Consider the following 133,118-nt stretch of genomic DNA (forward strand, 5'->3'; position numbering starts at 1 on the left):
CCTGTTGGAGCCAGTCTCTCAGAGCCCATTCTGCCCACACTCCCTGGCCTCCCCGTGGCGGGGAGTTCATTGCCTGCCCCCAGGGCCTTCTCCCTACTGTCCAGGCACCAGGGGACATGTGCTCGACCCAGGGCTGGGCCCCTCACATGTGTTTCCTCCTGCCTCACCGAAGTCTCTCCTGGTATACCTCACCCGCTTGAAAGAGGAGGAAACTGAGACCCAGAGAGGGAGGCCAGTGATGGAGTCAGTATTAGGGCCTGGTCTCTGGGTCTAGCTCCCCAGTCTCTCCATCCCCTGCCCCCTCATCTCACCCATGCCCTGTCCCAACACACACGGGGCACAGCTGGATCACCCGAGGGCCACATGGGACTGTCCCGGTATGTCCAAGGCAGGGCCTGGCAGGTGGATAGCACTTGACCTTGTCTAGGGCAGGTGCACCAGGCCAAGGCCACTCCTGCTACCTGCAGTGCACGGCGGTGGTTGGGGCTCTGTGCCCAATAAGTACCTTAAGCCAAAAAGCCCCTTTCCCTTGACCATTCCAATAGAGAGCCTGCCCGGTGGCCCTGCACCCCTGGGAGTTAGGTAGGCAGAAGATATTGCCCCACACTAGATGGAGCGGCCGCGGCACCTCCAGGGGCCCCGGTTCCTCAGCAGGCAGTCACCTGTGTCCCAGCTGTGTTGGGAACCCAGCGCTGTCCAGCCTGAGCTCTTGGGCCAGACCTGGTGGTTCCTGGGAAGTTTTCTAGGGAGGGCTCCAGCTCCGGCCAAACAGCCCTCCCCACACCTTACCTCCGCCAGCCCTGGGCTCTGCGCTGCCCCTGGGGCTCAGGCCAGAGGCCATCCCATCTGGAGAGGGGGGCAGGGCAGTGCTCTCTGAGCCAGGCTGGGGCAGTGAAGTGGGCGGGCCTCAGACAGGGCTGGCCCCTGGTCCCCTGTCCCCACCTCGGAGGGATGCCCGGAGCTCTGACAGCCAGAGTTCACTGGACCCCTCCTCTCTCCCGGGAGACTTGTCTTTGAAGTAAGGGAGTCTCCCAGGTCTTGAGGCCCATGCCGCTGTGGGCAGGGACGGGGCTGGGCGGGGCCAGGCCAGGAAGGAGCGTCTGTCCCCAGTTTCCTGGTGCTGCCACTGGCCGTCTGCCTGGGAACTAGAAAACCACGCACCCAGCTCCAGGTAGATGCTGGACAGCTGAGCCCATGTGGGCTGGCACTGCCTGTGACCGCGAAACCTGGGCTGGGGCTGGGTGCTGAGGCCTCAACCCAACAACCTCACGCCTGGACCAGGCCAGCCGGCTCCCAGGACATCTCCCACTCTCATCGTGGTCACATGGTTACCGTCAGTGTCACCATCGATGCCTCAATGTCTCATAGGAGGGATTCCTGAAAAACAGGGCTGTGTGGGCCGGTGGGGAGAGGATCAGACAGGCCTGGGCAGCAGGCAGACGCTAATGAGGCAATTAGGCCTGGCAGCTACAGAGAGACCTACCCGCACCCGCCCCTTGGCCCACCTGAAGCATACCCAGCCCAGGCCCCCGGCACATCCGCCCGCCAGGTGCCCCGGGAATTCCCAGCCTCACAGGTTGGACTGGCTTTACCATCAGGAGCCTGCCCCGGCTGGCCCTCCTGATCCAAAAACCACAGGCTGGTTGGGCAAAGACAGAACCCGGGTCCCCCTCTCTGACTCCCCAACTCCTTGTCTTTGCTGGCTGGGCCTGACTACCTGAAACATCGTCCGGCCTCCTGCCCCCTGCTCCAGCCACCAGGGATCCAGGCCCATTCTCGCAGAGGGGGCCTCAGAAGGGTCAGAAGCTTGGAACAGGCCAAGGGTGACCAGGTGGGCAGGCAGCTAAGGTCCCCTGCTCCCCAAAGCCCTGGCTTCCATCCCTCAGTCCCATGTGGGCCCATGGGGTACTGCCCAGAAGGCCTACAGAGTCATAAGAGGGAGGGGACATAGCTCAGAGAAATATTCTGGGCTGGGGATGTTAGATCACAGCATGGCCTTCACCTGTGCCTTGGGGGCAGGGAATGGGCCCAGCTGGGCTTATCTGTGCCCTTTTCCTCTCTACTCCACCTTCCCCTGAGTCCCAAAGAAATTGGCCCCAGCTCTCCTGGCGTCCGGGGGCCGCTGAATAGCTTCTCCTGGCCTTCCCCGGCCTTAGTGCCAGCAGATGGAGTTCCCAGCTGAGTCAGAGCCCCCCGCCCAGCCCAGCCCCTCCTCCAGGGTGGCTGTGTGCAGGACAGGAGCCCAGGCTTGGGACTCCAGGGACCCCTGGCTCCACCAAGAGGTGGGAGTTTGGGCTCAATCTGAGCAGGGAAGAGGAGTGGCTCCTGGATGGGAGAGGAGAGCCCTCGCTGAACTGGAGATTGGGACCTGCAGCCTGAGGCCGGGACAGGGCATGGTGGGCGCCTTCTGGCAACAGGGAGTCTCCCTGCTGAACCGGGACAGGTCATGCAGGACGGGTTGAGGCCCACGTGGGGAATGCAAGTGAGAGGCTTCCGGGATCATCACCAGTGGTGGGGAGAGCCAACGGCCTCTTAAATCACAGGGCCGAATGCCGACGGGAGTCTAGGAGGACTGGGTTCCAAGTCCAGCCCAGCCGCTTCCCAGGAGTCCGCTCTGGCCCTGGAGGGCAGGTGGGTCTAGGGAAGGATTAAAAGGCTGTCAAAGGAAAGAGCTGGAGAGGGACCAATGTGTGCAAAGGCCCTGGAGAGAGAGTAGGCAGGACAGTGGAGGGGCTGGGCTGGGGGCAGGGATCGGAGGAGGCCGGGAGGTGGGGAGAGGGGCAGGGTCAGATCCCCGAGGGTCATCCTGGCCACAGAGGGGGACTCTGTGCTGGGAGGCCAGGTCCGATTCACATTCTCCGGGGTTCCTCCGGCTGCTGTGAGGGGATGGGCGTGAGGATGGAGCAGCGAGCTGAAAGGAGGCCGGTGAGATGGTCCAGGAGAGATAAGAGGGCCTGCGCTGTGTAGAGACTGTAGGGAGAGGAGGGACTGAAACTGGGTGCTGGGGAAGATCAGCCACAGGGGTGCGGAAAGGGTGTTGGACAGCCCCTAAGCTGTGCACGAGCGGCCCCGCCTCGAGTGTGTCCCCTCCCTGCAATGGTGGCCCCAACACCCCAGACATGTGAACAGCTGGCAGAGCGAGGGGCTCCCTGTGGATGGAGCTTGGGCCTCCTCCTGCAGGAACCTGGAGCCACCATGAGAGCCAGCTGGGACCCCCTGAGCTGGGGAAAAGGAGCTCCGGGTTCTCAGTCTGGGGCCCAGCCCCCTGCTACAGCTTGATTTATAGTCACGGGCCTCACTTTCTTCATCTGTCAAATGGGTTGACAGCCTTTCCAGGGCAGATGCAAAGCCTGGACACGGGGCCAGCAGGGAGCATGACTTGAGACAGTCAGGTGTGAGCCTGCCCAGGAAGCCCAAAGCCTGTGGTGGGGAGTGCATAGAGCTGGGAACCCAAGGCGGGCACATCCATCCCCCCCCTCCTCCCACTTGCTGGTGTTTATGTGTTTCCTTCCCATCACCTGGGCCACGGTGACTCAGCCCAGGCCCAGTGGGTGAGTGAGTAACCCGCTTGGGTTGGAGCCAGGCCCTTGGGCTAGACATTTCCCTTCCTCGGCCTCAGCTTTCCCATCTGTAGAACAGACAAGTCCTGCTCTGTTCACCTCACTGGGGAAACTGGGGTGAAGGCAGCGCTGAGGATGTGAAGACTGCAACACAGGGAGTGACCTTGGCACCAGGACAGAAACCAGGCCCGTTGACATCTGTCCCAGGCCAGCCCTGCGCAGGGCTTGAAAGGCTCATTAGCCCAGGCGGACCAACCCGGCAGGGCCCCAGCCCCCTTAGGGGAACCTGTACTGACAGGAGCTCGGAATGGAGGGAAGGGGGGCCCCCCCGAGGCAGGCCCCCTTGCCCCACCCGACCCCTGCAGGCCCAACTGCCCTTAAGTGAGTAGAGGGTGGCATCCCCCGCCTCTGGGGAGGAGGGGGTCAGGTAGGGCAGGCTGAGGTGGTGGCCCCTCAAACTGAAGCTGATTTCAGAGGGTGGGGGCAGGGAATGAGGTTTGTGGAGGCCGGGTGCTGTCCTGGGCGCAGCAGGGAGCAGGAAGAGGTCAGGGTGAAGTGAGCTGGAGGTGGGCTGGCTGTGAATTGAGGCCTCAGCCAATAGGTCTTATCTCCCTTGTCTACCACAGTCAATCAGCTGGCTGTGCCCGCTTAGGAGGGTTTTGAAGCCAGGGGATGGCTCAGCAAGAGAAAGTGCTGCAATTGACCAGTAATGTCTGCCAGGAACAAAGCTTTGCAGAGTCGTGAACATTAGTCCTCAATTTTCCATCAGGCTGGCCCCAGTGGGCTGGCTGAGTATGTGGCTGGGAGAGTGGCCGCGGGGAACCCATGCGGGGAGGTTGTCACTGCTGGGTGAAGAGCTGGGAGAGGGAGGAATCACGTGGGGCTGATCCCCCTCTGAGGTCCCACTCACTCTCCTACACACTCCCTGGCCCAGGGCAGATGCTCAGGGGAGATCTAAAGTCAATCTCCAGGCAGCCTGGGGGAGTCCCCCCATCTCCCCGGCCCTGGCTCCCATCCAGCCAGGTCTTTTTCTCTGATTTTCCTGGGCATGGTCCTCTCTCCCACCTGCTCCCCAGGGCCCCATCTTTCTACTCCCTCTGCCCCCATTCACCTGGGCAGGGCACAGGGAACATGAACAGGCCCGTGGCTCCCCAGCACTGAAGTTACCCAGGGCAACAGCTTCCCCATGCCACACTGCCATCACCCAGGGCCTGGCAGCCCCCCACCATTCCATCCAGACTTTGTCACCTTGAGATCCCAACAACAGCCAATAGGGTAGGATGAGCCCAGGTGACTGGAGGTCTGGAGGAGGGGATTCCACCTGCCCCTAACAATCCCTCTGTGGGTACCCCTCCATCAAGAGTGGCAAGTGCCCAGACATACAGGGTTTGTGTGTGTATGTAACAGTGAGTGTGTGCACATAGGAACTGTATGTTTCTGCACTCGTGCACAGGTCTGTATCTGTGTGTTTCTGTATACCCACATATGTGCCCGTGAGCACACACGAATAGATAGGTAGATCTATGTGTGTTTATGCCTGTACTCTGTGTCCTTGCATGTGTGTGTGTACATGCACATGCATGGGTGTGTACTGTCAGGAGTTCTGTCCAGGGCAGACTTGCCAGGTCTTTCACAGTCCACTCCTGCTCTTGTTTAGACATTACCTGTTCCGACTGCAACCCAGGCAGGCAGCTCACCAAGGGACAGGGAAGAAGCTGTCCCAAAGTTCAGGGGCAAGCAGAGTGATCTCCCAGTCCGGGTCTCAGGCAGGGCTCACTAGACCATGCAGATATGGGTATGGGGGTGCACACCAGTTCACATCTGCTCCTTTCACATCAAACGTCCCACCATTATGCCCAAGCCTTGCCCTGCTGGGACAGTCCCTGTTGTTTGGGGGCTGGATATGTGCAGAAAAGGAGGGTGGCTCCTACCACGCCTCATGGGTTCGGGCCTGGCACCTGGTGAACAGGGATGAGCAGAGATGGCAGGAGGAGGAATGGGCCTGGTGAACAGGCACCTCTCCTGGGTGCTGTAGGTGAGAGAGGGCCTGAGTCCTGAGGGCGGGAAAAGCCACATTCCTGAAAGGGAGGAATGTCTTTGATCCCATGGCCTTGTCCAGGGCACCAGGTTCCCTCTCACAGCCTCCTGAGGGAGGCTCACTGTTGCAGAGCAAGTCCCTGGGCAGGGACAGCTCTCGTCTCTTGCTGCCTGACCATGGGCAAGTTCCTGCTGCACTCCGGGCCTTGTAAGTCAGAGGGTTCTGTGTCCCCCTCAGCCCGGCCCGCCCTACACACCCAAGGGCAGCCCTCTATGCTCCACGCGATGCATTGTGTCCAGCTGTCCAAGGCTGGGGGCAGGGCTTCCACTCAGGAACCCTGGTGATGGGGGCCCAGGGCCCTGCATATGGCCATGTTCATTCTCCTCTACCCCTCTGCTTCCACGGTCACCCCCTCCCAATATGCTCTCACTCCTCCTAGGCTCATCCAAACCCTGCCTCTTTTTATATCCCTGCCCCTGGGGGGCTTCTTCCAACTCCACACATCCTCAGGTCTCTCCTCCAGGGTGTATGTCCCCACTGGGGGACTGCAGAGGGGGAGACAGGGAACTAATGTGAGGGTGGCAGGGCCTCCTTCCCTCTCTCCAGGGCGGTTCTTCCCCATGCATGGGGTCAGGGCCTGTAGGGTACAGGGGAGGTTCCCATTTCAGCTGTGACCCCGTTAGTGAGAGCAGTGGCCGACTCCTCCCCAGGCGCTGTGCCGCAGGAACTCCTCAGTCTGCTCCTGAGGAATGAATGGCTCACTGGACAGCAGGTCCCCTCCGTCCACCGGGTGCTCAGGCCTCCTGTTTGAGTGCTGCCTCCAGCCCCGACAACCAGCACCTGCCCTGGCCTCAGAGCAGCACCCTCCCAGACGGACAGGTTTGTGACCAGGCCTGGTGCTGTCCTGGCCCGCACTCTCCTACATCTGGAAATCGGTGGCCCAGGGAGGTGACAACTGCACCGCCCGGCAGCAGGTGGCAGGGCAGAACCTGGTGCGGGCCCCTCAGGCCCTGGACGCTCTTCCCCAGGTCCTAGGACCCTAGGGACTAGGCTCTGCCCAGCAACCCCAGGGCAGCCCTGGGTGAGGAGACCACCTCCGACTGCAGTGCTGGGGTCTTTCTGGGGCTGGCCTGTAGGAGGGACCCCTGCTTTTTTGCGACACAGCCCTGTGGCCGGGGTGAAGCCCTTCAGGCTGACCGTCCCTCGCAGGGCAGGCACAGGGCCGCAGTCCTCGTGCCTCGGGGTCAGCGGGACGCTCGCGTCCTCCGGGCTGCAGAGGCCCAGGCCGGGCCAGCCTCGGCACCCCCCGCCCCCCGGGACCCCGACTCCCTCCAGCTGGGCGTGGGGCTGGAAGCTGAGCGGACCAGCGACGGGCGGGGCGGGAGGGGTAAGTAAGCCCGAGGGGGGGGGGCCCGGCTCCGCAGGAAAAGCGCGGCAGGTCCCGCGCACGCGCGCCGCTCGAGCGGAGCCGCTTTGTTCCCAGCTACCTGCGGCCCATTCACCTCCTCCGCCCCGCCCGCGAGCCCGCGGGGACCGCCCCTCGCGGAGGCCCCGCCCACTTCCCGCGCCGGGCGGGACCTGCGGGCCCGCCTCCTTCCCCCACGCTCTCCTCTGGCCGCGATTGGCCATCTGCGCGGCGCGCTCCCGCCCACCGCGAAAGCGGATTGGTGCGCGGGGAACGGGGGAGGGGAGGGGGAGACGGGGAGGAAGGCGCGCTCCCCCGCCCGCGGCGAAAGTCACGTGGCGCTTCACTCGGCCCCTGTCACCCGCCGGCTCGCCAGGCTTTCTTAAAGGGCTCGCTCTCCTCCCGCGGCCGGTCCTCTGCAGGGTTCCCCCGCCCCTGCCCATCGGGGGTGGCGCGCCCCGGGCCGGCCTACTCCGCCAGCTGCCTAGGTGCTGGTTCCCGAGCAGGCCAGCTGGCCCTCCCACGGACTGTGCAGTCACCCGAAACGGTGACCGCCTAAGCTCGGTGCCTGGCACGTAGTAGGCGGTCAATTTCCCTTTGTTGAATGAACTCGCCGAGAGAATGAATGAGTGGGGTTGACAGACGGGCAGAGGGGAGGTGGGCCCAGCTCGACCGCCCCTCCCCGGGGGCTCTGCTTCTGTCACTGTGGGGAGGGGATGCGGGGCGCAGAACGCCCCCAAGGCAGCCCTGCGCGGGAGGGCCCCGGAGAGCGGGGAGCGCGGGCACAGGGGGCCCGGGAGGGCGTCTCGGCCGGGCGCTCCGGGCGGGTTAGAGCCAGTTCCCGTCCAGGCGGGACCGCGACGGCGCTGAGTGCGGGGCGAGGGCCCGGGCGCACGCGGCCGCGAGCGCGCCCGCGTACCCCGCGGGGAGGGGCGGCGGAGGCGCGGCGCCTTTAAGCCCAGCGCCGGCCCCGCGCCCCGCCCCCCGGAGGACGCCTCCGCGCGCGACCGCCGGAGCCGCTGTTTAATTGGGGCTGTCAGGCCGCGGCGCGCGCGGAGGGCCGGGCGGGACGGAGGCCGGGAGGCCGGGGCGGAGGGCGCGCAGCTCGGCGGGAGGCGGGCGCCCGGAGACGCGGCTGGGGCCCGCGCGGCCGGGGCGCCGTCCCTGGGCAGGGCTGCCCGGCCCCGGCCCCGGGCCGCCCGCGCTCCCCATGAAAAACCAGCTCCGCGGCCCCCCAGCGCGGGCGCACATGTCGGCCTCGGGTACGTCGGCGGCTGCGGGCACCGGGGCGGGGTCGGAGCCCGGCGCGGGGTCCGGCGCGGGCACCGGGACGGGCGCGGCGACGGGCGCGGGGGCCATGCCGTGCAAGAGCGCCGAGTGGCTGCAGGAGGAGCTGGAGGCGCGCGGCGGCGCGTCCCTGCTGCTGCTCGACTGCCGGCCGCACGAGCTCTTCGAGTCGTCGCACATCGAGACGGCCATCAACCTGGCCATCCCGGGCCTCATGCTGCGCCGCCTGCGCAAGGGCAACCTGCCCATCCGCTCCATCATCCCCAACCACGCGGACAAGGAGCGCTTCGCCACGCGCTGCAAGGCGGCCACCGTGCTGCTCTACGACGAGGCCACGGCCGAGTGGCAGCCGGAGCCCGGCGCCCCGGCTTCGGTGCTCGGCCTGCTCCTGCAGAAGCTGCGCGACGACGGCTGCCAGGCCTACTACCTCCAAGGTGAGGGGGGCGCGGGACCGCGGCCGCCCCCGCCCGAGGCTGCTTTTTCTCCACGCGCCCAGCCTGCCCCGCAGGCGCCACGTCTCCCCCGACCCGCATCCGCCCCTCCCCGGAGCCCGGCCCCCGCGGTTTAGCCTGGGGGGGGGGGGCGCCGCCTCCTCTGCACCCCTTTCTGGGTACGATTCGAGAGGATTGAACAAACTTTACCCCGCCTGGGCTTCCCTTTTTAACTGTTGTTGGCGCCATAGCAGCGCCCAACTTCCAGCTGAGTCCCTCGGAGGAGGGAGGGGCCCCTCCTGGGACCCCCAAAGGCAGAGGGCACCCAAGTCCAGCTCCTCCAGTCTGGAATGCATGTCCCCGGAAGGTCAGGGTCAAGACAGCAGCCTTTCTCAGCACCCTCCCCGCCCCCAGGGCCCGGGACGGCTGGGTTGGGGGACCCTGAGCCTTCCCGCATGTATCCCCCTGCTTAGGGATCACCCGCCTCTTGGAGGCATCTGGGGCGAGGCTGTGAGTAGTGTCCCTTGCCCTGGCCCTAGTTTTCCGGAGCCCCCAGTCCCCAGGCTGCTGCCCCAGACCTTGCAGGAGGGGGAGGCAGCACTGGGGTGGGGGGGGCGAGTGGCTGCAGCCGGTGTTTCCAATTAACATTCCAAAATGGCCTCTCTGCTGGCAGCGGGCGGGCAGGCGGGGAGGGGATGGGAGGCCTGCGGCACCCTCGGGCGCAGGGCCCATGCCTAGCTGCAGGGCGCTCCACACTTCTTGTCCCTGTAAAGCCCCCAGTGGCCCTCCCACTCTGAGGGTCCAGTGCTGGGGGGGGGTGTTGTGTTCTAAGGGGCAGTTCTGGAGAGGGGGAGCTGGGACCTCTCCTATGAACCTGCCCCTGCTGGGGGAAAGGACTGGCCAGTACTGTCACACTCCCCTCCCTGACTGTGGGTGGGGGTGGGAGGCAAGCTCTGGACTCCCAATCAGGAGGCTCAGGCCCTCTTTGCATCTAACCCAGACACAGCTCTGGCTTCTGCAGTCTCATCTCTAAGAGAGGTCTGCAGACCCCCAGGTGCTGGCCTGAGATGGGGTTGTCTGCTTTCCTTTATCACTTGGCCATTATCGGGCACCCATGGGTGCCAGGTGCGCATAGGAGCTTCAGAAAGGGATGAGCTAGGGCCTGTCCTCAAGTGCCCTAGAGCTGGTCGTGTGCCTGGGCCCTGAAGCCTTATGAGTAAGGTTATGGAGCTCAGGCACGTTACCTCCCCTCCTGGGGCTTCAGTTTCCTCATCTGTGAAGTGGGTCATAGGACAGATGTGGAAAAGACGGGAGAAGGTACATGTGTAACGCACTTGGTACGGCCCTTGTTGGCTGTTGTCATGGTGCCTGACATGGGGACCTGTTACTGTCATTGGTCTTGTGCAGCCCATTTGGGCTGGTGGCATTGGCCGGTGGCATCAATAGTCTCTCACCCAGGCCGTCTTGCCCTGGCCACAGGTGGTTTCAACAAGTTCCAGACAGAGTACTCCGAGCACTGCGAGACCAACGTGGACAGCTCGTCCTCGCCGAGCAGCTCGCCGCCCACCTCAGTGCTGGGCCTGGGGGGCCTGCGCATCAGCTCTGACTGCTCGGACGGCGAATCGGACCGAGAGCTGCCCAGCAGTGCCACCGAGTCGGACGGCAGCCCGGTGCCATCCAGCCAACCAGCCTTCCCCGTCCAGATCCTGCCCTACCTCTACCTCGGCTGCGCCAAGGACTCCACCAACCTGGACGTGCTCGGCAAGTACGGCATCAAGTACATCCTCAACGTCACGCCCAACCTGCCCAACGCCTTCGAGCATGGTGGCGAGTTCACCTACAAACAGATCCCCATCTCTGACCACTGGAGCCAGAACCTCTCCCAGTTCTTCCCTGAGGCCATCAGCTTCATCGGTAGGTGTTGCTGTGCCCTGGGCAGGGTGGGTGGGCAGGCATGTCTAGGTGTGTACGGGACTCTGGGTGTCGTCCGCGCCTGACTGGGTACCTCTGGGCCTGTCGAGGCCTGTGAGTGCCCTGCATGTGCCAGCGTGTGCCCATGGGTGTACCCATGCCTAGCTGTGAGTCACTGAGGCCCTCGAGTTCTGAGCAGTCCCCTGAGTCCTAGGCACCTCATGGCCTCCACTTTCCAGCTTGGGTTTCTCTGGCTCTACTATGTCTAGCTGAGCGAGCTGAAACATCACTGCTCTCAGGCCTCCCACGGGTCTCTGTGGCTCTGCATCACGCCTCAGCACACGTGTCGCTCCAGGATGGGGCTGTCACAGTGCCTCTTTGGGCTTCACTGTGTACCTGAGGGGACTGATGGGTGGTCTGGAGCCAAAGGCCTACCCCAAACAAGCAGCTGTTGGAATGTGGGGACCCAGGGTGCCTTGGTGGGGCCAGATGCTCCCCGCAGCCGGTGGGGCTTATTGGGAGTAAAAGGGGTGTAGAGAGAATGTGGGGGAGGCTGAGGAAGGCCTCCCCCAGAGCACTGTGTTCTGCTGTCTGGCTTAGAGCCCTCCAAGCCTCCTACATCCCAGCCTCAGCTGACTTGGTCTTCATGAGTCGCCTTATCTCTGAACCCCCCATCCTGCTTCCTTTTCGGGTAGCTGCAGGCTGCTGGACTGCAGGTCATCTTCCCTGGTCTCTCTTCTTGCCCAGGGTGCGGGGAAAGGGCACAGGGGTAATGGAAACCCTGGGTTCCCTGAGCCCGGTGACCCTGTGTTTCTGCCCAGCCTCCAGTGGCAGGGAGGGGGTGGCCACGACAGTCTTCTCCTGCTGGCAGCGGTGTCCGGCGGAGGGCGTTTTGGTGTCAGCTGGGCTGGGCTAGCTTTAATAACAGGAAGTGGGAGGCTTCCCCGCCTCATCCGCTTACTGGGAACCAAAACTAGGTGCCTGGCTGGGAGGAAGGAAGGAAGCGGAGGCCTGGGGGAGGGGCTGGGGCTGCCGGGAGCTTCCCAGCTCTGCCCTTGAGGACCTGGCCCGCGGGGCTGTGGTGCCCCCTCAGCGTCTGTGCTGTTACCCAGTGAGGCAGGGGAGTGGGGGGGACCCCAGATTCCTGGGGCTGAGCCTGGCTTGTGAATGCCTGTCTCTTTCTTGAGGGCCCCTGTCTGGGGAGGGGACAGAACAAGGGGGTAAGGCAGGGGGAGCATTATTGCCCACTTGATGAGTGAAGGAATTGAGGCCCAAGCATCACAGGACACGGTGGGACAGGATCCAGCCCCAGCCCCCCCACAGCTCAGCCACACCCTGGGAGGGCTAAAAATAAAGCCAGCGGAAGTGGTTTCGCTTTGGATCACACGGGAGTGGGTTTGGGGGCCAGGCGTTGCCCATATCCTGGTGTGTCACCACTGGAGGCTCATCTCCCCCACCCCCTCCTGCCCCCAACCTCAAGGTCAGACCACTAGGCCACAACATCTGTCTCTTCCCCTGCTGGTCTTGCCCCCAGTCCGTCCCTGAGTCTTGATGAAGCACCTACTGCATGATTAGCCCTGGGTACTCTCAACTGGGGATGGGAGGGGAAGCTCTGCCAGGCTGCAGGCAGTGAGCACCAGACCGGAAACAGTCTGTGAACCAGTGGGTCATCCTGTGGGAGTGCACTGATTGAGAGCCGACTGTATGCCTGGCTCCCAGGGCTGCCTCTTGCTAATCTGTGTCCCTGGCACAGCTATGGCACAGAGGGGAAGGGGGTGGAAATTACAGGGCAGAGTTGTTCAGTGCTTCGACCAGTATTTATTAAGCTCCTACTGCATATGAGGCAGGGGAGTCTTCCCGCCGGGAGTGGTGCGGGCAGGATTGGCAGAGCCTGGTTGGCACTGGGCCCACTTGAGCAAATCCCACTCCTGAAGCCTCAGGCAAGGCCCTCGTCCCTCCCTGGCTATTCAGAAGCAGGGCAGAGCCACGTGCGGGGCCAGGGCCCCTATCCCCTGGTAGAGGGGGGTGCTCCCGCGGTGCCTGTCATGGGCTGGTCATGGTGGGTGCTTTGACTTACAAGGATCCTCTGTGTGGCCTTGGGCTTGTCACTTTGTCTCTGTGTCTCTTTTCTCATTTATAAAATGAGCTTACTAGCCATGGTGCAGGTGACCTGAGAGGTGCAGGTGACAGCCTCAGCTCACTTGACGCACACCCTTGCAGCAGCAGGACCAGCGGTGGTCACAGTCGTCTCACGGTCACTCGTGTTCGTGGAGCCCTCACTTGGCTCGGTTCCTCATAAGAGCGCTCTTCCTACGGGGCTTGTTCTATAGATGAGCAAACTGAGGCACAGAGATGTCCATCGACTGGGCGCTAACGCGTGGCAGAGCCCTCTCCGCAGTCGCACTCTTGACCTCTGCCACATTGTTGTCCCACCCATGTGGGACTTTACCAGGTCTCTAGAGAGAGAGAAACCATGCCACCCTCTGTGCCCCAGCCCATCTGGGGCTCCTGGGAGGAGGCGCCCTCCTGACCCTTGCCCATGTGTTTCAGATGAGGCCCGCTCCAAAAAGTGTGGCGTCCTTGTGCACTGCCTGGCGGGCATCAGCCGCTCGGTGACGGTCACCGTGGCCTACCTGATGCAGAAGATGAACCTGTCACTCAACGACGCCTACGACTTTGTCAAGAGGAAAAAGTCCAACATCTCACCCAACTTCAACTTTATGGGGCAACTGCTGGACTTCGAGCGGACGCTGGGGCTGAGCAGCCCGTGTGACAACCACACCCCCAGCGAGCAGCTCTACTTCTCCACGCCCACCAACCACAACCTGTTCCCGCTCAACACCTTGGAGTCCACGTGAGGCCAGGGCACAGGTGGGCAGGGAGCCGGGCCCTCCCCGGCCCTCCCCAGGGGGCCTGAGGAACTGGACATTGCCTGGCCCAGAGGCCCCCAAGCTGACTGGTGCTGAGCTCCCCACACCGTCACGGGGCGGAGCCCACAGCAGGGTCTCCCTGTGTGGGACTCTCCAGAGAGGCCCTGGGCGCTCAGACATGGGGCTGCGACACGGGGCCACAGGAGTCCACGGGGCCTCGTCCTGTCCCCAGGACACTCCTTCCTGCTAATGGCCCAGCCAGTTTGGCTGTTTTTAAAGACATCTACGGACTTGAGTTTACTTTTTACTTTTGGCAGGTAAATCCAAGCTCCCCGGAGCACAGAGATTGTTCACGGTCTTCTCGATTTTTTTAATGAAAAGTGTTATCTTCAGGTGACATGCAACCGTGGATTGTACAGACCAGTGTTTCACCCCTTTCTTGATCCTGCGAGAGAGAGAAGTGTTCTCAGTTCTGTTTTTCTTTCTATTTCCAAAAGCAATGATTGGTTTCTTTGTTTTCTTTTTTTTTTTTTAATGGAAAAGACAAACCCCGTGTTGATCTTGACCAAATGCATTTTGCACACGTGTGACGCCTAATTCTGCAGCGGGCCCTTCTCCAAGGGGTGGACCCCAGTCTCGCCCACACCTCCCAGCCTGGCTCGGCCAGCAGGGCCTGCGTTGGTCTGGGATGACAGCTGCAGGTTGTGGTGCATGGGCTAGACCGGTGGGTTTTGCATTCTGTGCCCTCCCAACTGCCCCTCAGGTGGTCCTTGCAGACTCCCCAAGACAGGAGACTGAGGCCCTGCAGCTGTCCTGCCAGCTCTGGGGCCACAGGGACTGCCAAGCAGTAGCATTAGCCCTCTGGGCTTGGCCCCTAGGAGGGCCTGGGCCCCGGGCCCTTTTCTATACATACCCACGACTTCTGTCTCTTTCTCTCTGTTTGTTTGTAACTGAGAGTGGAGGCCCAGTGGCTGGGGGAAGCTTAGGTGGGGACCAGCCCTGTCTCCCAAGTTTGCGTCCCTCACCCTGGCTGTTTTGCTTTTGTTCAGCTGCCACGCCCAGCCCCTCTGTCCCAGTGGGAGCCTGCCCAGTGCTCACCTTGCCCATGCCTTCTAGGCCCAGGAGCCTCGTACCCATGCCATTTCCGTTGCAGGGCGGGCGCAGAGGGGCCAGGGCAGACAAGTGGACAGGTGTGAGGCTCGTCCTCCACGCCCCACCCCCAGCATCCACAGAACAAAGCCACGGATTCCGCTGTCCTCCAGTTTTGTTGCTCCAACCTCAGTTCTACCAGGTGTCAGGACTGCACAGGGGCCGGGGCGGGGAGCGGTGGGGCCAGGTCCCTGAGCAAGCCCAGCCGCGAGGCCGCGGCCCCTCTGCTCTACTGCATCTTACCTCACGGGGTTGTTTTCAGGGATTCTTCAAGGCAGCAGATTCAAATCTTGCCACAGTCGAGAAATTGACAAAAAGCTTCCATGCTGTACATGGTTCTTTCTCTCTCTTTTTTACTTTTAAAACGAAAAACCCAGAAAGATGCATCAGATTTGTGTAAATGAGAGTATGCCAAGAGGGGGCCGGTTTTGCTTTATGACCTTATGAAGGAAAATTTGTGACCCTACATATATATACACACACACACATATATATATCCCGGGCCAGCAACGGGACTTTGTTTATATTGCAAATAAATATTATTTTTTCTTTAAATGAGTCGTGGTGTCTGATGAGGGCCAGGGGCCAGGGGACACTGGCCAGCATCCTACCGTCTGTTCTGTGTGAAGTGGTGGCTGGGATCTGCCGGGCACTTGCTTTGACTGGTCAGAGGTGCCCACAGCCGGGAGGAGATGCCACACCTCTGGGAACAGCTGGGTGTGGGCATTCCCGCAGCCCCGAGCACTGGCAGGCCGGGGCATCTGGGCTTTTGCTGATTGGTTGACAGGAGAAGGCTTGGAGAGGGTCTGTGGACCAAGGTCCCGAAGCTGAGCCCCCGCTTACCCAGAATGTCCTCAGTCTGTGCTTGGACGCTGCCCAGGCTACCACAGGGCTTTGTCCCCTGCAGCCCCAGGGTCCTGACCCTTTCTCTTGCTTCTTCGGTAGGCGGGACGGGGTGCACATTTATCACCCTCTCTCCCCAACCCTGCAACCTCTGGGACACCAGTGGGATGTGAAACCTGGTCAGGGACGGGTCAGCTGCTTTTCTCCTTTAGAGCAAGGTGACCTCTGGCAGGTCCCTCAGCCTCCCTGAGCCTGTTCCCATCTCTGCCAAGTGGGGCCAATCTCCCAGACACCCAGTGCCCTTTGTGTCCATTTCCTGATCTGGGCCTGGGCCTATAGGGAGAAATCGGCCATCCACTCAGCCCTTCTGGGGCTCAAGGCCGGGCCCTGGGAGGGAGCAGGGAGCAGGAAAGGGACCTAGCAAAGGATGGTCACCATACCTGGGGTGTGAGGCCCCCAGTGGGTGATAGCCCCATGTTACAGATGGGGAAACAGGGGCTTCAGAGGGGCTATGTCATCTTCATCTCTAGCTGGATTGAATGACCCCCAGTCAGGGACTGGGAGGCTTGGGAGGCTTGGGTGCTTACTCAGTTTCCCCATCTCTGCCTCTCACATGACTTGGTCTCTTCTGTGTGACCTGCAGTGGACTGGCCCTGATGGGCGGGTAGGTAGGTAGGCAAGGCTCGGAGGCGGAGGGGCGCTCAGCCCCTTTCTGACGACTCTCCCAGCTGAGCTGTGCAGGCCCTGCTCTCTCCTTGCCCCATCTCTGCCTGGAGGGACCCCTGCCTGACCAGAACAGTCACACCTTTGAGCATATGAGGAGGGGCAGAGGGCAGGTTCTGTAAGCAAAGGGACCAGGGTTGAGTCCCAGCTGTGCAGCCGCCAGCTCCTCACCCCTGTCTCTCACTTAGAATGGGGGACCCGCTGTGCGGCCAGCAGGCCTGTGGGGGGTGGGGGTTCCTGCAGCCTTGGCGAAGGGGGGGGTGCCGCTTTGGCCCTGGCACTTCCTCAGGGCCCTGATCCTTCTGTGCCAGGGGCGGGCAAGGGGTGGGAGCCTGAGCAGGCAGAGACTGGGCCTTTGTTCCCTCTCACTGCCCTCAGCCAGGGTTGGGGAAGCCCGCGGGTGCCCGGCTGGGGGCTGGGCCCTTGACAGGCTGAGTAAGTGCCTGACAGTGCCAGCGTGCCCAGGCACAGGATGGAGGGAGGCAGCCCTCAGGAGAGAGGCCTCCCCCACAGGGCCCTCCCCAGGCCAGGTGGCCTATCTGACCCTCAGTGTCCTCATCTGTAGAAATTTGCACCTCAGCACTGTGCCTGGCCGGGGTTCCCTTCTGGTGCAAACAGGGCCAGGTCCTAGCTGGGTGGCTCACTTCGTGACCTTGGTTCCTCTGTGACCTTGGGTCCTCACTCTGTGACCCTGAGCCCTCACTCTCTGACCTTGGGTGAGACCATGCTTACTCTGGACGCTGTTTTCACCCTGGGTCCCTCCGATGTGGCTCCTTTATTCCACCTGTTCGTGCTCTGCTGTCCCCACCCCCACCCCGTGGGCCCTGCGCAGCTCAGGCCGCCTTTGGCAGAGGCCCTCGGTGTCTGTCCCCCGAGCTCCCGGATACCAGCTCTCTGGGACAGAATCGGCTTTTTCTCTGTGGCCTCTGTCCCATCTCTTTCCCCCTGACCTTCCTGACCCTTTGCCTCCCTTTGGGCCCCTGTTTCTGTCTCCATCTTAGCCCAGATCCCTAGAGACCCCCTCATCTGTTTCTTAGCCACTGCTTAGCATCTCCCCAGAGGAGGATCTGGGCCACCCGCCCGCGCTCCCGCGTCCCTCCCACAGCCGCTTCCGGTGCCGCTGGGCCATCCCGGGGGTGGGAACACGGCCCAGGGCAGCTCAGTGATGTCAGGCTGGGCGGCGGGGTGATGGGGCCCTCACTTGTCCTCTGACAAATGAATCAGGTGTAACAGCAGCGGTGACTAAGGCCGGACACAAGAAAGGACTTGTGGCTCCGCAGAGCAGTAACCTTGCGGGAGGTCTGAGGAGACCGCAGAGACGCGAACGTTTCCCTAGGGTGGGTCTACTCTGGGCCTGGTGGAGGGAGGCAGCCCCGGGGAGCGGCCACCCACAGCCCCTCCCGAGTGCAAACAGCCTTTCATCCCCATGAATGGGGCAGGGAAGGGGGGCAGCTAGCCCACGATGGCACCTGCCCCTCCCCTGCCCCCGCCACTGCCTGACACTCGGGCCTGCCCTCCACCCTGTCTGCACTGGGGCAACATCAGCCCCCACAACCAACCCTTAGCAGGAGCCAGAGACCTTGTGGGAAGCAGGTGTGCCTGGAGGGAGGGTGCTAACGTGCTAACCTCTGGGCACCCCAGGCCCTGGTTGCATGGGGGGGGGGGTCTGGTCTGGTCTTTGACACATTTCCCCTGCTTGTTCTGGGCCTCATGTGGGCACACCCCTCCCATCTCTTCCCAGAGGCCTCCTGGGGTCACTCCCATCTGACTCCTGGTACCTGGCAGACCTGAGAGCCCAGGGAGGGTTCCAAGTCCCCCTCCCCCCGTCCAGATGGGGAAAGTGGGGCTCAGATGGGTGTCGTAGAGTGGGAGAGGGTAGAGGTGAGGTTCCCCACCCTGCTGCCCTGAGCCTCATCGGGGTGGGAGCCTTCTCCCCCTGGCCCTGAGAAGGACCGGGTACACATGCATGGACACGTGCACACACACACGGCCCCCTCATTTCTCAGGCAGAACAAGCCCAAGCAGGTCTCTCGGTGATAGAGGAGCCGCCTGCCTCTGACTCTAGCCTCCTGTCATCGGGCGTGGCCTGAGTGAGGTCATCTCTTCCCAGGCATGGCCATTACAGACCATCATTAGCAACTCTCCAGAAGTAAGAGGAGGCCTCGGTCCCTTTGTCTCTGGCTGAGTCAGATGAGCCCCAACAGGCGACACGGGACTCGAGCCCCTGCCAGCACCCGCTTTACTGAGGCAGCCAGGCCCTTCCCCACCCAGGCTGCCCACCACACACCTGCAGGGCCCCGCACCCATCCTGCAGCTTCTGGGCGTCCGTAGACTCTCCATTGCCCCCTCTGCACCCACACCTCCTCCTCTGACCCAGGTCCTCCCGCCCCTGCTGCAGGCACAGCAGCAGCTGCAGCCCCTGCCCCAGGGCTGGATGGACCGGGGGAGCCTGGTTGTGGTCCAGGGAACCGGGAGCCCTGCAAGAGCTTTAAGCCCAGGGCGGACAGGGGCTGCTGTTACTAGAAAGATCCCCGCTGCCAAGTAGAGAATAGCCCGAGGGGCAAGTGTGCAGGGCAGGGGACAGTGAGGAGGCAGGGATGGTTGTTCAGGGGGGACGATGGACGCCGCACCTCTGTGGCACCGGAGGAGGGGGGAGAGGAGGACCAGCGGGACGGAAGCCTCATGGGAGGCCGAGCTCATGGTGTGAGCAGAGGGTCCCATCTCGTCCGAATCCGCATCCATGGCCCAAATGCCAGCAGCCACGCCAAACAGAAGGGTGCGTCTCAGCCAGGACGGGTGTGGGTCCGTGGTGGAATCCTGGCCACTGGGGAGGGAGTCCCCACTCCCATGCCCCCACCCCTCACTGTGCACCCACACGCCAAACACCCAGAAAGAAACAGTCCTCCCCCATCCTGGAGACTCCTTCCCAGGACAGCACAGCCCTGGTGGTCGCTCAGAGCCTCAGTTTCCTCGTCTGTACAATGGGGATACGAATTGTGGCCCTGAGAGGGGAAAGCAGGACGAAGGGCCTTCCCCTCAGCAGAGGCCTTGGGAATGTGAGTCCTGGTGATGCGGATTTAACTGTGACCGATGCTGCAGAGGGCACCTCCTGGGACAGCCACTGCCGGTTCACTCTGTGAGCTAGGCCAGGTCTCCCCCATCCAGCCTTCAGGTTCCCTGTTTGCACTGGCGAGAAATGAGAGTAGTGACCCTGGGAGACTGGTCCTCAGATCTGGGGCTTAGTGCTGTCCCAAGGGCTGGACAGCCTGGCATCAGGGGTAGCTAGTGCCAGCCTGAGGGGAGGAGGCCAGAGTCCAGGGCTGGGGCCCTGGCTGGGGAGGGTGGGCCAGGCCCGGCCCCCTCCACCCCAGCAGACCCCCTTGCTCAGCCCCTTGAGGACACTTGCTCTTGCTTCCACCTGCCCTGCCTCCCTGCCCAGGGGACTCCCCGCAGGGCCCCTTGGTCCTGAGGCTCAGAGAAAGTCAGAGTGCTGACAAGTCAGAGGGCCCCCAGGCGAGGCCCGGCCCTGGTCACCGTCCACCCCTCTCTGCTCCAGGAGGGTTTGTGCATGGATCCTAGGTGTCCCCCTGGGGCTGCAGGAAGGGCCTGGCCTGTCGGCTCCCTCCCTCTGTCTTCGCTCAGCCTTCCTGCGTTGCTCGCCCAGAGACCCTCCTCACCAGCCCCTCCAGTCCCAAGTCCTGCCAGAGCCCCGGCACCACACTGAGGCGAAGGTGAGCCTGACACTGAGGCAGCTGCCCTCTCCCCCTCAGAGCCCAGGCAGGGGCCCGGGGCTGGCGCTCCTGGTGGGGGATCGGCAGCCGCAGAGGCCCGGCCACACTTTCCTCAGGCCCCGAGCCAGGGCCTGCAGCCCTTGCCCCGCCCCGCCTTGGCTGCCGGCGCTCAGGTTGCCTGGGTTCTTCCCTGGCCCTCAGCACCCCTGGTCTGGGACTCTGGGTGTAGTTAGTGTTTTTTCATTTCAGGCCCTTTCCCTGGTCCTCATGCCCAGAGGTGGCATTTCCGGGGCAAGCACCTGGGCTCCATTTTCCCAGTCGGTTTCCAACAGAGAAGCAAGATCCTAGGTCTTCACGTTCGGCTGTTACTGTAACTGATTCAGAGACAGACGCACCTCGTGGCTGCCCTGCCTGGGAGCTTTGCTGACATACCAATTCTCTGGCAGCTTTAACTGCAGTAATACTAATAATAACAATAATAACACGTGCATACAGGCCTAGCTCGGGGCCAGCGTGTCCTGCCGGCTCGATGTGATAACAATTCGTGTCATCTTCCCGGCAGCCCCCGGAGGGAGGTGCTAGATTCCCCCCAGGAGCCGGCAGAGCAGCAAAACCGGGAAGGGGCAGGACTGCGACGCGTTGCAAGTCCGGAATCCCTGCTCTCAGCTAACTACCCCGGCCTGGAGGCGGAGAGCAGCCTGGGAGGAGGAGGGTGGGTTTTGGCCTCCGAGTCCTGACTCCACCTGGGCTCCCTCCCGAGGAAAGCAGCATCTTGAGGGAGGGAGTCACAGCCCCCTTCCTGAAGGGACTGGGCTGCACCCCTCGGCAGGACAGGGAGGCCGAGGAGGGCTGGCGGCAGCTTGGGGCTTGGGAGGAGGTGCTGAGCCAGGGCTGTCCTGGGCTGCGCAGGCGGGAGGAACAGAGACTCGGGGAGACCCACTTGAGCAGGTGAGGTGTCCTGGGAGGCTTCCCAGAGAAAGGGCATCTTCCGGTGAAGACCCTCCTGCCGCTCCTGCCTCCAGGCCTTTGCACAAGTCATTTCCTACCCCTGGGAATTCTCTGCATCACCTACCACCTCCTTCAGGTGGCTCCCTCTACCTCGCTCAAATGCTTCTTCCTTCAGGAAGCCTTCCCACCCTCCTTCCCCAGCTGGGGTTCTGGTGCCTTCTCTGGCTCCCATGGCCCTCTGGAGGCCTTGCTGGCCAGGGTGCTGGCTCCAGCTGGGATCAGCAGCCCTCTGGCCACTGTCTGGGCCACCTCTGGGCGCTTGCCCAGCTCTGGATGTCAGGCCTGTGACCTATGCGCATGGCCGTGTTGTGTGCGTCCCAGGGTACATGCCGCACTGTGTGTGCCACATGTCCAGGTGGTGTTGATTCTGCACCTGCTCAGGCCTTGCTAGTGCCCAGGAGGGGAGACTGGCACCGCTGCCCACTGACTGGGCCTCCTGCCTCTGTGCCCACCCTGATTGCCTGCCTTCCCCTTTGGTTCCAGAGAAGGGTCTGGCAGCTCCTGTTTATAAATGTCTGCCACCGCCACAGCTAAGTGGAAGGGTCTGGAGGCCACGCTAATTGATTAATTAAGCCCTCTCGGTTAATTAGCTCCATCCCTCCAGGGAAAAACGCCTTAAGCTGGAGCCAGAACCTCCTCTGGGCCAGGGGAGGGTTTAATTAGCCTGGGTCAGGTTGAGCCTGATGCCGGGTTCGGGGGGCAGAGGAGAGGTGGGGGGGAGAGCAGTTGTGGGCACTGAAGCCGTCCAAGCCACGGGATGGGGAGAAGGGGGCTCTAGCTCCAGCCTGGACTGGCCGCTCCTGACGACCTCTGCCCAGCTTCCCTGAGCCCCGAGGGGGCAGGACGTGTGGGAGCGAAGGACCGGAGGCTGGACCGGGAAGATGAAACAGTCCGCAGTGTAGTCAGCGACCCCACACCGGGCTGATGAAGACTCCGGACAGCGAGGGCCTTGAACGACAGCATGAGAGCTTGGCTTTCCCTGGACATGGAGGCCACGGCAGGTGTGGAGCAAGGAGGGACCCGATCGGGTTTGGGTTTGGGAAAGGTCTCGGGGGGCAGCTGCTCAGGGGAGAATGGGTTGGAGGGGCAGGAGCAGGGTGGGAGCTGGCGGCGAGGAGGCTGCCGGTGTCGGAGAGAATGAGGCCCACGGGTGTGGGGCCTGCAGGAGGGAGGCCTGGCCTGAGTATCAGCAGATCTGCTAGTGTTGTGTGGCCTGCGACCACTGGGTTCCCTTCTCTGGGCCTCTCTCCCCTCGTCTGCAAGGTGGGGGATGCTTCCTGGGGTCACAGCCTCGGATGGTACTGTCAGGGGCAGGTTTCTTTGCCCCAGGACAAAGCACCATCATTACCCCCCAAGCTCCCAGTGGTACTCAGAAACATCCTTCCTCCCTGCTTCACATGTATGTAAAGAGCAGAGCCCAGCCCCCAATACTGGGGCTCCCCACTCATGCTCTGCAGTATTGTGAGGCCGACTGGAGAGCTCGGGGAAGAAGCAGGGCCTCCACGGTGGGTGTGCACCTGCCTGCGCTCAGGCTGGCCCTGGGAGGGGGCCTGGCCAGGGTAGGAGACCCACATCCCAGGACACTCCAACCACCACGGGCAGCAGGCAGGCTGCAGCCCTGGCACGAAGCCTGCCCTGGGCTGGTCCTCCAGCTCCCTGAGTGGCTGCCCCAGTGGGAACAATGACCCTTTCACGTCACGCCTCCTCCAGTCACAGCAACTTTGGCGCCGCAGGACAAAGGGGCCATTTCATCATTGTTGCGCTGGATCAACAGCCCGCCCCGTAGGAGCCCTGCTGCCCCCACCCACCCCGGCCCAGCCACCCGGGGGACTGGGGGGGGACAGAGGATGCCCGGCCGGCCCGCCCGGCCAGGCACCTTCTCCCCGTCCTGCCTGGCCATGTTCACCCCGGAGGCCCTCCTTGCCTTCCCCACAGTTCCCTCTGGGCTGTCAGGCTGGGTGAGAGCGGTCACCATGAGGACTCCAGGCCCTGCCCCTGGTCCTTTCCCGCCCCAGCCTCGGTCTTCCCATCTGCGGGAGGGGCCTCCCAGGGTCCATTCCCGTCTGCAACCAGAGAAGTAAGACTTTCCACTCGGGCTCCTGCCCCAGCCAGGGCTGGCCCCCAGGAGAACAGAGGTGGGAAAGGGCCCTGGCCCAAGGGGTGGGGGAGCAGAGGAGGCCCCTTAGTGGAGTCCTGCCGAGCTTCTGCTCCCGGTGGCCTTCCTCGGGTGAGCTAGCCTAAGGCTGCCTCTGCTCGCCCCCTGGCTAGCCTCAGCCCTCCACGAGCACCTGGCTCTACAGAGGCCAAGAGGGCCAGGACTCTACCCAGGCAGACGCTCTTCCTGCACACAGCCCGCCTCCTGCCTCCTTTTGTTAGGGGCTGGGGGCCCTGAGCCCTGTCCTTCCTCCCTTCTCCATCCAGCCAGGGTTTGCTGGGGTTCCCCGGAGGGAGAGGGTGGGACCTCAGGGAAGAGGTCCCAGTGTGGGGGCCAAGATGAAACTGCACCTCCTACCCCCTTGGTCAGGGCTCGGTCGGGGAGAAGCCTAGGGAAAAGGGCCCAAGAAGCAGGGGCTGCGGGCAGGGTGGGGCCTGCATGGAGGGTGCCCACAGCCTTGGCCTGCAGGCAGCCATGGGGTTGATAAATCGCCACCCAGTGGAAGGCAGGGAAGCTCTATCTGCTGGGCCCCTCCCAGAGAGCTCTGCCAGGGCCAAGGGGCTGGGGGACCACCACTGGCACATCTGCCTGCAGCCAGCTCTGGAGGGGGCCCTGCCCTCTGGCCTGGATCACCCCTTCTGCTCAAGGAGGGCATAAACTCTAGCCTGGGGGGCTCTTTCCTCTGGACCCCAAGAGTGGGCCAAACCAGGAGGGTGGGCTCCTGATGTTGGGCTGGGGGGGCAGCCAGGGGCACATGGGTTCCACAGTTCTCCCCCTCACAGATGAGAACCCCAAGGCTCAGGGGGAGGATGGGCTGGAGGGGCAGGAGAGGCGTGGGAGCTGGTGGTCTAAGCCACACAGCAGGTGAGCGGCAGAGGAGGGACTCAGCAACGAGTAGGAGGGAGCCCGAGGCTGGGGCTGGTCCCCACTGGGACCTGGTCTCAGGGTGAGCCACCTGGTGCTGGCCACAGGCTGGCTATTGTGTGAGGCTTCCGGGGGCCCTCAGGGCCAGGCCCGCTCCCTGGTTCCCCACCCTGCCCTGCCAGGCCCAGAGGCCCTGTACACGTGTGACCCATTTGCTCTGCCTCACTTCCTCTGACTAAGACGACAGAATCACCCCTCCAGGGAACTGGAGCCTGGCACTGTTGGCAGGAAATACCCAGCCCAGCCTTCCCCAGAGCCGGGCTGCCCTGCACCCCCCATCTGGGCTCCCAGGAGCACAGGGTGGGGTGGGGTGGGGGTGAGGCCACTGCCCCAGTTGAAGGGTGCTGGGCTCAGCGTGGGTGAATGTCAGGCACCCAGGAGTGGAGGTGGGTGCTCTTCCACCCATACCTGGTCAAGGACACTTCTGTCCTGGCTGCCCACCTTACTGACCCCCGGCCTCGGAGTCCCTGGTCCCTACGGCCTTCCCCAGCCCACTGAAGCCCGGGACCCTGGGAGGGAGTTAAGGTCTGAGCCCCTGCTATAACTCCAGCTGCAGGCGGCCAGGACCTGGGCTCTGAGCAAGACAATCTCCTGCCGTTCCAAGGCAGCCCCTGAACTGCGGCCCTATAGGGAACAGAGGGTGGAGGCTGCCTCGAGTACCTAGGGAGCAAAGTGGGAGCCTGGCCTGGTGACACTGGTCCTTGGATGACCTGCAGTCGCCATCAGGGTGAGGTGGGAATCAGGGGAGGGGGCTGCAGCAACTTCCAGATCCAGTGGGGGGGCGGGGCACAGCTTCCACACGGCCCCCAGCCTCCAGGCTCTGTCACCACCTGCCCAAGCGTGGCCTACAGCAAGCAGGGCTACCGAGGCCTGAGGGGGAGGCACAGCTGCCCCAGTGTCCTCAGCACGGCCAGGAGGCTTCGGCCTGGATTCTGGTTCCAGCTCTGCCCCGGAAGAGGTCCCAGCTCCCTTTGGACATTGGCCTTCCCAGCTGCACCCTGGCCGGACTCACTTGGGCTGCTCCCTTTCAGACGCTCTGAGTCCTGTGACACCTGCCAGGCCAAGCACACCAGCCCCCAAAGGGTCGCCCCATCTGTCTCAAGGGTTCTAGGGGTGGACCTCACTCTGTTCTCAGCCTTGGCCTTCCCATGAAGAGTCACTCTGAGGGGGACACAACAGTGCTCTGAGGACACCTTCCCTCAGCCCTGAGACTCCTGGGAGCCTCTGTGTAGGTGTGAACCCCACTATGGTCTCTGATTGAGGGGTGGCTCCAAGCTGTGTGGCCAAGGACCAGCCCTGCGCTCTCTGGGCCTCGGCTGCCGCCTGTGTGGTAAGTCCACGCCCTCCCTGGCTGTGGTCAGGGCCAGAGGTCCCGGTGAGCAAACACTGTGGAAGCAGCAGGGCCAGGTGGGTAGCACGTGGCTGTGGCCCAGCGGGCGAGCTCCGCGGCGCAGCTGAGCCTGGCTTTGCAGTCAGACTGGTCTGCGGTGCCCCCTTCAGAAGGTCTCAGCTGCGGGTCACTTCTCCAAGCCGCGTTCGTGACGTGAAGGCGCCTGTCTCACCAGGTGTGGGAGCCACTTGTCTGAGCACCAGGCCCCGGGGAGGAAAGGAGGGGCAGTGACTGGGTGAGGGGGCAGGGGCTCCCAGACACCCCTCAGCGCCCCACTGGCCCTGGGCTGGGGGATGGATTCCAAGCCCCCCACCAGGGCCCCGGGGCGCACCTTCAGGTGCTGCCCAAGCAGCGATGCTGCCAAGTGCGCCCCAGCGGGAGGACCGAGGGGGTGCAAATGCTGCCTTGAAGATGGGGACAGTCTGGTGACCCCGCAGGTGGGTGGAGGAGCAGGTTCTGGGTCGCTCCACCCTGGGCACAGAGGGCAGAGGGGAGGGGTCACGCCCTAAAGGACAGTGGTCTCAGGCTTCTCCCCTCTGACAGCAGGATCCAAATGCTGAGACCCGAGCCCGAACTCTGGGCTTGGGAGGAGTCCTGGAGCCTCAGCCACCTCCCCGCCCGGGAGAAGTCTGCCTCCTGTGCATGTGGGGCCAGCAGGGACCCTCCTCAAAGGTGAAGGCCGCCCGTGAGTTCTCCAAACTCCTCTACAGATTCCCATTTCACTAAGTGTGGAAACTGAGGCCCACCCTGGGTTGGGGGAGGGGCCACCCAAACCCCAGCCCCAGCCTTTGTCTGGGCAGGAGGGACAGAACGGGGTGCTTTGTGCCAGGGTCAGGCCCCGCCCCAGAGGGGCTTAGAGGCAGGGTACCCCAAAGCCTGGCTGCACGGACCCTGCCTCCCATCCCACCCATCTGCCTCCTACTCAGGCTGGGCTGTCGTTGCCTCCTCTGGGAAGCTGCCCCAGCCCCCATCTGAGCTAAGTGCCTGTGCTGTGCCCCCACACTGCCCAGTAGGGCTTCGAGGGCTTGTCTATCTGTGGGGCCCTGTGCGACCACGAGGGCAGGGCTGGCCTGCGAGCTGCTGTGTCCCCACAGCGGGAAAGGCCTTGGCATCATGCAGGTGAGCTCTTCTCTCACGAGCGAGCCACAGGCTGCTCTGTCCCAGGCCACAGGTATAGCTGAGCTTCCTGAGTGGGATGGGTGGTGATTCCCACTCGTAGCTGCTTCATAGCCCCCCAAGAGTGTGGGACCCAGAGATGCTTTCTGGAGGCCCTTTGGCACGTCAAAAGGCCTAAAAATATGCATAACCTTCAACCGTGCAGTCCCGCTCCTGGGAATCTGCCCTAAGACAGTCTACTCAGGTTTCAACCCTGGGAGTCCTGCACCCCACTGCCGTCCCGAGTGGAGGTCACTGGAGGCCTCTCCCGCCCTGTGTCTGGGGAGGTATGAGGCTGAGGTCCTTCTCCAGGCGGGCTAGTGGGCACCTTGGCAGCACACCCCACCCTCCACTGGAGCCACCCTCATGTCCCTCCTCTGTGGCCGTCACCCAGCGTCCTCTCAGCATTAGCCTGGGAGGCTGGACACAGACAAGGCCCAGCTCCTCCCCCACCTGTCTGGGCCCTGGGGAGGTTAGGGCTGCACAGACCTCAGGGGCTCACTGTTCCTCCCCTGCCTCCAGACCCTGCTGCCTGCAAACCCTTGGCTTTTCCAATGAGATGGGAGAGGAACTTCTGGCCTGTGTGCTCCCTGTGAGTCCAAGAGAAGCAGAAGCTGCTGGGCAAGGGGGACACACGGTGTCAGAAATCAATCCATCAGCACCACAGGCTGCATCTGGAAGCCAAGGGCATGCCTGCTTTCCATGAGCTCACGGGCCACCGAGTCATGAATCCCACTCCTGCACGCCAAGCCCTGTTCTAGGCACACATCGCCTCAGTTCACCCTCGTGGGAAGGTCTTATTCCCCCCATCAGAAGGGAGGCTTACAGGGAGGCTAAGGCATGGAGCCAAGCAACTGAGCTGTGATCCTGCAGGCGCTGGGGAGGGAGCCCCGGAGGCATGAGAGCCGGGTGTGGGCTGGGTTGGTGGGTCCCTTGGGGCCTCATGGCGCCCACCTCCTGATGGTGCTGCAGCAGGTGCTGGGGAGTCTCTGCTCTGGCCTCTCCCAGCCCCACAGCCTCTGTTGCAGCCTCAGGATGTGCCTGCAATTGCAAAGCAGAGTTGTGGAGTCCACTTGCCCAGCACCTCCAGGCTCCAGGCCAGGCCGGGCACCTCTGCACGACACATGCTCCTGCAGCATCTGCTCCAACCTCAGGGACCCCACAGGGAGAGGAGGGGTGGCTTCAGCTACGGCCCCACCTGGGAAAGGGGTGCTCGGGGCAGGGGGCTCACCCACCTGGGTCCAGAGCCACAAAGATGTGTTTGGCATCCTGTGGGCTCAGATGTCCTGAGATATGGCCTAGGAGGCCCTGTGCAAACAGGCTGCCCTCTGAGGAGGGCCCCAGATGCCCTCTGTGTGTGTGTGGAGTAGGTCGTCCTGGTCCAGTTGTGCCTGGAGGTGCAGGACAGCCGGAGTTGTGCCCCAGCTCTGCTGCCTGCAGCTGTGTGACCTTAGGCACATGGCTAACTCCGCAAAGCCCCAGACTCCTCTTTGGGGAAATGGGGAGTGTCCGAGCAAGACCTCAGAGGTGGTGGGGGGAGCAGTACAGGGCTGGCATGGAAATGAGAACACCCCCATTTAGTGTGGCTTTGCTCTCTACACCTCTGCACCAAACGATTTGTATGCTTTGTCTCATTGTAGCTTCACAAAAATCGCTTGAGAGGCGTTGCTCTGCCCATTCTACAGGTGAGAAACTGAGGCTCTGCGAGGCTGAGACACAGCCCGTTCTCTGGAAGAGAACAGTGGGGAGTGTGAGGAATGCTGTCCTGAGAGGCAGGAATGAGGTGGGGGTCGGGGGCCAGGGGCCTGCCCAGGCTATGGGAACAGGGAAAAGGCAAACCAGGCAGGGGCCAGAGTGGGGCTGGTCCTGGACAACCTCCCAAACTGCTGGGAAGGGAGGTGGTGCAGGCAGGAGCGGAGGTCCCAGGCCTGTTGTCCATAGGCGCCTCGCCAAGGACCCCACCCCTGCTCTCAGGGCTCCCAGGAGACCCTGGTCACCATTTCTCTTCTCCAAACCCTGCAGACAAGTGTCCTGGGGTAACACTCAGAGCAGGCCCACTGGTCTTCTGCCTCCGGGCCTTCATTCTCACCATGTGTGACTGTCACATCCTCTTTGGTTCCTAGGCCAGCCATAGCCTGGAGCCCCAGCAGGCCTGGTGCCAGGTCCCTGAGAGGCACCTGCACACCCCGGGGGTGGAATTTCGGACATGGGGACAGTCTAGACCCGTTGAAGAGTGTGGAGTCAGAGACCAGCTACAATTAGGGAAGGGGAGCAGGAGGGCTGCACAGCCGGTGGAAGGCGAGGAGGGGGACATGACTGGGGGGCTGGGGCTTACACTTTGGGGGTTGCCTCTCAGCGGGCTCTGGGGGAGGTTGAGGGTTTCCCTGCTCCCCGTTGGGCCAAGATGTGCAGAGCAGTTCTGAGCAGGGCGGACTGAGTGGGCACACGGGTCAGACCCTGGGGACCTCCTCCAGCCAGGACCCAGTTCAGACAGCCCTGATCCGGGCCAGTGTCTGCCAGCCCCTCCCGCCACTCAGGCCGCAGGCTGCCAGGGAGACAACAGGCTCGAACCCGGCACCAGCATTCTCCAGCTGTGTGGCCCTGGGCAAGTCAGTCTCCACATCCGTGAGCAGCGGGGGGACCAGCAGTATTTAAGCAAAAGGGTGCCGGCTGGCACTGGGGACAGGATGGGCAGGAAGTGCCTGGCTGTAGGTACCCCTGCCCGCGTGGGGCGGTGTCTCCCTCCTTCCTGCCCCGCGTCCCCAGGGCCTGTGCCTTCCCCTCGGTCTGCCCACCTTGGCCCATTTAACAGACAAGGAAACTAAGCCTGGCATGGTGCCCGGACTGGCCCAAGACCATGGAAGGTTTGTGCCAGGAGCTACCTGGCCTCTCCCCCTCAGTGTCCTGGCACCGCAGGGAACAGCTAGGCAGACACTGGGCTGGGGACCGAGACGGAAGTACAGAGGTCTGTGACCTGCCCCAGGGACGCCTGTCTGAGGACTGGTGGGCGTTCCAGGTCACCCAGTGACTCCCCTGCGAGGCCTCTGCTCTCAGAACCGGATGCGCCCCGGTGAGCGAGCGGCGGGCTCTGCGGTGCGCGGCGCCCTTGGCAGCCCTGACGCTCCTGACTCTGGGCCCGAGCTGGCCGCTCGTCCGCAAAGCACCGAGGAATAAATGTGCCAGCCTCGCAGGGTCACGGGAACCTAACGAAATGGGAAAGTGTCAGGAAGCTGAGTCGGGGCAGGAGAGCTCGGTGCTGCTCCTCCCAGGTTTCTTTCGCTGTTGATTTCTTGTCTTATGTCCCCCTAAGGGCTGGGCCAGCTCAGTGTGGGGCCTGCTGCCAGCAATCCCCACCTCCCACCTCCAGGGCTACTCCCTAAGGGTGGAATTTTTCTGGAGAAGGCTGCCTGGGGCTGGTCGCTGGTTCAGGAAGCAGCTGGGCGCTGATTTCCTGAGGATTGAGAGGCCCGAGTCTCCCTTGGGTTGACCTGAGGTCACGTAATCAGAGTCATGAGCATCACGGGGTGAAAACCTTTCATACCTGAGGTTCCAGTGAGTGCAGCCTGGGGCAGGTGCCCCCAGTCAGGTTCAGGCAAGGGCCCCTCCAGGTGAGTGGAGCCCTGGGGCCTGGGAGGTGGGGCTGGCTGCTGTTGCTCCCCTCCCCTCCCCTCCCCTCCCCTCCCCTCCCCTCCCCTCCCCTCCCCTCCCCTCCCCTCCCCTCCCCTCCCCTCCCCTCCCCTCCCCTCCCCTCCCCTCCCCTCCCCTCCCCTCCCCTCCCCTCCCCGCCGCTGTGGGCTCCTCTCTGCATGACTGTCACATTCACCAGCTCCCTCCTCGGGCTGGGTCCCTGCCCAGCACAATCCAGACCCCTCTCCCTGCCCAGCATGGCCCACGCTAAAGAGTACCCAGAACCCCTAGAAGATGGTCCTGGGCAAAACCTCACGCCTCTCAAAAACCCCCAGGACCCCCCGTTTCTGCCAGATGAATTCCAAGGCTCCCCAGGGTGCCCCCTCTAACCCTCCAACTGTTTCTGGGTCAAATCCACTGCCCTGGATGTTGGGGGCAGAGAAAGGAGCCAGAGTTCATCCCTAGACCAGCCCTGGTCCCTCCAATACCCTGAACACCACAGCCCTTGGAGATGTGAGAGCTGCGGAGTCACCACCGTGGGGCCATGATGCGTCCAGCCCCCAGCCCAGGGGAGGGGTCCCCTGGCCCCTCCATTCTCCCCCCCACCTCTGCAGTGCAGGCCTGCGTGTTTCTCTGATGGGACCAGTGTGAGGATGAATGGGTGGTGAACCGGGGTGTCTCAGGCAGGGACCCGTGTGCATAGCCCAAGGAAGGGCCCGACCCCCCCAGGAGCTCATGAAGGGGAACCGTCGTCATTTATTCTCGTGCTCTTGCTCAGTATTGACTTACTAACTTGTTCGGAAATGTTTACTGAGCCCAGGAATGCAGCACCGCGTGGACGTCCCCCCCCCTCTGCGCGGGAGGCAAGGGCAGGGGCAGGACCCGGTGCTGGCTTCGTCTGACAGGAGCAGCCTGAAGCCCGCTGCCTTGGGCCTCGGTTTCCCCATCTGCAACAGCGAGGCAGAATCACAAAGGCCCCGCCCCCATGGCAAGAGCCCCACGCCCACCCACGCGGAGCCACCCGTCTGCAGGTAGGATAACTGAGGCCAGCAGGTGTGAGGGCAGGGTGTCCCCGCAGGGTCTGGCGGGAGGCCCGGGTGGCCCGAGGGTGAGGACAGCTGCCCTCCTGTGCCCGTGCCCTCCGGGCGACCCCAGGTTATCTCTGGTAGACGGCTCCTTCCTCCATTCTGACCCTGGCTGCTGCTTATCTCCCTGATAAATGGCCTCTGTCCTGGGAGGAAGAGCTGTCTGTGTCCTTCAGAGCCCTCCCTGCTGCCTGAGGACTTGGGCCTTGTCACGGTAGCCAGGCCACTGACCCAAGAGTCTTGTGGGTGGGGATGGGGGCTCTGGGCTCAGGGAGGCGGCTGTCTCACCGCCAGTCGTCCGCCTGGTTAAGGCCCTTGGGGACCCTGCCTGAAGCCGGTGACAAGGCCCTGACTCGGGGATCCCGAGGGGAAGGCAGGAACTTGTTCTCAGCGAGTGCGCCTCACAGAGTCCTCACTGTTTTCTCCCAGAGCCCCTAACACACACCAGGACACGGTGAACTTTGACCTGGCAGCAGGGAGGGGCTACTTTGAACTGTGACCAGCACATGACTTGAGGTGACCCCCTGACCAGCTGGCTGGGGGCTGGACTTCACATACAGGCTTCGGAGGAGTGTCCTGTGGGAGGGATGGGCGTGAGCAGGGCAAGTGGCAAACCTGTCCCATCCCAGATCTAACAGCAGCTTGGACACTGGCCCCAGAGCCAGAGCAGCTGGCCCAGGCCCCCGGCAGCAGGAGACCCTGGGTGCCCAGGCTGGCCCAGATCTCCAGGCCCTTGAAGGACAGGGTCGGCCTGGGCTCTGTGCAGACTACAGCTCTGCTTAGAGACTCAGAGGTCACCCCCCACGGGGGGAGTGTCTTCCCTGCCTTCCTCTTAGTCTCAGCCTGACACTTGTAGAGCACAAGCAGTCCGTCTGTCCCAACATCCATAGGGGCACAAGCAGTCCATCTGTCCACAGCCAGTTCCTCAGTGCTCAGCGCCCTCCCCCCTGGGCACAGAGCGGGCACTAAAGAAATACCTTGATGAGTGAATCTCGGCTCCCCATGCATGTTTGATACCCTGAGGTTTTCGGTTTTTTAAAAAAATTTTTTTATTGATTTCAGGGAGAGGAAGGGAGAGGGGGAGAGAGAGAAAAACATCAATGATGAGAGTCATTGATCGGCTGCCTCCTGCATGCCCTCTGCTGGGGGTCAAGCCCCCAACCCCGGCATGAGCCCTGACCAGGAACTGAACTGAGATCTCCTGGATCCTGGGTTGGTGCTCAACCGCTGAGCCATGCCAGCTGGGCTGATACCCTGAGTTTTTTATCTAAATATGTTTCATTGAAAAAAAATTCTTGCACTTATTTGGTGCTGAGGTGGCTCCCAACACATGGCTGGTGTCACTGCTGTTGCTGTCACCTTGAGCAGCAGCACAGGGGTTGCAGGACAGGAGAGACCATTAAACCTGAGCGTGTTCAGTGCTGGTAAGTAGAGGAAGGGAGCTGAGTCCCAGGGAGAGGCCGGAGGGTGTGCGGAACCAGCGATGGGGAGCCATGCAGGTCAGGCCACGGGAGCAGGGACCACAGGTGACCTCGAGAGGCCCCTCTGTAGCTGCTGGGTGGAGGGTGGATTACGTAGGATTTTGCTCCCAAATCTGGAGCTGGTTTTACTGGGATGGCCAAGGATGTGGGTCCTTTTGTTCTCTGTTGTCATCCCCATGCCTGTCCTGACCATGGGGTCCTGGGGCAGGGGGCAGGTCTGCACCTCATTCATTTCTGACGGCCCAGTGGCCATCATGGGGCCAGACACATGGCAGGTCTGCACAGGAGCCAGCCGAGCGAAGGAGCCCCCTGATCTGGAGCCCCCCCCATCTGTTCACCCGTGCCCGTGGAATGGTCAGGCCCCGCCCACTGGCTCATGTCCTCGGTCACGCTGGGCCACTCGGGACGTGCTGGACAACGGGCAGGCATCCAGGAAGCAGGCGTGTGCCTCCCCTCGCCTGCCACACTGGCCGCCAGCTGGGGAATGCGTGTCCCTCCCGGGGATCTGGCACAGAACTGCAGGTGTCATCCACCTGGGACGGATCAGATCCAGTGCAGTGCGGTCAGCAGAAGCCCGGGGCCCCGCCCATGGAGGCCACTCAGGCCCCAGCCTCAGCTCTCCTCACCTGTGCCCTGACGCAGGTCAAGGGTGGGTGGAGATCATGATGCAGAGACCCCCGGTGGGAGCAGGAGGGGAGCAGCGCCTCCGCCTCAGAAATGACTACCCAGCAGCTGCCGCGGGGCAAATTCATGGTAGACAGTCGGGAGGCGGTGAGCTCTCCATCCCAGGGGGCGTGCAAGCAAGACCAGAAGCTGGAGGAGCTCCCAGTCCCCTCCTCCACCCAGTGGTAAGAACCCCCCCCCCCAGCATCCCCTGCTCACTGGGCCCTAAATCTAAGCCACCCCTCCTCCTGGGCCAAGCTGTCCCCTCCCGCCTCCAACCTCACTGCCTCTCTTCAACGTAGTGGGCGAGCTCAGGGAGGTATTTTCCTTTCGCTCTCTGCACTCAGTACCACACAATAATTGTGTTTACTTTCAACATCTACAATAATTTTCTTCCAAAACAAAAATACAAAAAGTCCCAAACCAATTAGCAAAAACCTGGGAAGCCACCTTAATTTCAGGACACGGAGAAACACAATCATGCTCCTATGTTTTCCTCGCAGTGAACTGGATGATTTCTCCAAATCTGAGGCTGTCTAGAAGGGGGGCCCTCCACTGCCCCCACACTCCTTTTCATTGACCAGGAGTCCTCGGTGGGGCTATGGGCCCAGCTCTGCCTCTGCACACGGAGACCATCCTCCCCACTGCCCTGCTCACAGATCTCCCCTGTGCTCCAGATGAAATCCAGTCCCCTCGCCAAGATCCTGGGTCTGAAGGAACCGGTGTCTCCACCCACTTCTCATGCACATCCCCTCACTCCTGGCCTTTGCACTTGATGTTCTTTCCTCCTGGATGCATTTTCTCTCTTCCCTGGCTAAGGGCACATTCATCCTTTGGGACTCAACTTATATACCCCTTCCTCCAGGAAGCTCACCCTGACCTCATCAGGGGTTCCCACAGCCCCTCCTTATGCACTCCGACCCCTGCCACAAGCCTGCTCACTTCGTCCTATACTGTACCTGCCTGGTCACAGGTCTGTCACTTCCATTGCTACTCAGTGTCTCAGGGCCCAGCCCAATGCCTGATGCAGATAATGTGCCCAGGAGGTGTTTTTTGAATGAATGAATGACCCGCTCCCCGAAATGCCCTCAGAGCTCTGAGCTGGCCTGGACTAGACATCCTGGCTCCAAGCTCATTGTCAAACCCAGGAGGGCACAGCTTTGAGCCTTGAGCCTGGATGCTGGTCTTGGGCCTGGGACCAGGGGATCCCTGCACCCCAAGGCGGGAGGGTGTCTGTGCCCAGAATTCTTTCCAAACGCGGTCCTATTGTTTGGAGATGGCCCATCTGAGAGCCCTCCATGAGCAGGAAGCAGGGAGAAGAGCTGGGCCCTTGTCCTACCACCCAGGCCCCAATGTGGCGGACAGGCAGCCTGCCATTTGGGAGGCTAATTGGGTCTCGGGTTAGGAGGGAGCTCGCTGTATGCTGAACAATGCCATACTCCCCTGGGGGAAGTGTCCTGTCCCTGGGCACCTGGGGCCTCTGCTCTCAGGCTTGGCCACACTGCTCCTGTGTAGCCCCTAAGGCCTGGGCTGAGCTCCCTAGAGAACTGGGTGGCCAGCCCTCCGCCAGGGGAAAGGGAGGGAGGGATATGCCTGGGGCCCAGCCTCGTTGGCACTGGCTGCCCAGACAGGGGTTACTTTGGGTCAGTGGGCCCCAGACATCAAAAAGAACCAGTGGAGGGTCCCCAAGGACCTAGGACACATGGAAAATAGTTCCCCAGGGTGCCCCAGCCAGCAAGTTACACCCTTTCAGCTGCTTGGGACAAATACTGGGACATGAGCACTGTCATGACCTCTCCAGAAGCTTTGGTTCCCAGCAACCCCACCCCAACTCCTGCTGCTCCCCGAGCCTAGCCAGAGTCCCTTACATGTCCCTCCCAGCATATGGGCCACTGTGCTGTTTCCAGTCTTTTAACATCGTTCACCTCCTCCCCCGTGAAGCCCTCTGTGACCACCAGGCTGGATCAAGAGCTACTTCTTGGTCCCTTGTCCCTCTGCCTTCTGCTTTGTGGCACCAGGAGTTCTGCCCTATAGGGGCCTACTGGCCACCCCATCAGGGTAGGGGCTCAGCGAGCATGGGGTCTGGTCACGGTCACCTCAGTGGCCCATTGCCCTGCCCAGGGTCTGGCTCGGCACGGTGGGTGTGACAGGACACGCAGAGAGGCTGCTCCCTGCCAGGCTGTGTGGTCTCGGGCTGGGCATGGCACTTCTCTGGGCCTCCGTGTGCTTGTCCATGGGCCCGGCACCCGGCAGCACTTCGGTGTTTGATGGACCGGTGAATGGCTATCGGAGAAGCTGGACTAGATGGTCACCAACTCCCTGGCAACCCTAACCCTCTGCTGTGTGTCCCTCCTCAGCCAAGCTGCCAGGCTGTCTGCCCAGGAACAAGAAAGGGGGGACTGGCATGGGCCTTGGGGTGATGGGGCAGGCTCGGGGGGCAGTCAGAGCAGGCAGAAGATGCAGGAGGCAGAGAAGCTGGGACCTTGACAAGGTGATGGGTGACAGTCTCGGGGGAGGGGATCAAGATTTCAAGGGGACAGGTAATGTTCAAGGACCCTGGCCTGCTTGGGGGCCGCACCCCACCCCTAACTCACCCACACCCAGCAGCTTCTCCCCGACTCCTGCTCGGCTCTAAGCGTCTGTCACTGGGGCTGCTGATTCACATGCTCCGCTCTTTCCTCTCACCAACTAATTATAGCTCCTGTGCATCCCCCCCGCCCCGAAAATTGTCTTTTTAAAAAAACATATCCCCAAGTCAGCAGTAATTAATTTGGTGAGTTTCACAGTGTGCGGTTCAGAATGACTCCGAGGACAGGAAGGTCCCAGGCGTGGAGATGTCTTCTCTCCAACAGAGGAAGGGACAGGCATGGGACGCAAGGTGGGCACGGGACACTTCGGGCAGCAGAGGCTCAGCCAGCCCCCACTCCACCCATCACATGTCTGGGGACCGTGGGGACTTGCAGTCACAGCCACAGGAATGGGGACTCCATTGAGCACTGCCGTGTGCCGGAGCAGACCCTGTTGGCCTCCGTCTGAATAAGAGGAAACTGAAGTTCAGACCTGGCCAGAAACTCAGGGTCACATAGCCACCGGCCACCCGTGATGGGTGAAGCATGACGCCCGCAGTGCTGGGAGTCGGGAGCCTGGGTGGGGACCCATGGCAGAGGGCAGGCCAGGACCATTAGGTCCTCCAAGGGACAGGCAAGCACATGGCCCTCAGGCCTATCTCTCCATCCCCCGCCTTCAGGGATCACAGCAGCTCCCCTGGAGCTGGGCCAGAGTCGAGGCCACAAGTGTTGTCTGAGTGCTTCAGGGGCCCAGTGAGTGGACGCTGGGGCAGATGTCTGAGCAGGTGTCGGGCCGGTGGGGACAGAAGACTCTGCTGGGACAGGGTCCCAGAGCGACAGTGCCAGAGAGGCTGCTCTACCTGAGACTGGACAGAGAGAGCGGGACAGAGAGGGAGACTAAAACCAGGAGAGTCAGGTCCGAGTCAAGGACCGAAGTACCAAGATAAACCCAGAAAGAAGAGACAGGGACACAGGGTAGGGGACTGAGCTATGCAGGGGAAGCCACAGCGCCAAACGGAGCAGCTGAAAGTGGGAGGAGAGAAGTGGAGGCCGGAGCCTTCATGAGGTCAGGCTCTGCGGGCGGTGGGCATGGCCTGGCGTGGGGGTGGGGAAGGGGTGCCTCCTCATCTCCGTCAGTCCAGGGGGTGGCCTGGGGAGGGGGCCCTAGAGGAGGTGGGCCTGGGGCAGTAGGAGAGCTGAGGACGCATGGGGTGAGTGGGCAGGTGGAAGAGGTTTCTCTGGGACCAGCTGCCTGAAGCCGGGCTGTCCCCCCACCCCATCAGTGCAGGGGCTAGGACCCTCCCCGGGGCTGAGGAAAACTCAGGCAGAGGCAAGGCCATGGCATTTCCTGGACGGATACGTGTCGCCCTGGGGCTGTCTGTGTCGCCAGCCTGAGGCCAGAGGGCTCCTGTCTGGTCCTGCAGAGCCTCCTGTCTCCCGCTGAGTGGGGACCTGGGGACCTGGGGACCTGGGGAAGGGAGAAGGCAGGCCCAAGCTCCCCCGAGTCCAGCATATTGGGCAGCCTTCCCTAGTGTAGGACAAACCTCACACCTCATTCCCCACCAGCCATTAGGAAATATAACCTCTAGCAGCTCCCAAGGTGAAGGGTCTGTCCTCTGCTCAGATTTCTTGGGCAGGTCTCAGCCTAGGACTGTGCCTCCTTCCCCAGACCTCAGGCCAGGGTGGGTGTCTCCCTCAGACCCTCAGCCAGGAGGCCTGGCCCCAGCACCCTGGCCCTGCTCGGCCTTGGCAGCCCAGGAGGTGTTGACAGCCTCGCTAACCACAGGCAGGCTGCCCTGGCTCCAGCCGTCACCTCCCCCAACTCCTCTGGACACCTGACTCGGCCGCCGCCTGCCCTGGGTCAGGGCCCCATGCCCAGGACCTGCCAGCCAGGCAGCTGTCGGGATTTCCGGGCCTCTGGGGCTGACATCTCAGACATTTTCTGGTCCGGACTCGCTCAGCCAAGTCTGCCGGGGTCTGTGTCTGGGTCCCGGAGCATCTGTCATGAGAAAGGAGGGGAATACAGCAGGAAGCAGGTGGCCTTGGGTGGCCCTGAGCCCAGAAGGACAGCTCAGGCCCCCCAGGATGTGCCCTTGAGCCCCAGGAAGCACGAGGGCGTGGCCGCCAATCCCTGGGAGGGGTTGTTGCCAGTGCAGGAGGGAGGTGTGTGTGCAGGATCCTCATTCTGGGTCCAGCCGTCCCACGGGGCCTGGGGCACTATGGTGACAGGGACACTTTGAGTGAAACACCTGTTTCGTGGATTCCCAAAACAAACCAAGAAACCTCCTCTCGTAATGACGTAACAGGAGGCCACTCAGAGTAGGGTTTGGAGTCTTACAAACCGGATCCATCCAGCTCAGGCTCTGGTGGATGGCCGAGCCTCAGTTTCTTCATCTGTACAATGGACTGCCAGGAATTCCCACCTCAGAGAATGCTGAGGCCCGCGTGGCATCACTTTAGGCAGCCCAGCTCCCACCAGTCTCCAAATTTACCCCTGGAGCCCCCTTCCCCCTTCTAGGACCCTCTTCCTAAGAGGAGACAGCGGCCCTCGGCCCCCAGCCCTCAGCCCCACTGCAGCCTGGGGCAGACCAGGCTGAGGTTGAGGGAAAGGAGAAGGTCCTGGTGCAGGCAAGGAGCCAGGAGAGCCAAGAGATGGTCCCCTCCTGGGTGGGACCACCCGCAAGCCCCACTCCTCAGGTCTCTGAGCATTGGGGATCGGACTGACTGGCCAAGTGTCTTCTTGCTCCAACCTGAAATCCCCAGGGCACCCCAGGGCCGTCACCCTGTGCACCCCTACCCTGGCTGTGGGCCCCTTCCAGGCCAGCCTGGCCTTTGGCCGCAGCTCCTCCAACAAGAAGAGAAGGAGGGAGCCCGGCCCACCCCCATCTCGGACCGCTTTTAGCCCCTGAGGAACTCGGCGTCCTACCAGCAAGGGTGCGTGGGTCGTAGCTGGGTATTATTAGCTCAGCTGGAGGAGGTGACCGGGACTTTCACAGCCAAACCCTGGAGGCTTCGTGTCCTGGGCGGGCAGGGCAGCCCTCTGTCCGCATGTCCTCTGCTGGCTCTCGCACTCCCTCCAGCCTCCACCCCTTCACACATGCCTGGTTCCTGCCTAGGTTGAATCTCCTCCTGCCCCCCGCGGTGGGGGTGACTTCTGGGGTCAGGGCCCCAGTGGTGGGTGAATGGCCTGAGCTGGGCCGTGACCAGGCCCCGTGGGAAGTGAGAACAGAGAGGCCTGTGATAAGGCTTCCTCCTTGGCACCCTTTTCCTCTGCCTGATGGCCTCTTGTTCCCGCTGCCCTGCTCCCTCCTCAGCTCCCCCACTGGCTGCTCTGTGGGCGTGTCCCCAAATATCTGTCCACAGCTGGGCCCGGGAAGGGGAAGAGGCGGCAAACCTGAGACAGGATAGTAAGAAGCTCGGACAATTCCTCAGCAAGTATAGTGAGGAAACTGAGGCAGACAGCTGAACACACTGGCCAAGCAATTTACAGCCAGATACAGGAGGTCACTTCCCTGGAGATAACATCTAGGCCTCAGTTGTATTTTAGTTCCAGGCCCAGAAAAGCAGCAAAACCAGGTGGTGACGCCAGGACCAGCTACAGTGACTACTAGCCCTTTCCCTGGCGCTGACCAGTCTGTGAAGACCAGGACCTGAGAGGGCACACCTGGAAAGCTGATGAGTATTTTGCTGAGACCTCCCCTGAGATTCCCGCTGCCGGCAAGAGAGAGATAAAAACCCTTAAGACAAAGGACCCGGTGCGCACTCTCCCTCACAGCCCTGCCTCTACAACTCATCCTCGCTGTGTTAGTTCATCTGCCCCCTCCCCCAGTCCACAGCCTCGAAGGTAGAACAGGCAACGCCGGTGGAGTTTGAGGGAGATGGAGGCGGGTGCCATGATCAACCGTGTTTCAGAGACAAGCCACTGAGGCTCTTACCCCGAGAGGGGCCTGGCCCCTGGCCCTACTCTAGTGGCTCTGGACTCCAGCTCTGGTCCCAGTCCTTTTAATAGCCATGTTCAGTCCTTAAAAGCTTATCATAGGCACATCTCTGCCACTGGTCCTGTCCTAACTCATTTCCAGGAAAGAGGAAGGCTGGTCCTGACCTTTGACCTCTGACCCTACCTCAGACTGAGCCTGGCTCTCCATCCTTGTCAGGTTCTGAGCAATGAACTCTGTCCTCGGACTTCTGACTCCAGGGCAAGTCTTGACCTCTCACTGGGCAAGATAAAACCCAACCCTCTGATCTGTGACCTGAGCCCATTTTAAGGCTCAAGCCTTAGGCCCAGGTTGAATCCGGGCCTCCAACCCCTCACTCCCACCCCAGGGGGAGTCCCTGAGGCAGCCCCAGGCCTAGCAAGGACTGGTTCCCACTTCCCTGCCTGAGTCTCCATCCTGGGCTCACCCCGGCTCAGCCTGGAGGAGGCCACGCTGGCTCCTCACACTCGCTGAGCCCCCCCCCCCCCCCAGTTTGGGAGCAAGCTGACACAAGGAGAGTGTCACACCAGGCAACTGAGGACTTGGACGAGCGGAGGCTGCAAACATATGCTGTTTCTGGGCTGGATCTTGTTGGTTTGGATGGCGGGGGAAGCAGAGCCCACGGCAGAAGGAAGGAAACAGACAGGCAGATGGACCCTGATGCACACAGACGCCGCGTGGGGGGATGCAGGCGCCCTGGGTCACCCGGGGCTGGGACCACGCTCACACGGGGCAGAGAGGCAGGCATGCCACACCCCCCAACCTGGAGAATACAAATTATGATACATGTGACACTCCCCTCAGCTCCTGCACCTCGTTTTCTTTCCAGCTGCTGAACCCCTATTCCTGGGAGCTCGAAGTGTGTCCTGGGTGCAGGTCCCGACTCTCTCCCGCAAGCTGTGCGACCTGAGCCGCGCTGCTCGGCCTCAGCCCGAGAGTCTCAGCATCCTCACTGGAAAACCAAATGTGATGCTCCCTCCTCAAGGGGTTTTCTGAGGACAAAATGCAACTGTGGAGGCAGAGTCACTGCTCATGCCTGGCACCCGGACAGACGCACAAAGGAGAGGCGACTAATATTTTATCAGAGATCAAAGTCCAGCGGCTCCGCTGGAGGTCAGGGGCCTCCCCCTTCCGCTCCCACACGAGGGCTCCCAGGACAGTGTGGAAACCCTTGACCCAGATTCGAGGCCGCCAGTAGGACCAAAAGTAGCATCAGCTGACGATACAGGAGTCGGGGCAGCGTGCGATTCGTCAGCCTGGAATTAGGTCGCGGAATTCTTAAAACAGAGGAGCCTCAGAGGCCCCAAATCCTCAACATCGGAAGGCACCGTGCCCCCCAGTTCCCTGGGCCAAGAGTGCCTCAGGCCGGCCGGGAAAGGATGGACCTCCGCCTCGGACCTGCGTGTCCGGGGGTGCGCTCCAGCTCCACCGCAGTCTCCAAAGCCCTCCAGTTCCTGGGGGGGTCCCTGCTTCTCCACTTCCACTCGGCTCAGGCGTCCCAAAGGTCCAACCACTCCTGGATACTCCACCCCCGCCTGACCACCTCTACCGCCCCTCCCAGGACCCTGACCCAGCCACTGACGTCCCCCGGGGTGAATCCAGACCCTCCCTGCTGCCCTCAGCCTCAGGTGCCCTGCGGAGTGGGCCCTGGGCGCATTGGTGACCTCAGACCCCAGCCCCTCAGGGCCCCCCCTTCCTCACAAGAGAGGTAAAGGAACCCCAGGTGCGAGCCCTGAGCGCTGGGCTCCTACCTGCATCAGGTGTTTTCCGTCCGTCATCTCTGATTCAGGAAACAGAGTCAGACGGGGAGTGACATGCCCAAGGCCACGCAGTCAGGAAGTGACAGTGGAAGGATCTGACCTAAGGCTGCTGTCCTGAGAGGAGAGGCAAGAAGGTGGGTCCCAGAGGTGGGCGGGCCACCCCTCGATGGCAGCAGCAGAGACCGAGTCAGCACTTCCTCACCCCCACCTCCAGGAAGGTGGCCGGGCCTCCACTTGCTGGCTCACCCCGCCCCGAGCGGTTCCCACGCGACCTTTCCAGGTGGCTAATGAGGGCCTGGGCACCACTCAGTAATTGGCCTCATTAGGCGGCTGGGGCTGCCCAGGGGATGGTGTGGCGGATGCTGGGCCCCGTGGGGACAGGCCAGACAGCCTCCCGTTAATTACCTGAAATATCAGACAATTAGGCCTCTTGCCACCAGCCTGCCCACGTCCTGCTGGCCCCTAATTACCGACGGCTGCTGAGCAGGCCGGGAGTGACCTGGATTTGGACGGAAGGCCGGCCACGGCCATCTCCTCATCCCCTGCCCTGCACCCGTCACCCGCTGTGGCACAGAGAGCTGGGGTGGGAGGAGTCCATCAGGGATACCCCCCCACACTGAAGCCCACCTGCACTGGTCCTGGACCCTCCCCACCCACCATCTCTCCTGCTGAGGGCAGCTGAGGCAGAGAGGGACGGAAGCCCGGAGCCTAGAACCCCTCAGGGGCTGGTGGCAAAGACCCAGGAAGGGGGTCCAAGAAGCACAGCGGGTCATGAGTGGTTGATTTCCCCCTCTGCCTGGCTCCTCCAGGGAAGAAATCCTGGACTGTATTCAGGAGTAGGGTGGCAAAGAAGAGGAAGCTAAAAGCTCTCCGTGGGCTTGGCCCAGCCCAGAGGATGCTGGGAGCCCAGGCTTGCCCCTGGGGTGTCCCCCCACGCAGAAGGGGAGGCAGACCTGGACAAGGCAAGCTCAGGGTGCAGCCTCTAGTTGTTGGGGGAGGTGCATAGAGAGGGGAGTGGTCTGACTGGGGTGGTCCTGGAAGGCCTCCCAGAGGTGACAACCTTTAGGATGAGCCAGGCTGGGGCACACTGTTCCAGGCGGAGGGAACAGCATGAGTGAGGGAAGAGCACGTCTCTGAAAGCAGAGACAGAGAGCAGGCACCCCCTCAGCAAGCGCCCAGCGATCGCGGGGGGGAGGGGGGCAGCTAGACCAGCCCGGCCCCAGGAGGGACAAGCAAAAGAGCCGGACTGGCAGTGAGTGAAGCTCAGAGGGGTCGGACGCGGCAGATGCGCTGTCCCTCTGCCTGGAGTGGTAGCAGCGGCCGCCCCCGCAGACAAGGCCCAAAGGAGAAGTCTGATCTGGGGTGGGGGTCCCTCCTCCTTGGCTCAACAAGCCAGCCAGCAGAAGGTACCTGGGCCGCCCCTCCCTGACCTATTTCCTTTCCTGTTTCTGTGCTGAAATTGAAAGTCTCTTCTCATTTCCCTGGGGGACTTGGGAAAGGTGCCACTGCTCAGAGTGCCTCTCTGGACACTCCCAGTCCAGAGAGGTCAAGAGGCTGAGCTGAGGTCACCCAGCTAGCCGCGGGGAGTGGGCCTCAGAGAAGCACCCTCCCATTTTCTAGTGGAGATCATCGCGGCCCAGCCAGCCAGAGAGTCACAGCAGCAAAGGGCTCGTCCTGCAGGCGCTGGGCTATGCACCAGGCCCTCGGCCGGAGAGCTCACAGGTCACAGGTCTGGTCACAGGCGGAGCTCAGGCCTGGGATTCCAGGCCTGGGGACTTGAGGTGAGGGCTGTGCCTGGACTGGCCACCTTTGCCTGAGCCTCGAAACCAGGCCTCCTGACTCCTAAGCAGTGTTCCTCTCCCGCACCCCATCCCAAGTCAAGTGGGAAAGGGGGGCACTCACATCGCAGGGAACACCTGGAGGCAAACCTCGGTTGGGGCCCAGGGGTGCCCCTTCCACACATGCGCCCTAGACAGCCCTCCCCCAGCCTGTTTCCCCATCTGTCCCATGAGGCTGTGGAGCCATGGAAAGGTGGCCAGCAGCTGCCTTCACGGTGAGCGCCGGACCCTGAGACTCTGCATGGCCAGTCTGGGGCAGAGCAGCTGAACCCCTCCTGTCTGTCCCATCCCCCCGCCTGGGCTTGCTGACCATCGCTGTGGCGTTGCCCCAAGCCGCACAGCCTTCATGGCCACAGCTACCTGGGTATTTCCCGCGAAACACATTTGTTTGCTGTGTGGTGATTACTAGAGGGATGTGGTGCCTCCGGACTCCTGCAAGCTGTCCCCTAGAGTCAGAGCCCTGTGACACACACGCGGGCACACACATGTGCATCCCTGACTGCCCGCCACCTCTCGGCCCGGCCTGGCTGCATTGTCCCTACTCGGGAGAGCAGGCCGCGCCCTGCACAGCTCCTAGAGGCACCGAGGCCCCACGGAGGCCCCCGCTCACCATCTTTCTGTTCTTATTACATTGCCCACGTGTCTACACCTTTCTGACCTTTGAGGGGAAGCCTGGCCCAGCGGCTGCCACACAGGGGCCCTGTTCATGCATATCTGATGGGTAGCATGTGCTAGTTGGATGGAGAGCTGAGTGGCTTCTCCAAGTCCCCTAGCCAATTGGTAGCAGCTGTAGGACTTGAACCTGGGTCCTGGGCTCTGCGTGTTGCCTGTCTTACACTGAGCCCAGCCTGATCGCTCAGCCAGGATCCCCTTCAGGATGTAAGGGGACCTGGAAGCCCCCATCTGAGCCCCAGCCTCGAGCTGCCACCGGGCAGGCCTGGTTGCCTCAGCTCCTGCAGCCTGGCCAGATCCAGGGGGAAAGTCTGAAGGAAGATCACACTGCCTGGGCCAAGAGAATTCTCTTCTTTGATCTCACCTCCAGGGGCCACAGCTGGGCAGAGAACACAGCTGGGAGAAGAGTGAAGAGGAAGATGGATCCCTTACACCCCCCCCCCACACCAAGACCCAGTGAGGGAAACGTGAGCATCAGAATCTTTGACTGGGAGGTCTTTAGAGGCCAGCTTCTGGCCTGGGAGGGAGGGGGGGATGTATGACAGGCCAGCGTCAGAGCCTGCAGGTGGCCTGTCCCCAGCTAGCTTCCCACCCCCTCCCTGCGCAGTGTTGCGTCAACCAGACCCGGGTACAGCCGCCCTCCTGGGCCGTCGGCTCTGTGAGCTCCAGCAGCCTGCCTCCTCTTGCAGCGTCAGTGCTCCCGTCCGGAATCAGGCCAACAGTGAGAGCAAATGAAGAAGTCCCGAGGCACAGTCCCCAGGCATTGTAGGTGCTCCACAGATGGTGGCTACTGTGTATTGACCGTTCCCTGCAGGGGAAAGTGAGCTCTGGAGAGGTGAGGCGATATCCCAAAGACAACGATAGCACCAGGGCTGGCACCCTGACCCCCGGGGCACATAGGACAGCATCTGGCCACACCGGCCCCTGGTTTGGGGCAGGCTGGGTCCAGCTGGGTCCAGGCAGCTGAAATCTGTGGTCTCAACTGTGTGTAGAGGATAGACATTCATATTTAGCCGGGTTCATTCAACAGTGCGGGGCAGGGGTGTGTGGAGGGGGTGCCTGCCCTGAGTGTATGTGGGGTTTCCTTGAAACACAGACTCCCTGCCCCTGCTGGAGTGGCTCAGTGGCCGAGTGTCCACCCAGGAACCAGAAGATCATGATTTGATTCCCGGTCAGGGCCCATGCCCGGGTTGCAGGCTCGTTCCCCTGTAGGAGGCGTGCAGGAGGCAGCTGATCAATGGCTGTCTCACATCATTGATGTTTCTCTCTCTCCCTTCCTCTCTCTGAAATCAATATATACATCGATATATAAATCAACATATATGTGCGTGTGTACATATATATATACACATATATATGTATATATAAAGGGAGACTTCCCGCTGGAGGGAGCCCACTGCCACCACCACAGCCAGGCTGGTCCCCCTCGGTGACGCACGCCAAGGGTCAAGGTCAGCCTTCACCCAGCTCTGTGCCAGAAACACTGTCCTAGGGAGCAGGCCTGGGGAGAAGGGGGTGAGAAAGGGCCACGTGCCCTTCCACGTCCTGCACCCCGTTACCCAGTGCCAACCCTCCTCCTCTCCCTCTCCTCCCAGGGCATCCCCTTGGGGCAGCTGCGAAGCCCCCCCCCGGGCTCCGCCCCCGCCCCGCCCCGCGCCAGGCCCGGGGCACAGCAATCCCAGTTATTTTTAGCCCAGCCGCATCCTCCAGGAGGCGCAAGTCAAGGGGAAGCCGCCCCCGCGCCTCCAGGAGCTGCTTGCGGAAAACAATAGATTCAACCTGCGCTGCCAGGGCCGCGTGCCAGGCGGGCAGCCGGCGCTGGGACGGCTGAGCCCGCACCCGGGCCTCTCAGCGGCTGGCTCCCGCAGGGGCCGGGCAGGGCGGAGTAGCCGGGGTCCCCACATGCCCCTCACTGCCACGCTCACCGGCCACTCCTCGGCCTGCCCCGTCCTGGCCCTGGCCCTGCCATCCCTGTCCATAGTGAGGAGGGCATCCCCTGGCCACCCTGCTCTGCCATCCCCCTGTGGGCAGGGCAACTTAGGGATGGGCAGCCTCAAGACATTTGGGGAGGGGGAAAGGGCCCCATATGGCCTGCCTGGCCTTCTGGCTGGTTCAAGCCTTGTGCCAGGAGGGCTGCTGGTGGGACAGAGACCATGGGCCAGGCTCTGGTAAGTGCTTGGCCTGAACAGGTCCCTTGAGCCTGGGCACAAGCCACCAAGTAGGTAGTGCCCTCGTTCCCCTCTTACAGGTGGGGACTGAATCACTGCCCCCCAGTGTCAAGGCAGGACCTGGACATGCTCTCCAGCCTCTGCCAGTGGATTGACCCACAGTACTAAAGAAGATGACGACCAATGAACAAGTGAGGGGCGGACACAGAAAGGCAGGGTGACCACTGTCTATTGCTGGGGATGAGGTAGCCCCCCCCCACTGCCACCTGCCACGGATGCCAGAGCACACTTCACCAGAGGGTCCCTCCTCAAGTGAGGGGTCGGCCTTCTCTTCCTGGCAACAGCCTGAGTCTCAGGCTGAGTGCAGACCCAGAAGAGCTTCTGAGAGTGGCTTTGGCAGAGGAGAAGCTGGATGACCCCAGACAGGTCACTTCACTTTTCTGAACCTCAGTGTCCTGATATGCAACATGGGCTTAACAAGTGAGGCCAATCTGAGGGTATGGCAAGGAACAGCGACGACCGATGCAGAGGTTTCCGGCTCCAGGCCCTAGCGGGATGCCCCTTCCTCCTCTGACCTCAGGATTTAATGTCTGTGTGCTGGGAAGGAGGACACCCACTGCCCACCAGGCCTCTGGGGCTTTGGGGGTATAGTGATCAGCTGTAGTCTGGTGCCAGAGAGCCATGGGGATCAAATGCCAGCCTTTGCCCCTCCAGCCCACTGTATGCTCCCAATCCCCTCCCCACCTCCTGCCTTCAAGCCCAGCTACATGCCTCCTCTCCCAGTAAGGCTTCCAGGTCCCTCTTCCAACCCTCAGAGGCTCGTGACCTTGTTAGCCCCTCTCTGTTCTGCATATTTGTCTTTTAAAAATATGTTTTTATTGACTTCAGAGAGAGGAAGGGGGAGAGAGAGAGGCAGAGAGAGAGAGAGAGAAACATCAATGAGAGAGGCATTGATCAGCTGCCTCCTGCACGCCCCCTACTGGGGATCAAGCCTGCAACCCCGCAGGTGCCCTGACTGGGAATTGAACCGGGATCTCCTGGATCCTAGGTCGGTTAGAGATGGACCACAGGCCCCACGCTCTCTGTCCTGAATCCTTTCTGGGGAAAGACGCCCCCCTTCCCACACCACCACCACTACCAAGCGCCTGAAGCCAGGGGAGACCCAATCTACCCCAGAAAACCAACTGAGGATGGGTAGGCAGGGGCTGGATGCTTAGGTAGGGGGGTGAGGGGATGGGTGTGAGAAACGGGAGGTGCGAAGTCTGGGAGGGTCCCAGGGCGCCCCCGCAGGAGGGGAGGTCCCTATCTCCGCAGGGCCCCCTCCATCCTTGTTCCAATGCTGCCCCCGTGTGGCCCACAGGCGCACATTCCAGCCTCCGTCCCCTTCCCCATCTGCAGCGCCCCCAGTCCAGTCTACTCTCTCCTTCCTTCCCTCCGCCGTGCGCACCCCGGGAGCGGGAACAGGCGCCCCCGCTCTCCCACGGTGCCCTGCACCCGCCTCCGCTCGGCCCTCCCTGCTCTCCTCTGGCCCCACAGTCCACTCTCCACGCAGTAGCCGGGGGTGCTTTTTAAGAACAAAAACCTGCCCCTTCCTGCCTAACATGTTCCTCAAGGACTCCATTCGCCTTCAGTCTTTCAAGAGACCGGGGCCCAAGAGCTCGAATAGGACTGGGGGGGCCGGGGGAGCTTGAAAAGGGCGGGGCCAGGTCGTAGCACCGCCTTCCCCTCCGACTCGTGCCCTCGCGGCCTTAGGAACCTTTCTTCCCGGCGCTGGGGAAGCTTTCTCCGTGGTACCTTCCGGCCTCCACGGCCGTATTTCCCGTGCTGCACCGCGGCCTCCTCTTTCTCTTCCGGTCCCAGGCGCGTCGGGAGCCGCGGGCTTGGGTGAGTACTGGCCGCGCGGTATCCGAAGCCATCCGCGACTCCCGGGCGGCGGCGGCGGCGGCGGCGGCGGCGGGGACGGGGACGGGGAGGCCGGCTGCCTGGCGGTGGGGAGCGGAGGCGGCGCCCGCGGGTTGTCGAGCAGATGGGAGAGGGAGAGCTCGGGTTTGGGGGACGCGGCGGGGATGCCGGTTTCGGGGACTGGAGCCGGGTGGTGAGAGCGAGCGAGGCCGCAGGTGCGAGGCCTCATGCTGGCGCCTGGCCTCACGCTCTCAGGGTCGGGAAGGCCCCGCCCGCAGCCCTGACCCGCGTTCCCGTCCTCCAGGCGCAGACATGGCCAAGTCCAAGAACCACACCACGCACAACCAGTGTAAGTTCCTCTGCCCGGCCTCCGCCGCGGACCGTGGGAGGGTCGCGGGTGCCGGGGGCAGGGGGGGTCCTCGGCCCGATTTTGTTCTTACCTACTGTTATCTTTGGGGTTATATAGATTTAGAAGCCCGGGGTCCCCGGGGATACCCAACAGTGCTTTGCGCTCAGCGATAGGGGCTCCCCGGGTCTGAAGACGACCTGCTCTGGGAAGTAAGGGTTTCTCCAGGCTCGGCAGCTGTTGAGTAATCTTGTTAGAGGAAACCTTATTTTAATCTAATTCCTTTTTTCCTCCCACAGCCCGAAAATGGCACAGAAATGGCATCAAGAAACCCCGATCACAAAGATACGAGTCTCTTAAGGGGGTAAGTGTGTCTGTCTGGCTCTAGCTTCACACCCTGCCTGAGCATCATTGTTAACTGGTCGTTGATTTGCTTTGGTCTGCAGTTTTTTGTGTGTGTGTTGTTGTTTTTCCTTTAGTCAGCTAGCAAAGCTTTACTTGGTCTTTTCCAGTCCTGGGTGTAACCCCCTGGTCAGGTGCAACCTGCCTCGTGAGGGCAATTGGACTATCTCCTTTGCCCACCCCGAGCACTTGAGGAAAAGGAGTGGTTTTGTCTGTGTGCACCGTGCACCATGTACCTTACAAGTGTCCATTTCACACTGACCAGCATAGGATCTTGATCTGATTGGGTGCCGGGCTTGGGAACAGCTTCCCTTCCTGTGCTGGGAGCTCTGGGGATTAACTGAGAAGGTTGGGGCTGCAGGGTCTGAGGAGAACTGAGCCTTGGTTTTCATGTTTTGGCCTCTTGGTCTGCGTCATCCGCTGTGAATTTGTTGTTCTGGGCTTGGTGTTTAACTGTCACTTTTCTTTAAAGGGGTGGGGTGGCCCGGAGGGGGTTTCAGAACTCCACCCTAGCCCTGCTGTAGGAAATTGAAGCCCTACAACGGGGGGTGGGGGACAGGGCAGCCTTCATTTATTCTTTTTTTTCTGCACTTGCATTTGAGCTCTGCTGGGCTCTGGGCATGTAGACCTGAAAATGTGGTCTGGGTGTAGCATTAGCAGGGTGGGATATTGGTTTCTGGGGTGGCAGTATGAGTTTCTCTGCAGGTAAGTTTCTAAAGGTTGGGTATTTCAGCATTTAAGGTTGGATTTGATGCTGTCTAAGGCCCAATAGGCTTCGGCTGGAGCCCGATAAAGGGGTCCCACATGCTGCACTTATAGGTGCCTGTACCTTTATTGTCTTCTAGGTAGACCCCAAGTTTCTAAGGAACATGCGCTTTGCCAAGAAGCACAACAAGAAGGGCCTGAAGAAGATGCAGGCCAACAACGCTAAGGCCATGAGTGCGCGCGCTGAGGCTATCAAGGCCCTCGTAAAGCCCAAGGAGGTCAAGCCCAGGATTCCAAAGGGCAGCAGCCAAAAGCTCAATCGACTTGCCTACATCGCTCACCCCAAGCTTGGGAAACGTGCTCGTGCCCGCATCGCCAAGGGTCTCAGGCTGAGCCGGCCAAAGGCCAAGGCCAAGGCTCCAACCCAGCCCCAGGCTGCGGGTGCAGGTGCAGCCCCAGCTTCAGCTCAGGCTCCAGCTCCCAAAAGTGCCCAGGCCCCGGCTCCCAAAGGTGCCCAGGCCCCGGCCCCCAAAGGTGCCCAGGCTCCGGCTCCCAAAGGTGCCCAGGCCCCGGCTCCCAAAGGTGCCCAGACCCCGGCTCCCAAAGGTGCCCAGGCCCCCACGAAGGCTCCACAGTAGAGGCCTCTGTCTGCGGATGTGAGGACAGAAGGACTGGTGCGACCCCCGGGCTACTGTCTGCATGGAGCTGGTGTCCTCCTGTGCTATTTGTACAAATAAACCTGAGTCAGGATCTGTCAGTCAGCCTGTGTCTGTGATCCAGGGCTGGGACTGGGGTTCAGGGAGGGTTGCTACCTCCATTTTCCATGGGAGGAGAGCTCAGCTTTCCCTGGCAGTTAGGGTGTGTGGTTGGGCCTCTGGGAGGCAGTTTCCTGGAATAGAAAAAGGGGACGTAGCAAACAACTGGTGGGGGCAGGCTGGTGAGGAAAGAGAAACCCCAGACATCCTTGTTAGGTCTTGACACATGGGAAAGGGATGGGGTCCTGCTGAAGAATTCTGCACTCTGGCCTGAGGTGTTCCTCACTGAGGCTGTTCTTAGAGTACCTGGCTGGCGCCCACTGCCCTGAGTTGTACTGCTTCCCCAAGTGCTCGGGACCCTGGGTGTGGAGGAGAGACTTCCATGGATCATTCTATCCTGCAGGGTGGCCTGGGCAAGTGGGGCCTCCCAGTCCATAGAAATACAGCTGATTATTGGAGAGCTGCTCATGCGCTGGGCAGACTATGCCCCAGTGTTGAGGGACCTGACCAGGCCACTTTCACAGCAGGAATGGAAGAGATTCTGCATAGAGCCCCTATTACACAGTACTGGACATTCATCTCCATGCTGAGCCCTGTGGTGGGACAAAACACTTGTGATCTGGAAAACTGCCTGGTCTCCACGTCTGAGCTGCGGGGAGGGCTGAGACTTGGGAGTAAATGCAATAGGAAGAAAAGGGCCTGGGAGCCTAGCCCGGGAGCTGCCTCAGGCACCTGAGAGATGATTGACCTTCAGCCAGATGCAGTATTAGGATTTGGAGGACTTTAAGGCCCGAGCAGCAATTCGTCCTATACCCTCGGTTACCCTGGCAGACACTGTTGGAGCAGAAGCCATCTGGGGTTTCATTCTATGCTGGCTGGGTGCCTCCCGCCTTCCCAAGTACAGGATGAAGGCCAAGATTGTCCTTAGGTGACGACCATAGGGGGCGATCAGAGGCCTCTTGTGGGACTCAACATTAATTGGTCCCCCAGAAATAGTCACTGCTTGATTGACTTGTGAACATTTCCCTCTGCTTTAAAACTTGCCTGCTTGACTGGACCACCTACAAGAGACGGACAGTGAATTGCATAAAATTCAAGGCCTGGGCACTGCCATAAAAGTTTTTGGGAGTCAAATGGTCGAGTAAGACCTGTGTTGTCCCCAAGGTTGTCATAGGAAAATTACAAACCAAAAAAATACCATACCAAAAAAATATAAAAGAGGTCCAGGCTTTTGTGGGAATTCTGGGGTGTTGGTGAACTTTTATACCACTTGGCACAATGCCTTCCCTTATATTGCTTAAAGAAGGGACATGGGACTGGGCAGCAGAACAGGCTGCTTTTGAGAGCAAACATTCTGCTCTAACAGATGAAAGCTCTTGGCTCTCACAGGCATTTTTGCCATTTGAGTTGGCTATCTCAGTAACCCATGAGGCATGGGCGGGGCAATTCAGCAAGAACAGTAAAAGGAGCAAGTGCCCCTGGGATTTTGGTCCCAACTGTGGAGGGGGGCAGAGAACAGATACACCGGGATGGAGCAGCCAGAGTAAGAACTTGCCATCAAGGGGTGGATCGAACACGTTCCACTGGCTGGCTCCTGCTGTGGTTCACACCTGTGCTGACCGGATGGCCTGCCCACCAACAGCAGAGGATGCCCTCTAGGGATGCAGCAGCTACGAGGCCCTCTGAATACATGCAGCCTCTGAATGCTCCTGCCCCTGTCCCTGTCTAGAGCCCCACAATCTGCAAAGGAGGAGCAGGAGGTTCTGTTGGAGCCTGATACACCGATGGCTCTAGCCAGGTATCCGCCCACCTGGATGGCAGCTGGCATTCAATCATCTACTGATACTCTCTGGGTGGAAATAGGAGCACATCACAGTAGCCAATGGGCCCAGTTAAGAGTGATTTGGTTAATTATGCGTGAACCTTGGCCTGACCCTGTGTACTGGCAGCTGGGCCCTTCTGAAAGGATTGACTCTGTGGCTTGGCCATGAGAATGAGGGCACCAAGCTCTATTGTCCCTGGAACTGGGACCATTTACTGGAATCTACACTGGGATATCCTACCGGTTGGGGCAGTTATTTCACGCTCTTAAGTGGGGAGGAACTGCTCAGTTCCCAGTGGGACCCTGTCACCCTAATGCAGGTGGGACCCATGGAGACACTATATGTAGACGTATGTGCACCACTGAATGAGGGGATGAAGTAGGGGCCCTGTTCTGGCATGTCCCCCCTCCCCCCCATTACCTCCTCACAACAGGAAGCATCACCTCTCTCTGTAACACGGGTGGTTTACACAGCCTGGCCAGATTCCCAGCTGTGGCTGCACTCACATCCAAAGATCCGGCTACGATCTCCCAATTTAAGTCCCTGTAAATATTTGTCTTTCTGGCCCGGCCTCAGACTTCCACTTCCTGCAGCACTGTCACAGGGAGGCACCTCTGCCATCAGCCAAACTGGAGGCTGTGTCTTATACCAGATGAATCTGCTAATAATGTCTCTTGTTAGCACATATGAAATCAAAGTAAACACCCTGAGTGATCCAACCCTAAGCCCGGGCTACCTGTTAGCACACTAGTTAGGCTCCTGGGGAACATGGCAGAAAAAATTGTTACTAACACTTGGATTATTTCTTTTAATCAGCCATTTTTCTTGCAATTGTCTGTATTGTTGCTGTGGACTGTGCCTCCAGTGCAGTCAATTGGTAACCAAACATGCTACCTCCCTGCTACAGAAGCCCCTGGGAGACCACTTAGGGCACCTCAAGGAGGAGGGGGTATGTGAGATTGTAAGAGCCAGTCCTGAGGAGTAGAGTGTGGAGACTGTTCCATAGCGTGGCTGCTGCTGGACCTGCAAACTCCATCCGGGCTAGGCAGAGAGTGCTTCCTGTCGACCCCTCCCCGTGCCCCACTATGTAATGGTTCCTGGACAGGCCCTTGCCTGGCCCCTGGCAAGGATGTAAGGCGTTTCCCCCTATCTGGAGCTGGTCAGCCCCGTACCCCACCCACCCTGCCATTCTATGTCTTTAGCACCTGCCTTGCTGCACAGGGTACCCATGTCATCGCCTCCCGCGATGCACTGCATGTGTAAGTTACTGTTAATCCTCAACACCAGCCTTGAGTATAGTGGTCATGTAATTTGTGGTTGAACCTTGGGCACTTGGGAGGCTCAAAAAGGGTTGCTATTACCCTGGGCAACAGGTGCAGTCCATAGTATGTGGTCCCTTTCCTCTGAAGTAGGTAGCACTGTTATCTGTTTCACAGGTGAGGAAATGTGCTCCAGACCACTGAGCTACAGAGGGGTGGAGAGAGCCTTGGAACCCTGCTGGTCCAAGGGGGGCCCCAGGAAGTGTTAGTTTGCCAACCAGAGCTGGGCTGGTAGGTCTTGACTGTCATCCTGGGTGCTCTGTGGGTGGCCACATGCCCCTTGCCAGCTGGTGTCAGATAGGAGGTGGGGTCTTGACAGGGCCCAGGAGCGGGTTTTGTGTCCTGAAGATGGTCTCTCCCAGCCTGGGGCCACCGGGTGAGATGGCTTCCAAAGTGAGGCCTGCGCTCAGGTCCCTAAGATAGGGGTGTGAAGACTCTCACCCTGTTTCAGTCTGAAGGGGGAGGCTGGGCCCCAATCTCAGGAGACCCCAGGTCAGGAGCTTCAGCTAGGCCACAGCCGCATGCTGCCTCCCCCTCCAGCTCTTGGGTAGGACGCACAAGTCCCAGCTCTGAGCATCAGATCTTGACTCCCTGACCTCCACGCTGTCTAGCAGAGCTTCTGAAGGGGGTTCAGGGAGGGGAGAAGCCAGCCAGTGTCCTGGCTCCTTGTCAGAATGCCACGAGCAGGTGCGTTATTATTACTATCAGGACTGAGCCTGCAGGCTCTGGACTTCCCTTCTGGCCACAAGTAGGAGCTTTAAAACCCAGCCTTCCCTGTCTCCCCTGCTCCACGCTCAGGGAGGTAGAATAGGACTAGACCAGGTCAGCTAGAGGAACGGCTCAGCTCATAGGCTCACAGCTGACTCTTGGCACCGCCTGGGGCCCTGGCCAGGCTGGCCGACTGATGCCCACCTTGTGGATCACTCTGTACACACTGACCCATGATCCCTGCCCAGGGTGCTGGCGGCCCTAAGATGAACTGACCTGGTCTGCCAGGGCTCCGGCCCCTCTGACCTGTGCTCCCAAAACCAGAACAGGGCCACACCCACTTCCTGTCGCCTGAGGGTTGACAAATGCTAGCAGTCATGCCTTGCCAGCTGTCCCTCTGCCTGCCCCACGTCCCACAGGGGCCCTGCTGGCCTCTGGCTCTGGGTCCTGAATGTGCTCCCTGAGATCTGTGTCTTGGTGTCCCCCTCAGTGGGAAAGGTATCCGTGATCCCATAACATATATATAGGGTATCCCCCCAAAATGTATACACAGTTTGAATAATTATAAAGGCAGTGTTTATTAAATCAGAAAAGAAAGAAACACCAAGTGAGCTATCAGCTGTTAAAGTGTGTATAAATTTTTTGGGACACCCTATAGATACGGTGGCCACTGAGAACAGGAAGGCTGGCACCTTGTTGCTGGACAGACGTGGCTGGTTCAGGACAGGTGTACTGTGTCAAAGGACACAGCAGTGGGGGTGGGGGGGAAGCACTCAAAGCTAGGTTCAGCTTCCTCCTCTGCCATGGGGATGGTAACGGCATGTCCCCAGAGGAATGAGCATCCCTGCTCCATGAATGTCCTTGCCATTGGTATTTCATGGCCTCTGTCCACACAGACTTGATTGTGGGGCAGGGAGAAGAGGGGTCCTTGGCACCGGTCAGGGTGGAAGCTCCAGGGGTAGAGGCTGGGGAGTGTGGGCTCAGTTGTCGCTGGGCAGGGCGGGCACACTGGCCAGGGCAGGCAGCAGCCGTGTGTATATGTCAATCCCACGGAGGAACACGGCCTCGTGCAGCCGCTCATCGTGGTCGTGCAGCAGCGCAGGTGTGTGGTTCATGGGGGAGAAGCCCAGAGCTGGGACACCCGCCTGCAGGTGAGAGGGAACCATTAGGGAGAAGGCCACCGTCCAGGCCACCCCCCTGCCCGTCCTGCTGCGATGCGAGCAGCTCACCGCACGGAGATAGCGGCCGTCGGTGGCAGCGGGGCAGATGTTGGGCTCCAGAGTGAGGTTCCTGCAGAGGCAGAGCCTGGTGAGTGGGAGGCAGAGGGGAGAGGGCAAGGCAAGGACTGAAGGGGCAAAGGCAGCTGGAAGGAGGCAGCGGAGAGCAGGAGGGAGAGGAAGGCAGGCCAGTGTGCTCACATGTCCTTGCAGGCCCCACTGAATGCTGCCCACCAGGGGTCTGAGTCATCAGTAGATGTCACTCGCGGCTCCGTCCACTTCTGGGGGGAAGAGAAGGGTGGCAGGATCAGGACAAGGCCTGGGCATCTTGCTCTGTTTTCACAGGGTGGGTATGTGCCCAGCACCGGACACCCCACCCCCACCTCCCACACCTGCCCAGAGAGCCAGCTGGCCAGCCCAGCCACAGGCCCCCTTCCAGTTCCTCGAAGGACCTTCACTGCCTTCTGCCTACCTACTTGCTGTCCATCCTTCAGGTCCTAGCCCATGCCCCCCTCCTCAAGACAGCTCTCCCCGACCTCTCAGACTGGTCCAAAACGCATTTCAGTTCTCAGTTCGAGGTCCTACCCTTTTCTGGACCATATGTTTATACTTATATAAAAATATCCTGTAAAAATTGACTCATGTCTATCCCCCCTTCGTGCTGTAAGAGCTAAGGACTGAACTGTCATTTGACTCCCCGGCACCCAGCGGCCTCACAGCAAATGCTGGCAGGGGATTAGCATGAATCTCTCAGCTAAAGCAACGCCCAGGTGTGTGCAGCACATCCAGCACACACTCCTACAGGCCCTGTCTCCCCAGCTCCCACGACTCCCCCATCATTCGGTTGGTACCTGAGCAAACTCGAAGGTGACCCCCGGGCCAGCTGCCTGGCACCAGCCCTGAAGCTGTTCCTCGAAAGCCTACGAGAAGGGAGATGAGCTGATCCCTCAGGCTCTCCCTGAGCCTCTAGGACAGCATTGAGGACCCAGGCTCCCTCCTCCAAACCCAGGTGGTGGTGGCACCTTCAGATCCACATCCGGTGCCACGCGGAAGTCAAAGCCAGCGCTCATGGTGGCAGGTACCACGTTATAGGACACGCCGCCCTCTAGCTTAGTTAGGTTCACAGAGGTCACGGCGCCCAGCTTCAGGTGGGGGTTTGCCTGCAGCCTGCAGTGGGGGGCAGGGGCGGCAAGGGGACAACAGATAAAAACCAGGCTGGCATCCCTCCTGTCTGGCACAGCTCCCAGCCCCGGTGCCTCCCAGGCTGCCTCACCTCTGCCTCTCCTTCTCCCGAAAAGCCAGGATGGAGCCTATGACCTTGTGCTGGGGGGTGTGAGGTTAGATGTGAGAGAGGCCCGGGACACAGTCCCAGGAACTCCCAGATTCCATCCCCGGGGCCACCCACCAGCTTCTCTGCGGCGGTGTCCTCGATGAATACGGAGCCATGGCCAGGCTTCCCGGTGCTTGTGATCCGCACCCCTGGGAGATGCAGGGGGAGGGGTACCTTCAGCATGGGAGGCTGGGAAAGCACTCAGTCCTTGGGTGGGCCCAGGGCTGCAACTCGTTCACAGCTCCTCTGGCAGGGCTCTGTCCCCGCAGAGCGCACAGTACAGGGCTGGTTTCTGCCCTCAGGGGCTCGGGAAGGAGAAGCCCAGGCAAGGAGGGGCTGTGAGGCAGGGTTCCAGGCCTACTCGGGCCCCTGCCCCTTCTAGCCTAGTCTCCCATCTGCAGTCACCCTCTCCCTCCAAGTCGTACTCACACCAGGGGCTCCGCTCGCTGTAGAAGACAACGAAGGCGTCAGTGGGGTTGGCCAGGCCTAAGGAGGGAGGAAGGGGTTCAGAGGGTGGAGTGGCACAGCCCCACTAGCAGCCTCCCCATCCCGCTGGCCACTCAGTGACCTGCCACCCTGCTCACCCTCATCCAGGGCAAAGCCAGCCCTGAGGGCCTTGAACTCGGGCTGCTGTACAAACAGCTCCATGCCTCGGTGACCCCCAATCTCCTCATCTGTAAAAGCAGCAGGGATGTGAGATGAGGGAGCCATGCCCCCAACACCCCCCTCTCCCTAAAGGTGCCCCTCCCGGAGCCACTCCCACCTGGCACAAAGGTCATGTGGATGGTTCTGGGGAAATGGTGGCCCTCAGCCTTCAGCCTCCTCACAGCCTCCAGGTACCTGAGGGGCAGCGAGAGGGTGTAAGCCAGGTGCCGAGGGAGCCACCAGGCGGGCAGGCTGGAGCTGTAGGCCCTGGACCTTGCTCTGCCAGAGCCTGGCAGGGGACTCAGGGAAGTCCCTGTCCTGTACTTCCTGCCCAGTGTAGGGGTCAAGGTGTTCCTCGGCCTTGAGGTTGGGCCACTCCATGGGCAGCGGGGACACTGTGGGGAGGACACTCACTGGATGCTGACACACTTCATGTCCTGGGCACCCCTGGCATAGATGTAGCCATCGGCATCCTTGAAGGCCTCGAAGGGGTCATGACTCCAGTATTCCTGGGGGCAGGGATGGGAAGAGGGACCCAAGCCCCACATTCTGTCATTAATCCACTGTGCTCAACTGTGGTCCTGCCCTAGGAGCCCATTGTAGGGTTGACAGGCGGGTGGTGAAGGCGAAAGAAGAGGGCATCAGACTGCCAGCCCTCATCTCTGCGTCCCACCTCTACCCCTACCTGGGCGTGAAACAGCAGCTGGACCAAGGCTGCTCAAGTGGAATGATGCCCAATGAGGTCAGCGTCAGTGCCAGGACCAGCACCAGGGCTCCCTGAGGTGGAGGGGGTATGCCTCACCTTATCCCCACCCTCCCTCCCCACACTCACACACCTTGAAGACAGGTACCACATCCGTGTGGGAGTTGAGCAAGATGGAGGAAAGTTTGGGGTTGCTGCCTGGCCAGGTCAGCACGGTCACTACACGGCCAGGTGCCACCTGGGGAGGGCCAGGAGGGAAGTTCAGTGCAGGGTATGGAGGTGCCCCAGGCCCACTTCTGCTCCCCACACCGGGCCCTGGGCTCACCTCCACTTTCTGACAGCCCAGGCCCAGTTGGTGGGCTCTCTCCTCGAGGAAGGCGACAGCGGCCCCTGCGGACACAGAGGCTTGGGGCTGCTTCTGCCTTCCCAGGCTTCCTCCCCCCTGCCCAGGCAGAGCTTGGAGGCACATCCAGAGAGGGGAGCAGACCCCCCCCCAGATGGGCTGCTGCCTCGACACAACTGCACATCTCTCAGAGACACCTGCATTTCTGCCCCCACGGGAGAAGCGAATTTGGGCCAATCCGTGACCCTTCGTGGAAGGCCAGGCGGGAAGTCCAGGGTTAGAAGGTGGCGTCCTGTTCCTTAAAGAAGGGGCAGTTATGGCGCAGGGACGGGAAAGCCACCCGGCATCTCCCAGGTGGAAAATCACAGCAGGAATTTGGACCCATGCACACAGTTCCCAGACACCAAGCTTGACTCCCTAAGGGCTGTGGCCTTTGTCCAGCCCCAGTGGACTTGGAGGGCCTGTTCGTCCAAGCGGCTGCCTCGGCCTCCCCTCCCCACCCAGGAGTCACTTGGGAGGAGCCCCGGCTCTGCAGGATCGGTCCCTCCACAGCCTGGACGGGCTGCCGCAGCCTTTGACCTGGGGGATGTCCAGGGGGGTTGCGGTGCCATTTGGGGCAGCAGAGTGGGGCTCGGCTGGGTGACAGGCGTCCCCGCCCCCGGTGCCCCGCCGCGCGCTCACCGTAGTCGGGCTCCGGCTGGACGGTGCGGATGCGCAGGTACCGGCGGAAGAGTGCCACGGACGGGTGCTCGTCCTCGGGGCCCCTGCCGGCCATGGCGCCGCGCGTGGAAGCTGGGGGCAAAGCGAGCGCTGCCGACCCTCCCGGCCGCTGGCGCCCCCGCGCGTCCGCCGGGGAGCGGGCGCCCCGTCTCGGAGCCCGGCTGTCTCCGCTGCACCTTAGACACCGCCCATCAGCCCCCGGGCCCGCGGAGGTCGTGCCCTGGCCGCCTGGCCGCGGGGAACGCCGGGGCGCGGGCCTGACCCCCGCCCTCCCCGAGCCGCCCGTCCCACCGCTCGGGTTTCGCGCCGGGAGCCCCAGGTCCCCGACTCCGCTCGGCCGGCCTCGGGCCTGCGCCCGCCTCTCCGCCCCGCGGGGGCTGCGGCCGGGACTCGGGGCCCAGCGAGGTCGCGGGCTCGGGGCCGCCCCGCCCCCCACGTGGCCGGCCGGGGTCGCGGGGAGGCCCGAAGGCGGCGAGTACCCGCGCGTCCGCCCGCCGCTGCCCCAGCCTGCGCCCCGGAACCCAGGCTCGGCTCCCGACCCCGCCCCGGAACCGCTGCTCCCGCCTCCAGCTCCGGGCCGGGGCGACTGCCGGCCCCCGGCCCCGGCCTGGCGGAGCGTCCCGGGGGCCCCGCCCCAAGGGCTCCCCCTCGGGCGGCGTCAGGACGGGGCCGGAAGGGAGGGCGGGACCGAGGGGCGGCGGGCGCCCCCTGGCGCCCCGGGGGCGGCGCTGCGCGGTCCCGCCTGAGCCGCCCGCGCGGCCCCGCGCCGCCCGCCGGGGTCCTGCTCCTCCGGCCGGTGTCTCGGCCCCTCCGGGGGGCTCCCCGGCCCTCGGGCCCCTGTGCGCAGAGGCAACTGCGTAACGTCCCCAGCCGCGCTGCGGGCGCACGGTGCCCGCGGTGTGGGCGCGTGAACGGCCGCTGCGACCGCGCGGGAGTGTGCGGCGGCGGCCGGGTGCGGCAGGGAGGGGTCGCGACGCTCTGATGGGAGGGGTGGGAAACTCACCTTCCAGGTGGCTCCCGGGGCCTCGGCGGCCACCGCAGAGGGAGAACGGAGGCGCAGGCGTCCCGCCGGCCACCTCGCTGGGCTGTGGCTGCTCACTCGTGCGCCCGGTGCCCTTTGTACTCAGACCGTTCCGCCCCTGCTCGGGGGCTGTCCGCGTGGGGAGGGGCAGGGCTAGAGACTTCAGCCTCTGGGCGCGGAGGAAGCGGGCTGGAGGGCAGGGCAGGGTCTGGGCCGCTGACCCACGCGTGCCCAGGGGCTAGCAGGCTTAGCGGTTCACCAGCGATGCCCTGTTAATTGCTAAGCCACATTCTCCACCCCAGCGCTGCGCACAGCCCCCTCCGGCCTTGGCCCTGCATTCCTGACTCCCTGGGCTCAGCTCCCAGGCCCTGGATTGCCCACCAATCCCAGGGGTCACACAGCAGGAGTGATACCCCCACTCCAGCATTGTGAGGCCAAGAGCTCCACTGACCCATCCAATCCTAAATCCGCTTTCTGAGCTAGGTGTTACTATCACGCTCATTTTACAGATGAGGAAACCGAGTCACAGCGGTGAGGGCAGCCGACTAGGAAGCAGCCCGTGTTCTTAGCCTTTCCAGGCTGCTGGAGCCCTCCCTCCAGACCCCAGCCCCAAAACAGTCCCAGACTTGCCTCCCACTCCCCCCGCCCCCCAAGCAACACCAGGAAATAGGAACTGTCACTCCCTGGGCATGACAAAAGTGCTTTTATTTATTGTGCCTGTGAGAAAAATAAGAGCTCCTGACTGGGCCTGGCCTTCTGGCCTCTGCTCTCTGATCCTAGGGGCTGCCTCCCTGGTAGGGGACTGGTCCAGACCCTCCAGGCTAAGAGGGAGAGCTCAAGGCAGCTGGTCAAGGAAGGCAAGGAGGACAAGGTGGAAGTCTTTTGGCTTGTGGAGGTAGCAGGCGTGACCTGCATCCTGCAGCTTCACCACAGAGTGGTTGGGCAGGTGGCGGAGCTGCCGCAGTGACTCCCGAGCCAGGATGTGGTCCAGCTCCCCATACAGGATGAGAGTCGGGGTCTGCAGGGCAAGGCAAGGGGCTGTAACCCCACGGCATGATGGGGACTAACCCTCAGGCCATCTCCTTAGGAAATCTTCCCCAAACACCCATCTTTTCCACCCAGATCAGGGACGGGGCCATGTGTGCTCCATGTGTCCTGAGTCCTCTCCTCCCACGACAGGGAGCCAGGAACTTTGGAGCCCCTCTTCCCATACCTTCACGGCCCAGAACTGTTCCTGAGTGTAGTTCTGGGTGGAGGCGGGTGCGATGGGCACGAATCCGTGCAGCTGATGGTGGTCTCGCATCAGGAAGGGCAGGGCATAGCGGCCACTCAGCGAGGGGCTCACCAGCACGGCATTCTGCACCTCCAGGTCCCGCAGCACGCGCTCCAGCAGCTCCGCCCGCCCTGCCTCCGTTCTGGCCTCCTTTGAAGGAGCTGAGTTCCCAAAACCTGGGAGCAGCGGGAGGCACCAGCTGAGGGGGCTGGGAAGGAGCTCAGAAAAAAGAGGTGGGGAGCAGCGGAACATGGCCCATGCTACCCCAAATGTCCAGGAGCTATTTTTTGTGATGTAATAGGCCTGCTAGGAAAACATCTTTCATTCATATCATATTGGCAAAACTAAAATACTGATAATGCGCAGTGTTGGGGAAGGTGTGGGGAAATGGGAACTTTCATACATGACGGATGGGAGGAAAAATCCACAGAGCAGTTTTGAGGGTAAGGTAATAACTGTCAGAATTTAAAAGATGAGTGTCCTTTACCCCATCGGTTGTCCTTGGTAGCTATGCTACAGAAATGATTGCCCACATGCTCACAGAAGCATGTCCAAGGGTGCCCAAGCATTTCAACGGACACGGCGAACTCTAAACCGATCTACATACCCACCAGTAGAGGGACGGCCAGAAGAACCTGTCCACCCCTCCGATGGCGCACACTACAGAGAGGAAGATCACAGCGACTGGCGTGACCCATGAGACACGGTAGAGGGGAGAAAACCAAGCTGCGGATAGACTCACTAAATCGCAGGCCACCAATCGTGCTGGCAGCCCCCATCACACAATCCTGCATATTGTCTGTTTCTCTATGCACGGAAGTGTCCAGAGGGGGTCTGGCTCCCCCAAACTGCTGAAGTGAGGGAAGGAAATGTGGCACCGGTCTCTGAGGGTGTCACCCTTGTTTGGTTTTTTCAAATAACAAGAGTGATAGCATAAATCATTTGACAGCCAAAAAACCAAAATGCTCCCGGGTTTGTCATAAAAGGCGCAGTGAGATCTCCACATGCAACCCAGTGACCTCAGGCATGTTTCCACCTGCTCCGTGATGTGCGACAATCAGGCGAGTTTTCAAGGCAGAAAATAAAGACAGTCCTTTTTGCGTTGCCATCTTGTGTTGTGACCTGCCACTGCCCGTCTGGATACTGGGGTTCAGATGCCCTCCTGGCCACATCTTAGGGCTTCCCTACCCCTCCAAGTTCCCTTCTGGGAAGCTGTCCCCTTGGACCTGCTGCAGGCTGCCTTCCCCAGGAGACCCAGGAGTCGGGGCTCTCACCTGGGAGGTCAAGGGCCACAGCCCGGTAGCCCCTCTGTGCCAGCAGCTGCAGTGTGCCCAGCTGCTCCCACGTGTGGGAGTTAAAGGCTTTTCCGTGGAGCAGCACCACCTGCACCCTGTGGGCACACAGAGGAGGGTGGGCCTGAGAGTCTGGCAGCGGCCCACTTCTTCCTAGGCTTCTCCCATTGCCCTCCCAGGCCCTGAGCACCCTGAGTTGAGCTGGGGTTCCACCCAGGGACTCCCTTCAGGCCTAGTCCTTCCACTCTACCCCTGGGTCAGGACCCACCTGCGTGACCGACGGAGTGGGAGAACCTCACGGTAGAAGATGGGGGAGTTGCCAGGGGTGAGACCAGCCAGGATTGTGACATTGGGGTCTCTCCAGAGCCAGGAAGTGTGCTCGGGGGGGCCCGGCAGCCCCACGTACAGCAGCAGCATGAGCAGCAGGCCCAGGCCCAGCAGGGCTATCTGGGACCGGCTCATGGCGGTCCATACCACAGTCTGGAGGAGGAGAGGAGAGGGAGAAGAGGCTGGGCTGAGGCCCCACGTGGACTCCTGGACCCCACACCTAAACCCTACCCGAATCCCCCAGCAGAGGAAGAGCTTAGCCTTTGCCCTTTCTCCTGCTCTGGGCAGGGGTCTGAGGGTTCAAACCCAACTGCTCCACATGCCAGGGTGAGGGTTCAGGTACCCCGCAGTGTGCGAAAGAGCACCTGAGATGCCCCCCTGGCACACAGCATGCCAAAGGCCACTATTATTATAGGTCTCTTAATAGGAAACTTTGAGCTTCGGGAGATTCTCTTGCTCAAAGTGCAGAGTGCTAGCAAGCAGGGGAACTGGGATTTGAACCCAGGGCTGGACTCCTACCAGTGGGACACACTTGGCTTGCCAAAGAGGAAAGCGTGGAGCTGGGAGGTGACGGATGAGCCGGAGCCTTGCTAGTGGAACTGGTGAGGGTCCTCAAAGGTGAGAGACTCCCCCTGAGGGCTTGTTTGAAAATGGCTCTTTTTATCACACTGCGTATTCTAGTGCTGAAATCAGAACGTGCTTTACAATGGATGGGAATATTTAATTTTCCGCCCTGCTGAGGTGAAGCGTGAAGTGGGGAGGAGGCTCATGGAGAGGCTGAGGCAGGAGGTGGGTGGGCCCAGGCAGGAGAATGGCACAGACGGGGAAAGGGCAGCATGGAGGCTGGAGAGATGAACACCCCCCACCCTCCCAGCTTCATGCCAAGTAGCTAGCTTCAGGACTCCTCCAGCCAGGGTCCTTTGCCAGCCCAGAGGACAGGCCTCAGGGCCAGGACCCAGGCAGAGCAGTCAGCCCTGGCTTTGAGGCTCTGCTCCGCACTTCCCAGCCCGAGTCTTCAGTTGGTCAGCAGAATGGACAGGATAGTCCCAGGCGGCCCAAGCCTCCCGCAAGGTTTCAACAATACAGTGCACTTGCCTTGGGGCTGGCCTGTCATCACTTTGTGGGCCTAGGAGGAGCACCCCTGCTTGTTCCCAGGTTCCAGCAAACACATCTCTTTTCAGAGCCACCGGGGCATGGCCTCAGCTGGACCGGGGACCAGTCTGCAGCCCCACCCACATCTCAGGATGCTTCCTAAGCCCCCATTCCCAAGCTCTGGAGTCAGGTGGGACCCAGGAGCTGAGCGGAGGAAGAAGGAGCTTCTCTCTTCTTTCTGACCAGGAACTGACTGGGATGCGGGCCTCCAACGCGGTTGGCTTAGGTTCCCACGAGACCAGGCTTGGGCGCTGGCCCCTCCTTGCAGCGGAGACTGGGCCACAGGGGGCCTCTCCAGGTTGGGAGGGGTGGGAATTCGGCTGTCGCCTGGGCAGCCCAGGGGGCTGGAGCCCTAGACAACCTTACCCTGCCAGCAGCAGGCAACCTGGTCTCGCTAGCTACAGATCTAGGGGCTGGGGCTGAGGGTGGAGCAGCACACGCTTAGGCCTTGGCACACGCGTCGGCAGTGACACACAGGTGTACGCGACTGCACACAACTACCGAGTTTTGCCCGCACCGGATTTTCTCTCGCGCAAGCTATTCCCTGCACTTAGACACACCTCTGACTGGCACTGGCCTGTGCGAAATCGATCCCTTGAAACGAAATACACACCCTCAAAATCATGCGCACCGTCAGGCATCAGGAAGGCAGCCGGACAGACAGACACACAGACACACACACGGCTTCAAACTCACATGCAGAACCTCAAATTTCAAGAACACCGCCATCCGCACAACCCTAAAACTACACATGAACGTAAGAAACACACGTGCACAGGCGGACGGACGGACACACACCCAGACCCTCAGAAACACACACGGTAGACACAGGGCTCGTGCCCGCAAAATCATACGCTGAGCTACACGCAGTGGACATACTCAGACAGCAAGCCGCGGACAGACCGACACCCGCCAGCACCGCGCCCACACCCCGGCCCCCAGAGCGCAGGCCGCGCGCGCCCCGCCCCGACGAGCGCGCTCCCTGCGCCAGCGCCCGCCCCGCCGGGACTCCGCCCAGGGCGCGGGGCGAGGGTGGGGAGGGCCGGCCGGCCCCCGGGGACACTCACGGGGCTGCCCGAGAGGGCCCGGCGGGCCCCGCCCACGCGGAACCAGCAGCCGAACAGTCCGGTGGCCATGGCGCCGCGTCGCCCGCTCCGCAGGCCGCAGCCCGCACCGGCCGCCCCGCGCGCAGCCTCCGAGGCGCGCTTGCGCAGTCCGCAGTCGCCGGCCCCGCGCCGAGCAGCCCCCGCGGCGGGGGACCTGGGGGCGGCGCCCCAAAGCCTGCAGGCCCGGCCCCTCGTCCAGATTTCCCGGATTGCTTTGGACTGGAGAGCCGCGGGGAGAGCCAGGCAGCTTCTCCCCAGCAGAGCAGAGCGTCTGCGCCCTGGTTCAACCTCTCGTCTGTAAAGGGGGGGTGCTTGTGAGGGTTGTGTTACGGACTCAAGGACCTGCCAAGCCTTAGGACAGCGCCTGGCAGGGAGGCCTCGCGGGGTGAATGCCAGGCGTCACTGTTACGCAGCAGCACCGGGGCTCGGCCCTGACCTTACAAACGCACCGGCGCACGCGCCGCGCCACAGCCCGGGGCACCTGTCCGGGTCGTCGACCCGCGATCGACCTCTGCTCTGCCCCGAGGCAGAGGCGCCGCGTGGTGGCCAGGCCTGGCACGGATAGCTGGGTGGCTCCTTTATTGGCACCCTGCGAGGCGGGCGACCTCACACCCATTCTGCAGGCGAGGAAAGCGGCTCGCAAGCTCTGGGGAAACGGTCAAGGCTACCTGGCGGGCGGCCGGCAGAATCTCGCACTCAGACCCGTCGGGCCTCCACTGCACGCCTGGCGCACAGCCCTGCTCCTGGGCAGCCCAGGCTGGGGGGGGGGGGTGGGGGAGAGAAGGGAGCGCCAGGGATGCGACTCCAAAGGAACCCCCCTCCTCAAGCCGCGCCGTGGGCATGTGGGGCAGGCCACTGCGGGTCTGGGGAAAGCGCCCAGTCCGCTGCTTCGGGCACGTGGGGCCGAGGGGCTTGGGGAAACTGAGGCCGCTGTGAAAAGATGGGCCCCGCGGCGGATTGCGGCCACAAGAGGGCGCCCCGGAGCACGACCGGGGCGCGTCCCCGCTTCCCCGCCCCCGCCCCTCCCCGTTCCCGCCCCGGGCCCCGGTCGCCCGCACTCGCCTGCCTCCGGTCTGTGCGGTCCCACGCGGCTCCCCAGGTACCGGCCTTGCGCCCCCGACCCTCTCTCCAGTTAGAACTCCCACCTACCCCCCGTTTCTCCCCTTCCCCCTGGCTCCCCAGGGCCCCTCTCTCGGGCCTGCCCCGCCCCTTCTCGTGCGCCCCGCTCGGCCGGGTGAGCCCGCCCCGAGGTCCTCGGAGGCCCGGAGCGAGCCCGGGCGGCGCCGGCGATCGCGCCCCTGACCGCGGGGTCCGCGCGCCGAGCACCCAGGTCCCTCGCGGGCGGGAATTTCAAAGCCTTTCCCCCTCTGGGCGCTGCGGTTTCCGCTTCCAGAAAAAGGGCGTTTTTCTCCAACCCCGACCCCCTCCCGCCCGCGGTGCCAAACTGCGAGCCCGACAGTGCCCGGGAGACGGAGAGGCCGCTGAGCACCATGGTCGGCTGAGCAGCCCCCGTGCTTAGTCCTAAGCGCTGGGCGGGCCTGGTTTAATCCCGTCGAGCACTCTTGCACTAAGTACCATTGTCCCCCTTCGTAGACAGGGGTACCAGTGAGAACCACCATCATAATAGGGACCCCTTGTGTTGAGTTCTTTCCAAGGCCAGAAACCCTCACTTGCCAATTCTTTTTTTTTTTTTTTTTTAACTTGTTAATTCTTGATGTAGGCTTCAATGTCCCATTTTTCAGATGAGGAAACTGAGGCCAAAGCCACACAAAGTGAGCAGCAGAGGCAGAAATAACATCTTCATTTTCCTCGCCCCAAAGCATGTTCTTAGAGTTGTGGGAGCCTCCCCAGGCCTCCTTGCCATTCCCTTGGGCCCTGCCCTCTCCCTGGCAGTGTTCCTGCCCCACCTGGGCAGGCTGTTCTGGGGCTCATGAGCCTGGTCTCGAACTACAGGCGCTGCACTGGCACAGCGGCAGCATGGGTGACGTGGAGCAGCACGAGGGCACCATCCAGGTACAGGGCCAGAGCCTCTTTTTCCGGGAGGTTCGGCCCGGCAGTGGGCAGGCCGCCCGGTTCTCGGTACTGCTGCTGCACGGGATCCGCTTCTCCTCCGAGACCTGGCAGAATCTGGGCACGCTGCTCAGGCTGGCCCAGGCTGGCTACCGGGCTGTGGCCATCGACCTGCCAGGTATTTCTTCTGCAGCAGGCTTTTGGGCAGGGGTGGTGGGGACCTCCTTGGGGGAGCAGGGCTGGAGTCTGGGGGTCTGGAAGGACTTAGCCAGGCCAGGGCACAGTGCACACTGCAAGAACCCCGGAGCTTCTCTCATCTTGATCCTGATGTCTGGACACTGTCCGGTTGCTCTAACTGTTGCCTAGGGTAGTGTCTCAGAGCCTGTTTCCTCATCTGTAATGTGAGATAACCACACTCCTTTTGGAGGTTAGCTCTCGTGAGAATGGAATGATATCATCCACGTGATTATGTGGCCAGGACCTGACACATAATTGGTGCTCAGCCCATTGGAAGTAAAATATTTTGATAGAGCCATAACCATAGGCTCTGTTGGAAGCCCCGAGGAGTGAGACTGAGTGTCCCAGTGGGTGGCTGAGCCACTACTCATGATCCCAGGTAGAAAGCCCTAAGCTGAGTTCTGGTGGAGGCAGGGGCAGGCCCAGTCTGGCAGTCATAACCTGGACCAGCAGGCCCTGACCCCTGGTGCCCTGTGGAAAGGACTGCATGGCTGACCTGCTCCCCTCTTTGGCCATGGCTGGTATGGTTTCAGTGCCCAAGGGCGGGCCTCCAGGCCCAGATGGGATTGGTTCTGACAGTGGGTTGGGCTGAGCTTCAAGGCTAAAGTCTTGAGCTCATCTTAAGCAGTTAACTCAATTTTCACAACAATCTTTTTTTTTCAAAATATATCTTTATTGATTTCAGAGAGAGGAAAGGTGAGGGAGAGAGAGATAGAAACATCAATGATGAGAGAGTCATTGATTGAGCCCGTAACCTGGGCATGTGCCCTGACCGGGAATCGAACCCCGATCGCCTGGATCCCAGGTCTACACTCAACCGCTGAGCCACGCCCGGGTGGGCTCACAACAATCTTAAATGGCAGATACTTTTTTCTCCCTTTAACAGGTGGGGAAACTGAGCAGTAGAGAGAGCTGAGGGGACTTCCCCAAAATCACATAGGTAGTAAATGGAAAATTGGGCCTGGGACCCAGCTGTGTTGGACTTCAGAGCTTGGTTCTTTCCAGAGCACTATACTGCTGGGGAGATGGGCACAGACATGAGGGAAATGCCTCATGCTTGCCGCATATATGACAGATCTAGGCTGCTGTAGAAATAAACTCGGGCACGTTGCTGGAACCTGGCACAGGGAGATTGACCTAGGAGGGCTTCCTAGAGGAAGGGACCCTCTCCCGTTTTCCCACTCACCACCCTTCTCTTTTCTCTCCCACACTTAAATTCCTACAGGCCTGGGGCGCTCCAAGGAAGCAACAGCCCCTGCCTCTGTTGGGGAGCTGGTCCCCAGCAGCTTCCTGGCAGCTGTGGTGGATGCCTTGGACCTGGGTCCCCCGGTTGTGATCAGCCCATCTCTGAGTGGCATGTACTCCCTGCCCTTCCTCACGGCCCCTGGCTCCCAGCTCCGGGGCTATGTGCCAGTGGCCCCCATCTGCACTGACAAAATCAATGCTGCCGACTATGCCAGCGTGAAGGTACCCGTGTGTGGGAGGCTATGGGAGGCTAATACGCCCCTTCCAGGAGCAAGGGAAAGTCCCTCTGGGGCCTCTTCTTATTTGGGAGGTAGCCAGTGGGTGGCTTCTGGGAGGAGTTGAACTACCAAACCCCACCCTTTTGGTTTACTTAGCAGATTATTGTGTCAAGCCTTGGGCTAAACAGTGTGCTGGGACAGACACAAATCCATACCCCTGGCCCTTGGGAGCTGGCTCCTCCCACCCCACTGGGTCAGCTTGTCTCTCCCCCCTCATTTGGGGTGACTCCAGGGAGAGACTGAAGTGATAGGGAGGGCTAGTGTGGCAGGTCCCTGTTGACATTGCCACCCTTTCTTTTCTCTAGACCTCAGCTCTTATTGTCTATGGCGACCAGGACGCCATGGGTCAGACCAGCTTTGAGCACCTGAAGCAGCTGCCCAACCACCGGGTGTTGGTCCTGAAGGGGGCGGGGCACCCTTGTTACCTGGACAAACCCGAGGAGTGGCATACAGGGCTGCTGGATTTCCTGCAGGGGCTAGCATGAGGCCCAGCCCTACTGCTTGCCTTTCTGGGGCTCTCACTCTCCATGCACATGCAACAGGGGTGTGTGTGTGTGTGTGTCTGGGTGCTTGTCTTTCGGGGTCTGTCTTTTCTTCTTTCTCTTGCAGTGACACACAGAGGAGATGAAATCAAGAGAAAAAAAAAATCAGGAATCAAAGAACATGACCTGGTGGAGGGTAACCTGTTAGATGAGCTTCTGCTATAGGCTTTCCCGCTCAGCTCCCACTCCTTGCTCTGCTCTGCCCAGCCCACCCCTCCTACCTCCTACATCCACCCCAGCTGCCCCCGAAGGGCACTCACAGCCCCCATCCTGCCTCTTAGGCCACAGATACATACGTGGCCATATGCACACTTACACAGGTTCCCAAATATGACCCAGCCGCATAGGTACATGCCCCCGACGGACATGCACACTCAGGTGCAGCTTTGCATTGTGTGCACAGACACTCATGCATGTTTGTGCTTCTACACAACACTCGCATAGGCGCCTGTGCCCTCCCACCTTGGGAAGGTGGGGGCCCCAGGGACCAGTGCTAGCAGGGGATCCTCTGCCAGGCTTAGGGTGTGGCCTGCCCTGAACTCCACTCACCCCGAGGTCGCAGCTGACTCCAGATCAGAATTGCCCCCCCAAAGGACAGGACCACCCTTTTGACCCTCAGATATCCCTGCTTTCCCCCCTTCTAGGTGCTCCACACCTTCCCAGGTTATTAGGCCTGTGCCTTCTGAGCCAAGCTGCTTTCCTGCTCCGAGGCTGGGGGGCTGGGGAAGAGAGTGGAAATCGGTGAAATAAAGTGAAGCAGTTAGACCCCTCGGGCTCTTGCAGTCTCCAGAGCGTCGCCCCTCCCCCGCCGCGCGGGACCAGATGGTCCCCCTGCCCTTTGTCCACCAGGCCAGATGGAGGGGAAGGGAGATTGGATTCCCCTCCCCACCCCCACACCCCCAGGTGCCGAGCGGCTCGGCTGTGGGGGAGGCGGAGGTCAGCGGGACCCCGCTGAGCCGATTACGGGGGGGGGGGGGGGGGAGGGTCTGGGGACAGCCCCGCCTCCGCCTTCCTTAACCTCTTACTCCCCCCCCCCCCCGAGTTCTCAACTTCGCGGGCCTCCCTGGCCCCAAAACGCACTCTGGGGGCAGCTGTGTGGGGGTCACGGGCGGGGTGCCCGGGTCACACAGTCCTCGAGCCCCTCCTCCGGCCGGTCGGGTCGCCTGCCCGGGACCGACGAGGGCCGGGCCTCGCGGAGGCCGTGGGTGCCCGAGGGGTGCGGGTCTCGGCGGGCGAGAGCCCCGCGCGGGGATGGGTGGCGCGGAGCAGGAGAGCCGGGAACTCGGCCGGCGCGGGGTGGAAGCCGCGGACCCGGGGACCGGGGCGGCGCTGGGGGCTGGCGGGGGGCGGAGGCCGGGATGGGGCGCAGGGGGCGCGGCCGGAGGAAGGGACTCGGGGCCCGGCGCAGCGCGGGCGGCGTGGGGAGGGCCGCGGCCGGAGCGCCCCACTCCCGGCCGGGTCTCCGCGCGCCCCCACCCCGGGCCCGGTCTCCCCGCCCCCACTCCCGGGCCCGGTTCCCCCGCCCCCCACTCCCGGGCCCGGTCTCCCCGCCCCCCACCCCGGGCCCGGGGCTCCGCGCGCCCCCCACTCCCGGCCCGGTCTCCCCGCCCCCCACTCCCGGCCGGGTCTCCCCGCCCCCCACTCCCGGCCGGGTCTCCGCGCGCCCCCACCCCGGGCCCGGTCTCCCCGCCCCCCACTCCCGGGCCCGGTTCCCCCGCCCCCCACCCCGGGCCCGGGGCTCCGCGCGCCCCCCACTCCCGGCCCGGTCTCCCCGCCCCCCACTCCCGGCCGGGTCTCCCCGCCCCCCACTCCCGGCCTGGTCTCCCCGCCCCCACCCCGGGCCCGGGGCTCCGCGCGCCCCCCACCCGGGGGCTCGGGGCTCCCGGAAGCGGCGGGCGCGCGGGGCGCAGCGCGGCGCGGGGCGGGGCGGCGGCTGCGGCACTGGGGCGTCTGGGGCGGGCCCGCGCGCTGTAATCGGATCCGGGGAGGGGGCGGGGAGGGGCCGGCGGGCCGGGGGGGGCGCGGAGCCGGGCTCCGGGCCGCCGGGCTCGGCGCCTGTCAAACCCCTCATTGTTCGCAGCTGATGTCACCGGCAGTTGCGAGCGGCCGCCTCTCCGGGACAATGTGGCACTGAGCGGCCGGGCCGCCGCGCCGCCGCAGGACAGCCCAGCGAGGTAGGGCGCGCGCCGGGCGGGGCGCCGCGGGCCGCGAAGTTTCGGGGTTCGGCGGGCGCGGGGAGCGGCGCCCCAGCCCGCAGGCCGGGGTCCTGGGTTGGGGCGACTGGGAGGCCGCGAGGAGCACGTTCCCTGCCCCACGCGGGCGCGGGCCTGCGCAGATGGGGGGCGCTGGTCAGCTAGAGGGGCCCCCGGCGCCGGGGGCGAGCCTCCTGGACCTGAGACCCCAGACTCGAGGCCCTCATCCCACCTGCTGGTCTGTCCCTTGGACCCCCTGCCCTGCGTTCCGGTTCGGCCCCGCCTCTGCCCCATCTGCCACCCCTGCCCAGCACACACCCCTTCCCCTCCTCCGCAGTCCCTGGTGGGCCAGACAGACCTCCAGGCCGGGCTGGCAGGTGACAGCCGGGAGGCTCGCGGCGGGCCTGCTGTCCTGCGGCTCTTCAGCCCCTCAGCTCTGACCTGGCTGCTTAGCTGGAATCCTTGGGGGTGGGGGGCGTTGGCTACTCACTTCAGCCTGGCCCGGGTGCCTGCCTGGTCCGGAGAGGGAGGTGACCGCCTCCTCACTCCCCTATCCCAGGCCCGCCATCTTGAGACCTGTGGCACCCAGTGCCCCACCCGGCCCCAGCACCCAGGGGAGTGGTCTTCACGGGATGCAACCCAGGGCCAGTTGCATTCCTTCCTCCCGGACTGTGGGCTGTGGGTCCCCACCAAGCCCAAGATGATCACCTTCATGCTGGACCCACAGGGCATGTGTCCCCAGGGGCCCTCCTTCCCCCACAAAGAGCTCTTTGAACCCCGGGACTCCCCAGGAGCTTAAACCTCAACTCCAGCCCTCACCGTTTCTTGGGGTTACCCTCTTTGTCTCCGGGCCAGCGCCTGGGACCCTATCCCTTTTCTATCTGAAGGTCCCCTAGCTCCCCTGGAACCCTCTCAACCTCCCAGGCACCCCCACCCCAGCCTCCACCCCCTAGCCTTCATCAGCATGCAGGCTCAGGCTGCCCAAACACAAGGGGATTGTTCTTCTCGAATGCTCAGGGGGTGGGGGGCTGGGAGCATGCGGCCCACACACCCTGGCAGGCCCAGGCCACAGGGAAGCTTGCTTTGCCCCACCCTGTGTCCCCAGACAAGCTCTGTCCACCCTTCCTACTCCCATCGGTGCCCCCGCTCCAGCCTCCATCACCGTTGCCCCCGTGGCGCAGACCTCTTGGGGAAGGAGATCTGAGCTACACAGGTGGACCCCTAGGTCCTCCCAGCTCTGCCAGTTGCCTCTCATGGAGCCTTACAAACAGGCCCCTTCCTCTCTGGGCCTCAGGTTCCTTTCTGGTGAGGCCCCTCCAGCTGTGACAGGCTGAGCTTGGCTTTGCGAAACCTGTGTCACACCTGAGCTGTTCTTCCCAGCCCCGTTCCCCCTGGAGAAACCCACTTGGGCCCCCAGAAGTCTCAAAGCACAGCACAAATCTCCCACCCCAGTGACATGCCAGGGGAGCCCCTCGACCCAGAGAAACAGTAGGAACAGGGCTGGCTGGGGGTACTGAGGAATGGGACTTGGGAATCCTGTCAGACAGATCCTGGCTCTCTCCTGTGACTGGTCCCTTGTGTCCTGGGTCTTCCCACCCCACCCTCACCGCTCCTCAGGGACCCGTCTCTAGTCCCAGTGCTCCAGGCCCTGTGAGCCCGGTCTTCTCCCTGCACGCTGAGCCTGCTCCTGGTTCCTGCCCTTGGTGAGCTCTCTGTGTTGTGGAAAGACAGGCTAGGAAATGCTCAACTGGGCTCCCTTGAGTTGTAGGCGTATCTTTGGGGGGCCCAGAGGCCTGAGTGATTATATATGACTTGGAAGGTTGGGAAGGGCTTCACAGAGGAGGTGGCATTTGAGAAGGATTTTGATAGAGTGGGGAGGATGGCATTTCAAGCTGGGATCAGCCTGGGCAAAGGCCCAGAGGCCTGGAGGTGCTAGGCGTGTTTTGCAGCCTGGTGTATGGGGGATGGGATGGAGATGAGACAAGACAAGTTGGCAGGGGCCAGATCATGCAGGCCCCTGAGTGCCTGTCTATGGAGATCAACCTCGGGCATTGGGGAGCCAAGGATGGTCGTTGAGCAGCAGAGTGACCCAGTCTCCAGAATGGGGAATGGAAGCTAGAGACCTTTCTTGATTTGGGTGAGACAGTGAGGGATGGGTACCAGTGGGTGGGGCTGTACCACGAAACTGCCCTTTCCCCTGGTGCCCAGTCTGGACCTGGGCCTGCCTTGTTTTCCCTTGGCCATGGGGACTCTTGCGGGGAGTCGGGGGTGCCTAATGATGCTCTGAGGAGGCTGTCGCATTTCTGGCACCAGCCAGGTGGTCAGAGCTTCCCTTCTCTGCCTAGCACTGAGTGTACAGGACAGCCCTGGGTCAAGAGCTAGAGGCTGGAGCCGGTGGACCCAGGCTGCTCCCCTGCAGGCCCCTCCCCCGGCTCTCCCAAGAAGTGGGTAGGAATGGCCATCCTGGGAGGCCAGGTGCATGGGTCTGAGGATGCTGGGGTGGTTCTCGTGGAGGCCTGGCTGGCTGATCAGGAACGGCGAGCAGGGGAGTCAGAATCCCTCAGTGCCCAGGCCCAGTGTCCAGCCCCCTGCCACGCCCTGCTCCGCCTGATCCCAAGCATTCCCCAGCATCACTGGGTGTGGTCAGCATGGCTGCTCTGGGAGTAGGTTGCTAGGTAGGGGCTGAAGGTGCTGAGGGGATGTGAGGTGGGGATGAACTTGGAGACTGAACCCCCTCTCTCCGCAGCCCAGGTGGGTCTTCAAGCCCTAGTTGGTCCAGACTCTGACCAGCAGAGCCCAGGGAATCCCCCAAGGGGCGGGCCTGTCCGGCTGAGTCGCCTGGCCCCAGGAGCCCTCCCCTCCCCGGGATTGTTCTTGCTCCAGAACAAAGCCAGGGTGGACACTTGATCCCTGCGAGTGGGGGGGGAGCTGGCTAAGCCCCCAGCCCTTTGATTGGGCAGCTGTCATGAGAGAGAGAGGGAGAGAGGGAGAGAGAGACAGCTGGGGGGAGGGGCAGGAAGGGGCAGCCGCCATAGCTTACACAGCTGTCACCTCCCCCCTCCACCCCCTCCAGCCTGAGTGGCAGGAAGCCAGGGACAGGAGTGGGCACTGGGTCTGGGGAGGGGGCCTGGGGAGCAGGAGGGAGCACCGAAGGTCAGAGGCCTGGCCTAAGCTGGCTGTGTTCTGCTGGGGAGCCCTGCTGACCGGAGGGGGCTGGGCACCCCCAGAGGTGAGCTGGAGGTCAGTGTGGCATGAGGTGTGGCTACCATGTGGGTGGCCCAGCAGGGACCCAGGGCCCACCAGGCTGGAGCAGCAAATAACTCCCTGGAGCCCCCGTGAGGACAGAGGGGAGCCAGTGTGCCAATAGGGCTGCTTGTTCTTAGGGCCCCTATGAGAGTAATTGGGGCAACCTGTGTCAGGACCCCCAGTTCTCCTAAAAGACAGGAAAGACCTGGGGGAGGAGCCCTCAGAACAGGAAAGACAGAGAGACCAGCAACACACACACACCCTGCCTGAACTTGGACATATACACACACACATAGCACGGTGGGTAAACTGAGGTCCAGGCCAGCTGAAGGCCTGGCCAAGTCACCCACTGAATTTGGGGCAGTGGGGCTCTGCTGCAGACCTTATCTTTCTCAGGGCAGGAACCCCAGTTCAGCCCTTCTGACCTCCTGTTTCTCCTGGGATTTGGGCCCCCATGATGTGGAAATGGTATGAGGGTGGTGTCAGGTCTCCTGTGGTTACCACCCCATAGGGGTTCCTGTGCCCCAGAAAACTCTGAAGCTTAAGACTATGGCTCTAGACAAGTTGTGGTCCTTTTTAAACATGACCCTCGTCTGTGAGCCAGGCAGGGGTCTCAGAGGCCACTGAAGCCTGCTCCCCACCTTTGAAGAGCCCCCCTCTACAAAGAGGACTCACGGACTCAGGCAGACGCGACCTGGGACAAAGCCCCGCACTGGCAGGAAGGACCTGGCTAGTCCCACAGGGCTCTGTGACCTTGGGCAGGCTCAGACCCCCCACAGGCATCAGGCTCCCTTTCTCTTCCGTGAATTCATCTGTCCAGTGAACCTGTATGTTCTGAATACCTTCTCCGGCCTGTGTCTGGCCTGAGCTCTGGGGACACAAGGAGGCGTCAGCCCTGGCGCCTGCTCTAAGGGGCTCCTAGGCTTGGCTGCCCAGGGAGGCAGAAACCACGCACGTCATCACAAGTGCTTTGCGGGGGAAGTGCAGGCCGCTGGGGGAATGTTAGCAAGGGCAGCCAGCACCAAGCCGGCCAGGATGTCCATGGAGCCCAGTCGGTGCGTCCACAGTTGACCTCTGACTTCTGGAGAGCCTATGGGCAACATTGGGACGGAGGGAGGAGCGGGTTCTAGGGAGGCAACAGTCACAGGGTGCTTGGGGGGGGTCGGGGTTGTCACCCCCGTTGTACAGATGAAGAAACGGGCCTCATGCCATGCAGTGGTTTGCTCAGGCTTTCTGAGAAAGAGCCAGGCTGGGAGACCCCCTCCTACTCCATGCCATGCCCTGGCTACCCCAAGGGTTCCCAAGAAAGTGTTGAACAGCGCTCCATGCCCTTGACCCTCCCACCAGGACAGGACATCGGCTGAGGAGGAAGCTGCCCAGAGGTGGTCTGGAGTGCGCCAGGCTGGGCCGCCTCCCCTGCCCCACACCCTCCCAGGCAAGGGGGATTAGGGCTCGGTCTTGGCTCAGCTTGGCACCAGTTGGTCCCACTCCCTGTGATCCTGCTGGGGTCTGGTCCCCCAGTGAGCGCCCATCCAGGCTGAGCTATGGCGGAAGACAGCCGCTGGAGAGGGATTTCCAGGCAGGATTAAGGTTCAGGATTAAATCAGGGCTTGAAAAGGGGTCGGGTGGGGAGGGCTGGCGACCGGGCTAATCCCAGCAGCTAATCTCCAGCTCCTCCTTTCTCCATCACTTACCAGACTTGACATTCCCCACCCCCCCAAATCCCTTTCTTACCCGTCCCCCAGTCCCAGGGGGAGGCATTCCCTCCATTTTATGGGTGAGGGAATTGAGACTTGGAGCCCAAGTGACTTGTTCTTGGTGCAGTAGAAAGCGCCCCAGGCTGGGAATGCGGCACATGGGAGAGGGCTTGGAAAACCACTGTGCAGTCCGCTGGTCCCCGACAGCCCGGCTCCCTGGTCCTGAATGGACCCGGCTCAAAGCTGTGTGCGGGCTGCCTCGGCTTCAGGGAGCCGGCAGAACAGCCCGCTCCCCCAAGGCGCTGCCCGGCAGAGGCCGCAGGGGCAAGAGGGCCCCTCCTAGAGCCTTGCTATCTTCACTCCCACCCTCCTTCCTAGGCCTCCCATGGCTCCCCATGGCTGTTCCAGGCCCAATCCACAGGGGTCCCCGCTTCCAAGAGCCCAGAGAGGAGGCTCCCTCCTAGAGGCCTCCTAGTTCTTTCTTCTGATGTTCAAGGGGGAGGGAAGGATACTCATGGAGACTGTGCTCAGCTCATTTTAATTCTCATAACTCTTTGGGGGTAGGACTTGGTTTCCCCTTCTTCCAGATGGGGACTCCGAGGCTCAGATGGGTTAAGAGAGCTGTCTAGGGTTGCACAGTTAGCGAGTTGCCCGCAAGCGCCCCAGTCGCGGCCTGCATCATCTCCGTTCTCTGGGAGTTTGGCTAGCCCAGCTCTGGGGTCCCCATAGAAGGGCAGGGGACCTGAAAGAGAGCTGGGCTCCTGACTTAGCACCTCTTCTGCCCCCCTTGCCAGAGCCAGCCAGGCCACAGCGTGGACGCACTTCCAGGCCGCTGTGGCCCCAGCCCCGCCTGACAGGATGAGCAGCTCAGATGCGGGGCTGGAGGAGGAGCCGGAGCTCAGCATCACCCTCACGCTGCGGATGCTGATGCATGGGAAGGTGAGGGGGGTCGTTGCTGCGACTTGAGGGGGCGGGGGGGGCAAGGCAAGGTAAGGCCTGGCCAGCCGGAGTTGGATCTCAGGTGTCCAGTCTTCTGTGGGGGGCAGGACCTGGGCATTGGGAACCCCCTGACTCCGCTCCTGTTTTGTTTGCAGGAGGTCGGCAGCATCATCGGGAAGGTAGGTGCTGGGCGCTGTTCTGTGTCCCCTTCAACCTGAGGCCTCGGTCCAGGAGAGGAGGCACCAACTGCTCAGGCTAAAGGCCTCCTTCCTCTATTTTTTTCTTCTGCAGAAAGGAGAGACCGTAAAACGGATCCGGGAGCAGGTGAGCATGGAGTGTGGGCACCTGGTTTGGAGGGGAAGGGAGATCCAGTGAGTGCCCCTAGAGGGTGGTAGTGTCCAGATTTCGGGGGGGCGGGGGGGGGCCTGTGAGTGGGGCAGGCCAGACAGGTTGCTGGTGAGAAAGTGAAGGAGCCCTGCTGCCCGGCGCTTGTCCTGTCCCCGCAGAGCAGCGCCCGGATCACCATCTCCGAGGGCTCCTGCCCGGAGCGCATCACCACCATCACTGGGTCTACGGCGGCCGTCTTCCACGCGGTCTCCATGATCGCCTTCAAGCTGGACGAGGTGTGTGCCTGGCCGGGGTGGAGGCCAAGGCTGGCTCCCCTGGAGGAACAGGACTGTTGCTACCGGTGGGAGGGGAGGCCAAGCCCAGGCAGGGATTTGAATTAGAGTGGGCCTGGGGGAGGGTTCCCTCCAGGGTGCGGGAGCAGCGGGGACATGGGGGGGCCAACCCATAGCCTTCTTGCCCAGGATCTCTGCTCTGCTCCTGCAAACGGTGGGACCGTCTCCAGGCCTCCAGTGACCTTACGCCTTGTCATCCCCGCCAGCCAGTGTGGCTCGCTGATTGGGAAGGCGGGCACCAAGATCAAGGAGATCCGAGAGGTGAGGGGAAGGGGATACGACCCCCAGGAAGTCCCACCCTCCTGTTGCCAGGGAGGACCTGGGCTTCAGGCTTCCAATCCCCCGGGGAGCTCTGAGCCTGTGCAGCCCTTCTCTGGGCTGGGAGAGGAGACGGAAGTGGCCCCTGTTCTCTGCTTGCAGACTACAGGTGCCCAGGTGCAGGTGGCAGGGGACCTGCTCCCCAACTCCACAGAGCGCGCTGTCACCGTGTCCGGGGTGCCTGATGCCATCATCCTGTGTGTGCGCCAGATCTGTGCTGTTATCCTGGAGGTTCGGGTTTTGGGGCCAGGGAGAGGGGGCAGGGGCTGGGCCCGAATCCTATGCATGTGACAGCAGGTGGGGGCAGCAGGGATGGGTCAGGAGCTCCAGGATGTCGGTTGCATATCTCTGGGGGTCCTGGGGAGGGTCTTGACAGCACAGGCCAGGGTGGCCTGAGAGGGTCCTGATAAAGCTGCCCCATTTGTGCCTTCCAGTCCCCACCCAAAGGAGCCACCATCCCGTATCACCCCAGCCTCTCCTTAGGTACCGTCCTTCTTTCCGCCAACCAGGTGAGGGGAACAGCAGGGAGGTCGCAGTATGACTGGAAAAGGGGGACTGAACTGATGAAGGGCATGGAAGGAGGAATTGGGGGTCCAGGGAGAGGCAGGGAGGAGTGACTGTGGCCAAACTGCCCTGAGCCCGTCATAGTGACCCCCTTTCACCCACTTCATCCGCACAGGGCTTCTCTGTCCAGAGTCAGTATGGGGCTGTGAGCCCAGCTGAGGTGAGTGACCACAGCCCCAGGCACCCCTTCCTGAATCAGGCTGCCTGAGTCCTGACCCCGCTCCTTTGGCACAGGTCACCAAGCTCCAGCAGCTCTCCGGCCACGCAGTCCCCTTCGCCTCGTCCAGCATGGTGCCAGGTGAGCAGCCCCTGCGGGAGCAGGCAGGGGCCCATCCCAAGGGGCCAGGCAGCTCCCTGGCGTGGAGCAGGGGAGGCAGGAAAGGCCCAGAACCACGCCCAACCCCTCTTCTCCCTAGGACTGGATCCTGGCGCACAGACCAGCTCTCAGGAGTTCTTGGTTCCCAACGACGTGAGCAGGGGAGGGGGTGGTGTGAGGGAGGGGAGGGGCTCAGGGGTCCTGGGCCTTCTTGGGGCTGAATTCTGCCCTCCCCTCAGCTGATTGGCTGCGTGATCGGGCGCCAGGGCAGCAAGATCAGTGAGATCAGGCAGATGTCAGGGGCTCACATCAAGATTGGGAACCAGGCTGAGGGCGCCGGCGAGCGGCACGTGACCATCACTGGGTCCCCGGTCTCCATCGCTCTGGCTCAGTACCTCATCACTGCCTGGTGAGTGTGGGCTGGGGCGTGGGGGTCACAGGTCACAGGCCCCGGGGACTTGCCTGCCTGAGAAGGGCATAGGTGGGGTGAGGAGAGATGTCCTCTCTGTCCAGGCCCCTCCTCTGCCTCCCTCGCAGTTGCCCGATCGCCGGTGTCCCCTTTCCCCACACCTGGCTCTGCGCCCTGGGCCTTGGGCCCCCCATTTCTCCCCTCGCCCCTGTGACATCTGCTGTCTTTCCTTCCATTCCTGCTCTTCCACCTTTCCCATCCTCTCTCCAAACGTGTCCACCTCGAGTCGCTGTCCTCCGCCCCCTTCTCCCGTCTTTCGTCTAACCTCACTCCCGAATTTGCCCTCGCTCGCTGTTCCCTCACCCCAACTTCTCCTTCATCTCCCCCCCATATCCCTCTCTCCAGTCTAGAAACGGCCAAGTCTACCTCTGGGGGGACGCCCAGCTCGGCCCCCGCAGACCTGTCTACCCCCTTCTCGCCGCCCCTGACGGCCCTGCCCACGGCTCCCCCAGGCCTGCTGGGCACGCCCTACGCCATCTCCCTGTCCAACTTCATCGGCCTCAAGCCCGTGCCCTTCTTGGCTCTACCACCTGCCTCCCCAGGGCCGCCGCCGGGGTTGGCGGCCTACACTGCCAAGATGGCAGCAGCCAATGGGAGCAAGAAAGCTGAGCGGCAGAAATTCTCGCCCTACTGAGGCCGGCTGAGGCACAGGCACGGGAGCAGGCAGGACCGCCGGCAGGGGCTGCCTCTGCACCCCACCTGCCCGAGGAGACTCCAGCCTGGGGTCCCAAACACCACTAATGCTCAGAAGCATGGATGCACCCCTGCCTGGCCCCCGTCTGTGGGAGCTCCTGTGCTCAGAGTGGGTGCAGTTTCTGGCCCAGGGTTCTGGGAGCTGCGGCAGTCCCAGGTAGGGGGCTCCACTCCCTCTAGCTCTGTGCTTGGATGCAGGGAGCACCCTTAGTGTCCCCACTTTGGGGGTCACTTGTGCACTCCCCTTCCCTTAGGGCTTCCCAGCCTACTTCCCCCTTGTGGGGATCAGGGAGGAGGGCTGGGGGTGGCTGGGGGCCATGCTTCTCTCCCCACCTCCCCGCAGATTCCTGCTGCTTCCACTGATAACCCTTTTGACTGGAATGGACTGGCTGGGCTTGGCAGAGGGCAACCCAAAGAGGGGGGCACTGCCAGGCAGCTGGGGGAGTCACACGGGGGCAGGGCTGAGTTCTCAGCAGCAGACACTCTGTACAGTTTTTTCAATCCCTGTTTTTGAATAAATATTCTGAAACCAGGAAGCTGTGAAACACTGTGGGTGTTGGCAAAACCTCCAGAAAATGGGTGCAGCCGGCCCCAGAGGACCCCCATCTGTGAATCCACCAGCCCTGGTTCTGGAGCTTCAGGACCCTCTGGGGGACATGTCCAGCCTCCGGCCTCTAGCACCAAACTGACCCGGTGGTTTTCCGGGCGTTTTAAGAAGCTGATAGAGGAGATGCAGTCGCTTGGTCTAGCCCCTCTTCGGGCAGGTGTCAGGGAAGTCTTCTGAGTCTCTCCACTGGTTCCTCCTGCTGTGGCGGGGACCCAGACCCTGTCCTGCTTGGCCCATCGCTTTGGCTGTGAGCCATCCTTGTGGCCCTCTTTGGGATCCTGCCCACCTCTGCTCCTTCCTTGGCCTGGGGACCATCCGTGAGTGTCCAGACCACCTACGCCGGAGAAGCCCTTAGAGGTGGTCCAGGGTACAGATGGGAAAATGAAGACTGTGCCCAAGGCCGTGCGGAGTTAAGCCCAGAATGCAGGGTTCCTAGCTCCTAGAAGCCTCTGGGCCTTACGAGGTTGCAGCCCCCCTTCTACCGTTCCAGAGCCAGAAGGGCACCTGCCACCACCTGTGCCAGAGGCTAGATGGACCTTTTTCTGACACCACCCCCCTTTCCCCGGCCTCAGTTCAGTGTGTGAGACAGATCTCCTCTCAGGTGGCCTTGGGCGCGCTGAGGGCCTCCCCTCCTGCCAAATCCGGGTCTTGCCCCGGTGCGTCAGCAGGTCCCAGGGCAGGGCCCTCTGGAGGTCCCCGGAGGCGCTGCAGGAGGGCCCGCGGGGGCCAGGTCCGCAGGGCGCAGGCCCGCGGGCGCACTCGGCGAACCAGGCGGCCGAGCGCGCGGCGCACCGGGCGCTGCAGGAGGCCGTACAGGAAGGGGTGGGCCGCGAAGGCCGCGTAGGCCACCCAGGTGACCGCCGCCTCCGCCCTGGCGGCCTGCGCGGCGGGGGCCAGGCACGCGCAGCCGTACGGCAGCCAGCAGGCCGCGAACTGGCCCACGGCCAGCGCGGGCCCCAGCGCGGCTCTGCCCCGCGGCCGGCGAGGCCGGGAGGCAGGCAGCGCGGCCAGGCGGCTGCCCCGGGAGTCGGAGCGCGGCCGGGGCCCGCGCGCGGGGGGCGGGGGCGGGGGCGGGGGCGGGGGCCGCCGCGCCGCGCGCCGCGCCACCAGGAAGATGCTGCCGTGCGCGCCCAGCAGCAGCAGCGCGGGCAGCGCGAAGGCCAGCAGCGCCCAGAGCGGCCGGAAGGGCCCGAGGCCCCCGGCCAGCACGGAGCAGCGCGCGGGGGCCGGGGGCGGCGCGGGCGGCGGCCCGAGCAGGGCGAGCGCGCCCAGCAGCGCGGCGGCGGCCCACACGGCCGCGAGCACCAGGCAGGGCGGCGGCCGCGCGCCCGGGCGCAGCGGGTGCACGATGAAGCGGCAGCGCGCCAGCCCCAGCGCCGCCACGCCGAGCGTGCCCGCGGGCAGCAGCGCGGCCGAGAGGAAGCGCGTGGCGCGGCAGGACGCGGGGTCCAGGCGCACGCGGCCCAGCCCGGGCGGCGGCGCGGCCAGCAGGCCCAGCGGCATGATGGAGGCGGCCGCCAGCAGGCCCACGACGCACAGGTGCAGCAGGTAGAGCGCCTCCTGCAGCCCCGGCGTGCGCAGCACCACGAACAGCAGCGCGCCGTTGCCCAGCAGCGCCGCCGCCTCCACGACGGCCGCCAGGATCAACCCCACGGAGCCCGAGACTTCTGTGGCCTGGAGCCCTATGGCGCGGAGCCCTGTGGTGTTGGCCATCCAGCGCTCAGGCTTCGCCCTGTGTCGGGATACAGAAAGCGAGATGGAGCGGCCCCCCCTTCTCCCCCCGTTCCCCTCACCCCGTCTCTTGCTCCTCTGGCCCCTCACCTCATAGGCTGCCCAGGCTCTGGCCCTGCTGCCCAGGCCCCCATCCTCTTGGGGCCTTGGAGGGCCCCATGGAGGGGTGCAAGGCTGGGACTGTGGCTCTCTCTGTCCCAGCAGCTCAGCCCCTGCTGGAGATGGTACTGGCTGTCACTCTGATGTTGCCCTTTACAGATGGAGTTGGCAAGGGAGGGGCAGGGCCTGGCACCAGCCCCCTGGGTCCTAGTAGCTGCCATCTGGAGGCTGGAGGCTGTGCTGTGAAAGAGCTGGGGGTGCCCCTGGAGGGGGCTCAGAGCAGGCACAAGCTGGCATCTGGAGTGAGGACAGTAGAGGGTGGAAGGCGGGTGAAGCCAGGATATTTCCCCTCTCGTGCTCAGCCTGGGGCTCTCCATCTCTCTCCTTCAGGCAGCCCCCTCTCGCTGTGGGTGACCCTGGTCCCTGGGCTTTGGGATGCCTTCTCCTTGCATCATCGCTCCAACCTAAGAGTGGTAAAACTTCTGCTTTTGGTAATCTCTGGGTTGCCTCACATCCCCCGTTGCAGTTCGGTTCCTTTCCCATATTAGATTCCTCTCTGGAACACCTAGAGTGACTCCTGCTTTGCTGACTTGATCTTGACTGACACACACCCTACAGTCCACTCTCTGCACAGCGGCTGAAGCGGGTCCCTCTAAAAACAAATCGAATCGGGCCATGACCCTGCTCTCGGCCCTCCAGGAGCTTCCTGTCATCAGAATAGAATCTCTCATCTCTCTGACCTCACCCCCCTCCTTCCGTACCCTACTCCCAGCCGTAGCAAGCATCTTGCTGGTCCTCTCACATGTCAAACTGGTTTCTACCTCAGGACCTTTGCACTTGCTGTTTCCTCTGTCAGCACAGTCTTCCCTCAGAGCTGTCCACAGCTTGCCCCTCTCCTAACTCGGGTCTCTGCTTGAGAGAGGCCTTCAGTGGCCATCGATCTCTGAGATCATTCCACGGTCCCATCACTAATCCTTTTGCCCTGTTTTTCTTCCAGGCACTTTTCCTACCCAATACTATGTTTCATATCTATGCATGTGCTTGTTCAGAGCATGTTTTACTAGAATGTAAGCCCCATGAGAGCAGGGGCCTTGTCTGTGTCTTCCTCATCCTTGTGGCCCTAAAACCCACCACGGGTCAGCATCAGTACAGATCTAGGTGGTAGGGACTAGGGCATGGACCTCCAGGTTTGACTTGCTTTCTGCTGGGATATAAAGGACCCCAGCCCAGCACGGCTGGCGTGGCTCAGCGGTTGAGCATCAACCTATGATCCAGGAGATCGCAGTTGGATTCCCGGTCGGGGCACATGCCCTGGTTACGGGCTTGATCCCCAGTCGGGGGGCTTGTAGGAGGCAGCTGATCAATGACTCTCATCATTGATGTTTCTCTCTCCCCCTCTCCCTTCCTCTCTCTGAAGTCAGTAGACATATTTAAAAAATAAATAAAGGACCCCAGCCCAATTCTCTATTATCCAGATGAGGAAGCTGGTGCCAGACAGGGAAGGAATGTGTCCCAGATCACACAGCTGAATTGTCCCTGGAGCGCAGGCTACCTGCTTCCTAGCTCTGTCCACAGCCTCAATGCGGGTATTCACGTCTAGGCGGTGAAGCTGGATTTTTGAGGTCTTTTGTTGTTGTTCAGAGGGAAGATAAGGCATTGTCTTTCTCCCTGCCCAGTTAGGCCTGCGGGCCTGGGGCAGCCCCTGAGCCACCAGGGCCTAGGGAGGGCTCAGCAAGGCCTGGCGGGGAAATAGCAAGAAAATGCACCAGGGATGGCAATAGGGAGGGATGGGGACTGTGGTGGGCTGGAGAGCGCATGCTCCTCCAAAATCATTCAACTAAGTTAAAAGACTTCAGTTTAACTGATTCTTCGTTTTTTAACTTGCCAAAAGAAATACATGAAGGACAAACCAGAAACTGGCTTCCTACAGCAGGTGGGTGGGGTGGGGAGAAAGACCTAGGGGATGAGCACTCTTCCCAGCACACATTTTTGTATAGATTGGGCTTTCGGGAACCATGTCAATGTTCTGTGTATTGAAAAATCAATCAGTCATTGAGGATGAGGACCCCCCCCCCAAGGTGAACGTCAGCAGAAACAAGTGAACCTACCTGTGTTTCAAATGGGTAACGAAACCACCCTGACGGGAGACACTAAATAAGGAACCCAGTCACACTTCAGCTGTCTCGCACTCATTTCAGTCGAAAGACGAAAGGATAATCTCCCGGAAGACTCCGAACATCTCGAGCCCGGCCTAGACAGTTTGTTTTTCGCAGTGGCGTGGGTATAGCAATTCCGAGTCTCCTTTTTGCGTGGGATTGAGCAGACAAGTAAATATGTGGATGTTGATGGAAACCAAGACTCTTACTGTGAGAGAAGGGAGTGTAAATATGGAACGGGGCCAGAATGCAAGGGCCCTGCGGCGTGGGTTAGAACTGGAGAAATAGACATAGGTGTGTTTGTTTATCTGCATATACATACTTCCTAGCTTTTTTTTTTTTTTTTAATCCTCTAGGAGTGAGGATATTTTTTCCATTTATTTTTAGAGTGGAAGAGGGGCAAAGGAGAGAGAGAGAGGGAGGGAGGGAGGGAGAAACATAGATGTGGGAGAGACACGTCGACTGGTTGCCTCCCACCCACGCCCCAACCAGGGGCAGGGTTCGAACCTGCAACCCAGGTATGTGCCCTTGACCGGGAATCGAAACCCAAAACCCTCCAGTGCCCAGGCCGATGCTCTAACCACTGAACCACGCCCATACTTACTAGTTTCTTAAAAAGCATTGACACCCAGTACCGACCAGCATACCTACTGCCCAGATCTTACATTTGAAATACCATTTCCTACTCTAGAGAACTAGGGCTCCTTGGAGAAATGGCTGATCCCGGACTGTGCCCGACGAGCCGGGAGCATCTGGTGATGCCAGAAAATAGGAAGTTCTCAGAAATCATGGAGACACAGGAGTCAGCTCGAAGGACCTTCCGTGGGCCAACTCAGGGACAATTTGAGGCTCAAAATAAAAAATGACAGCCCCGGATTGTCACCCAGGGCATGAAACAAGAATCCACAGATCCGTACTGATGATAAAGAAATGGGAATGTTAGTAAGTATAGAAGAAATAATAGAATCGGAGAACTGCCATTTGCAACCATCTTGGCAAAAATTGGTGCAGGTTACTGATTTAAGTAAAATCATTGATGGATTTCAAGCTGTGGGCGACAGATGGTGAGGCATGGAATGGGAGGAATGGTAACCGTGGCGAGGAGACCCGGCACGGCGGCCCCACCTTAATTAAACGATTGAAGTCAGTTCACATCACCAACAAGGGGACGTGTCCCTCCTGCCAGGATGCCCCGAGGAGACGTCATGTGTGCTATGTGCCCACTCAGACTGCAGGACCTGAGTCTAATCATGACAGAACATCAGACAAGCCAAGGCTGAGAGACGTCCTACAAAACAACTGGCCCACACTCTTCAGGAGTGTCAAGGACGCCCCCATCGTGGGAGGAAAAAAAGGCTGAGAAACGGTTTCAGATGAAAGGAGACTAAAGAGCTGTGATGACCGGATGCTGTGCGTGACCCTGGGCTGGGTCCTGACCTGCTCTCCAGCACCCACTCCCTCGTGTCTGGATAGGGTGAGCCAGGGTGCTAGCAGGCATCTTCCTTGATGGCAGAGCTGGGCCCCCTCGGGGGTGTGCTCGGCTGGTTGAGAATTTGCAGCTGTAAGACACACTGATGCCGGGCGGGAGCCACCCCCGGTTGGCCTGGTCGTGCCTGGGCCAATGGGCAGAATCACCAGGCGGGTCCCCAGATGACCAACAGTGCTGAGCTGACGGTGAGGCTCGGTGATCAGAGGGGGGGTGTCGTCGCAGTGATGGACACGGGTGGACCGGGGTGGGTGGGGTGAAGGTGGGGCCTGAACTGCCGTGTGCTGTGGCGGGGCACTGTGGAGAGCAAGGGGTCCCAGGCTTGAGGGGCTGCAGCACAGACGGAGCCTGGGGGTGAGCGAACAGTGTTTAATCAGCTGGCCTGTGTGCCTGGAGTCTGCCTCCGCTGCCGATCACGCCTCTCGGATGCGCAGTCTGGGCCTGAGGGGACGGCCGCCCCAGCCTGTGCCCCTCTCGCTACACGGCCTTGAATGGGCTCGGGCATCGTGTGCGGTAATAAGGCCGGCCTATCGCGCCCCTCACCTTGGCAGGCTCGACGCTGGGGCCAGGGATAGGAGGGAGCGGGGATCGCTGTCTGGGGCACAGCGGGGAGACTGTGGAGCAGGAGGCAGTGATGGGGGCACCAGACAGAGGCCAGGGGGTGGAGACCGGCCGTCCGGCAGCGGGCCGGGCGGGGGCAGCTCAGAGGCGCACCTCCAGCAGGTAGCGCAGGCAGCACTGGCTCTCCCGGTAGATGAGGTACTCGCTCTGGAAGAAGCAGGAGTGGCTGAACTCCGGGCAGAGCACCGGCTGGCCCTGGGGCACCACCACTCGCTGGCCAGCCAGCTCCAGCTCCGTGTCCTGGGTGGGATCTGCGGTGCACAGCGAGGGCCAGGGGTGACCCAAGGGTCACTCGTCCTTGACCTGACTGGTAAGTCCCGTCCCCTATGCTCTCCGCTTCTGCCACGGGGTGTCCACGCTTTCCCACCTTGCCGACCTCCAGACCCCCCGCCCGGGCTGGGCCTTCTGCCTGGCTGGACTCTCCGCCCCGTTGCTCTGCCTGGGAAACACCTACTCTTTCGGTGCTCAGTCACTGACACCTCTTCCTTGAAGCCCTCCTGGCTACCCAGGAATGATTTGGTGAATGACAAAGTGAATGACTGCAGTGAGGACGCCTGCTTCCCCCCCCCCGCCGCCCCCCCAGTCGCTTCTCCGCTCGCCTCCTCCCTGAGAGCACCCGGGTCCCTTATCTCAGCCCCCCCTCTATCCGCAGGCCCCCACAGCTTCTCAGGACTGGGGCTCACCGGGCTCTGTGCGGCCTCGGGCGATGACGCTGTCGAAGCCAGGGGGCGGCTGCTTCAAGCCGGGCTTGTCGGTGGTGATGTGGTGCTCCCTGCCCAGTGCCACCTCGCCCAGGAACATGTAGCCAATGCAGTGGTCCCCACAGGACATGCCAGAAACTGGGGGACATGGAGGCTCAGGCCGGGCAGCTTGGGCCTCCAGCCTGACTCCCTGGGTCTCTCTTTGCTGCGTGCTCTCTCCGCTCACGTTGCTGCCCCGTCGCAGAAAGGGGCTCCTTCTTTCTCCATCCTTAAAATACTCCTCACTCTGGCCATGCTCCCTCCCATCTCCCCCCACTCCTGGGCTCCCGGGGGCCAGGCCTCTGCACCCCTGCCGCCCTCGCCAAGGTCAGTCAGGGCCTCCCAGGGACCAAATCCGGGGCGGGAGCTTTTCTCCCCGGCCCGCTCTGCTGATGTTGCCACTAGCATCCTTCGCCCACTGTCCTGGGACCCCCATGTACTGGCCCTCCTGAGGCCACCTTCCACTCTTCCTTTGGCTCCTCTGCCCTCCTGCCAGACCCCTTGGCCTTGGCAACCTTGGACATCCTAGAACTTCAGCCCCATCTACCCTTGGACCTTGCTGTCTAGCGTGGGTGGGCACTGGTGGCCTCCAATGATGGGGTCAGCCTGGGCTGAGGAGCCAGGCTGGTGAGGTCTCCTCAGTGAAGCCGCCTCTGGATAGAAACTTGGGGGTCATCAGAGACACCTTCCACCCTTTCCCAAAGCTGCCATCCCCCCTCCTGCATGTCCCTCTCGTGGAGTCCTCCCCCCCACCCTGCTTCCCTGGCCTGGGCACCCATCACCTCTGGCTTGACAAGACCAGTGCCTCCCTGTAGCTTCTGTCACCTCCCCATGGCTACGGCACGGAGGTCCTGCTACATCCAAATGGGCTCCCCTCGCTCTCTGGATAAGACCCTGATGAGCCCCCGAGACCCTGCCACACAGGCCTTTGCTTAAGCTTCGCTATCAGGCCCCACTCAGAGGGCCCCACCTGCCTCAGCCCCCCGGTCTCTGTCCACCTGGTTGCATTACCTCGAAGGGACCTCTCTAAGCCCCTCCCAGGCCTGGCTGGCACGCTCACTCTATCCACACGGCCTTTTCTAGGAAGCTGTCCCCGAGTCCCCCCCAAACCTCAGGATGCCCCACTGTGTGCTCTGGCCGGTCAGTATTCAAGGGTGCCTTCCCAGGTCCTCCGCAAACTGGGTAAACACTGGGCCCAATCCCCATGCCCACCCAGGGCTGGGCCCAAAGGGCGCCTCACCATAGCCAGCTGACTTGCTGTTCTCCGAGGCAAAGTAGATGCCCTTGCCCACACGGCCGCCAGAATGGGGCATGATGCGTAGCCCGCTGGTGAGGATGGCGGCTACCACGGCCACGTTGGTGCCGTGCCACAGTAACCTCCGATTGCCCAGCTTGGAGTGGGCCTGGAATCTGTCTTCCTGAGGGTGGGAGGGGGAAATGAGAGCCGTGCCACCCCAGCTCAGGTGCTTCTCTCTGCGGTTCAGAGGGTCCCACCGAGGCCGGGGGCCCGCTGGCCACCCTCACCCTCCCGCATACGCTCCCAAGCCCCAGGCCCGGTGGAAACTCTCAGAGTTGCTGAGATGGTTCAGTTAGGGACACGTAAGCCAAGATCCTCCACCTCCCTGAGTCAGGGCGGGGACAGCGGAGGGCTTCCAGTGGCTCCCTCACCTCCCCTTCTCGCTTCACTTTCCAAACATGCTGAAGAGTTGGGCACCTGTAGCTGTTGCCAGTCTGTTTTAAGTAGGTGTGGATCACCTGCGGGGAGAGCAGAAGCTGGGCACCAGGGGCGAGACACGGATGCACCCCCACCGGCCCCCCAGTCGCAGAGCTCTCCTCAAGCCCTAGGGGCACAGGGAGAGAAGGCCAAGGATGAGGGACTCCTCTGGGCACCTGGAGGGCAGGTGGGCAGAGGGACAGTGCCCACCATTAGCACGGCTCCTCTGTCGGGCCCAGCCCACCTTGTACTCGGGCGTCTCTGGGTCCAGCAGCTGGAGCTGGCACTTGAGTAGTTGGTAATCCCGGTCCAGTGGGTGCAGCACCTCCACCACCTTCTCCTCGGGGGCTGCCTGCAGGGCCTGGGCCAGCTCGATGTCCGCCAGCACCTAAGGTGATGGCCACTGGCAGCTAGTCTGTCCACTTGACCTCCCGCCTCCCCTCTCCCTCCCACATGACCGTGTCCACGGCCACCCCACTGGTCTGTCCACCTGTTTGCCCCCCCATCTCTCTGTCCTTCGGTCTGCCCATCACAGTCCACCTCTCTGCCTGCTCGGCCACCTGTCCCCCGGCTCCCTCGCCCAGTCTGGTTGGTTGGTACCCATTGCCCGCGCACCCGCCGGCCTCACCAGCAGCATATCCTTCTTGGCCTGCAGGAGCTCCAGGGAGTTGATGGGCGGGGGCCTGTTGCGGCCGAAGTTGTGGGGAATGACGGTGTAGAAGTGAGAGGACAGCTCCTCCAGGCTGCGGCCACCGTCCTCAGGGGCTTTGAGGGCCACCTCCAGGGCCTCCAAGGCCTCAAAGCCCCGTGCGATCTGCTGCTTGCTCAGCTTTCCCAGGGGCATCTTCTTCACATCTGGGGGTGAGGGGAGAGTGGGAGACTCAGCCGGCTGCCACCCCCGGGCCCCCGCCACCCTGCCCGGCCCCTGGCCCCGCACCCAAGTTCATGAGGGCCATGGCATCACTGAACATGTCCTTGCTGAAGATGTTGGTGATGAGCTGCTGTGTGGCCGTGTCCAGGGAGCAGGGCTGCACTTGCTGAGCCACGGTCCTCACTGGGCCTCCGTCCACCTGGGGCAGAGGGCAGAGGGCACAGGTAGTGGGCAGGAGCAGCGGGGCAGGGCACCTGCAGCTGGAGCAGGGCCAGGCACTAGACGGAGACTGGCCAGATGGAGGCCAGAGAGGGGAGGTCTGGGTCTGAGGTTGCACAGCTGGCAGTGGCGGAGCCCAGAGCCCAGGCGGCTGGGTCCCCGGGCTCCCTCCCTGGGCCCGGGGCCTCCCACTCTCCCAGGCACCTCACCTTCATCACCGCCTCCTGTGTCTCCCCCTCTCCTTCCACTTCGATGAGTGTGTACTTGCCGGGGTGGGCCACAAAGTGGTCCCGCTCTGCCCAGCTGTTCTTGGTCTTGTCCCGAAATTTCTTCTCAAAATCCTTCTTTGCATCTCCCAGTGACGGGAAGTAGTTGAGCTTTGACTGGCCCACCTCTCCCTGCAACTGACAGCCTTTAGGGGCATGCCCACCTCAGTGCCCACCCGCGGTAACACCCGCTGGCCTCTGTCGTGCCAGGCCTTGTGCCGAGCGCCCGGGCATCAGCATCTGTGGCCTTTGGGCCTGAGCATGCTGCGGGGACCCTGGGCAGCAGGGGCCTGTGCTGAGCAGGCCGCGGGGAGGGGAGGCGGGCGCAGGTGGGCACTCACCACGCGGCCCCAGCGGTTCCAGCAGGCGAAGCGCTCCCCGACTTCCAGCAGCTGGATGATGTAGAATTTGTTGTTGTTGTTCCCGATGTTGGTCTGGTTCAGGGTGCAGTCATAGTCTCCGTGCACCTGGGCGCAGGGAGCGTGGGCAGGGGAGGCTGGCGTGGCTGCCCTAGGGTGGGCCGGAGTGTCCGGCTGCACCCCAACAGGGGTCTCACTGCACTACGGTGTCAGAGGAGGCCCTGTCTAGGAGGGCTTGAGGGGGGCATAGTTCTGCCCAGGGGACAAAGTCTGAGGGGACATGGCTAAACTCGGGCAGTGGGGGGAGGTTCTGGGAGGACCTGGCTGTGCTCTGGGTCGGGGAATTGAGACATGAGTCTGCCCTGGGAGGTCTCACAGGGACACAACCCTGGCCTGTGAGGGATCCCATGGGGACATAGCCTTACCCTGTGGGGCTGGTTTGAGGGGACATAGGTGAGCCCTGGGTGGACTTGGGGGGGTGTCAGTGCCCGGCTTTAAGTGTGGTAGGGGGAGGCCTGAGAAGCTCAGGGGCCTGCCCTGCAGTCTTAAGAGTAGCTGCCCAGATCTGATGGGATGTAGCCCTGCCTGACCTTTGGGGTCTTGTGAGACCATAGATTACTTGGGAACCTTGAGCTGTGTGGCCAGAGCAAAGCCCCGGTGGGGAGAGGAGCGAGTCCGAGTGTACGTGTACCTAGGAGGGAGGAGGCTCTGGGCCTGGCTGGGGACTACAGCTTACCTGGGCCCCTGGGCTGCAGCTGAGTGGACACGCAGTGTCCACCCGGACTACGCGCTTCTCTGCGGGTGCAGCCCTGAGGGCCTCAGCAGTGGAGTGGAAGCTGTCCTCCTCTGTCCCCTGCCGTCCCTTCTTCTCCTCGGGGCCCTCACACTGCCCAGGGGGCTTGCGCTTGGGAGCCATGGCTGTTGTGGGGCACCGAGAGGGGCTTCAGGCTCCCATGGCCTCTGCACCCCACCTGGCTGGTACTGCACCAACCTGGGTTTGCCCTTTGGGGAGCTCCCACCGCCTCCCCCTGCCTCCATCTCACATTCCCAGCCCCAGACCCCAACCAGGTCTCTGCACCCCGGACATGCCCCTGTCTGTGGTCCCCAGCGCCAGGACAGGCCCCTGTCCAGTGTGCCCGCTTCGGTCAGGGAAGAGTGGTTCCCTCCTGTCTCTGGTTCTCCAGGTTGTCCAGGTGGTAGCAAGAGTGAAAGGCAAGCCCTCCCCCCCACTTACGGATTCCTCCTCCCTCCGGAGCTCTCTCCGGGCTCTGCCTGCTCTTCCCCCTTCTCAGCTGCTTCGGACTTGGCACAGATGCTGGGCTGAGTCACCCCAGCTATGGAGGAGACTGGGCAGTGGCTGCTGGGGGCAGCACCCCTGGGCCCAGGTCTGTCCCTCCAGAACTTGGGACCCAGTGACACAGAAACCCTTCCCAGTGAGCTCAGTAGTTCTGGGGTGCCAGCCAGAGTCCCAGCGGCCTTGAACTGCCAGCGGGCGAGGGCAGTCTCACCCTGCCCTGCCCTGCCCTGCCCTGCCCTGCCCTGCCCTGCCCTTCCAAGGACTGTGGACCAGGGTCATAGGGCACTCACCTAAGAGAAGCCGCCACCGGGCCCAGTATCGGGACCTCCCAGGGCTGTCCCAGTTATAAGGGGCCCCAACAGCAACCCTCTGTAAGCCTCAAGTGCGACTTAGGGAGGGACTTCCCGACAATCGCCAGAGGCGGGGAAAAGCCGGTGCAGGATTCCTGCTATTTGGCCTCCCGTCCGGTGAGTCAGAGGCTGGGTCAGGCCGACGCGTGTGGCCTGTTCCACGGACGGGTGGACACTCTGTCCGCACACTGCCGAGGCCCAGGGGGCTGGCGCGCCCGCAGCGCCGCTCCCGCGGCCCGAGGCGTGCCACGCGTGCCCCCCGGCGGCCCGGCCACCCTGAGCTAGGTGTGGGCACCGCCTGCCCTTCCCCGGGGCTGCCCGGATCCCCCCTCCAGTTACCCAGAGCCAGCCTGGCGCACCCTCGTGCCCGCCCCCGACGGGGTGGAGTCACGTCCTGGGACTCGGAGCCCCGCATCTCGGGCGCCCCCAAGCGTCCGAGGGGCAAAAGCACAGAGAAGGCTCCTCCTTAGACGTCCGCTAGGTAGCGGCGCGCACGCGCGCCGGCTTTGGGCAGGAAGAGCCGGGCGCGGAAGCCTACGGGAGCTCTAGGAGGCGTGGCCTCAGGCGATTACCCTATGGGTGCTCGGGGGCGTGGCAGAGTCTAGCAAAGGAACCAATGGAGCTGTGGGGGCGGGGCCCTCCCTGCCGTGAAGACCAATCAGCGCGCGGGGTGTGGCCAGACCGCGGTGGTGGTGGCGGGGGGCATCCGCAGCCACGTGAGTGCTCCTCCGGCGGCGGCAACACACGCGCCGGGCGGCATGTCGGCGACCGCGGGGGCTCGGAAGCGGGGGAAGCCGGCGGCGGGGGCCCGGGCCGGGGCGGGGGCCGGCAAGCGGCGGCGAAAGGTGAGCGTGGCGCTGGTGCGGCCCGGGCTCAGCCCCGCGGCTGGGACCCCCGCCCTCCCGCCGGCGTCCCCTCCCCCTCCCGCCGTCCCCTCCCCGGGACTCCAGCTGGACCCAGCTTCGTCCCTCTGTCCGCCGGCCAGACCCCCAGCCCCAGGGCTCTCGAGAGACCGGAAGGGGCCCTTGGTCGGAGCCGGAGTGGCCGGGGGTCCCCTTGACCAAAGGATCCTGTAATTCCCAGGCCGACGCTGCTGGGGACCGGGGCAAGCCCAAGGGCGGCGGGCAGATGAACGAGGAGATCTCCAGCGACTCCGAGGGCGAGAGGTGAGCTCTTCTGCCCGCCCGGTGGAAGGGCCGCGGAGGCCGGGGTGGGCCTGGGCCTCGGACCCAGAACTCTGGCCCTGGGCTGTCAGATCTTGGCTCTTTCCTCCAGTTTCTGATCCTGAGAAGTCTCATTTCCTTCCCTGCAGGGTTTCTGTGTGGGGAGGACACCCCTCCCCCTCTCCCCAGCCCCCATGGGAGACCCCTGAGAGCCCCCTGGTGAGCCCAGGCTGGACTGACTTGGAGGGGGAGAGGGGTTCGAGGAATGCCGGCTAGTTCTTCATTCCCTTTCCCCCCAATTTCACAATTTCTGGTCTCCCCCCCTGACTCTCAACCGAGGCCGGGCCCTGGCTTGGCTTTTGAGAGCACAAGAGATGAGCAGGCAGGTGAAGGCTGACTGTGTTGTAACGGGATGTGAGTCTTACAGCTGTGTGTCCTCGGGAACAGAGGATGGGACATTTAAATAGGGCCTGGAGAGATGAGGGGGAGTCCCTCACGGAGAGGTAGGGAAGGCATTCGGGGATCCGAAAAGTCTGGGGTGTAAGTGCGCCAGAATGGAAGAGGGTGGAAGGCCAGGTGGTGGGTGCATCCAGCTGGGAGAGGGCTTTGAATGCCTCCCTCATTCTGCAGGTGACGCGTGGGGCCTGTGGCAGGGTTTCAGAGCGGGCTATCGAGGTGTGGGGCCTGGCCCTGTGGAATGGAAGTTCTCATACCAGGGGATGCTGGTGCCTGCCTTGAGCATTGGCTTTGGAAATTCTGCTTCTAAAGTTTAATATGTGTCAGCCTTAAGCTTCTCACAGAAAGACTCAGTATGCTTTTCTTAGTCTTAAGGTTACTATGGGTGGGTGGGTGCCAAGCCCTCTGTTAATCGCTTTGAAATATTTTTAAAATGTGTTGTGAAATGTATTAGGTACAGCCCGGCCAGGCGTGGCTCAGCAGTTGACATCGACCTAGGATCCAGGAGATTGGGGTTCGATTCTGGGTCAGGGCACATGCCCAGGTTATGGCTCAATCCCCAGTTGGGGGCGTGCAGGAGGCAGCCGATCAATGATGACTCTCTCATTGTTGATTTTTTTTTTTTCTCTCTCTCCCTCTCTCTGAAATCAATGAAGATATATTTTTAAAAAAGAAATGTATTAGACACAGAAGAGCTGGTGAAATGTGTTGTACAGGAGAGTTAATGAAATGTGTTTGTACTATGGAGTGATGAGGAAATGTCCCTATTTAAATGTCCCATCTCTGTTCAGCACATTTTAAAAATATTGCCATTCCTGACTTTAGTTTGTCATTTCTTTGGTTTCTTCCTTCCTACCCCCCCCCCCACTTTCTCATTCAGGTGTAATTTACATACAGTGACCTTCCCCTTGGTTAGTGTTCAGTTCTGCGAGCTTTGACAGATGCGTACCACCCTGAGGATATAGAAGGGTTTCATCGCCCTCCAGAAGTGCCCTGCTTCTTTGTAGTCGGTTCTCCCCTGTCCCCTCCCCCATAACCACTGTCCCTAGAGTTTGCCTTTTCCAGAATGTCACACAGGTGGAAGCACACAGCGTATACTTCCCTGGTTTTCGTTGGAGTTCTGTCCGCTGTGTGGGAACCCCTGATTAGTCTGGGTAAACTGAGTAGAAGCTCTGACCTTGGCTGTATGGGGAAGGGCAGCACCACCCCTGGGGGCCGAAGGTACTAAGTGGTCTCTGGAGCATGGCCTGGCCTTGCAAGTTCCCAGGGTCGGTTCTGGGAACTCATGAGTGAGTCCCGGGGACCAGCTGGGACGACCGACAGGGACTAGGCATCTGCAAGCGTGTGATCAGGGGCACGGGCTTCCCTGGGTTCTCTGCCTCTGAGTTCCGGTGACCTTCCTCCGGCTCCCAGGAGCAAATCAAGGGAGGACTTGTCTTGAGTGAAGCTCAGGGACTGGGCCGCGGAGGGGAGAGCAGGAGCCTCACCGGCACAAGGTCCAGCCGAGACCAGTGGGGTGATGGCAGGCCCAGCGTGTCTTGCCTCAGATCTGGGCTGGCTGCTCCCCCACATCTGGGGGCGGCCAGTGGTGGTTCTGGGAGCTGCCCTTCCTGCGCTCCGTGTTGGGTATCCTGTGAGCTGTCTCCCGTGCCAGCCTCTTTCTCTGTTGGCGAGCACGCCCTCCATCCTTAAAAGGAGAAAGGGCGCATTCTTTGGCACTTTGGACACCTGACAGTATCGTCACTTGTCGTTGATGGTGTAACGCGTGGAATTCCAGGGGTTAGATTTTTCTTCAGGGTTTTGTGTGGGTGGGAACATGTCCTGCTGTCCGAGTTGCCGCAGAGACGTCCGAAGCCGTTCTGGCTTCGGACCCCTCATACACGACCTGGTTTTTCTCAGGAGCCTGTGGAACCTCTTCCCTGCGGGGTGGAGAGATTTCACAGCGCTCTGCCTGGGTTTGGGCTGTTTGCACCCCGTCGGGCACGGGCGGGCCCCTTCGTAAGTCCTGCGTGTGTAAGCACTGGCCACGCAGGCTGGAGGGGATGGGGCGGCGACTGGCAGGGGGAGCCGTGCAGTGGGTGAGCCCCCCCCAATCCAGCTGCCCCTGCCCACAGCCTGGCCCCCAGGAGGGCAGAGGAGGAGGACCTGGGGGAGCTGGAGGAGACAGCACAGGAGAAGAAGCTGCGCTTGGCCAAGCTCTACCTTGAGCAGCTCAGGCAGCAAGGTGAGCCTGCGAATGGGGCAGGTGAGGGCCCGGGCCTGGGCCCAAGCCTACCTGCAGCCCCTGCCACCTTAGGGGTGACTGACGCAGGGCCCCAGGGGGCTGCCGGGGCTGCTGGTGCTGGCTGCCCTGTGGGAGGGTGGTCGGAGCTCCAGTGGGCTTCCTGGGGCAGGCCAGGCCTTCAGACTTTTAGGCAGGTCTGATGAGGGCAGGGTGGGCAGGGGGAGGCGTCTGGCACTCCCTCCCCTTTGCCCGAGGCAGCCTCAACTTCCCGCAGGACACCCACGTGTTGGGGCCGGTGACTGAGGGGTGGAGTGGGGATGGGGAGGGAAAAGCAGAGTGGGGCCTGTCCTGGTTTACTTGGTCTGGTCTGCCCCGCACAGAGGAAGAGAAGGCTGAGGCCCGAGAGTTTGAGGAGGACCAGGTGGCAGGGCGCCTGAAGGAGGAGCTGGTGCGTGTGGCGGGTGTGGCGGGAGGGTGGTCGGCGGAGGGAGGGGGCTGGCCGGGCTCAAGGGCCCTCACCCCTGCCCTCTCCCTGCAGCTCGAGCAGAGGGGCAGGCTGCAGAAGTCGGTGGCGAAGGAGGTGAGCGGGCAGGGCACTTCGGTGTATTGGAGAGAATTGGGGTGTCCCACCTGGGTTGGTGAGCAGGTGGCCCAACTGGGGGCTCAGGCTGCGGGGTCTTTGCTCGGGAAGATGCCGGGCACCTGGCCATGGTCAGGCCAGGGTCTGGTTCCCTTGCAGCCCTGAGCCGTTTCCTTCTGGGCAGGGAGGTGGGAAAGGATGGCGTGTGTGTGTGTGTGTGTGTGTGTGTGTGTGTGTAGGTAGGGGTGCTTCCCTGCCCCCAGTCGCAGTGACCCAGCCCTGCCCGCCCAGATTCAGGCCCCAGCCCCGGCTGACATCCGAGTCTTACGGGGCCACCAGCTGTCCATCACGTGTTTGGTTATCACCCCTGACGACCTGGCTATCTTTTCCGCGGCCAAAGACTGCACCATTATTAAGTGTGAGTGCGTGCGGGGTGGGGGTGCCGCCCCCGGGGCCATCTGGGAGGCTGGCCTGGGAGGAAGGAGGAATCGGGGCAAACTAAGGCCTGATGGGGAAGCTTCTGGGGGCAAGTGTGCTCCCAAAGCAGTGTTTCTGGGTGACAGTGGGGGCTTCCCCCCAGGAGCGGGGCCTGTGAGCTCCTGTCACTGTCATCGGAGACGAGTTAGCTGCAGCAGGATGAGATTTCGGGGGAATCCATGCTGTGGGGGCAGCTGGACCAGAGGACCCGTGAGGCTCTGCGCAGTCCTGGGACCGAGCTCCTGGTCCTCTGGGTTCCCAGGCTCCTGTACTCACAGCAGTCGCAGGAAGAACTGTCAGACCCAAAGCACTTTCCTCTCCCTTCCCTTCTGGGCTTCATGGCTGCCCTTTAGGGTTATTGTCCCTACTTAACAGATGAGGAAACTGAGGTGACCTGTCTAGGGGCTCACCGTGGCTGAGCCAGATCTCACCGGAAGCCAGAACTTCTCCCAGGACCCCATGCTGCCCTTGGGGGCGGGTTGCCAGCCTGTCCTGTCCCCTGTCCCAGCAGCCTCTCTCTTCCCTGGTGTCAGGGAGCGTGGAGAGTGGACGGAAGCTTCATGTGATCCCACGAGCCAAGAAGGGTGCCGAGGGGCAGCCCCCCGGCCACAGCAGCCACGTCCTCTGCATGGCCATCTCCTCCGACGGCAAATACCTTGTAAGGCAGGCTTGGCCCTGGGGGCGGTGTGAGGTCCGGGCACGGGGGCTGCCTGTGGCCACTGTTGTCCTCCCCACAGGCCTCGGGTGACCGCAGCAAGCTCATCCTCATCTGGGAGGCCCAGAGCTGCAGGCACCTGTACACCTTCACAGGACACCGGGACGCTGTGTCGGTGAGATGGGCTCCCTCGGGGGACGTTTATCGAGCACCTGAGCAGCCCAGGCTTGGTGCTGGGCCCTGGGGAATGGGGCGAAGGAGGCAGAGGGTGCCCTCCTTGGGGAACCTGCACTTTGGCTTAGTGAGTCGCGTGGGGTAAAGGAGCAGAAGGGAGCTGGGGACTGAGTGGAGCTCGCCCAGGGGGCAGAGAGGCCCCTGAGAAGTCTGCAGCTGCTGGAGGGGAGGTGAGGGCAGGTGAGTGGGCCCCTGGCTCCAGGTAGGGCAGCACAGAAGTGGCTCACGGTGCCCTGGGAGAGCTGGCTCCCTGTTCTGTGTGACTTGCTTCCCAGGAAGTCTCTCTGGGCCTGCCCTGTGTCACCTGCTGTAGTCCCGCCCCCTCTGCCCTTTGTGCACCCGTAGGGGCTGGCGTTCCGCAGAGGCACCCACCAGCTCTACAGCACATCCCACGACCGCTCTGTGAAGGTGTGGAACGTGGCGGAGAACTCCTACGTGGAGACGCTGTGAGTGTGCGTGGAGAGGGGGTGCGGGCCTGCGTGTGCGAGTTCGCGGGTGACCCCATCCTCTGTCCCCCTCCAGCTTCGGGCACCAGGATGCTGTGGCTGCACTGGACGCGCTGAGCCGGGAGTGCTGCGTGACGGCGGGGGGCCGGGACGGGACTGTGCGCGTGTGGAAGATCCCTGAGGAGTCCCAGCTTGTCTTCTACGGCCACCAGTAAGGCCGTGACCACTGTGCCAGGCGGGGCTCCGTGGGCGGGGTGGGGTGGACCACGCTCCTCGCTGCTCCTCACTGCTCCTTTCTCAGGGGCTCCATTGACAGCATCCAGCTCATCAACGAGGAGCACATGGTGTCAGGCGCTGATGACGGGTGAGTGCTGCCTTTGGGTGCCTCCCACCACTGCCGCGGTCCCTGGGCTCCCTCGTCCAGTCCCCCTGCCTGGGAGTAGCTGTCACCGTGTTGCATAGATGAGGAACCGAGGGACAGTGCTCAGGTGACCTTGTCTGCGTCCCATGGCTGGTGTACACTCAGTCCCTTCCCACCACGTGGCCTTTCTGCCCTGCCCCCGGCCCCTCACTGAGTGCCCCTGTCCCCAGCTCTGTGGCCTTGTGGGGCCTCTCCAAGAAACGGCCGCTGGCCCTGCAGCGTGAGGCGCACGGGCTTCGGGGGGAGCCAGGCCTGGAGCAGCCCTTCTGGGTGTCGTCAGTGGCAGCCCTGCTCAACACAGACCTCGTGGCCACTGGTGAGCACCTGGGCAGCAGAGGGGGGACCCCTGGGGCCTGGGGCCGTGCTCACTGTCGCCCTGCCCCCAGGCTCCCACAGCTCCTGCGTGCGGCTCTGGCAGTGTGGGGAGGGCTTCCGGCAGCTCGACCTTCTCTGCGACATCCCCCTGGTGAGTGGGGCTCGAGTGCCCAGCCCGCCTCTGCCACACTCCAAGGTCCCTTAACTGCCTTTTCTACCAGAAGGGAACCTACTCAGAGCAGGAGCATCTGTGCCTTTGTCTTCATGGTCCAGCTCCTAGCACGGGGCCTGGCAGGAACCTCCCTTCTCCCTTCCACTTCCCTCCCTGCCCCGGGTGCTGGGATGTGAGGCAGGAACCACGTGGGCAGAGGTGTGGAGGCCTGGCCCTGTGATGGGTGCTGCATGGCTGGTGCCAGGTTGATGCTGAGCTAGGGCATGCAGACTTGGGTGACCGTGGGAAGAGTGGCAGGTCTGTCAGTGACATCGGGTGACAGTCCAGAGCTTGGGTCAGCGGCGATGGTCATGGGCCACACTGACGTACTCAGAGTACACTGTCTCCTCAGTCCTCAAAGCTACCGAGAGGCTGGCACTCTGCCTCCCCTTCTTGCTGAGGCCCCAAGGGTAGCAGGCTGCCCGGGTGGCAGGAGGTGGAGCAGGGATTGAAGGCCGGTCGGCTAAGGCCAAGCCCTCGATCCCTCGACCCTCATGTGCAGGCTGTGGTGGCGGTGGGGGGGGTCTGTGCTCACCTCCCACTGTGCTGTCCCTCCCTTCTCAGGTGGGCTTCATCAATAGCCTCAAGTTCTCCAGCACTGGGGACTTCCTGGTGGCCGGGGTGGGGCAGGAGCACAGGTATGAGGCACCCCCGGAGGGTGAGGGTGAGGGTGAGGGTGAGGGTGGGGGGTGGCACTGGCTACTGGCTGGGTGGGACTCGGTGGGACGGGGCGCTGCTCCCGGCCGGGCCTCAGCTTGTCCCTCGCCCCACAGGCTGGGCCGATGGTGGCGGATCAAGGAGGCGCGGAACTCCGTCTGCATCCTACCACTGCGGAGGGCCCCACGCCCCACGGCCGCGGGCTCCTGACGTCCTCATGCCCCTCATCTCAGTCCTCCCCAGGCCCGGCCCTGCCCTCTTTGTATTAAAAGTCTCCTCCTCTGGGCCTTGTCTCCTGAGCTTCTTGGGCGGGGAGGGCCGGAGGGGGTGGCAGGGACCGTGGGGTGGGAGAGGCCTGGGGAGCACTGAGCCTCAGCAGCCTGTCTGCGCCTCTGCGGGCCCGAGGGCTTGACCTTTTCCAGGGAGCTTGAGGACGGAGCCCTCCGCTGGCTCCTGGGCCTGGTCCTGGTCCTGGTCCTGGTCCTTGAGCATCCTCTCTGACGTTAGGCCAGCTCCCCGCCCTCTGCTCCGGGCTGGCAGGGGTCAGAAGCTGCCAACCCCTCAGCTAAAAAGCCCCACCGTCCAAGTGTGTGCAGGGCAGGCTGTGGGTCGGACCGAAACGGCCAGGCTGGGAGGCCGGAGGGGACGGGCTGCCCCGGGGAGGGGGGTGAGACGCTGCACTGATCTGCCTGGGGACACGGGGCAGAGTGAGGAATGGCCGTGCCCTTGGCCCTTGTGTCGGGAATGTCGGGGTTCCTGGTTCCACCAGCTGGATAAGTGACTCCTGCGTGGGCAACGTGGGCGAGGAGGTGAGAGGCAGCTGGAGGTACAGACGGGCACCGACGGCTCCTCGGTGGGAGGGAGGCTTGCTAGGGATTCTGCTCTAACATTGCCCTGAATCTGTTGGGCCCGACAGCTGAGCCTGTGGTTCTCAAAGGGCAGCAGGGTCTCCTGGGGAGGAAGCCACACGACTTCCCTCCTGCTCCCGAGCTCATGAGGCCTCCCCCTCAGACAGCCCTGCTCCTGCCCTCATTCCCCGGCGGCCAGAGGGGCTCTGGTTCAGACCGAAGCCCTGAGAAACTCGTATGGATTCCGAGATGCTGATAGAATTCCCTCCCTATGCCCTGCCTCAGATTGAGCTCACTGATGACGAAAACTTACCCCCCGAGGAACCTCGCAGGCAACGCTGAAGTGCCCCACATGATCCCATTTCCTACTGGCATGGAAACAATCTAATTTCCTTTATATCTGAGCCATTTTTAATGGATATACTGTGGTATCCCACCGTGGTTTAAGTTTTGCTTTTCCCTAATAAATAATGACGTTGAGCTACTTTTCATGTGTTTAGTAGTCACTTGTAGGTCTTTCATGAAGTGCCGTTTCAGCGTTTTGACTCTTTTTGTTGGGTTGCTTGTCTTTATTGAGTTGTAGAACATCTTGTATTCTGATATGAGTCCTTCGTCAGGTAGTGTGTTGAAAATGTTCTTTTCCTAAGCCTGTGACTTTTAAAAACTGCCGCCTTTCGATGAGCAGTTTGGTTTGGATGAAGCCCAGTCCATCAACGTCTTACACTCCCTCCTGTCTCTCTTTCAAGCCCTCGTCAACTCCACGGTCACCAAGTAACTCCCATGGTTTTTCTTCTGTAAGCTTTATAGTTTTAGCTTTTGTTTTTGTTTAGCCCTATGATCTTAAATTTTTTCTTCTATGATGTTAGATAGGGTCAAGTTTTTTCCCACTGAAAAGTGTATACTTCCTTTCTGCGTTGAATTCTCTTGGTATGTTAAAGAAATCAATAGCCTGTGTAAATGTGCGTCTATTTCTGGCTTCCGTATTCTGTTTCATTGATCCGTTTTGTCTCTTCTTGCACTAAAACCATGTTGTCTTGGTTACTGTAACTTTATAGTTTTTCAAGACAGTAAACCGTTGTCTTGAAACCAGGTGATGTAAGTCCTTCAACTTTGCATCTCTACGTCAGGAGTTTCCCAACTGTTTATTGATGTTCAGAAATGGATTTTTGTATATTGCCCATGTGTCTTTCAATGTCGGTGCTTTTTATTTTTAAACAGCTTTATTGTGATTTAAAGTGTACGATTCAGTGGTTTTTAGTATATTTACAGGTACGTGCAAGCAACACCGTGGGTACCTTGCATGCTTTCTAGATTCCGTCTTCTAATAGTTTTTGGGTAGTCGTCTTTGGGAGTGTTTTTAGGAACATAATCAGACTGTCTGAATCACTTTTTAAAAAACTTTAGGCATTTTATTTCACTTGCCTTTCTGCACCGGTTAGGACCTTCAGTAAACTGTTACACAGAAGTGGTAAGAGCAGGCCTTTTGGTTTTACTTCCGCATCTTTATTTTTTTAATGTTATTGTCTCTGAGTGTAGAATTCTAGGTTGGCTCGCCCCCATTTTTTAAAGCACTTTACAGTGTTATTCCATTTTCTTCTGGCTTTCGTTTATTTCTGATGACATGTTCTCTCTCATGTTAATTTTTCGTCACCTAAATGTAATGCAATCTTTTTATCTGGTTTTATAAGATTTTTAAAAATCTTTGCCTTAGTCGGTTTGGCTCAGTGGTTAGAGCGTCGGCTCGCAGACTGAAGGGCCCCAGGTTCGATTCTGGCCAAGGGCATGATCCCCTTGCCTTGGTCCAGGCACGTGCGGGAGGCAACCAATCAATGTGTCTCTCACATCGATGTTTCTCTCTCTCTCTCTCTGTCTCTCCCTTCCACTCTCTCTGAAAAGGAATGGAAAATATATCTTCGAGTGAGGGTAAAAAATATATATATATTTTATTCAATTTCACTGTTGTGCTTCCATGTGGTCTTATTTGTATTTATCATGTTTGTATAACTTTTGACTTGTCTTTGAGCTTAATAACCCTGTTTTTTGTTACCCTATCTGGTCATTTATTTTGGATGTTGTATTTTTCAGTTTTAGGATTCCTACTTCGTTTTTGTTCTGTTTTTTAGGCATAACAATTGTCTGCTGAAATCTTCCTTTTTACCACTCATTTTGTCTGTCTTTTCCTCTAAATTCTTTGTTCATTGTATCCTTACATTAGTTATTTTAAATTCTTGTCTGCCGATTCCAACCCGAGTCACATACGATCCGTGTCTGCTGATTTTTCCCTCTTGATTACAGGTCACATTTTCTGCTTCCTGTGTCCCGTTTTAAAATTCGGTGCCAAACACTGGATAAAAGCAGTGGAGACCGAGGGTTGGGACTGGGTTTCACTTTAGTTTCTCATCTACCTCAGTTTCAAATGTTTTCAGGGGACAGGAGCAGGCAGAGGTGGGGAGTCCCCACTGGTGTCTCAGGTCTTGTGCTTGGTGTCTTTTGCATCGTAGGCGGAGGCCGGAGGAGCCCTGACTCGGAGGTGTCTGGCCCTTGTCTCCTAGTGTTAAGAACAGAGCTAAGAACTTCTGTAGAGGTTGCCCTTCCCTTACCTGGTTGCGGCCTGAGTCCCTCGGGCAGGATGACAGGAGAGCACTTGAGCCCATTGGAACCTGAGAGGGGGCCCCAGCTGGTCCTGGGGGCCTCAGAGTTCCCTGGGCATTGTAGGGATGGGTAAGCCATTCACTCTTGCCTCTTAAGGTAACCATTGGCGGCAGTTTGGTGTATATACCTTTCTCCCCCTTTATGTGCATTTACAACATACAGGTATAATTACGCAGCTTGATGGTTTTATTTACTTAAGTGAGGTCATAACGATCTCCAGCTTTTTCACTTATAAATACATCTTGGATACACTTCATCAGTGTGTCTAGGTCAAATTCATTACTTTTTAACAGTTACATAGTATTCTATAGTGGGAATGGACTGGAAACCACTAAAGGAATCCCCAGTTTTACCAATGGGATATTACCATTGGGGATATTTATACACCAGAACTTCTGGTGTCTTTTGTAGTCAAGGCTTTGGCCATTTCCAGCAGAAAAGAATGGAGAGACTTTTGTCTTTTCCTCAGAGGGGTCTCAACTATTGGGAGCCATTCTGGTTCCTGAGTCATAGCTGCCCTTGTGACATCATAGGTCCCCCCTCTTCACTCTTGCTCTCCATGCCATGACTAGAGTAACACAGACCTGAGGGGATTTGAACCATCTACACCCAATCCATGTGGGATCAATGGTAAGAGACGGACACGCAGGCTTTTTAGGGTTATCCCTGTAGATCTCTCAGGGTGAGGGGACCCCCTGACATCTGAATACACTGGGAAGCCCTAGAAGCTGGGGATGTGTGGGATACTGAGTGGAGAGGGAGGGAGAGTAGCCTCACGCTTGCCTTTCCCCTAGGAGACGAAACAGCCAGAAAAGATTAATGAACAGGCCAAAGATGAGCCTCAGCAGAAAGGGGAGCCAGCGGGTTCACCCTCCGCACCAGCAGCGCTGACCTCAGAGAAGAAGGCAGAGGTAGGAGGTGCCCGGCCCTTGGGGCTTGTGTGTCCTGCATGGGCCAGGGCTCCGCAGGAACAAACTCACTCGTGTCTGTCCTCTCTCCCCATTTCTCTCAGGCTAACAGCGCCAATAAGGTTGAGACAAAGAGCGTGGATGATGCTAATAAGGGACCCAGAGAAGTATGGCTCTCCCCAGGGCACAGGGCCGGGGCTGGAATGTGGGCTGTGTTTGTGGAATGAGTGGCCAACGTGGGAGAAGCCGGGCTTCGTTCACAGTGCGTGTGCTTGAGCTTGGGCACGTATGTTTGCTTGTTAATTAGATTTAAAAAAAAAAAAATTGACTTCAGAGAGAGAGGGAGAGGGAGAGAAACATCAATGATGAGAGTCATTGATCCGTTGCCTCCTGCACGCCCCCTGCGGGGGATCCAGCCCACAGTCCAGGCATGTGTCCTGACCCGGAATCGCACCCTGACCTTCTGGTTCTTGGGTTGATGCTCAACCACTGAGCCATGCGGGCCGGGCTGCTTGTTAATTTAGATTTAACTTGGGAAAGTGAAGAGAAACGAAGATGGAGCAGTAGGGCTTGAGGGGTGGAGGGGGCGTCAGTCCTGCCGCATGCAGGGGAAGAGCATGTGCTGGGGGTCTGAAGGGAAGGGTCACGGGCCCTGGTTAGGTAAACGTGGTCATCCTCTGACCCGTAGGTCATGGTGTTCTTACCCTAGGACGGCCAAGTGGATCCATAGAAAGCTGGGCAGCCAGGGCAGATGTCACCCCATTTCATAGATGGAGACCCCGAGCTTCCGAGGTCACTGTGTCCGTGTCCCTTAACCAGGGGGAGACAGAGACAGGACAGTTACCGGGCCTTCGGGCTCCGGCCAGTGTCCCGCCCAGTGTTCCTGCTGTCCCGAAGGGGCAGTTGTCCGTAGGGAGCTAGGGTCCCTTCTTGGCGAACCCGGGTCTGGAGTGGGTGGAGGACCGCGCTCTGAGGGCCTCTCTTTTTTTCTTGCAAGATCCCAAGAACCCTGAAGAGAGCCCCCCCCAGCCACCCCGAGGCGGTGCGGATCCAGGCGTGGTGGCGGGGCGTCCTGGTGCGCCGGATGCTGCTGCACGCGGCCCTCCGGGCCCTGACCATCCAGCGCTGGTGGCGGCAGGTGCTGGCGCGGGCGCTGGAGCGGCGGCGGCGGGCGGTGCTGGAGGCCTTCACGCGCAAGGAGTGGGCGGCCGTCCGGCTGCAGGCCTGGGTGCGCATGTGGCGCATCCGGCTGCGCTACTGCCGCCTGCTGCACGCCGCCCGCATCATCCAGGCCTTCTGGCGGTGCCACTCCTGCACCTCCCGGGGCTTCATCAAGGGCCGCTACCGGGTCACGGCCCACCAGCTGCACCTCGAGCTGGAGATCGTGCTGGGCTCGGAGCCGTGCTTTGTGTCGGAGTGTATTCCCCTCCCAGTAAAGCAGTGAGCTGGTCTTCTCCCCGCCTCGCTCGGGCGGGCGGACGCGGGCGGGCAGGCGGCGGCTGCTGTGGCCGCTCCGAGGGGTTGGCAGGGGCCGTCCGAAGCCCTAGGGTCCGGGGGAAGGAGTTTGAGCCCCCGTCCGGACTGAGGAGAGACTGGGGTCGGTAGGAGAGCTGGGGGCACAGACCCGCCGTGTCGGCCGACTCGGAGCATCGTGCGTGCTTGGCCCGTCGGGTGCGTCTCCCCAAGGTGGCGGGTCACGGGAGCCCGGAGGTGGGTGGTCGGCCACTGCAGTGGCAGCACATTTGCCAGGGATCCGCCCACCTAGGCCTGGTCACCTGGGGCTTGGTCTCCCGCCCCCGTGCCCTGTGACCCTGGCTCTTGCTGGTTGGTACATAAACTGGTACACGCTGGGTAGGGAGAGATGGAAGAAAGGCAGAGACCACTCCAGGCTCCTGGGCGGCAGGTTTAACCAGCAAGGGAACGTAACATATGAGGCCTGTCTTGGGGCCCAAGACAAGTAGGTTTCTGCACCAGCCCCCCGGAATCTTAGAAGTGTAGAGAGAGGCCTTGACTAGGTCCAGTCGCTTACACCATCCGGATGGTCTCGGCGCCACGCTAGCCTCAAGGCGAGGTCCTTGGAAATGGTTCTCACCATGGGGATGGGGGACCGTGTGAATGTCAGGCACCACCCAAGTTAGCATCAGCGACCAAACGAGGAAAGAGGTCGCCCCGCAGACCTTAAAAACGCAGCCAGGGAAAACGGCACGTTCCTGGGTGGAGTGGCAGCCCAGCAAAGAGCACGTCGGGGTGTGCTCATCACTGGGGTGCCGCTGGGCCCAGGCCCTCTCGGTGGACAGAGTCCACACAAGCACACGCCTTCATCATCTGGATTAAAACGGATGAGTTCCCACGATGCCTCCAATCCCAGTCCAAAGTCAAACAGTTCATTCTAGTTTTCGTATTTCTACCTCCAGTGTCCAAGAGTGAAAATTGTCCTTAACGAGTTTTCTCCCGTTACCCTGAATAAGTGTCCTTATTGGATCTTCCCTGTGTGTAGCCACCTTCTGGCTGCTGCTGGCCTCTTTCCCTGGCAGACACTCCCCACCCTGCCTGAGCTCGACGCCTCCCTGGGCCATTACCCTCATGTAGCTCAGGTTCCCGCTTCCCACAGTGGTCGCTGTCCCGTGTGAGTGCTGCTCCCACCCTCCTCGGGCTGGTGGGAAATGCCAGGGTGCCCTGTGCAGATCCTCCCGGCTGTGCTCAAGTTCTGACTTTCCCACTAAGGGTGCCCCCTCCATCCCGCCCCAGGTGTGACACCTGTTGCTGCCATGACCTTGGACTCCCATGTTTGGGCCCCTCCTCACCCAGTCTGGGTTCCGACACTGCCAACAGGGCCCTGTGCTGGGCACAACTCCGATGCCAACGCCTTCCTCGCCCTCGGGGTCCACACCCACTGTGTGCCAAGGTGGCGCTCTCGATGGGAGAGCCATTGACCGGCTGCCTTCCGCACGCCCCCTACTGGGGATCGAGCCCACAACCTGGGCATCTGCCCTGACCGGGAATCGAACCTTGATCTCCTGGTTCATAGGTCAACGCTCAACCACCGAGCCCCACGAGCTGGGCAGCCTAAGGCCCTTCAGACCGAATTGTTCAGGAAGGGAAAGGGGGGAGGAAAGGGTGAGAAGAAACTAAGATTTCAATTAAGAAACAGCGACAGCCACCTGCAGAAGGAAATCGTCGGTGGCTGGCTAACATCTGCGCCAAGGTCTTCACCCCAGACCATAAGGATACATGACCACGAAGAAGACTCAGAAAACGTCCTGAGGAAATGGATCAGTGTCTGAGCACAGGCCCAGGCCTTCCTCTCGTAGAACAAATTCATAGGAGTAATAGAAATAGGACACTTATTTTAAAAATCTCTACCCAACAAAGGAGTGAGGACAGCCGTGGCCTGACTGCTGGAGGGGAGGGTCGAAAAAAGTCTCTAATGGTACCTAAAAAATGAGGAAGGGGACTTCAGGGCACAGAAGTTATGTGGGTCCTTTAAAGGACAGAGACGTGAAAAAAAAGCAAAATCAACCCTAAAAAAGTGGAGAGGGCCTCGTGTTCCCTCCAAGCTTGGAGGCAGCTGGTCCAGGGAGCAGCTGGAGCCACGGCCACGGAGGCGGGGCTGGTACCTGCAGGAGGAGCGGCGCCTCCAGGTGAGCGAGGCAGCTGGGGACAGGGCCGCCCTGGGGAGGAGCTGCGATGGGCCCAGCAGGAAAGGCAGGGCTGGCGCCAGGCGACGCCATCGCACAGGAAGACTCCCGCCCAGGAGAGCACCCGACAGCCCACGTCTCCCCGCAAGCCGAGGAGTCAGGGCCATGGCGCCGACTGACGGGCAGAGGGCATCTCAGAGCAGAGAGGAGCACCAGCCCTGACGGCAAGCTCCGGGGGCACCGACGGCGCGAACACGGTGGCCAAGGGAGAGCCGGAGGCAGTTTAAAGAACGAGGTCCACGTTCTCAGTCACTCCAGGACACACCAGAATCACCAAGAGCCACTGAGGAAGGAGCCGTGTTAAAATTAGACATGATCGATGGGATGCCCGGCGCAGCGGAGGTGACTAGAGTGCAGACCCGTGAGTGGAAAGTTTGACACGAGGAGCCCTCCTGGAGGGCAGCGCGAAAGGGCAGAGAAAGAAAGGTGTAAAAGGGTAAATGAAAGCCCTGGCCGCTGTGGCGGCCGGTGCACCAAAAGGTTGCCGGTTCGATTCCGGGTCAGGGCAGGTGTCCCGGCTGCAGGCTTCATCCCCACTAGGGGGCGTGCAGGAGGCAGCTGATCAACGTTTCTCTCTCTCTCCTGCTCCCTTCCTCTCTCTAAAAATCAATAAAAATATTTAAAAAAAATTTTTTTTAAAGTAAGAGAACGGAGCATGGATCCAGAAGTTGGAGTCACGGTTGAATGGGTGTCCCCAGGAGAGGAAGCACAGAGCGGGACGTCGGGAACTTTCCAAGCGTGAATGAGCTGCCCCCTGAAAGGCGGGGGAACAGATGGAGCCCCAAACGGGTCACAGCCCAATCTCCTGATGATCAAATGCTTAAATATTTAAGGAGGAAAAGAACAATCAGTAAACTACCCACTAAGGAATAAGTTTCAGGTTGACATCAGCTTTCCGGGCAGCAAGGAGGGGGAGGCTCGCCCCCCTCCGTGTTCTGAAGGGGAAGACACCGAAGCATCGAGGATGTGCCCCCTAACGTCATTCACGTGGAAGGGAGACGACAGGCATTTTAATCAATTCAAAGATGTTTTTATTAACAGTTTACAACAGACATCGCTGAAAGTATTTCTGGGAAATGAACTCCATGACAAAGAAAAATGAATCCAAAGGAACGACACGAGGGGTGAGGACAGATACCAGTGAAATTTATTGTTACAGACAAGATTTTCCTATAAAAATATGCATATTTCTTTTTTAAAAAAATCCTCACCCAAGGACATGTTTTTATTGATTTGAGAGAGAGAGAGAAACATTGATGTGAGAGAGAAACATCGGTGGGTTGCCTCTTGTACATCCCCTGACCTGGGATCGAACCCACAACCTGGGTATGTGCCCTGATCAGGAATTGAACCCAAGACCCTTCGGTGCATGGGACACACTCCAACCCAGCCACATGAGCCAGGGCACATAGCAGGTATTTAAAGGTAGGGGGAATTAACTGCAAGGGGTTGGATGGCTATTTCTAGGCTCCACTGATGCTCCAGAACAAGATAACAGAAGGCTTAGAGCAAGTGACAGGCAAATAAAATTCAAGTGTGAAAGCCAGAGGGCCTCCTCGGTGGCATCTAAAGAAGCTCTCACCTGCTCTGGAAGGGCAGAGAAAGCTGAGGGGCGGGCCCGGGACTTTAGCATCAGAGCGGCCAACCTCTTAAGAAGGTTAAACTCTCCACCAAGGTAGGGCGCTTGGTCCAGATTGGGGCAGGAGAAAGGATGGAACTCTGGCACGTGGGCTGGGGTCATTTGAGTTGATGGCCCCCAAGTCTTGAATCCCCAGGTTCCCCTGAACCCTCTGAGTCTGAGGAAGCGTGGCAATCCTCCCTGAGCTCTTTGATGGCAGCCTGAACAGACGACGGGAAACTGACGACACAGCTGCGTAGGCGGGTAAGCTAGACGCTCAAGCTGCTGTACCACCATCCCCTCAGCTCATTCTGTGGGCTCATGGGGACCCCTCGGGACCAGCTGATGGAGGAAAACATCTGAGCCTGATTTATGGATTGTTAAGCTTAGTGTGTGTATGCCACCCTCAGATAGACCAGGGCTGACCTAGAGCCTCACTCAAGGGCAACCCAGAAAGTCAAGGGGAGGGGAGGTCCTCTCAATGGGCAGAGTTTCCAACTGTGTGACCACTTTGTGTGGAAGGAGAAGTGGTCTGGGGTAGGTTGCATATGGACTTTTCAGCAGTGGGAGTGGCTAACTGGTCAGCTTCCTGGAAACACTGATGAACAATACACTGAGCCCGGCCAGCGTGGCTCAGTGGTTGAGCGTTGACCTATGAACCAGGAAATCACGGGGCAATTTGCAGACTCGACCCCCAGTAGGGGGCGAGCAGGAGGCGGCTGGTCAATGACTCATCACTGATGTTTCTCTCTCTCTCCCTCTCCCTTCCTCTCTGAAATCAATAAAAACATGTTTTTTAAAAAAAACAATGAATGCCCATAAGTTTTAAGCACTTTATGTTTTCATAAACTTTGTAAATTTGTCCAACTAAGCCTTTTTTGGGGGTGGGGGGCTCCACACATATTTTCGCCACTGTCAGCATTATCACATCTTAGCAGATTCCACTTCAGGGTGCCCTGAATTAGTGTTTGCTCAGCTTCCTCAACAAGCATTTGCGTGGGTCTCACACAGACCCCTCATAGAGCCTAAATTCTCCAGCCCCTTCCAACCTGGCAGTCACCCGTCCCACAAACAGCAGCTGAACCTGGTTGGCGACATCTGCCAGCTCATTAAGAGCCAAGGAAAACCGCTTGAAATCATCTGGCGTGTTTCTAATCGACTGTTGATTTAATTCCCAGTGTCTTTGACTCTTGGCGCAGCTATTCTCACCGAAAGGCTAACAGTGTTAAGTTTATTTTCTCCGGACACATTATTTTTCAGCGGCTACAATCAAACATGATTTAATTAGCTCACCACTAGTCAACATCTTGTCTCGCTTGGCTAACGAATGAGCAATTTGGAAACTGCTGGCAGACTGATTTTCATTTTTTATTTTTGCGAAGACATTCTGCTGTGGTGAGATTTAGAATTTAATATTTCTATGTTTCATGTTCACCACGCTCTGGCGAGCGAGGGGTACTGTGGATTGCTGAGCCTGGGAACGCAGATGTATAATATTGTATTGTTTAGCCCAGCTAAAGCGTCACGGCGTAGCGAACACAGTGCTTTGCCGTTGTCTTAAAAGTGAGGCATTTAAAGTCCATGTTCCTGCTCTTTTCTTGTTTTGACATGATGAATAGGCACCGGTAATAAAAATATAAGTCACAGTACAGCAAGGCCTGTGGCCCTCAAAACACCAGGCGGTTTGTTGTGTGCTGACTGCCGCGAGGGGATGGCAGAGTGGGGTGTCGTCTTCCGTTGGGTTCCCTAAAGCAGACTCTGAGGTGGGAGGTTGCGTGTGCTCTTGTAGGGGAGTGAGAGAGACAATATCGGGCAAAGAAAGAAGCTGGCCTGTAACATGTATAGCAGATCGCAGGCGACCCTGCAGAAAGCTCGGCAGCTAGGATGGCTCCTGCGGAATTGTTCCAAGTTCAGGCCATGAGGGCCTGGCTTCGTTTTCAACTGTCCGAGTTGCTAGGGCTGCCGTAGGAAGGGCCATAGACGCTTGGCTTAGGACAGCAGGCGTGCGCCGGCTCAGTTCTGGAGGCGACAAGTCCAGAATCGGCGCGTGGCAGGGCCGCATTCCCGCGGGAACCTGCAGGGGGCGCTCTTTCCTTGGTTCTGGCGGTGGTTTTGGCCATCGCTGGCGCTCCTTGGCTTACAGACGCATCACCCCAATCCTCCCCCTCCACACGGCGTTCTCCCCGTGTCTTCTTTCCGTGCACATCTGTGTCTGTGCCTGCATTTCTCCGCTTTACAAGGGCACGAGGCGTGCTGGAGTAGGACCCACCCCTCCATCCTGGGCCCCAGCGTGCTTGTTCCCCTGGGCTCCCTGTGGGATCTTCTCCGTACCCTCGGATCCACCTGCTACCACCTCACACACGCTTGTCGCTCAGCTTGAGGCGCTCTGCAGGGCAGCCGGCGTGGATGAGGGTCTCAGCTGTTGTTGAGGTATAGTTTGCATACATAGGGTAACCTGTACCCATCCTAGGTGTACATTTTATTGATTTTTTTTGGGGGGGGACAAGTTTATCCACCTGTGTGACCACCATGACAACCAAGACAGAACATTTTATGCCCCACCCAGTCCCTATGCCGTTCCCACCGCTGTGCCGGGCAGCCACCGCTCTGTGCCCAGGGATGCCAGGTGTCCTTTCTGCGCTCTGGCTTCTTTCGCTGAGCTAATTGTTAAAGCTTCTGGACAGAGGTTTCTCGGATTTTTTTCTAAAAACAGTGAGAATCAGAGGCATTGGAAAAGCACGTTGCTGCTGGAGTGAGTCCACGTGGCTGTTCGGAGCAGAGTCTCAGAGTGAGACTGTGGCTGTGACCCTGGGGCTGTGACCCTGAGGCTGGGGACCAGACGTTGGCTCCGTGACTGATCAGCTGTGAGACCAGGGTAAGTCATGTAAGGTCTCGGCACCTCGGTTTCCAGAGGGTATTTCCCGCCCCCATTGCTTCCCAGAGAGAGTGGAAAGGAGAGGAGGGGGAGGGGGAGAGAAACAGCCACGGGAGAGAGACGCATCCGCTGGCTGCCTCCGGGCGTGCGTCCCGCCTGACGGGGAATCGAACCTGCGACCTTTCGGTGCGCGGGCGACGCTCTAGCGGCTGAGCCACGCCGGCCAGGCGGATCGTGCTAAATCCCCTACGCCCTCCATGTCAGGCCGCGGGGAGCACAGCACTGCCGTTTGGTATAACACTGTTTCAGCGAATCGAACTCCATCGAATACCAGCCAGCCTTTAGTGAGGACCGTTGTGCACCTTTGCGTCAACGGGTCGGTATTTGGATGGGCTTTGTAGCCAGAACTCTGGCCACTCTGGTAGGAAAGAAAGGACAGGTGTCCTGGGTTGTCCTTAAAAAGGCCCCTCCTGCTGGGAAAGGTCCCCACGCCTGAGTCACAGGGGCCATTATGACATCGTGGCTCTGCCCCCCTTTTCTCCCTCGCCTCCAGCGCTGTGGCTGGAGAAGTACAGACCTGAGGGAGATGAGAACATCTAGCCCCTAGCCATGGGTAATTGAGAGCAGACCTGAGGGGTTGGACCACACACCCCGAGTCCCAGGCTCCTAACGTTTTGTAAGATACTGTCACATCCACCCACTCTTTCTGGGGGGGCGGTGCATTTCCCGTAGTTACCCCAGGGTGGGATTTCTCCCCCAGGTCCAGGGTCCTAGGACAGGCCAGAAGCCGAGTGTGGGGTTGACTTGGCACCTGGTGGTGGGGAGGGCACTTTCCTTTTTCTTTTTTGTAAAGTATGTTTTTATTGATTTTAGAGATAGAGGAAGGGAGAGGGGGAGAGAGAGAAACATCAATGGCGAGAGCCATTGACCGGCTACCTCCTGCACGCCCCTGACTGGGGATCGAGCCCAACATGGGCCTGTGCCCTGACCGGGAATCGAACTGTGACCTCCTGGTTCATAGGTCGACGCTCAACCCCTGAGCCATGCTGGCTGGGCGAGGAAGGGGAGGACGTGTTCACTTCTGCCCATGGTTTTCTTTCTAGGCTCTGATTACGGAGGCTAGCAAACCTTCCGATTAGAGTAAAAGACAATGATGAAATCACCCCGACAGAACAGAGCTTGAGAGTGCAAAAGCTAGACGAAGGGACTGTGCCCATGCCCTCCCTGCCCCCGTGGGCGCATGGGTCCAGGCGCTACTGCGCTGGGAGAGCCTTGACTTGTGACGTCTCTGACCCTTGTGGTCCGGGGAGCGACCCAGAGGCCTGCGACCATGTAGCTTACTGTCTGGAGATGCTTCAGCGAGCGGGAGGGGCGCTTCTCGATATCGCACCAGGGCCCAGGGGCACACACCCAGGGCGTGCCAGGCCGCTAGGGCCCCACCCTTCCTCGGCCGCGGCCCTGTCCCCGCACCCCCTCCTCAGGCTGGGGGATGCGGGTCTGGCAGGGGGGTGGGGGTTGTGTCAAGGAGGCTGAAGGGTGCGGACCCGGAGCACACGGGGCTGGGGACTGTGCGTGGGGAACGCGAAGGCCGGCGTGCAGGGAGACTGGGCCCAGGATGCGTGTGTGCGTGTGCGTGTGCGTGTGCTCGAGAACTTTGTACTGGGGCCTCAGCTGGCGTTTAAGCTCTCGGTCGCGCGTGAGGTGGAGGAGTCCGGTAACACTGAGGCGAGGCCGAGGGGAGGCGGCCGGCTGAGGGTTTGACCCCAAGTCAGAGGTGGGAGGCCAGGGGGAGCAGAAGGCCCCACCTTCCCAGCAGGCGGGAGGGGTCTGCAGGGAGACAGGGTGCCGGGCAGGAGGCCGGGCCGGGTGGGACCGCATCTGCTTCGCCCTCCCGCGCGTCTCGCTGCAGACGGCCCGTCGAGGTCCCGGGTCCCGCCCCTGCCAGCGGCTCCCAGGGGTCAGAGGAAGAGGCGGCTGTGGGGAGGGGCCCCGGGCCCCTTCCCGGTACAGTTTTGGGCGGAAATGCGTGAGTTTCCTCAACGTCCCGTGTCTTCTTTCTTCCAAGCTTCCAAAAGACGCACCAAGAGAGTTAAGATCGTGGCGATGAAACAGAGCGAGGAGGCGGCCGTGGCCATCCAGGCCTGGTGGCGGGGCACCCTGGTGCGCCGGACGCTCCTGCACGCGGCGCTCCGAGCCTCGGTCATCCAGCGCTGGTGGCGGCAGGTGCTGGCGCGGCTGGTGGAGGGCAGGCGGTGGGCGGCCCTGGAGCTGTTCGTGAGGAGGGAGCGGGCGGTGGTGAAGCTGCAGTCCTGGGTCCGCATGTGGCTCACCCGGCTGCCTTACTGCCGCCTGCTCCACGCTGCGCGGATCATCCAGCTCTACTGGCGCTGGCACAACTGCCAAAGCCGGGGCTTTCTTCACGGCCATTACGACATCAAGGAGAACCAGCTGAACCTCCAACTCGAGATCTCCCTGGGCTCACAGGTTTGCAAAATGCAACAGGCTACATCCCTTCCATTAAAAGAACCATCAGGTCTGTAACCGCGGCGTGCTGTCCGGCTGACTTCCAGGCGGCCGCCGAGCTCGTGAGGGCAAACGCCAGGTACCCGCTCCGCCGGCTCCCGGGAAGCGGGGCTTTGCCTGCGGGCGGGCCCTGCCCGGGGAGCTCTGAGCGCCTGCTGCTGGGCGGGCAGGCGGGCAGTTGGCTAGCAGGGGCTGCCCTGGGGAGAACGGCGGCCGCAGGGCCACCACGTCGGACAGCCGGGGTGCCTTCCCCGCGGGGTTTGTGTGAACGCACCCCCGGCCCTCCCGCAGCTCCCCTCCCCACAGCCTTTAACATATTTTAAAGTTGTGGTGCCCGGCCGGGCGTGGCTCAGCGGGTGAGCGTCGACCTGGGATCCAGGCGATAGGGGTTCGATTCCTGGTGGGGGCACATGCCCGGGTTGCGGGCTCGATCAATGACTCTCTCATCATTGATGTTTCTGTCTCTCTCTCCCTCTCCTTTCCTCTCTCTGAAATCAATAAAGATACATTAAAAAAAAAAAAATAAAATTGTGGTAAAATATACATAACATAAAATTTACCGTTTAAACCATTTTAGGTGAACAGCTCAGCGGCATTAATTACATACACTTTGGTGTGAAGCTATCACACGCCATCCACCCCCAGAATTTTATTCATCTTGCAAAGTTGTGACTCTACCCATGAAACAAGAATTCTCTATTCTCCCCTGCCCCAGCGCCTGGCAACTACTATTCTACTTTTTCTATGAACTTGAATCTAAATGCCTCGTATGAGTGGAATCATACGGTGCTTGTCCCCTTGTGGCTGCCTTATTTCCCTTAGCGTCACATCTTCAAGGTTCGCCCACGTTGCAGGCTGGTCAGAACTTCTGAGGCTGAATAATATTCGATTGCACGTATGCACCACACCTTGCTCACCCATTCGCTCGTGGGGGGACACTTGGGCTGCTCCCACCTTTTGGCTACTGTGACTAGTGCTGCTGTGAACACACAGTGTACAGAGGCCTCTCTGAGACTCTGCATCGGGCACCTTTGGGTCTGTACCCAGAAGTGGAATGGCTGGATCTCATGATACGCCTATTTTGATTTTTTTTTTTAAATATATCTTTATTGATTTCAGAGAGAGGAAAGAAGAAGAAGAGAGAGAGAGAAACATCAATGATGAGAGGCATTGACCGGCTGCCTCCTGCAGGCCCCCGCCCGGGGATCGAGCCCGCAACCCGGGCATGCGCCCCAACCAGGAACCGAACTGCGATCTCCCGGGTCCTAGGTCAGTGCTCAACTGCTGAGCCGCACCAGCCAGGCCGTCGTTTCGGCTTTGACAACCGAGCCAGTAGCCTAAGGGTCCCTGTTGGTTCAGAACGTGGGTCCATGGGCATATAGGGAGGACACCTCACTGGAGTTTTTTCCCCCAGGAAGAAAAGGAGGCAGCCTGGCCTAAGTCCTAAAATTCCCACTCCCTGAGGGAGACCAGGAGACGTGGCGGATAAGGGTGAGAGCTTTACTGGGGACAGGAGAAACAGGGCCCCCTCCTAGCCGGCCCTCTGGGGGGGGTTGAGGACCTCGATGTGGAACTGCAGGTGAGTGGTGGTGACCTCGCAGTGGCCCCGGAGGAAGGCGCAGGTGTGGCAGTCGTGGTGCTGCCAGTGGCACTGGATGACGTATATGGCTCGGAGCACCTGGCAGTATCGCCAGTGGATGCGCCACATGCGGATCAGAGACTGGAGCTTGACCACCGCCCTCTCTCTGGCCACATAGCTCTCCAGGGCCTCCCTCCGCTTCTTCGAGTGCAGCCTGACCTGGGTCTCCCGCCACCAGCACTGGATGACCCAGGCCCTGAGCGCCGCGTGGAGCAGCGTCCTGCGCACCAGGGTGCCCCGCCACCAGGCCTGGATCTTCATGATTTGTTTGGTCTTTTTCTCCTGGGCAGACATAAAAAGAAACCCCTCAGGGAACGTCCCGCCACCAACTTCCAGGATTTCCTGGAAGGGTCCTGGGTTCTCTTAATAGTCACCCCCCTCTTTGAAGAGTTCAGAGGAGTTAGCAAGACACTAAGAGCCAAAGACCCGGGTGATGAGCCCTCCTCTGCCACCACGGACGCGGGACCCGGCCCTCAGAGTCCCAGCGTCCTCCCGTCCCCCCTCGCAGGCCCTCGGATCGAGGGGGAGACCGCCGGCAACTAGCAGGGGTGCGTTTGGATGCGATGGCCTTCGGTGGCCGCACTCCACTCCGCCGGGCTCGCTGGGTTTGGGGCGTTCGGGAGCTTGGCCTCCCGATGCTCTCGCCTGCTGCTCGGCGCCCACTCTGCTCCGCGCCAGCCCCGGCTGACCCTTCCTCTCCCACGACATGGTCTTCAGGTGCCTCGCTGGCTCCCCAGCCCCCTCCTCACCTGGCTACTCCCGGCCCTTCCACATTTTGAACATTCTAGTCTCTAACTCAGAATCCTCCCATTCTCACCTCCCAGCCCCACACATTTTTTTTTTTAATACTCACCCAAAGATTTGGTTTCAATTTCTTTTCAGAGAGAGTGGAAGGGAGGAACGGGGAAGAGAGAGAGAGAAACATGGGTGTGAGACAGACACACATCGATTGGGTGCCTCCCACACGCTCCCTGGCCAGGCTGGGGATCGAGCCTACAACCGAGGTACGTCCCCTTGGCCGGAATCGAACCCAAGGCCCTTCCGTCCGCAACCCACGCGCTAACCACTGAGCCACGCCGGCCCGGGCCCCACGCATTTCGTGCTGGTTTTCATTCTTTCCATTCACTCTTCAGGTGCCATTCAGACCCAGAGACCCAAAGCCCATGCTGAGAAGGGAGCGGCGGGGCCAGGAGCCAGCCCCGGGTCCACGCCCGACTGGCTGGGACTCTGGGCCCCTGAGAGGCCCGCCCCGTAGCTGGAGCACACAGGCCTAGGTGTTCTGGGTATCTCTTAAATACAGTACATGGAGATTTTACTCACCCGGGGCTTTTGCTTTTTTCTCTTTTGCCTGATCAAGGTAATATTCTCTTTATTCTCGACTACAATTAGGGCTACATTGCCTTCGCTCTGTTATCAGAAGGAGACGGGGGAAATGAATGGGCGAGTTAAGACGCTCTGCATCAATATATCCACTGCCTCAACATCCCCTCTTTTCCCAAGATCTCTGAAGTCCAGGGTGATGTCCGCCCGCCCCTAGCCTGCTTAGGATATCTGGCTAAGCCTCTTACACAAAATTCAACCCCCATGGCTTGTCTTTAGATGGTTCAACAGCCCTGATTCCCAAGCCTGGCAGGAGTAGTAATAGGAGGGACAGAGCTATGAGTTCACAGTTGCATTATGACACGAGGATCGGGGTACAGTTGAGTCTTCCTCGGAAACAAGCCCTGTCTACTTCCCTCACGACGGAGATGTCCCGGGGCTCCCTGGACAGATAAGGCACTTGAGTGCCGTCCCGTCCGGGGCTCTCCTCCCATCGGGCCCATCCGCGTCCGTCTCGTGACCACTGTCACTGGGGAAGCTGGGGTACCCTCTTCCCCACTGGGTGCTGGGGGTCAGGTCCTTACCATATCTTGAGAAAAAGAATTTTCTGAGACTTGCACGGGAGGATGAGCCGTTTTCAGTTGCGTGGAATGACACCCCTGGGGTCCCAAAGTCCCGTTGCAGTTATAGAGGTGTAGCCGGGCCGGCGTCCAGCGTTTCCTTCCCTGTTGCAGCCGGGCCCAGTCGGCCATCGGGCTGATCGCAGCCCATTAGTCCACTGTGTGCGCGCGCGGAGGGTCCGCGTGGCCAGGCCTGTGGGTGGGCGCGTGCCGGGAGCCTGCCCCAAGCAACAGGAGTCCCAGGGGCCCCGAAAGCACAAGGTCACAAGAGAAAGCGACGGCGGGAGTTTCTCTGTTCAGGGAACGAAGTTTCCCGAATTTCCGAGCGCTTGCGGTGGCCGCGGACCTGTTCCCAAGTGTGACTGACCGACAAGTGCCTTCCCTACGTCACCCCCACTTCACCGGGCATGCGTCCACCCCTGCCCCCAGCTCTCTGCGGGCACTAAACCCGGGGCTCCCTGGGGCAGGTACAGCTTTAGCTCCCTGGGGACGTTGCCCAGACGACAGGCCTTCCCTCCCCTCCTCTCCTGTTTTAACGACTGCAGTGGTCACCAGGGTGTCACAACCACGGGGAGAGCGGGAGGGACCACGGCAGGACACCGCCGTGCGGTCCCAGTGTCTTCTCAGACGGAGCCCTTTCTGTCGGCCCCCGATTCGGGTTTCCACCCCTCAGAACCCCGTAGGAAACAGGCCAGACGAATCTAGAAAACAGTAAGAGAAAGGAACTGTCTCCCAATCTAGGGACATGAATGTTTACACTTATGAAAGTTCCACGGTCTTCTCTCCTACATATAGGCCTTTGGTCCACTTTTAAGGGTTTTGTTTTTTAATGTGTTGTGAGTTATTGGTTCCAGTTAATTCTTTGCATGTGGCTATCCAGTTGTTCCAAACCACTTGTTGAAAATATTATTTTCCTCCATCGAATGGGCTTGGCACCCTTGTCGCAAATCAACTGACCATGAATACATGGGTTTATTTCTGTACTCACCACTTTATTTTTAAAATATATCTTTATTGATTTCAGAGAGAGGAAGGGAGAGGGAGAGAGATGATGGTGAGAGTCATTGATCGGCTGCCTCCTGCACCCCCCCCCCCCCCCCCCGGGGACCAAGCCTGAAACCAGGGGCACGTGCCCTGACTGGGAATTGAACCGGGATCTCCTGGCTGGTAGGTTAACGCTCAACCACTGAGCCACACTGTCCGGGCTGTAACACACTCTTTTGATTCCTGAACTTGGAAAGCGTGATTTATTTATACATATAATCTCACATTTTCTTTACACCTTCACTTGCTGACAGATACTCAGGCTGTTTCCATGTCTCGGCTGTTGTGCGTGATGCCACAGTGAGCATGGAAAGGCAGGTACATCTTCAAGACAGTGACTATTTCCTTTGGCTATGTACTCAGGAGTGGGATGGCTGGGCCACCTACACGGAGCCAAGTGCTGTTACAGGAGCTGTAGGTCCTCACTAGCTCACCTTCCAAGCGTCCAATAGTTTATTTGGAAATAATTTTATTTTTATTTATTTATTTTTAAAAATATATCTTTTATTGATTTCAGAGAGAGGAAAGGAGAGGGGGAGAGAGAGATAGAAACATCAATGATGAGAGAGTCATTGATCGGCTGCAGCCCGCAACCCGGGCCTGTGCCCTGACCGGGAGTCGAACCCTGATCGCCTGGATCCTAGGTCGACGCTCAACCGCTGAGCCACGCCCGGCCGGGCTGGAAATCATTTTAAACTTACAGAAATATTGAAAGGACTCCTACATAACCTTCCCCTTTCTAACCCCATTAGCGTTTTGCCAGCCGTAACAACCTTTATAGCAAAGAATTTGATCCAGGACGACACACTAAGCCAACCGTATTTCTGTTTAGAGTCCTGCCGTCCTGAACGGCGCCGATTCTTTGTACATTTTGTAGGATCTTGATGCTTTTGAAGTTCATAGGCCAATTATTTTGTATAACATCTCTCAATTGGGTGTGTCTGTGTTTTCTTACGATTAGATTCTGATTATATATTGAGTAGAAAAGAATAGGTGCTGTTCTTTTATTATTATTTTTAAAACTTATTGATTGATTTTAGAGAGAGAGGAAGGGAGAAAGATTCGTAAGATGGGAAACTGGGCTTTAGCCGCTCAGGAGGGGAGAGCTGCAGCTTTCCCTAGCTCTGTGGGGTCCTGTAGACTGGCGGCCACAGCATCACCTGGAGACTTGTTGGAGATGCACATTCTCGGGACCCTGCTATCCTGAATCAGAACTGCCGGGCGACTGAGCCCCCCGCCCGGTGGCGACGGACACTGAGTCTGGAAAGCATCGCTGTTTCTCTCTCGGGTCTGACACCCGCAGCGGCATCTCCCCGCGAGAACATTGCCCGCTCGCCCCGGGGGGCAGAGCTCAGAGGCGGTCGCCCAGGCTGAGGCTGCCCCGCGGGTGCCCTGCTTCGGCGGAGGGGCTGGCAGGAGAGGGGCCCACAGCCCACCGACTCCTAGGGCCCTTGTGCCAGGACTGGCTGCTGGGTGCCCAGGGCCATCCCGCTGACGTGTGGCCCCGGGGGGTGGGGGGACCGTGCCCGGCCACACTTGGCTGGCAGGTGACCAACCCGCACCTGGAAGGAGTGCCCCCGGCTGGCTGACCAGGTGGCCCTGCGGCGCAGCCCTCCTACCCAGGGCGGACACTGCTCATCCATCGCCAGCCCCGCGTCCAGCCCCAGGACCCCGGCCCCCTGACCAGCTCTGCCGCTTCCTCAGAGCTGACCCGGAAGGCGCCCAGAACCCGCCGCCCGATTCCCTGCCCCTTCCTCACCCCTCCCTCCTGGGGCTTGTCCCACAGAGATCCGGGGACAGGTTTGGAGCAGACCTGGTCAGTTCTTTATTGGAAAGGGGATGCAGTTCGTGATCCGGCAAATCTGCGACCCTAGAAAGATCTCGATCTCGAGCCCCAGGTGGTTGGCCGCGAGCTGGTACCGGCCGCAGAGAAAGCCGTTGGCCTGGCAGCGGCGGGCGCGCCAGCAGGCCTGGAGGACGCGGGCGGCGCGGAGCAGGCGGCAGTAACGCAGGCGGAGGCGCCACATGCGGAGCCAGGCCTGCAGGCGCACGGCCGCCCGCCGCTCCCGGGCGTAGGCCTCCAGCAGCGCCCGCCGCCGGGCCTGCCGCTCCTGCGCCCCCAGCAGGCGCCACCAGCGCTGGATGACCCAGGCCTGCAGCGCCGCGTGCAGCAGGGCCCGGCGCACCAGGGTGCCCCGCCACCACGCCTGGATCTGCGTGGCTCGCTGCTCGTCGCCGGAGTCCTTTCTCTTCTTCACGCCGAGGGGCAGCGAGGAAAAAGAAAGGCCACGCCTCAGGACGGGGGCGCGCAGGCCGGGAAAGACGCAGACTCCCGAGGCTCCAAGGGGAGGCGACAGCCCCACAGACACACTCGGGGATTTTAACGCCCCGCCGACCTCACCGGGTAGACCCCCCGGCAAAAAATCAACAAGGAAGCAGCGACCCTAAGCGACACACCAGAGGCGATGGGTTCAATTGACATTTACAGGACGTTTCGCCCCAAAGCTGCAGAACGTGCATTCTCCTCAAGCGCACACAGGACATTCTCTCTCTTAACTCTCACCCGAGGACGTTTTTTCCATTGCTTTTCAGAGAGCGCGGAAGGGAGAGAGAGAAACATCCGTGTGAGAGACACATCGATCGGCTGCCTCCCGCACATGCCCCCTGCCACCGAGGCCCGGGCCCTTGGCTGGGATAGAACCCGGGACCCTTCAGTCCAGAGGCCAACGCTCTGACCACTGAGCCAAACCAGCCGGGGCCTCATGGGACGTTCTCAACGGCAGACCACATGTTAGGACACAGAACAAGGCTCTACAAGTTCAAAAGGATTGAAATCATATCCCGCATCTCCTCGGACATTCACACCATGGAGTACTACGCAGCTGTGAGAAAGGAGGATCTTCTGTCCTTTGGGACAGCATGGAGAGTATTATGCTGAGTGGAATAAGCCAGGCAGAGAGAGACAAGTTCCGCATGATCTCGCTCATATGCGGAATCTAATGAACAAAATAAACCGACGAACAAAACAGGTCCAGAGACATAGAAGCGTGGGCCAGACGGAGGGATCTCAGACTGACGGGGGGAGGTGGGGGCAGAGATTAACCTCGGAGCCTAGATGCCTAGATGCATAACCCATGGACACAGACAGTAATGTGGTGAAGGCCTGGAGGGGGGTGCGGGGTGGAGGGGATCAATGGGGGGAAAAAGGGGACATTTCTAATACTTTTAACAAACTAAATAAATACAATGCAGTGGGAAAGAAAAAGAAGGGACGCTCAAGGACCGGTCCCCACCCACCTCAGCCCCAGGGTGTGCCAGGAAGGGGTCCTGATCTTTTATCAGCCATGGCTCCTCCTCAGAAGTTCAGGGGCACTGGGCATGGCACTGGCTGGAGCCAGAGGGCCAAACAGGTAGGTGCCCTGTCTCTGCCACTCTTGGTGAGTGGACACGGGCATCTCACATTGTCCTCTGAGTCTCAGGGTCCTCATGTGTAACACAGGGCACACCTGCCCTAGTCATCACTGGGTACATGCGCCTGGCTGGCCGGTGTGGAAGGAGAACCCCGTGATCCCTGGGTCAAAGCGTTATCATGTTCCTGCTGGGCTTGGCCTTCTACCTGGGTGCAGATCGCTCCCCTTCAGTGCCCACCCACAGACCGGAGAAGTGGCGTCCTTGGCTCGCCTCTCATGCCTGGTTCCAGCTCCAGTCCCCAACCTCCCGTCTCCCTCTGTCAAGTCATAGAAGGTTCGCGGCTCCACACCCTCGTGTGGAGTCTTTCTTGTTTATTTCTCACACTCATTCTTTCGGCTTGCACACCTTAACCCAGCACACACAGGTGCACACACACTCCCACACGACTCAGACTTGGGCTCCCCTTTACCTGGCAACGCCGTCCCCTCACACGGCTCCCAGCGCCTCACTCCCCAGTTTCTCATGGTCTGACGGCCAGGACTCCTCCTCCCGACCAGCAACTCTCCGGGTCTCACCCACCCACCTTTCTCAGAACGGAAGGAGCTGGGAGGCGAGCCGAGCCAGGGCTGAGTCCACCCCTGCTCCTGTCAGCTCCGGATGCCCGGCCGTTCTCGGTTTATGATGGTTGTTCCTGAGTAATATTTCCTAGCACTGACTTTCACTCACATGTGGACAAGTTCCATGATCACCTTACGCTGTGGGCCTCAGAGAAGACAACCCATCGCTGCTGGGTGACTTAGGTCATAGGTGGTGCGGGATGGGCTCAACGGACGTCACCCTCCACTTTGAGTTTCTCCATAGACCTACCTTTGGTGTACCGGGCGGGCTCTCAGTGTCTTCTATCATTACCCTTTTCTTTTTCTTGTTTTTCTTCTGTTTGGTTTCTTCCAACTTGCTACCCTGTAACGAGAGTTAGAGGAGAGAGGCGTGGGTAGGCCGTGCTCTGTACGACTGTGCGCCATGAACGCCACGTGCCGAACCTTCCGCCTTGCCCAGGGACCCTCGACGTAGCGCTCACGTCCTGAGCTGACCGAGGGAATCCGCCTTCCCTTCCCTGCAACTTTGGGGGGGTTGATTCTCTCTTATACAACATCGGATGCCCGTGACTTGGAAATAAATGGTTCAAACCAGGCCTTGTGCGCGATTCCCCTAAACTGTCCACAGCTAACGGCTATAAGGTCCCCTGCTCTCAGATCTGCACTCGTCCGCGAGATCCGTATGCGCTTTGCCTGTTTCAGTGGTTCGTCCCACCGTCTGTTGTTGAGTAGTGGTCCGTGGTGTGGATGAGCCGTAATTTGTACCCATTTTGTTGATTCCACGTTTCAGGCTATTTTGTACTATGAAACCTTTAGACGAATTGTAGTTTGAATGAATGTCTTAAGTTGCTAGGTTTATACCTCGGAGCAGAATTGCTGGGTTCTATGGTGGCTCTACACTGAAGAGATCGCCACACTGCGTTCCACACAGGCTCCCCCGTTTGCTTTCCTACCCGCGGTGTGAGACACGGTTTCTTCAGGCCTCACTCTCTGCGATATTGCATATAGTGCTGTTCTGCCAACAGGACTTGCTGACGGACGACATGGAAGGGACTGGATCGATGTTTGGGGTGGCTGGTTAAACAACAAAAACTGACATCATCTAAAATCACCAGCCAACTTGCCTCATCCAATGGGCAGTTCCCAGGGGACAGAGAATTGCCCATCGGACGAGGCAAGTGAGAGGGCGGTTTTAGGTGGTATTAGCTTTTGTTGTTAACCACCCTAAACATAGAGGCTCAGGGCCGCCACCATTTATTGAGTTCACAGTTGTGTAGACTGACGATTCAGGCAAGGCTCAGCTGGGTGGGGATCCTGCCCACAGGTGAGCTGTGTGGCCTCCTCAGAGGGGGCTCATCTCCGCCCCGGGTGGTCTCTCATGCTCCAGCTGCGCAGGACGTCTTAACGCTTAAACCCGCAGCTCACACGGTCACTTCCACTGCACGCGGCTGGCCAAAGAAAGTCTCAAGGAAGCCTAGATCCAAAGAGAGGGTAGGGAGTCTCCGTCTCTTGATTGAGGGAGCTACAAGGTCACATTGCAAAGGGGCATGGATACGAGGAGGGGGTGATTCTGATCACTTTTGTAAACAGTCTCTCTCCATCGGTGCCCTTGGCTGGTATGGTTTCTGTGGAGCTGGGGTGGTGGTGGGGAGGCCCCTGGAGTGAGTTTAGGAGTGAATGGCAGGAGTGGAAGGAGAGACGGTGACATGTTTTGCTGTGAGCAGATGCGAAGACCTGGAGCAGGAGGTGGTCAGTCAAGGATGCACTTTTTAATGACATGGACGCTTGGTCCGTGGGTGGGAATGATTTGGTGAAAAGGTAGAAACTGATTCAGGGGAACAGATGACATTACAGAATGACGTCACTGCAAAGTCAAGGGGGATAGCAGGCAAACGAGAAAGAGGAGCCAGGCGGAGGGGGTGGCCTCAGGTGGGCAAAGACGACTCCAACTCGAGGAAGACGGCAGACGCTGCTGCGATGGGGGGTGAGATGGGGAGAGCATGGGCCTCGGCCGCTGCCCCGCCCTTGGGTAAGTGCGTGGTGACGTCATCACCCACGCTCAGGGCAAAGGATGGGGAATGTCCCATCTGAAGAGAAGGGAAAGAATGTGAAATCTTCAGGTCAAAAAGCAAACTTAGAGAGAAGTGTCTTGGTCCTGAATCGAGATGGAAACCACGCAATCTGGCGATATAGTTTGTTTCAGGGAAGTTTTCTTCAGTTCTTCTGGTGTTTTACTTTTCTTATTTTTTAATTCTCACTGGAGGATATGTTTTACCGATTTTAGAGCGCGGGGAAGGGAGGGAGGGAGAAACGTTGATCAGGTGCCTCTTGTACATGCCCCGGCCAGGGATTGAACCTGCAGCCTGGACACGTGCCCTGACCGGGAATCGAACTCACAGACTTGGTGTGGGGGCGACGTGCCAACCAACGGAGCCTATTTATGTTTCTCATAATGCATTTTTGTTGTTTTACAAAAGAATCGGTCTGGGATAGATTGGACATTTTAAAGAAACGGTCCTTCCCTATACACAGCTTGAGAAGCGATGGAAGGATGGACATCAAGGTCGCTGGAGGTCAGAGACAGGGCATCATCCCGTCCGTGATGAAGTCGCTAAGAATGGCGTCATACCTAGGACGGAGGTGATATCAGCGGGAGCCCTGCTTGTGTTCAGCAGCCTGAAGAATCTGGTCCTCAGGAAGGAGAGAGAGGCAGAGCTGACGCCTAGGGACCTGGTATCTGCTACTCCCACAGGAAGGAGCATCCCAGTTAGCAAGAGGCTCGCCAAGCCTGTGCCCAGCCTCCAGCTGGCCGGGAGAGCCAGCCACGTGCCGAACAGGGCGCTGATGGGTGTGAGCCCCAGCTGGCCCGACGGCAGGCTGACGGAGCATGACTACAGGGGCCACTCTCACAGGAGGAGGTGCCCAGAGCCTTGAGGGTTACAAAGCCCAACCCCTCCCAGGGGCAAGTTCAGGAGACAAGGATGGCGCTGGGTCTGTGGAACGGGACACCTGGCTCTGCGCACGTGAGGACAGTCTCAGGCGGCAGCTTCTGATTTGGATAGTCAGTGGCATATGGTCCCTGTCAGTCCCAAACAGGGGCCATAGGCACTGAGGGGTGCAGGGGACAGGGGAGAGGTGCCAGTATTGAAATGAAGCCTTCACACAAGTACAAGAGGAGGGACAGGGCCTGAATCTCTAGGATCCCTGTGGGGCGGGAGTCACTGAGATACACCAAGCCCGGTTAGACCTTTATTGGGGCCGTAGGGCCACTTCTGCAGTATCTTTAGATGGATAGAATCTCGACGTGGAACTCCAGCCCTCTGGCAGCCGGCTGCGCCTGCGGGGCCTGGACGAGCAAGGAGCTCCCTGGGGCCTGGAGGAGGCAGAGGGTCCCGTGCACCTGACAGTAACATCTGTGGCACTGACACATGCGAAACCAGGACTGGAGCCTGACGGCCGAGTGCTCCTGGATTACATAGGTCTGCAAGATGGCCTGCTGGAGCCTCTGCCTGCGCCGACAGTGCTGCTCTCTCCACCAGCTTTGGATCACCCAGGCCCAGAGGGCGGCTGCCAGCAGGGTCCGGCGCACCAGGGTGCCACGCCACCAGGCCTGGATCTTGTTGACGGCACTGACTCTCCTCTGCTCCCGCTGTTCTGATTTTGTAGGACTGTGCTAACCAAGCAAAGTAGAGGACGCCCGGTGAGCTTGCCACCATCCGTCACAGCCCGGGCACACCGACGGCCTTCTGTCTCAACTGGCAGCCTTTCCCCTGCTGGTTCTCAGGGCCTAGGACACCTGGGTGGGCCTCTACTTTGCCTCTACTTCTGTCTCGTCTGTGGCCGTGGCCACATCGGCTCGCACTCTGAGTCACCGTGTCCCTGTCAAGTGGGGATATACTTGCCCTGTGGTCTTCACTGCTTCCTGGCACCAGTGGAAATGCTTTCTGGCCCAGAAGAGCCGACACAAGTGTGAGGGACAGCGGGGTCCTTGTGGGACAAAGCTCGGCTTTCACAGCCCACGAGGCCGCCTCCTGAGCCGCCTTACACCTGCCTCACACCTGCAGCAGCCATTGGGGTCTTCCCCTCACCTCGCTTCCTTTGACTCCACTACTACGTCCCTGTCACCCCCACGTCCTTGTGGGAGCCTGCCGCCCTGTCTCGGGCTTTCCAGTTCCTGCTGCTCTGGGCCCACCTTCCCTGTGGGCTGTTTGCATTCGGACCCCATCACTATTGTCCCTCCCTCTCGCATGGTTCACTCAGAACAAGAGGGGAAGTTATGGGGACAGGAGAGCAACCCTGAGCTGGCTGCAGAGGGACCAGGGGGAATCCTCCACCTCCAGGGACTCTGGGATCAGAGGGTCCTTGATCTGTGATTCTCTCATGCTCCTGGCCCCTCCTACCTTTGATGTGTCACTTTCGTCCTCTGAATCAGACTTCTGCAATCAGAGCGTAGGGAGAAAGCATGAGTGAGGACCAGTCCCAGCCACGCCCCAGCCCCTCATCCCTGAACCCTCCAAGGCTTCCCTTGGCCATGGTCCAGCTCCCGGCCCCTGGGGAGGGGTGTCTGCCTGAGTCTTACACTTAATCCACCGCCCATGGCTTGAGGGCAGTGGTGCAGATAAACCCCTTCAGGCTGCTGCTCCATTGGGCCTGGCCAAGGCAGGACGGGGCAGAGGATGGGCATAGCAATGGCGTTCACAAGGGCACCTAGGACCCTTGAGAAGGACCAGGTTGCCTTCTCCAGGCTCACAGTTGTTAGATAGAAACACCTGTGCCTTTGCCTCCTGCTGGGGATGGACCAGGGTCTTCAGTGGAACCACAGCCCTGTGAGTCTGTCCCTCCCCGAGGTGATCTCTGGTCTGTCCCCCCCAACACCACCTGTCTTCAGCCACTGAGGAGAGTGGCTCACACGGTGCAGAGGGGGGAGCATGGGCTCCACTGCCCCCCTGCCCCAGCCACGGTGTCCTTCCTTAGTGGGTGGGAATGTCCTTCTTTTCTTGGGGATCAGTGTGGGTACAGAGGGTGAGCAGAAGGAGCCGAGGAGGGGTCAAGATGGAGCTGCTTCATCCCACTTGGACCCCTCCCTCCAGCCGCTGTGACCCCCATCCTTCTGCAGCTCTTGAGTGGCACTTAGCAAGCTAGTGTATGTTCCTTCTAACAACAGGCCCCGCCCTGACCGGTGTGGCTCCGTCGGCCTGGGCACCAAGGGTTGTGGGTTCGATTCCCAGTCAAGGACACGTACCTGGGTTGCTGCCTCACACCTGCAGCAGCCATTGGGGTCTTCCCCTCACCTCGCTTCTTTTGACTCCACTACTACGTCCCTGTCACCCCCACATCCTTGTGGGAGCCTGCCGCCCCTTCTCTCGCTTTCTAGTTCCTGCTGCTCTGGGCCCACCTTCCCTGTGGGCTGTTTGCATCCAGACCCCATCACTATTGTCCCTCCCTCTCGCATGGCTCACTCAGAACAAGAGGGCAAGTTATGGGGACAGGAGAGCAACCCTGAGCTGGCTGCAGAGGGACCAGGGGGAATCCTCCACCTCCAGGGACTCTGGGATCAGAGGGTCCTTGATCTGTGATTCTCTCATGCTCCTGGCCCCTCCTACCTTCGCTTTCTTACTTTTGTCCTTTGCATCAGTCTTCTGCAATCAGAGCATAGGGAGAAAGCATGAGTGGGGACCAGTCCCAGCCACGCCCCAGCCCCTCATCCCTGAACCCTCCAAGGCTTCCCTTGGCCATGGTCTAGCTCCCGGCCCCTGGGGAGGGGTGTCTGCCTGAGTCTTACACTTAATCCACCGCCCATGGCTTGAGGGCAGTGGTGCAGATAAACCCCTTCAGGCTGCTGCTCCATTGGGCCTGGCCAAGGCAGGACGGGGCAGAGGATGGGCATAGCAATGGTGTTCACAAGGGCACCTAGGACCCTTGAGAAGGACCAGGTTGCCTTCTCCAGGCTCACAGTTGTTAGATAGAAACACCTGTGCCTTTGCCTCCTGCTGGGGATGGACCAGGGTCTTCAGTGGAACCACAGCCCTGTGAGTCTGTCCCTCCCCGAGGTGATCTCTGGTCTGCCCCCCCCCAACACCACCTGTCTTCAGCCACTGAGGAGAGTGGCTCACACGGTGCAGAGGGGGGAGCATGGGCTCCACTGCCCCCCTGCCCCAGCCACGGTGTCCTTCCTTAGTGGGTGGGAATGTCCTTCTTTTCTTGGGGATCAGTGTGGGTACAGAGGGTGAGCAGAAGGAGCCGAGGAGGGGTCAAGATGGAGCTGCTTCATCCCACTTGGACCCCTCCCTCCAGCCGCTGTGACCCCCATCCTTCTGCAGCTCTTGAGTGGCACTTAGCAAGCTAGTGTATGTTCCTTCTAACAATAGGCCCCGCCCTGACCGGTGTGGCTCAGTCGGCCTGGGCACCAAGGGTCGTGGATTCGATTCCCAGTCAAGGACACGTACCTGGGTTGCTGCCTCACACCTGCAGCAGCCATTGGGGTCTTCCCCTCACCTCGCTTCTTTTGACTCCACTACTACGTCCCTGTCACCCCCACATCCTTGTGGGAGCCTGCCGCCCCTTCTCTCGCTTTCTAGTTCCTGCTGCTCTGGGCCCACCTTCCCTGTGGGCTGTTTGCATCCAGACCCCATCACTATTTCCCTCCCTCTCCCCATGGCTCACTCAGAACAAGAGGGCAAGTTATGGGGACAGGAGAGCAACCCTGAGCTGGCTGCAGAGGGACCAGGGGGAATCCTCCACCTCCAGGGACTCTGGGCTCAGAGGGTCCTTGATCTGTGATTCTCTCATGCTCCTGGGCTCCTCCTACCTTCGCTTTCTTACTTTTGTCCTTTGCATCAGTCTTCTGCAATCAGAGCATAGGGAGAAAGCAGGAGTGGGGACCAGTCCCAGCCACGCCCCAGCCCCTCATCCCTGAACCCTCCAAGGCTTCCCTTGGCCATGGTCTAGCTCCCGGCCCCTGGGGAGGGGTGTCTGCCTGAGTCTTACACTTGATCTACCGCCCATGGCTTGAGGGCAGTGTTGCAGATGTTAAACCCCTTCAGGCTGCTGCTCCATTGGGCCTGGCCAAGGCAGGACGGGGCAGAGGATGGGCATAGCAATGGTGTTCACAAGGGCACCTAGGACCCTTGAGAAGGACCAGGTTGCCTTCTCCAGGCTCACAGTTGTTAGATAGAAACACCTGTGCCTTTGCCTCCTGCTGGGGATGGACCAGGGTCTTCAGTGGAACCACAGCCCTGTGAGTCTGTCCCTCCCCGAGGTGATCTCTGGTCTGCCCCCCGCCAAGACCACCTGTCTTCAGCCACTGAGGAGAGTGGCTCACACGGTGCAGAGGGGGGAGCATGGGCTCCGCTGCCCCCCTGCCCCAGCCACGGTGTCCTTCCTTAGTGGGTGGGAATGTCCTTCTTTTCTTGGGGATCAGTGTGGGTACAGAGGGTGAGCAGAAGGAGCCGAGGAGGGGTCAAGATGGAGCTGCTTCATCCCACTTGGACCCCTCCCTCCAGCCGCTGTGACCCCCATCCTTCTGCAGCTCTTGAGTGGCACTTAGCAAGCTAGTGTATGTTCCTTCTAACAACAGGCCCCGCCCTGACCGGTGTGGCTCCGTCCGCCTGGGCACCAAGGGTCACCAGTTCGATTCCCAGTCAAGGACACGTACCTGGGTTGCTGCCTCACACCTGCAGCAGCCCCTTGGGGGTCTCTTGACTCCACTACTACGTCCCTGTCACCCCCACATCCTTGTGGGAGCCTGCCGCCCCTTCTCTCGCTTTCCAGTTCCTGCTGCTCTGGGCCCACCTTCCCAGTGGGCTGTTTCCACTCGGATCACATCACTATTGTCCCTCCCTCTCGCATGGCTCACTCAGAACAAGAAGGGAAGTTATGGGGACAGGAGAGCAACCCTGAGCTGGCTGCAGAGGGACCAGGGGGGAATCCTCCACTTCCAGGGACTCTGGGCTCAGAGGGTCCACGATATGTGATTCTCTCATGCTCCTGGCCCCTCCTACCTTCGCTTTCCCACCTTTGTCCTCTGAATCAGACTTCTGCAATCAGAGCATAGGGAGAAAGCATGAGTGGGGACCAGTCCC

At 60.6% G+C, this 133,118-nt stretch overlaps 11 protein-coding genes across 12 annotated transcripts; 6 read left to right on the forward strand and 5 right to left on the reverse strand.

Moving 5' to 3' along the window:
• Positions 1 to 8,198: 8,198 nt before the first annotated feature.
• DUSP7 (dual specificity phosphatase 7) lies at positions 8,199 to 15,206 on the forward strand. Its single transcript, XM_016202466.2, has 3 exons — positions 8,199 to 8,724; positions 10,201 to 10,635; positions 13,183 to 15,206. Exons 1-3 carry the CDS (start codon positions 8,214 to 8,216, stop codon positions 13,488 to 13,490), a joined length of 1,254 nt encoding a protein of 417 aa, XP_016057952.2. The 5' UTR covers positions 8,199 to 8,213; the 3' UTR covers positions 13,491 to 15,206.
• A 33,000-nt stretch (positions 15,207 to 48,206) lies between these two features.
• On the forward strand, positions 48,207 to 50,527 carry RPL29 (ribosomal protein L29). Its single transcript, XM_016216882.2, has 4 exons — positions 48,207 to 48,299; positions 48,622 to 48,666; positions 48,963 to 49,027; positions 49,911 to 50,527. Exons 2-4 carry the CDS (start codon positions 48,630 to 48,632, stop codon positions 50,406 to 50,408), a joined length of 600 nt encoding a protein of 199 aa, XP_016072368.2. The 5' UTR covers positions 48,207 to 48,299; positions 48,622 to 48,629; the 3' UTR covers positions 50,409 to 50,527.
• A 4,407-nt stretch (positions 50,528 to 54,934) lies between these two features.
• On the reverse strand, positions 54,935 to 59,402 carry ACY1 (aminoacylase 1). Its single transcript, XM_016216893.2, has 14 exons — positions 59,295 to 59,402; positions 58,596 to 58,660; positions 58,404 to 58,508; positions 57,982 to 58,076; positions 57,686 to 57,762; positions 57,507 to 57,596; positions 57,352 to 57,408; positions 56,998 to 57,071; positions 56,866 to 56,915; positions 56,615 to 56,759; positions 56,444 to 56,512; positions 55,794 to 55,873; positions 55,605 to 55,665; positions 54,935 to 55,520 (listed from the first exon to the last, which is right to left on the reverse strand). Exons 1-14 carry the CDS (start codon positions 59,386 to 59,388, stop codon positions 55,356 to 55,358), a joined length of 1,227 nt encoding a protein of 408 aa, XP_016072379.2. The 5' UTR covers positions 59,389 to 59,402; the 3' UTR covers positions 54,935 to 55,355.
• Positions 59,403 to 61,044: 1,642 nt separating this feature from the next.
• ABHD14A (abhydrolase domain containing 14A) lies at positions 61,045 to 65,578 on the reverse strand. Its single transcript, XM_087824689.1, has 5 exons — positions 65,466 to 65,578; positions 63,188 to 63,399; positions 62,902 to 63,017; positions 61,568 to 61,803; positions 61,045 to 61,372 (listed from the first exon to the last, which is right to left on the reverse strand). Exons 1-5 carry the CDS (start codon positions 65,532 to 65,534, stop codon positions 61,190 to 61,192), a joined length of 816 nt encoding a protein of 271 aa, XP_087680815.1. The 5' UTR covers positions 65,535 to 65,578; the 3' UTR covers positions 61,045 to 61,189.
• Positions 65,579 to 66,541: 963 nt separating this feature from the next.
• Positions 66,542 to 70,586, forward strand: ABHD14B (abhydrolase domain containing 14B). 2 transcript variants are annotated; one of them, XM_087824690.1, is made up of 4 exons: positions 66,542 to 66,603; positions 67,458 to 67,692; positions 68,977 to 69,218; positions 69,580 to 70,586. In XM_087824690.1, exons 2-4 carry the CDS (start codon positions 67,482 to 67,484, stop codon positions 69,757 to 69,759), a joined length of 633 nt encoding a protein of 210 aa, XP_087680816.1. In that variant the 5' UTR covers positions 66,542 to 66,603; positions 67,458 to 67,481; the 3' UTR covers positions 69,760 to 70,586. The 2 variants fall into 2 exon arrangements, with proteins under 2 accessions (XP_087680816.1, XP_016072364.1); XM_016216878.2 differs by lacking the exon at positions 66,542 to 66,603 and having other exon boundaries at positions 66,839 to 67,692.
• A 1,261-nt stretch (positions 70,587 to 71,847) lies between these two features.
• PCBP4 (poly(rC) binding protein 4) lies at positions 71,848 to 81,466 on the forward strand. Its single transcript, XM_087824692.1, has 13 exons — positions 71,848 to 71,990; positions 77,746 to 77,890; positions 78,046 to 78,069; positions 78,182 to 78,214; positions 78,397 to 78,513; positions 78,700 to 78,831; positions 78,991 to 79,119; positions 79,323 to 79,397; positions 79,568 to 79,612; positions 79,687 to 79,750; positions 79,869 to 79,921; positions 80,008 to 80,177; positions 80,583 to 81,466. Exons 2-13 carry the CDS (start codon positions 77,810 to 77,812, stop codon positions 80,869 to 80,871), a joined length of 1,212 nt encoding a protein of 403 aa, XP_087680818.1. The 5' UTR covers positions 71,848 to 71,990; positions 77,746 to 77,809; the 3' UTR covers positions 80,872 to 81,466.
• A 615-nt stretch (positions 81,467 to 82,081) lies between these two features.
• On the reverse strand, positions 82,082 to 83,250 carry GPR62 (G protein-coupled receptor 62). The gene has a single exon (XM_087824691.1). It carries the CDS (start codon positions 83,248 to 83,250, stop codon positions 82,135 to 82,137), a length of 1,116 nt encoding a protein of 371 aa, XP_087680817.1. The 3' UTR covers positions 82,082 to 82,134.
• Positions 83,251 to 87,711: 4,461 nt separating this feature from the next.
• On the reverse strand, positions 87,712 to 93,632 carry PARP3 (poly(ADP-ribose) polymerase family member 3). The gene is made up of 11 exons (XM_087824552.1): positions 93,387 to 93,632; positions 92,536 to 92,717; positions 91,782 to 91,907; positions 91,368 to 91,572; positions 91,022 to 91,159; positions 90,713 to 90,939; positions 90,329 to 90,472; positions 90,039 to 90,125; positions 89,611 to 89,788; positions 88,314 to 88,469; positions 87,712 to 87,881 (listed from the first exon to the last, which is right to left on the reverse strand). The coding sequence occupies exons 2-11, from the start codon at positions 92,713 to 92,715 to the stop codon at positions 87,712 to 87,714; spliced, it is 1,611 nt and encodes a 536-aa protein (XP_087680678.1). The 5' UTR covers positions 92,716 to 92,717; positions 93,387 to 93,632.
• A 572-nt stretch (positions 93,633 to 94,204) lies between these two features.
• RRP9 (ribosomal RNA processing 9, U3 small nucleolar RNA binding protein) lies at positions 94,205 to 107,137 on the forward strand. Its single transcript, XM_087824551.1, has 16 exons — positions 94,205 to 94,291; positions 94,530 to 94,612; positions 97,180 to 97,289; positions 97,670 to 97,737; positions 97,828 to 97,869; positions 98,161 to 98,287; positions 98,880 to 99,004; positions 99,084 to 99,176; positions 99,581 to 99,681; positions 99,758 to 99,892; positions 99,983 to 100,045; positions 100,273 to 100,418; positions 100,489 to 100,568; positions 105,580 to 105,696; positions 105,798 to 105,860; positions 106,691 to 107,137. Exons 1-16 carry the CDS (start codon positions 94,205 to 94,207, stop codon positions 107,135 to 107,137), a joined length of 1,887 nt encoding a protein of 628 aa, XP_087680677.1.
• An 8,850-nt stretch (positions 107,138 to 115,987) lies between these two features.
• Positions 115,988 to 116,425, forward strand: LOC107540181 (IQ domain-containing protein F5-like). Its single transcript, XM_016216876.2, has one exon. The coding sequence runs from the start codon at positions 115,988 to 115,990 to the stop codon at positions 116,423 to 116,425; it is 438 nt and encodes a 145-aa protein (XP_016072362.1).
• Positions 116,426 to 117,938: 1,513 nt separating this feature from the next.
• LOC107540180 (IQ domain-containing protein F2) lies at positions 117,939 to 119,632 on the reverse strand. The gene is made up of 3 exons (XM_087825072.1): positions 119,615 to 119,632; positions 119,367 to 119,453; positions 117,939 to 118,325 (listed from the first exon to the last, which is right to left on the reverse strand). The coding sequence occupies exons 1-3, from the start codon at positions 119,630 to 119,632 to the stop codon at positions 117,939 to 117,941; spliced, it is 492 nt and encodes a 163-aa protein (XP_087681198.1).
• Between the last annotated feature and the right edge of the window lie 13,486 nt (positions 119,633 to 133,118).

Source organism: Miniopterus natalensis, chromosome 15 (genome assembly GCF_054644295.1).
Source record: "Miniopterus natalensis isolate mMinNat1 chromosome 15, mMinNat1.hap1, whole genome shotgun sequence".
Taxonomy (NCBI): Eukaryota; Metazoa; Chordata; class Mammalia; order Chiroptera; family Miniopteridae; genus Miniopterus; species Miniopterus natalensis.

What these genes read in the sequence shown, in the direction of transcription:
- DUSP7 (XM_016202466.2), top strand. Translation starts at nt 8,214, where the DNA reads ATGAAAAACCAGCTCCGCGGCCCCCCAGCGCGGGCGCACATGTCGGCC. An exon ending in CCAGGCCTACTACCTCCAAG is followed by an intron (nt 8,725 to 10,200) that starts GTGAGGGGGGCG and finishes CCCTGGCCACAG; the next exon opens with GTGGTTTCAACAAGTTCCAG. An exon ending in TGAGGCCATCAGCTTCATCG is followed by an intron (nt 10,636 to 13,182) that starts GTAGGTGTTGCT and finishes CATGTGTTTCAG; the next exon opens with ATGAGGCCCGCTCCAAAAAG.
- RPL29 (XM_016216882.2), top strand. Translation starts at nt 48,630, where the DNA reads ATGGCCAAGTCCAAGAACCACACCACGCACAACCAGT. An exon ending in CCACACCACGCACAACCAGT is followed by an intron (nt 48,667 to 48,962) that starts GTAAGTTCCTCT and finishes TTCCTCCCACAG; the next exon opens with CCCGAAAATGGCACAGAAAT. An exon ending in GATACGAGTCTCTTAAGGGG is followed by an intron (nt 49,028 to 49,910) that starts GTAAGTGTGTCT and finishes ATTGTCTTCTAG; the next exon opens with GTAGACCCCAAGTTTCTAAG.
- ACY1 (XM_016216893.2), bottom strand. Translation starts at nt 59,388, where the DNA reads ATGGCCGGCAGGGGCCCCGAGGACGAGCACCCGTCCGTGGCACTCTTC. An exon ending in CAGCGAGCGGAGCCCCTGGT is followed by an intron (nt 57,072 to 57,351) that starts GTGAGTACGACT and finishes TGCATCTCCCAG; the next exon opens with GGGTGCGGATCACAAGCACC. An exon ending in TCACCTTCGAGTTTGCTCAG is followed by an intron (nt 55,874 to 56,443) that starts GTACCAACCGAA and finishes TCTTCCCCCCAG; the next exon opens with AAGTGGACGGAGCCGCGAGT.
- ABHD14A (XM_087824689.1), bottom strand. Translation starts at nt 65,534, where the DNA reads ATGGCCACCGGACTGTTCGGCTGCTGGTTCCGCGTGGGCGGGGCCCGC. An exon ending in TGTGGCCCTTGACCTCCCAG is followed by an intron (nt 61,804 to 62,901) that starts GTGAGAGCCCCG and finishes CGCTGCTCCCAG; the next exon opens with GTTTTGGGAACTCAGCTCCT. An exon ending in AACAGTTCTGGGCCGTGAAG is followed by an intron (nt 61,373 to 61,567) that starts GTATGGGAAGAG and finishes CTTGCCCTGCAG; the next exon opens with ACCCCGACTCTCATCCTGTA.
- ABHD14B (XM_016216878.2), top strand. Translation starts at nt 67,326, where the DNA reads ATGTTCTTAGAGTTGTGGGAGCCTCCCCAGGCCTCCTTGCCATTCCCT. An exon ending in TGTGGCCATCGACCTGCCAG is followed by an intron (nt 67,693 to 68,976) that starts GTATTTCTTCTG and finishes AAATTCCTACAG; the next exon opens with GCCTGGGGCGCTCCAAGGAA. An exon ending in CCGACTATGCCAGCGTGAAG is followed by an intron (nt 69,219 to 69,579) that starts GTACCCGTGTGT and finishes TCTTTTCTCTAG; the next exon opens with ACCTCAGCTCTTATTGTCTA.
- PCBP4 (XM_087824692.1), top strand. Translation starts at nt 77,810, where the DNA reads ATGAGCAGCTCAGATGCGGGGCTGGAGGAGGAGCCGGAGCTCAGCATC. An exon ending in TAAAACGGATCCGGGAGCAG is followed by an intron (nt 78,215 to 78,396) that starts GTGAGCATGGAG and finishes CTGTCCCCGCAG; the next exon opens with AGCAGCGCCCGGATCACCAT. An exon ending in TCGCCTTCAAGCTGGACGAG is followed by an intron (nt 78,514 to 78,699) that starts GTGTGTGCCTGG and finishes CTTCTTGCCCAG; the next exon opens with GATCTCTGCTCTGCTCCTGC.
- GPR62 (XM_087824691.1), bottom strand. Translation starts at nt 83,250, where the DNA reads ATGGCCAACACCACAGGGCTCCGCGCCATAGGGCTCCAGGCCACAGAA.
- PARP3 (XM_087824552.1), bottom strand. Translation starts at nt 92,715, where the DNA reads ATGGCTCCCAAGCGCAAGCCCCCTGGGCAGTGTGAGGGCCCCGAGGAG. An exon ending in GCTGCAGCCCAGGGGCCCAG is followed by an intron (nt 91,908 to 92,535) that starts GTAAGCTGTAGT and finishes CCCTGCGCCCAG; the next exon opens with GTGCACGGAGACTATGACTG. An exon ending in CAGCAAGTCAGCTGGCTATG is followed by an intron (nt 88,470 to 89,610) that starts GTGAGGCGCCCT and finishes CATGTCCCCCAG; the next exon opens with TTTCTGGCATGTCCTGTGGG.
- RRP9 (XM_087824551.1), top strand. Translation starts at nt 94,205, where the DNA reads ATGTCGGCGACCGCGGGGGCTCGGAAGCGGGGGAAGCCGGCGGCGGGG. An exon ending in GACACCGGGACGCTGTGTCG is followed by an intron (nt 99,177 to 99,580) that starts GTGAGATGGGCT and finishes GTGCACCCGTAG; the next exon opens with GGGCTGGCGTTCCGCAGAGG. An exon ending in CCTCAGAGAAGAAGGCAGAG is followed by an intron (nt 105,697 to 105,797) that starts GTAGGAGGTGCC and finishes CATTTCTCTCAG; the next exon opens with GCTAACAGCGCCAATAAGGT.
- LOC107540181 (XM_016216876.2), top strand. Translation starts at nt 115,988, where the DNA reads ATGAAACAGAGCGAGGAGGCGGCCGTGGCCATCCAGGCCTGGTGGCGG.
- LOC107540180 (XM_087825072.1), bottom strand. An exon ending in GAAAAAAGCAAAAGCCCCGG is followed by an intron (nt 118,326 to 119,366) that starts GTGAGTAAAATC and finishes TCTGCCCAGGAG; the next exon opens with AAAAAGACCAAACAAATCAT.